The sequence below is a fragment of the Coregonus lavaretus genome, assembly GCF_964263955.1.
Source record: "Coregonus lavaretus genome assembly, chromosome: 14".
NCBI lineage: Eukaryota > Metazoa > Chordata > Actinopteri > Salmoniformes > Salmonidae > Coregonus > Coregonus lavaretus.
This window is the reverse complement of record NC_140001.1, coordinates 41,423,911-41,568,089: the sequence shown is the minus strand read 5'-3', so window position 1 is coordinate 41,568,089 and position 144,179 is coordinate 41,423,911. Positions and strand designations below refer to the sequence as shown.

The following is a 144,179-nucleotide window of genomic DNA, read 5'->3' as shown; positions in this document are numbered from 1 at the left end:
AAAAAAATCTGTAACAGAATAACTCTAACTGAATTGGCTACAATGGGAAATCATAATAGTCACAAATCACAGTTTGGTCACCTGCTACTGTCCTCCCTTCCACTGGCATACTGTTATGTTCAGCTCATAACTGTTTTCTTTGTCTTTATGTTGTCTGGTGGTGAAACTAAGGGTGCTATAACAGTCTGAGTCGGGACAACCCCTCTCTCTCTCTCTCTCTCTCTCTCTCTCTCTCTCTCTCTCTCTCTCTCTCTCTCTCTCTCTCTCTCTCTCTCTCCAGTTAATGTCACCTCTCCCAGCTCTTACTGACACCTACCCATGAGCCCCCTCTCTTTCGATTTAATGTAACCAGCATCCTCACCCACTGAGTACCGACCGACATGGACGTTGAAAAGCAGTTGAAATTTGTTCAGTCCACCCTGGCCTTGATGTTAACGTCCATAGACGGACCGGACTGGACCAAAGTTGAACCCATCATAGACGTATGTTTCACAAGTTTGGATAGTACAGTACAGTACAGTACAGTACAATACAGTTTAATACAGTACAGTACTGAATAATGTACAGTGAGCAGAGCACAGTAGAGTACAGTCCAATAAAATACAGTACAGTAAAGAAAAGGAGAGTATAGTACAGTAGAGTACAGTATATTGTACTGTATTGTAATATACTTTACTGTACTGAACTTTACTGTACTGTACTCTGCTTTGCTGTTTTGTACTGTACTGTACTCTGCTGTGCTGCGCTGTGATGTCCAACCTTGTGAAACATGAGGAGAATGACATTAATATCCATAATTATGCATTTCTGTGTAGTATAGATCAGAGACCCATGATGTAATTCTATGACCATAATTCTGTCACAGGGTGTAAATCCATTTCACTTACTGTAGTTCAATAACCAAAAGAGATTTGTTCAAACTCAATATGTCATGTTATAGCTGACATCTTTCTGCAGACATCTTTGAATCTTAATTGGGAGCATATATTTAACAGAGTTTAAAAAAAATATGGTTGCATAAAAACCTGAGGGAGATTTTACCGTAATTCCGTTTCCAAAGTTTGCATCTGCACAGTTCTTCCACTAAATTCATTTTTGTACATTTTTCATTGGAAATTGTTCAACATAGTCCTTGTGCATAGAGTTGTACGGTTTGTTAAACTTTGAAATCAATGTTTTTTTGTTTGGCATAAAGTGAAAAAACTGAGTCAAAGCATAATTATGGTACCATGGAATTGCCCTGCAGTATTGTGTGTGTGTGTGTGTGTGCACGTGCGCGCGCATGTGTGTGTGTGTGTGTGCGCTCGCACGTGTTGAAGGGAGTTCAATAATGCCAACATGCTTGCAAGTGATTGATACAATTACCAAGCCATGCAAGTGTGAAATGTCCACCTCACTTTCACACCCAACGTTGTACAGCTACACTACCGACACCACCAACACTGAAAACATTAGTGCTGCTACCCAGCTACTGTGTCTGTGGCTGCCAGCTGGTGCTTAAAGGGCACGGATGGATCACTTGCAGTGGACCTTTCGGCACGTCTTTGTGTTATGACGCAGGTGATTGGCAGCGAGGGCAATGGGACAGCTGCGACGGGCTAGGGTGTTGCTGGCTGGCTGACTGGCTACAGAGGGTTTTGCTGGGTTTCGTTGCCTGGCTGGCCTGGCAGTTCCCTGGTATGTGTATCCTGGGTCAGCCCCCCAGTAGCCTCGTACAACCATCCTGGAATCTTTCGAGCTTTCATCAGGATGGTAATATGAGGCTAGCCACCCCAGGGGATCTCAGGACACTCAGCTGGATGTAATGAATGGGTCTTTCCCCACAATGCCAGTCCAACCCACTGGGTGATGCAAATGATAGACATTCTATGACTGGACTGTACAGAACATAATGTGGAAAGACCAAAAGAATGACAAATATCAGTAGTATTTATAGTATTCCAACTCAAACAAAATGTGTACAGTTCTTGAAAATCCTTTCCTAAAATAGGATAACCCACAACTACAATTTGTCACCCTTTCCTGTTTGGTATCAGGACATTTAGTGAGTGAACATTGTCACATTTGCTCCAAAAAAAAGGCCACTGGCTGGTGATTTACGGCAAGCTTCGATTTCTTTATTTGTAACAGCTACTGCATGGACTCAAAGGGCTGCTCAAAACAGACCTGGGTTTAAGTACTATTTGAAATCTTTCAAATACTTTGAGTGTTTGCCTTAGTCTGCCTGAAGCACCAGGTGGTCTGAACTTATCCATTGGTTCCATTGCAACAGACAAACTCAATCAAACCCAGATAACGTATTTTTAAATTATTTCAAATATTATTTGAAACCAGGATATATCTGACTATACTGGACTGATGTTTGAGACCTTTCACTGTATTATAATCCATCAAGCTCATATCTGAGCCTCATGTCTGAGCAGTAACCTCACCACATCCTTAGCATCACTCACACACTGGGAGTCTGACTCTGGGTAACTTGGAGGGTCTCTGGTCAACCTGGATTTGACTGCCACCTGGTCCTGGGGCCTGTGTCCAAAATGGCAACCTATTCTCTATATAGTGCACTACTTTTGACCAGAGCCATATGGGCCCTGGCCAAATGCAGTGCACTACAGGAATAGACTGATATTTCAGATGCAAGCTGCCACCTGGTCCCCCTCTCTTATGGCTCCCTCTGGAACCAAAATGTCTGCCAGTGCCAACAGTTCTGTGGGCTCCATTCGGCCCTGTCTTTAGTCTTTCCATGGTTTTTCAGAGTGTAGAATGATTCTGATTTCATTGCTATCTACTGTGTTTTATATACTGTATCCAGGATTACTGTTGTTATGTGTCACAGAGAGGTGGAATCATCCATGTTTCTGTTACACAGAAACTAGAGGCCATGAGTAACTTGGTCAATTGACCCCTTCGCCGGCCCAAGGATTTTAGGAAACCAATCTTAGCACTCCAATGGATAGCAACTGTCGTCGAGTCCAACACCTCGGAAAAGCTCACTTTTGAAACACATGAAAGCCGATGAGGGCATTACAAAGACAGAAAGTTATCACCAAAACACAAATTGTTTAAATGTTTAAATAACTTAACAGTGGTACTTGCTACTGTGATTTGAATCCAAAATAATACTTTTGTTACATTATTTGCTAGCTCAGCTGGTTAGCTAGTTCTCAGTCTTATTGACCACCCTACGTTGCTAATGTGACGCACACAAAATGTATGGTCACAGTTTTATGTTAATTTTATGTTTTATTTTAGAGATGTGGACCTTATTTAAATATTCAGTTTAGGAAAATATGTCTTCCAGACGTTACATTGGAAGTCATTTATACCGAGTATCACCACAAGGGGAGACTAACATTTGGGTGCTCTGTTTGGTGATGTACTTTGACCTTGGCGCTACTTCCTTATTCGCGAAGCTGTCCATGAACCAGACACCGTATTTCCATTCTCATAATTTCTCCTGTTTTACAGGTCGGTATTATGTATAAACTTATGCACTTTATCGTTACTTGTAAGTAAAATATTTTTTTTATTTATAAACAAATAAAATCAATTATTAACCCATCCCTCTTCGGAAGATACTTATCTTTTTTTGTTTTTTACAGCTTTTATGCTACATATACATACATTTTACATACACATTTTGCATACACATTTGACATACACTGTACTTTTATATACAGCAATCACAGAACAATAATACATTACTGAACAGAAGCTCCTTAATGCCACCCCTCAGCCACTCTCAGCCCATCCCACCTATCACCATAGACAACCCTCGTTTCCATGTGCCATATATTTTTCAATTGTGCTGTGATGTTTTACATACATTTTGAACCTTTCTAATCGTATAGTATCCACAGATTGGATAAACAGGTTTTGAGAAATGTTTGCAAATACATAAAAAATAAAAAACAGAAATATTACTTTTACATACTGTAAGTATTCAGACCCTTCACTCAGTACTTTGTTGAAGCACCTTTGGCAGCAATTACAGCCTCGAGTCTTCTAGGGTATGACACTACAAGCTTGGCACACCTGTATTTGGGGAGTTTCTCCCATTCTTCTCTGCAGATCCTCTCAAGCTCTGTCAGGTTGGATGGAGACCGTTGCTGCACAGCTATTTTCTGGTCTCTCCAGAGATGTTCGATCGGGTTCAAGTCTGGGCTATGGCTGGGACACTCAAGGACATTCAGAGACTTGTCCCGAAGCCACTCCTGCGTTGTCTTGGCTGTGTGCTTAGGGTCGTTGTCCTGTTGGAAGGTGAACCTTCGCCCAAGTCTGAGGTCCTGAGCGCTCTGGAGTAGGTTTTCATCAAGGATCTCTCTGTACCTTGCTCCGTTCATTTTGCCTCGATCCTGACTAGTCTCTAAGTCCCTGCCGCTAAAAAACATCCCCACAGCATGATGCTGACACCACCATGCTTCACCGTAGGGATGGTAGCAGGTTTCCTCCAGACAAGACGTTTGGTATTCAGGCCAAAGAGTTCAATCTTGGTTTCATCAGACTAGAGAATCTAGTTTCTCATGGTCTGTGTCACAAGTGTAGAGAGGAGTAGGCAGGAGGCAGTTGCAGGTATAGAACTGCTGAATTTATTAAAGCACCATAGCTTAAAGCGGGACGAAACCCACAGTGCAAAATATAAAGTACTCAGGAAATATACAGTGATAGAGTGGGGAACCAGGCGTGTGTAATGATGGTGAGACAAGTCCGGGGTTGATGAGTGAAGGGCGTTTACCAGCAGTAGGTTCGGCAGCAACTAGAAGGCCGGCGACGCCTAACGCCTGAGTTGGACAGGAGGGGGAGCCAAAGGAAAGGCTGGTGTGACAGGACCCCCCCGCCCCACAAACCGCGGGCTCAGCTTCCGGCAGGGCAGGCGGAGGGGCAGGTCCTTCGTAGAAAGCCAGACCCTGTCACCGGGGTGAAAGACCGGGGCCACACTGCGGTGACGATCGGCCTGCACCTTCTGCAGGAGGACGATGCACTGGAGACGTGTGTGTACCGGAACCAATCGTCCACCGCAGAAGCCTTGATCTGACTCCGGTGCTAGGGCCGGCTAAAAGCCTAGAACACACTGAAAGGGTGTGAAGTTAGTGGAGAAGTGACGGAGGGAGTTTTGTGCGTATTCTGCCCAAGGCAGAAATGCAGACCACTCCCCCGGCCAGACCTGACAGTAACTACGAAGGTACCTACCCAGTTCCGGATTTACCCTTTCCACCTGCCCATTAGATTGGGGACGGTAACCGGAGGTAAGGCTGACCGTGACCCCCAGTCGTTCCATGAAGGCCTTCCAGACACAGGAGGTGAATTGAGGACCACGGTCAGACACGATGTCCTCCGGGATCCCGTAGTGCCGGAAGACGTGAGTAAAAGAGAGCCTCCGCGGTCTGCATGGCCGTAGGGAGACCAGACAGAGGAATCAAACGACAGGCTTTGGAAAACCGGTCCACAACGACCTCCGAGGGGGAAGGTCTGTGACAAAGTCCACAGAGTAATAGGACCAGGGTAACTGGAACAGGCAGCGGGTGGAGTTTGCCATAGGGGAGGTGTCTCGGTGTCTTGCTCTGTGCGCAGGTGGAGCAGGAAGAAATGTAAACCCGGACGTCCCAGGCCAAGGTGGGCCACCATTAATTGGCGGAGAGACAGTCGATAGTACGGGCTATACCAGGGTAACCCGACACAGGTGCTGTGTGTGCCCAGGCGAGGAGACGGTCCCGCACATCAGAGGGCACGTAGATTCACCCCTCGGGACAGTGGGCAGGTGAGGGCTCCTGTCGCCGGACTCGACGGATGTCTGCGTCCACATTCCACACAACAGGAGCTACAATGCGGGACAGGGGAATAATGGGTGTCACCAAGGCCACCTTTATGTCCCGGTGTTCCTCCGGGATAGGGATGTGGGTTGCCTGGTCCGGACATTCCACGGAGGTGGCACAGATTGACACAGAGAGACACCTCCCCTGACACTCCTGCGACCAACCCAACAACCTCCTCTCTGTCCACGATATCCTGGGGTTAAGTAAAACTTCGGAAACAACAGGCCGAAGCAACAGGTCGAGGCACAGGAGGTATCTGAGTTTGTGGCCTTTGTTATAAACACACAGACAGAGAAACACGTGATGGAGACATTGGAAATGCAAAGAGACTCCAGAAAGCGGTCCTAAATGAGATAGTTGACTTTTCCTACTAGCATTGACTTTGCTGATAACTTCTTTATTGAGGAAAAATGTACATACTATGAATGCACTAACTGTAAGTCGCTTTGGATAAGAGTGTCTGCTAAATGACTAAAATGGAAAAGGGAAAAATTATGCAGATGAACATGTACGGTTCTGTATTTATTTTCTTAGTTTACCTTGTGTTCGTGAAAGTAGCCCTGTTTCTTTGTGTTCTTGAACGTAGCCCTGTCTTTCATTTTTGTTCATTGATTTCACCTGTGTTAGTTACTCACCTGGTCTCATCAGCTCCTTATTTAGTTCAGTTCATTCTGTTTGTGCCTTGTGAGATATTGTTCGTTTTGACTCTACTAAGCCTTTTCCTAACTCGTTTGTGAGAACCAGCTATAGCCTTCAGTCCTAGTTTTGATTCTCCTGCCTGTTTGCCTACCTGTGTATGACCATTGCCTGCCTGTGACCACGATTCTTGCCTCCTGCAAAGGCAAAATAAACACCTGCCGCGCTCTGCGCGTGAATCTACACCTTTTACTCCCTGAGTATTCATTACAGAACAATGTGAAATATTGTGATTTCACAAATCTTAACGTAAACCATTAGTCAAATTGAACCCAGAATTGGTATATAAAGTAATGACTTTACAAATGAATACCTTCTGCATTCAAAGATAACCAACCTATAGCACTAGACAACTTCACTTGCGTCATCCTTGTGGTATTGAGAGATAAACATGGTAATGCTTTCACTGATTGCACATAAAGGAAGATAGTTCCTACATGATAGAGTGCTTGCTTTGTTATCCAACTGATCTTGTGTCCTTTCTGTCATCCTGTGTATCTCATTCATTGCTGCTCACAGCTATATTTTGTAAATTGATTTACGCTCTATTGACCTTTGTGCAACCTTCTCTGACATATCAGGGTTTCCAAATAAAGTCATCCAAAATAATCTGCAGAAGCATTCATGTAAAATAAAGATATATTTATTACCACTGATAAATCAGCAAAAAAAAATGTGTGGGAGTGTCAGGGAGTGAGTGAGAAACTCCATTGCACATGGCGGTGGGACAGTACACTATCCCCTTTCCTCTATTAAACTATATTAAATCCCTATTTTTCAGATTGTTTAAGACATAGCTTTCCCTCATTCTGTTCAATATAAAGTATTTATTTCCATATAAAAACCACTGAAGAGGGTGGAAAGGCTGGCACTATACAGGTGTGTTCCTTTCTTTCTGGCCAGAGTAAGATTTTAATAGTTCAGTAGAGAGCACCTTACCATCTGCATTTTTCCACCTGTAAAATCGAAATGAAATTTAAGTGTCAGCATTAACTTAACGTCCTCCACAGAACCCTTTGGCTTCCTGAAAAATAAAAATAGTGCCCGGTTTACGATGGAAATGGAAAGACTAGATCCTTAGACTACGCCTTGAGGTGGGTGCTGCCAAGGGCCAGGGTTGCATAAGTGACAACATTAAAGGCCTCGTATGAGGGTTTTGGGCTCATTGATGGTTCCCAGGACTTGGGCTCAGGACTGTCGTGGGGCTTTGGGGAACATCTAGACTGTTATACACAAGAGGCTAAACTACTATTTACACCTGGAGAATAACAGGAACTAGATAGTACTTTCACACTTGATTTTTCAGACCTTGGGTGTCTGTATTATTGGATTAATTTTACAGGCCTCGTTGAGTCATTGGCCAATATACCGGAGGTGTTGCTCTCTGGTGAGTGTTTGTCTATGTGTTCATTTCATTTCTATTAGACATTTTCTGCCAAGAGGAAAAAACTCTCCCAACTCTCCCCAAAGTCCATCTATAAATGATGATGCCTTGAGCATGTATGTTTATAAGCTGTGTATGCTATGGTTTTTAAATCTGCATGAATATTGAAATTCCCAAACTAGGTGAGTCCTTGGTTCTGCTGTTTTACAGTCTAAGGCGTGTTGTTAAAGTAAATCCCTTGAGGCTGGCTGATGCATCATTCATATTTCATCCAGTATTGGCAGTTCATATTAGCTGATGAACATGCTGCAAAGGTTAATTAAGATTTTAACCTAATGTAAAAATAGGAGTTGGAAGCCAACTACGCCAATATGTTGTGTCACTGTCTGGCTCAGCAGATGATTTCAAAGCTGATTAAGCATAATGTCGATCTTACCCAGTGAGCTACGTTGTCCAGGTACTTCACCATCTGCCCCGAACAGTAACTCTGGTCGGTAGTTGCCCACAATGGTGAAGCTATCTGCTGTGTGGGTAGATAACAGTGATACTGATCTGTTTTTTTTAGCAGTGACTCTTTTGACCCACATTAAAGGAAATATTCAGACTACTTTAGGTATTTCTGCGGTGGCCATAGAAATATAAATGGACATACAGGTCAAAGGTCGCTATGGGCGCGTTAGGGGAGGATCAGGGAGAGTGAAAGGTTCAGAGGGAGAGCTGATAGGGTCAGGTCAGACAATAACAGCTCTATGCCCCTGTGGCGATATGGTGACTATGAATTTCACCACTCCACTGCTTTGTACTGTTTCGCAAAAGGACAAAAGATCTCCGGTAGTGTCCAGCAATATAAAGTATATCTTCAACACAGACACTCTCTATCTCTCTTCTTCAATCCATCTCTTTACTCTATGTCTGTATGTATGACACCACTAGTCCTCTAAGTCTGGACAGAGACATTCCTGTCGGTGCTCTTTGGAATGGAATCCGGTCAATTCTGAATCATACAGAGTCTAAAGAAGCATGTGGATTCTAAAGAAGCATTGACGGGGGTTAGGGTTTCAGCAGGCTTTCGGGATGTATGTGTCAGGACGGCACAGCTGGTGGCTGGTATGGCTGCTGGGTAGGGTAGAAGGGGCAGAAATAGATGTATCTCAGGGTAGAGGTGGCAGGCTCTGGCTCTTGGGGTTATCAGTATTCGACTTTAGGGAACAGCAAACTGAGCAGTAAACCATATCAGTCAGTAGATTGGGCTGGGCAAGAAGATAGACTTCAGGCAGCAGAGAGTGAGCTGAAGTGAACTCCTATAGATAGACAAGACTGTGAAAGAGAATTTGACTAGCTGTCAAGGTGTCAAAAGAAAATATATTGTTGCTGGAGACCTGACCTGAGAGCTGAGGTGACATGGGAGTGTACAATGAACAAGGGTAATTCTAGTAATTCTTGGAGTTGTGTGGTGTATGTGTGCATTTTTATGTTTGTAATGAATGAATGACTGTCACTGTTAAGCATCTCTGAATCTTAATGTGGATGTTTTCTAATCAGAGTGTCTTCTGCATAAGAGAGAAGGCACAGTGGTGAATGAGAAAACATGCGGTGATGGCTGTTGCGGTAGTTAAAGTATCACTGGTAAGACGGTGCAGTTTATAGTGTCCAAGAAAATGCCACAGTACGGAGACGTTTTCCTGTTTCTCGGGATGCACTTTTGAAAGCTGAGAAATGTTATGCTTGATAAAAATGAAGTGTGATGAGTACAGTATATTGGTATGTACAGGGTGTGCATATTTGACCTATTGGTGACAGCTTATAAAGTCTGTAATGAATCTGAAATGAGTAAATATCAGGTAATTTGAAGATGGTAAACATAAATTATTACTAACCATTACATGACCTTTCATTCTGCTCCTGTGTGTGTGTGGTGTGTGTGGTGTGTCAGGGAGGCCCTTGGAGAACCAGACACACAGGAGGTCATGATGCACAAAGACAGACGAGGGGGGGTCGGTGGTCGCCATGGCATCCCGAGCTCCATGTCCCTGCGCAGACAACACTCCAAACTCCCCCCTAGAGAGGTGTTCAACGACATCATGTACATAGGTCAGTAACTCCCCCTCAAAGATGTGCTCACCTATGTTCAACTTATGTGGTCAGTTACTCTGCAGACTGCCATAGTGTAGGTTATATGTACCATACGTTAAGGAAAATACGTTAACCATATATTAAGGAAAATGCCACTGCGTAACTCCAAAGGAAAAGTTGGATGCCAAATGTTATATACAGGTATGTTTGTGTCTATGGCACGTCATGACAATTTAGATAAACGTGAAATCCTGTAGAGAGAAAAAAAGCAAAATTGGAAAAGCGGCATGTGAACTAGATCTTACTAAATGTAGAATATAGGTGCTCTTTGGTTTAAGGGGTAATTTGATTTTTTTTTTAAGGCACCAAGTTACTCTTCATACAATTAAAATGAATTTATTGTGGTAGCATGTTCAATGTAAAAAAATCTTCAAAACTCTGATGCATTGTAAAAACTTGATATGTTCTTGCAATACCATTGCTATGCAGTTTGACACTTGGTAGATATGTTCCTGGGGGATGGCTGAAATATATTGAATTCAATAAATGTAAAGAAAGAACAAACTGCACCATATCTCTCAACACATTTCTGAACTTTAGTCTGCAATACTTTTTGGGGTAAGCACTGCAAATTAAACAGCTTTATCTTTGTGCTTAGTGCGGGGCCTCACTGGATATGTTCACTTGACATGGAGGAATGACACACTGTGTACCTCTGCTTTACAGTGACACGTCATACAGTGGTCAGGCAGCTGAGCTGGAAGATAGGACCAGGGCATTAAGTGCTAAGTGTTCAGGCCTGAGAGTGAGAGGGTGACACATCCATAAATTCTCCCTACCCTTAGGCATTAAGGACTGGTATTTTTGGAGAGGACAGATCATATTAATTGTCTGAATAAGGAACTGCCGCTTATGGGTGTGAATGATGAACTAAAAAAAACTCTGCAGTGTTTTTGAGAATGCAACGATTTTTAATTAGTGCTTTAGATATCCTAGGTAAAACGGTTAGGTAGTAGTAAGTGAGTGAGCCTTAGTTGTGAGTAGTCCTCTTAATAGTGGTATTGAATATTGACAAAATGATATACAGTACTCGTTATAATTAATCTCAAAGAAACAGAGGAGCAATCATATGGAAATTACGAAGTCATTACAATTCTAATTATGAGTCTCAATAGTACCAGTTAAATATAGGCCTGTCAATAAAGTAACAAACTCCTTAACTGGTTTGACTCACAAATGCATCTCTCCTTGTATCTCCTGTCAGTGGGCGGCTGGACCCAAGAGGACCCCTCCTGCCCAGTGGAACAGTTCTGCCCCCTGGAGAATGAGTGGAAGAACATGGCCTCCATGATCAATCACCGTGGTAACGTGGCCGTGTGCGGCCTGTATGGGAAGATCTACACAGTGGGCGGGTCCGATGGCGTCACCTACAAAAGCAATGTGGAGAGGTAAAGGCGTTTCAAGATGGCTGCCCGAGTAGCCATTTGATTAGCTGTTCAGGAGTCTTATGGCTTGGGGGTAGAAGCTGTTAAGAAGCCTTTTGGACCTAGACTTGGCGCTCCAGTACCGCTTGCCATGCGGTAGCAGAGAGAACAGTCTATGACTAGGGTGGTTGGAGTCTTTGACCATTTTTAGGGCCTTCCTCTGACACCACCTGGTATAGAGGTCCTGGATGGCAGGAAGCTTGGCCCCAGTGATGTACTGGGCTGTACGCACTACCCTCTGTAGTGCCTTGCGGTCAGAGGCCGAGCAGTTTACATACCAGGCAGTGATGCAACCAGTCAGGATGCTCTCGATGGTGCAGCTGTAGATCTTTTTGAGGATCTGAGGACCCATGCCAAATCTTTTCAGTCTCCTGAGGGGGAATAGGCTTTGTTGTGCCCTCTTCACGACTGTCTTGCTGTGTTTTGACCATGATAGTTTGTTAGTGATGTGGACACCAAGGAACTTGAAGCTCTCAACCTGTTCCACTACAGCCCCGTTGATGAGAATGGGAGCGTGCTCGGTCTACTTCTTTTTCCTGTAGTCCACAATCATCTCCTTTGTCTTGATCACGTTGAGGGAGAGGTTGTTATCCTGGCACCACACGGCCAGGTCTCTGACCTCCTCCCTATAGGCTGTCTCATCGTTGTCGGTGATCAGGCCTACCACTGTTGTGTCGTCAGCAAACTTAATGATGGTGTTGGAGCCGTGCCTGGCCATGCAGTCATGGGTGAACAGGGAGTACAGGTGGGGACTGAGCACGCACCCCTGAGGGGCCCCCGTGTTGAGGATCAGCGTGGCAGACGTGTTGTTACCTACCCTTACCACCTGGGGGTGGCCCGTCAGGAAGTCCAGGATCCAGTTGCAGAGGGAGGTGTTTAGTCCCAGGGTCCTTAGCTTAGTGATGAGCTTTGAGGGCACTGTGGTGGTGAACGCTGAGCTGTAGTAAGTGTTCCTTTTGTCCAGGTGGGAAAAGGCAGTGTGGAGTGCAATTGAGATTCTATCATCTGTGGATCTGTTGGGGCAGAATGCAAATTGGAGTGGGTCTAGGGTTTCTGGGATAATGTTGTTGATGTGAGCCATGACCAGCCTTTCAAAGCACAGTGCTATGGGTCGGTAGTCATTTAGGCAGGTTACCTTAGTGTTCTTGGGCACAGGGACTATGGTGGTCTGCTTGAAACATGTTGGTATTACAGACTTAGACAGGGATAGGTTGAAAATGTCAGTGAAGACACATGCCAGTTGGTCAGCGCATGCTTGGAGTACACGTCCTGGTAATCCATCTGGCCCTGCGGCCTTGTGAATGTTGACCTGTTTAAAGGTCTTACTCACATTGGCTACGGAGAGCGTGATCACACAGTCGTCTGGAACAGCTGATGCTCTCACGCATGCTTTAGTGTTGCTTGCCTTGAAGCAAGCATAGAAGTAATTTATCTCGTCTGGTAGGCTCATGTCACTGGGCAGCTCACAGCTGTGCTTCCCTTTGTAGTCTGTAATAGTTTGCAAGCCCTGCCACATCTGACGAGCGTTGGAGCCGGTGAAGTACAATTAAATCTTAGTCCTGTATTGACGCTTTGCCTGTTTGATGGTTTGTCGGAGGGCATAGCGGGATCTCTTATAAGCGTCCCGGTTAGAGTCCCGCTCCTTGAAAGCGGCAGCTCTACCCTTGAGCTCAGTGCGGATGTTGCCTGTAATCCATGGCTTCTGGTTGGGGTATGTACGTACGGTCACTGTGGGGACGACGTCATTGATGCACTTATTGATGAAACCAGTGACTGATGTGGTGTACTCCTCAATGCCATCGGAAGAATCCCGGAACATATTCCAGTCTGTGCTAGCAAAACAGTCCTGTAGTTCAGCATCTGCATCATCTGACCACTTCCTTATTAACCGAGTCACTGGTGCTTCCTGCTTTAGTTTTTGATTGTGGGCAGGAATCAGGGGATAGAGTTATGGTCAGATTTGCCAAATGGAGGGCGAGGGAGAGCTTTGTACGTGTCTCAGTGTGTGGAGTAAATGTGGTTGAGAGTTTTTTTCCCTCTGGTTGCACATTTAACATGCTGGTAGAAATGAGGTAAGACGGATTTAAGTTTCCCTGCATTAAAGTCCCCGGCCACTAGGAGCGCCACCTCTGGATGAGCGTTTTCCTGTTTGCTTATGGCCTTATACAGCTCATTGAGAGTGGTCTTAGTGCCAGCATCGGTTTGTGGTGGTAAATAGACAGCTATGAAAAATATAGATTAAAACTCATTTGGTAAATCATTTGGTCTACAGCTTATCATGAGATACTCTACCGAGCAAAACCTTGAGACTTCTTTAATATTAGATTTCGTGCACCAGCTGTTGTTTACAAATATACACAGACCGCCACCCCTGTTCTATCTTGCCGATGCAGTTTATATCCCGCCAGCTGTATGCTATCCATGTCGTCGTTCAGCCACGGTGAAACGGTGAAACGGTGAAACATAAGATATTACCGTTTTTAATGTCCCGATGGTAGGATATCTGTGATGTTAGTTAGTCTATTTTGTTATCCAATGATTGTACGTTGGCTAATATGACTGATGGCAGAGGCAGATTACACACTCACCCTCGGATCCTTACAAGGCACCCCGACCTACATCCCCGATATCTCCGTCTCTTTCTCATGCGAATGACAGGGATTTGGGCCTTGTCGGGTGTCTGAAGAAAATCCTTTGCGTCCGACTCGTTAAAGAAAAAAAAAATTGTCCAGTACGAGGTGAGTAATCGCTGTCCTGATATCCAGAAGCTCTTTTCGGTCATAAGAGACGGTGACAGAAACATTATGTACAAAATAAGTTACAAATAACGTGAAAAAAACAGACACAATAGCACAATTGGTTAGGAGCCCGTAAAACAGCAGCCGTCTCCTCCGGCGCCAATTCTGCAGACCAGTACTCCCCCTCTCTGCTCCACAATCTTCCACCTCCTGGAAACTAGAGACAATCCCTTGCGGGTAGTGTTCCCTCATCCTTTTCTTATCGGTCTGGACGATTACTCCCATATGTCTGCTTGACGGCAGAGCAGAGAAAGCAGACAGCAGCAGAGAGCAGTAGAGAGTAGCATTCAAGCCCTGGGCTCTGGCTCTCAGGGATCTCATCATTTGATTAGTCCTCATGCTGGGTTTCCCATTATTATTGTTATTATGTTTTTTTGTCATTTAGCAGACACTCTTATCCAGAGCGATTTACAGTAGTGAGTGCATACATTTTTTTACTTTTTAACTGCCCTGCAGGAGGGAGAAGATGTGTCTCTGCGGGCAATCTGTGCTACTTCCGAACAATTAACTAATACACTAAACACAATGTTTGATTTCCAACTCAGGGTTTACTTTTGCAGTAGAGCTATAATTTACGACAGATCATTGACAGTTTATTTTGCTCCTCATACCTAAGTCAGTGTCTTGGGGATTTCTCTTAACTATCTCTAAACAGCACACTCCTCAGAGCGACGTTTCAGTCTTTTTGTATCACATTGATCGAGATGGTGATAACTAATTATTAACAGCATTATCATCCATCATTCCCTTTGCTAACCCAGTTCACCAGACAGGTCTTTACCAGCTTTATCTAAAACATGAGGCTAAACCCCCCCCCCCCCCCCCTCTTCTCTCTCTCTCCCTTCCCTCCCTCTGCAGGTACGACCCACAAACTAATACCTGGAGTAACGACGTGGCCCCCCTGAGCAGCCCCCGCAGCGGAGTGTGTCTGGTGGAGATGGACGGATACCTGTACGCCCTCGGAGGGTACGACGGCATGGTCTGCACCAACACTGTTGAGAGGTAACGCCATATTATCATGAGTTGTTGCACGATGGTTGCAAGATAGACAAATAATAACAAAGGCCAGGGCCATGTCTAAGTATTCTTTAGATACTTCCTTTCTGTGAATTACCTGAATACTGTAGATGACAGAAAGATAACAAGGTTTGACCTGTTGACCTTTGACAGGCTTTTTGATCAGACATCTAATGACGGACATAGGAAAGGGAGAATTGAACGATGTATTTAGACATAGTTTCAGTATCTCTGTCTCACTAATGCTCATAGGAATCTTAGTTTTGTTCTGTAAATATAATGTTTGTATATTCTTCGTATTCCACCAGGTATAATCCCAAAATGAACAGCTGGACGAAGCAGGCTCCGATGCTGAGCCGGCGTAGTGGGGCAGCTGCTGCTGTGATGGATGGTCTCCTGTATGTGATTGGAGGCAGCGATGGAGACGTACCCATGAACACAGGTATAAATAAAACAATAAGCTAACAGATAGGCATACCCTACTCAATGTACAACATTAGGACTAGGGTTGCAAAAGTCTGGCAACTTTTCCTAAATTACCAGGTTTTCCAGAAAACCAGACTGGAAGATTCCTGGAATCAGGAGGGAATAAGCAAGAAATGTGGGATCCATCAACCAGGAATTCTGGAAAACCTGCAACCCTAATTAGGACAGACTGTATGGTTGACCTGTGTCTGCGCTTCAGGGCTCTTTCGACGTCTGATCTCTGGACGCATCACAGGAAGGGCCCAAAGTGTCACGATCGTCTACCAAAGAGGAGGACCAAGGCGCAGCGTTGCAGGCAAACATACTCTTTAATTAGAGACACGATCAAAACAACAAACGATACGTGACAGTTCACGGTCTAACATAACCAGACTTGAAACAAGATCCCACCAACACAAATGGGAAACAGACAGTTTAAATATGGCTCCCAATCAGAGACAACCAACGACAGCTGACACTCGTTGCCTCTGATTGGGAGCCACTCAGGCCAACATAGAAATACACATACTAGATAAACAAATGAAATGCACACCCTGGCTCAACATACAAGTGTCCCCAGAGCCAGGGCGTGACAGTATCCCCCCCCTAAAGGCGCGGACTCCGACCGCGCCCACCAAACACCACAGGGGAGGGACCGGGTGGGCACTCCGCTTAGGCGGCGGATCCGGCTCCGGGCCTGATCCCCGCTCCCTCTCCAACCCCCCAAAGTACCCCTGGTCCGGTCTGGCCCCGCTGGCCGGAGCTGGACTGCACACTGGTGGAGCGGATTGCTCTAGCTCCGGCGTGAAGCATCTGACCGGTGCCGGACCAGCCACCGGTGGAACAGGCACGGGCCGTGCCGGACTGAAGACGCACACCACTGGCTTGGTGTGGGGAGCAGGAGCGGGCCGCGCCGGGCTGACGAAACGCACCACTGACTTGGTGCGGGGAGCAGGAGCGGGCCGGACCGGGCTGACGAAGCGCACCACTGACTTGGTGCGGGGAGCAGGAACGGGCCGTGCCGGGCTGACGAAGCGCACCACTGACTTGGTGCGGGGAGCAGGAACGGGCCGAGCTGGGCTGACGACGCGCACCACTGACTTGGTGCGGGGAGCAGGAACGGGCCGGACCGGGCTGACGACGCGCACCACTGACTTGGTGCGGGGAGCAGGAACGGGCCGCGCCGGGCTGACGAAACGCACCACTGACTTGGTGCGGGGAGCAGGAGCGGGCCGGACCGGGCTGACGAAGCGCACCACTGACTTGGTGCGAGTGGCAGGAACAGGCCGGACCGTACTGGGAACACACACCACTGGCCCTACGTGGGGATCAGGAACAGGCCGGACCGGACTGGCAACACATGCCAGTACCTCTCGCCGTGCCTCTACATCCTCCCTCCCCCTGGTGACCAGTGACTCCCGTAACCTGGCGGCCTCCTGCTGCCCCGTCGTCCACGCCGTTAGCCCCCCCCTAAAAAATTTATGGGCTTCACTCCTACCCGTGGCCAAGGCCTCCATCCCTCTTGCCAGACTCGCACTCATCTCCTCCCAAGTCCATCCTCTCTCCTCGTCACGCTGCTTGATCCAGTCGAGGTGGGATCTTCTGTCGTGATCGTCTACCAAAGAGGAGGACCAAGGCGCAGCGTTGCAGGCAAACATACTCTTTAATTAGAGACACGATCAAAACAACAAACGATACGTGACAGTTCACGGTCTAACATAACCAGACTTGAAACAAGATCCCACCAACACAAATGGGAAACGGACAGTTTAAATATGGCTCCCAATCAGAGACAACCAACGACAGCTGACACTCGTTGCCTCTGATTGGGAGCCACTCAGGCCAACATAGAAATACACATACTAGATAAACAAATGAAATGCACACCCTGGCTCAACATACAAGTGTCCCCAGAGCCAGGGCGTGACACAAAGTTTTTCTTGGTGAGGTCACGTGGTCAGAAAAAACTCCTGGTTCTACTTACAGTATAAGGCCTCTACATTTTAAGGTTGTAGATGTTTGTTTGCATGTGTTGCTGTCCAGAGGAACGCATTTACTTTAACACCACTCTTCAAAATGTAGCAGAGTTTTGGTCATGCATAACAATGTGACATTTTATCTGGTACCAACACACACACGCTTCCATTCACGCACACGCACACACACACCCAGTACACACACGCACACACACAGACAGACCGTACACACACACACACACACAGTACACACATATACACACACACACATACTTGGGCCCTCTGAGTCTGCCAGAGATACACGTGGGAGGGTTATGTTGTGTTGCCACTTGTCTGCGCTTATTTCTGTCTGTGAAAATTCCCATAAGCTTTTCAGCTTTCATAAAACCCAGACACTAGGGGTTTTGCTAGAAAGAACACATACAGCTAGCACATTTGGTTCCTTGGAAGTTTTTGGAACGTATGTTTTTGGATTCACATTGGTTGTGGGAACTAAGCCATGCGTTTCCTGACCGGTAAAACTGAATGTTTTTTAAACGTTCTGAAAACATAAGTGACATTTTCGCCTGTTCTGGGAACTTTCATTTTTAGGTTGTAGGGAGGTTCTGAGAACATTTTACTCTGGTTCCCTGAAAGTTTTCCTGGGAGGTTTTATTAACGCTTTGAGAACAAAAAAGAATAGGTTATTTGCAGGTAATTAAATTCTCTAAATGTTGTGAAAGTTTTGTTATGGTTATTATTATTATTATTATTATTATTATTATTATTATTAATCATTTACTTGGCCTGCCAGGTGACATCACCATGTGATAAATTAGTTAATAGACCAATAAGAAAGAGAGTTCCAGGGCCTCCCGAGTGACGCAGAGGTCTAACGCGTCACTACAGCCTGGGGTTTGATCCCATAGTCCCATAGGGCGGCGCCCAATTGGCCCAGCATCATCCGGGTTAGGGGAGGGTTTGGCTGAGGGGGCTTTACTTGGCTCATCGCGCTCTAGCGACTCCTTGTGGAGGGACGGTTGCCTGCAGGCTGATTTCGGACTTCAGTTGAACAGTGTTTCCTCCGACGCATTGGTGCAGATGGTTTCCGGGTTAAGCGAGCGGGTGTTAAGAAGCACGGCTTGGCAGGTCATGTTTCGGAGGACGCATGACTCGACCTTTGCCTCTCCCGAGCGCGTTGGGGAGTTGCAGCGATGAGACAAGATCATAATCACAAAATTGGGGAGAAAAAAGGGGTATAAATTACAACGGGGAAAAAAGAAAGTGAGTTCCAAACTTCTCTGCCAATAACAGCTACTCAGACAGTTGTTTGTGAAATTGTTCTTTGCTAAGAAGCTATTTTTGTTTATTTTTGACAATTTTTTATTGAAAACAGTCACAGTAAGGTACCTAATTGTTACTCAGAAATGATTTGATATTGAGATAAAAACGTCTGCATTGGACCTTTAACACTAAGAATGAAATGTAAAGGTTATTTGGAGGTTTTTGAATAAATTCCTTAAAACTTTCACTGAATGTTTCAATAAAACTTTAATAGCACTGCTAGTTTATTTTGGGTTAAATGTTTTGAATTCCAAGCACAGATTCAGTAGGACACGTGGAAATACATTTGCTTTGGCATTAATCATGCAAACAGTATTTTTCATTGTGACACAGCATCAGTGAGATTCAAACCTGTTCTCTATCTCTGAAATTAGTCCACTAAGCCAGGGTTTCCCAAAGCCATTTAGTGGGCGCCGCCAACACACCTGAACACACTTAACAAGATAGAGGATAAAGAGTTTTGTTGACGCTGAGAACGGAATGAATATGTTTTTAAATAACATTCTGAACATTTTCTGAACGTTATTAAAGTTTTCTTGTGGTTTTCATGGAAAGTTTTCTTCATGTTCTGAGAACGGAATTTAGAAATAATTCATGTTAATATGTAGAACTGACATAAAAGAGAACCATACATTTTATGAACATTCTGAGAACATTGCTTAAGTCAAACATTTTGAACCGTGTGGAGATACAGAATGTAATTGATATAGCCACATGGCTTCTCTTTGGAGTCATTTGTTGTCATAGTCACCTCTATGTGGTGGATGAACTTTTTCGATCCTGACGCAACGCAATTCATTAAAATAATGATTTTGTTCTACAAAGTGTCTCGCTACTGGCGAGGTGATATCTCGACGTCTAATAGTGGATTTATGCTCTCCAAGACGAACTTTCAAGGCGCGGGATGTTTTTCCAATATAAATCATATTACAAGAACACTTTAACATATAACTCCTTTAGTAGTGCAAGCTATACATGACTTTATCTCATAGGTCCTAGAAGTCTGAGGGCATACTAAGTTAGAACATTTCCTTATGGTGATACAAGAAGTACAAGATCTACAGGGGACGCATCTTTTTATGAATGCCTCTTTTCTCTGTCTGAACACATCACATTTAACCAATATGTTTGATAGATTTCTTGATCGTTTGTTGGTGAATAAAGGGGGATTCTGGAAGGCAGAATTTAAAGAAAAGTCAGATGATAATATGTGCCCATGTTTATTGGCAATAGACTTGATGCCATTAAGGCTATCATTGAAAGTAAGTACAGTATATAGTTTACAGAAACTGTTTCTTCTGTTTTTGTTGAGATGTATTAAGTAACTAGCTTCTGTGAGAGAATTTGATTGTCTATCATATTCTTCTTCTGTGTCAAAGATGCTATGCAGTCTACGAAGTTGGCTTACTGGTAAAACTCTTTTTAGGTGGTCTGCTAAATGACAGGATTGTGTCATGGCACTAATCTGAGGAAGGGTACAAAAACATTTCTGCAGCATTGAAGCTCCCCAAGAACACTGTGGCCTCCATCATTCTTAAATGGAAGAAGTTTGGCCGCCCGGCCAAACTGAGCAATCGGGGGAGAAGGGCCTTGGTCAGGGAGGTGACCAAGAACCCGATGGTCACTCTGACAGAGATCCAGAGTTCCTCTGTGAAGATGGGAGAACCTTCCAGAAGGACAACCATCTCTGCAGCACTCCACCAATCAGTCCTTTATGGTAGAGTGGCCAGACGGAAGCCACTCCTCAGTAAAAGGCACATTACAGCCCGCTTGGAGTTTGCCAAAAGGCACCTAAATGATTCTCAGACCATGAGAAACAAGATTCTCTGGTCTGATGAAACCAAGATTGAACTCTTTGGCCTGAATGCCAAGCGTCACATCTGGAGGAAACCTGGCACCATCCCTACGGTGAAGCATGGTAGTGGCAGCATCATGCTGTGGGGATGTTTTTCAGCGGCAAGGACTGGGAGACTAGTCAGGATCAAGGGAAAGATGAACGGAGCAAAGTACAGAGAGATCCTTGATGAAAACCTGCTCCAGAGAGCTCAGGACCTCAGACTGGGGCGAAGGTTCACCTTCCAAAAGGACAACGACCCTAAGCACACAGCCAAGACAATGCAGGAGTGGCTTCGGGACAAGTCTTTGAATGTCCATGAGTGGCCAGAGCCCGGACTTAAACCTGATCAAACATCTCTGGAGAGACCTGAAAATAGCTGTGCAGCGACCCTCCACGTCCAACCTGTCAGAGCTTGAGAGGATCTGCAGAGAAGAATGGGAGAAACTCCCCAAATACAGGTGTGCCAAGCTTGTAGCGTCATACCCAAGAAGACTTGAGGCTGTAATCGCTGCCAAAAGTGTTTCAACAAAGTACTGAGTAAAGGGTCTGAATACTTATGTAAATGTGATATTTCATTTTTTATGAATTTGCAAAGATTTCTAAAACCCTGTTTTTGCTTTGTTAGTATGGGATATTGTGTGTGTAGATTGATGAGGATAAAATACAAACAATTTAATCAATTTTAGAATAAGGCTGTAATGTAACAAAAGTGTGCAAAGCTGTGATAAAGGCAAAGGGTGGCTATTTGAAGAATATCAAATATAAAATATATTTTGATTTGTTTAACACTTATTTTGTTACTACATGATTCCATATGTGTTATTTCATAGTTTTGATGTCTTCACTATTATTCTACAATGTAGAAAATAGTAAAAAATAAAGAAAAACCCTTGACTGAGTAGGTGTGTCCAAACCTTTGACTGGTACTGTACATGTTGCTATTACAAATCACAACTTGTGTGGAATGTTCTGCGGAAGTACTGAAATTCCCACAGAAGAACGTTGTTTCTTAATGTTCTCGGAACAATCTGAGAACATGACTTTAAATAGAACCTGTAGGAAACATTACGCTGAAGTACTGAAATTCCCAAAGAACAACGTTGTTTCTTAACATTCTTGGCACTATTTGAGAATATTAACAATGTCAAACCAGATGGAGAACGTTCCTAGAACATTAACAAAAATGGAATTAAATGTAACCATGTTTGAACTTTTTGGAAACATTCTGTTAATGTAATGAAATACCAAGAAAAATGTTTTTCTTTGCAAAGTTCCTTAAATGTGCTGAGAATGTTCCAAAGCCAAGCAACTATCCTGTACCATTCTCAGAAAGTTGTGGGAAGGTTGTATGCAAAATAACCATAGGACAACCACGCTCTCACCAAGCTCTAAGAAACATATGGTTCTCAGAACGTTATGTGCCAGCTGGGCAGGAATCTGACAACACAGGTTACAGTAACTGCAGAAGAACCAGTAAGAATCCAATAACCTGTTTAATTCTATTTCAGTGAGATTTAGCCCACTATAACAACAGTAATTGAATTGTGCTGTTGTGGCAATATCATTGGTGCTGTCTCTGTATTTCCCCCTAAATGACCTCATCCATGACCAAGTGTCTGCCCTGTGTCTGTTTCAAGGTCTGTGTGTTTTTCGTGGCCTGTATCTGTTTTTGACCTGTACATGTCTGTGTTCTGTGATCCCCAGTGGAGCGTTTTAATCCCTTGGATGGGACGTGGTATGTGTGCCCCCCCATGCTGACCGCTAGAGAGAACGCCGGCTGCTGTGTGTACCTGGGACGTCTGTTTGTGACCGGAGGCCGGGATGACCTCAACCTGGAGCTCAGCACTGCAGAGAAGTTTGATCCAGACGCTCTGAGATGGACCCCCGTCAAACACATGAGGTGCAAGAGGAACAATGTAAGTGATTGGTCACACAAATCCTTTTTGGCTACCCTCTTGGTCATTGGACGACTTCCCACATCAACATCAACAGTTCCCAGATCTCCCAAGATGCCCATTACTGTCTCTTAGCACACAGCCTTTCTAAGAGCCAATAATTACACCCTTGTCAGATCTGGTTACTGTTAATGTTGATGTCTGTAAGTGGGAAATGGACTTATTGTTTATGATGATATCATCTTGCTGAATCAACCTTTCACATTAGCTCTTGTGGCTCACTGGTGCTCCTTTCCGGTCTGTCCTTTTCAGATGTCCCTGATGGTGTTCAACGGGTCATTGTTGGCTGTAGGAGGCTTTGATGGCATTACCAATCTGAAAACAATAGAAGTCTACAACCACGAGTCAAACACATGGAGGTATGTACTGTAATAAGGGGAGTGGGCACAATCAGTTGTATTTAGTCAATCAAGGAATATGCTTTACATTGTGGGAAGAGAAAGACCAGTAACTACTATAGTTGTGCACTGGAGCTGCTTTTAAGACTGTTCTATTTGCATACTCTCTGCGGCTAAGGCTCATCATCAGCCAAGTTCTTATGAAAGAGGAGACTCTTATACAGAGCCTTGCAAAAATATTCATCCCCCTTGGCATTTTTCCTATTTTTTTACATTACAACCTGTAATTTAAATGAATTTTATTTTGGATTTTATGTAATGGACATACACAAAATAGTCCAAATTGGTGAAGTAAAATTTAAAAAATAACTTGTTTCAAAAAACTCTAAAAAATAAATAACGGAAAAGTGGTGCGTGCATATGTATTCACCCCCTTTGCTATGAAGCCCCTAAATAAGATCTGGTGCAACCAATTACCTTCAGAAGTCACATAATTTGTTGAAGAAAGTCCACCTGTGTGCAATCTAAGTGTCACATGATCTGTCACATGATCTTAGTATATATACACCTGTTTTGAAAGGCCCCAGAGTCTGCAACACCACTAAGCAAGGGGCACCACCAAGCATGTGGCACCATGAAGACCAAGGAGCTTTCCAAACAGGTCAGGGACAAAGTTGTGGAGAAGTACAGATCAGGTTTGGGTTCTAAAAAAATATTCAAAACTTTGAACATCCCACGGAGCACCATTAAATCCATTATTAAAAAATGGAAAGAATATGGCACCACAACAAACCTGCCAAGAGAGGGCCGCCCACCAAAACTGGCAAGGAAGGCATTAATCAGAGAGGCAACAAAGAGACCAAAGATAACCCTGAAGGAGCTGCAAAGCTCCACAGCGGAGATTGGAGTATCTGCCCATAGGACCACTTTAAGCCATACACTCCACAGAGCTGGGCTTTATGGAAGAGTGGCCAAAAAAATATATAAGCAAACACGTTTGGTGTTCGCCAAAAGGCATGTGGGAGACTCCCCAAACATATGGAAGAAGGTACTCTGGTCAGATGAGACTAAAATTGAGCTTTTAAGCCATCAAGGAAAACGCTATGTCTGGCGCAAACCCAACACCTCTCATCACCCTGAGAACACCATCCCCACAGTGAAGCATGGTGGTGGCAGCATCATGCTGTGGGATGTTTTTCATCAGCAGGGACTGGGACACTGGTCAGGAGGAATGATGGATGGCGCTAAATATAGGGAAATTCTTGAGGGAAACCTGTTTTAGTATTTTAGTCATAGCAGGACAAGGACCCTAAGCATACTGCTAAAGCAACACTCGAGTGGTTTAAGGGGAAACATTTAAATGTCTTGGAATGGCCTAGTCAAAGCCCAGACCTCAATCTAATTGAGAATCTGTGGTATGACTTTAAGATTGCTGTACACCAGCGGAACCCATCCAACTTGAAGGAGCTGGAGCAGTTTTGCCTTGAAGAATAGGCATAAATCCCAGTGGCTAGACGTGCCAAGCTTATAGAGACATACCCCAAGAGACTTGCAGCTGTAATTGCTGCAAAAGGTGGCTCTAAAAAGTATTGACTTTGGGGTGGGGGGTGAATAGATATGCATGCTCAAGTTTTCTGTTTTTTTGTCTATTTCTTGTTTGTTTCACCAAAAAAATTATTTTGCATCTTCAAAGTGGTAGGCATGTTGTGTAAGTCAAATGATACAACCCCAGCCCCCCCCCCCCCCCCCCCCCAAATCCATTTTAATTCCAGGTTGTAAGGCAACAAAATAGGAAAAATGCCAAGGGGGGTGAATACTTTCGCAAGCCACTGTACATATTTTATGCAGTTAGACTCTGAGTATATTTCTTTGGTTATGTTTTTCAGATAATAATGTAAGTTCTTCTCCCTGCTTTGTTTGCAGACACTTTGGGAGCATGAAGACTAAACATCCGGGAGGCCATGTTGCCATTTTGACCACAAAACATGGTTACAGCCTGTAACTGGAGATAACGTTGATGGACAATAACTTATGGATTTATAATATGTATTATGATATTATTTATGATTTATAAAGTGTATGTCCAAGTAGGAATCATAACCACAAATATGATATATAAAATTATATGACTATGTAACATAGGACAATACAGCGGAAGCTGTATGGAATTTCTGCAACAGCAACTGTTAGACTCCTGTAAATAGTGTTATGCTTCTTCAACAGAGATAGTTTATTGATAAGTGTATGATGAAGGAAAAGACAGGGTCAAGAAAGGTTGAGGTGTTTTCCCAGAAGGCTGAGAATAGGAACGTTGAAGGATGGTTGAGAAAAGGTAATTTAGGAAAGGTATGGCTGTGTCCCAAACGGCACCTTACCCAGCTAGCACATTTGGTTCCTTGGAAGTTGTGGGAATGTATGATTTTGGTTTTACATTGATTGTGAGAACGAAGCCATACGTTTCCTGACCGGTAAAACTGAAAGCTTTTTAAAAGTTCTGAGAACAGAAGTAAAAATGTCGCCTGTTCTGGGAACGTTTATCTTTTAGGGGAGGTTCTGACTTTGAATGTTTTCCTGGGAGGTTTTATTAATGCTCTGAGAACAGAAATTATAGGTTATTTGGAGGTTTTTGAATAACTTCCTTAAAACTTTTACTGAATGTTTCAATAACACTTAATAAAACTGCTATCTTATTTTGGGTTAACTTTTTTGAACTCCAAGCATAGATAGGAAACCTGGAAATTCATTTCCTTAGGCATTAATCATGCAAACAACTATCCTTAGTCCACTGCGCCATCAGGATGGAGCTAACATGCATACAAATCTGTTTATTTTGTCTATTCAAACAGACCCTATTTCAAAGGAAACATGCATTCATTAAGATCAGGTGTACCCAATTAGTGGGCAAGGCCAACACACCTGAACACACTTAACAAGATAGAGGATAGAGACAGCCTTGTTAATGCTGAGAACAGAATGTATATGTTTTTTAAATAACATTCTTAGAACGTTCTCTGAACGTTACTAAAGTTTTCTTGTGGTTTTTATGGAACGTTTTCTTCACATTCTTGGAACAATTTGAGAACATGACTTTAAATAGAACCATGAGGAAACCCGTAGGAAAGATTATGCTGAAGAACTGAAATTCCCACAGAAGAACGTTGTTTCTATTTGAGAACATTCCCAATGTCAAACTAGTTGGAGGAGTGACAGACTCCATCCTAGCTGGAGGGGTGCTCTCATCTTATCTACCAACATAGACAGGGCTCTAACTCCTCTAGCTCCACAATGAGATAGGGTGCAGGCCAGGCAGCAGGCTGTTAGCCAGTCTGCCAGCTTAGTGGAGTCTGCCACTAGCACAGTCAGTGTATTCAGCTCAGCTATCCCCATTGAGACCGTGTCTGTGCCTCGATCTAGGTTGAGCAAAACTAAACATGGCGGTGTTCGCAATCTCACTGGAATAAAGACCTCCTCCATTCCTGTCATTATTGAAAGAGATTGTGATATCTCACATTTCAAAATAGGGCTACTTAATGTTAGATCCCTCACTTCCAAGGCAGTTATGGTCAATTAACTAATCACTGATCATAATCCTGATGTGATTGGCCTGACAGAAACATGGCTTAAGCCTGATGAATTTACTGTGTTAAATGAGGCCTCTCCTCCTGGTTACACTAATGACCATATCCCCCGCGCATCCCGCAAAGGTGGAGGTGTTGCTAACATTTACGATAGCAAATGTCAATTTACCCCCCAAAAAATGACTGTGTCTTTTGAGCTTCTAGTAATGAAATCTATGCAGCCTACTCAATCACTTTTTATAGCTACTGTTTACAGGCCTCCTGGGCCGTATACAGAGTTCCACACTGAGTTCCCTGAATTCCTATCGGACCTTGTAGTCATGGCAGATAATATTCAAATTTTTGGTGACTTTAATATTCACATGGAAAAGTCCACAGACCCACTCCAAAAGGCTTTCGGAGCCATCATCGACTCAGTGGGTTTTGTCCAACATGTCTCCGGACCTAATCATTGCCACAGTCATACCCTGGATCTAGTTTTGTCCCGTGGAATAAATATCTTTCCTCATAACCCCGGACTATTGGACCACCATCTTATTATGTTTGCAATCGCAACAAATAATCTGCTCAGACCCCAACCAAGGACCATCAAAAGCTGTTCGATAAATTATCGGACAACCCAAAGATTCCTAGAGGCCATCCCAGACTCCCTCCACCTACTCAAGGAAATCGGAGTACAAAAATCAGTTAACGACCTAACTGAGGATCTAAATTTAACCTTGCGTAATACCCTAGATGCAGTCGCACCCCTAAAAACAAAAAACATTTGTCACAAGAAACTAGCTCCCTGGTATACAGAAAATACCCGAGCCCTGAAGCAAGCCTCCAGAAAATTGGAACGGAAATGGCGCTCCACCAAACTGGAAGTCTTCCTACTTGCTTGGAAAGAAAGTACAGAGCAATATCGAAGAGCCCTCACTGCAGCTCGATTATCCTATTTTTCCAACCTAATTGAGGACAATAAGAACAATCCAAAATGTCTATTTGATCCTGTCGCAAAGCTAACTAAAAAGCAGCATTCCCCAAGAAAAGATGCCTTTCACTTCAGCAGTGATGAATTAATTAACTTTGACGAAAAGATCATGATCATTAGAAAGCAAATTACGGACTCCTCTTTGAATCTACGTATTTCTCCAAAGCTCAGCTGTCCTGAGTCTGCACAGAACTGCCAGGACCTAGGATCAATGGAGACACTCAAGTTTTTTAATCCTATATCTTTTGACACATTCAAAATAGTCATGGCCTCTAAACCTTCAAGCTGCATACTGGACCCTATTCCAACTAAGCTACTGAAAGAGCTACTTCCTGTGCCTGGCCCTCCTATGTTGAACATAATAAATGACTCCCTATCTACTGGATGTGTACCAAACTCACTAAAAGTGGCAGTAATAAAGCCTCTCTTGAAAAAGCCAAACCTTGACCCAGAAAATGTAAAAAACTATCGACCTATATCGAATCTCCAATTCCTCTCAAAAATGTTCACTGCCTTCCTGAAGACAAAAAATATACATGAAACGCTTCAGTCTGGTTTTAGACCCCATCATAGCACTGAGACCACACTCGTGAAGGTAGTACAGTGCCTTGCAAAAGGATTCATTTTTCCTATTTTGTTGCATTTCAACCTGTAATTTAAATGGATTTTTATTTTATGTAATAGACATACACAAAATAGTCCAAATTGGTGAAGTGAAATGAAAAAAATAACTTGTTTCAAAAAATTCTATAGAATAAATAACGGAAAAGTGGTGCGTGCATATGTATTCACCCCATTTGCTATGAAGCCCCTAAATAAGATCTGGTGCAACCAATTACCTTCAGAAGTCACATAAATTGTTAAATAAAGTCCACCTGTGTGCAATCAAAGTGTCACATGATCTGTCACATGATCTTAGTATATATACACCTGTTCTGAATGGCCCCAGAGTCTGCAACACCACTAAGGAAGGGACACCACCAAGCAAGCGGCACCATGAAGACCAAGGAGCTCTCCAAACAGGTCAGGGACAAAGTTGTGGAGAAGTACAGATCGGGGTTGGGTTATAAAAAAATATCCAAAACTTTGAACATCCCACGGAGCACCATTAAATCCATTATTTAAAAAATGGAAAGAATATGGCACCACAACAAACCTTCCAAGAGAGGGCCGCCTGCCAAAACTCACAGCCCAGGCAAGGAGGGCATTAATCAGAGAGGCAACAAAGAGACCAAAGATAACCATGAAGGAGCTGCAAAGCTCCACAGCGGAGATTGGAGTATCTGTCCATAGGACCACCTTAAGCCATACACTCCACAGAGCTGGGCTTTACAGAAGAGTGGCCAGAAAAAAGCCATTGCTCAAAGAAAGAAATAAGCAAACACGTTTGGTGTTTGCCAAAGGGCATGTGGGAGAATCCCCAAACATATGGAAGAAGATACTCTGGTCAGATGACTAAAATTGAGCTGTTTGGCCATCAAGGAAAACGCTATGTCTGGCACAAACCCAACACCTCTCATCACCCCGAGAACACCATCCCCACAGTGAAGCATGGTGGTGGCAGCATCATGCTGTGGGGATCTTTTTCATCGGCAGGGACTGGGAAACTGGTCAGAATTGAAGGAATGATGGATGCCGCTAAATTCAGGGAAATTCTTGAGGGAAACCTGTTTCAGTCTTCCAGTGATTTGAGACTGGGACGGAGGTTCACCTTCCAGCAGGACAATGACCCTAAGCATACTGCTAAAGCAACACTCAAATGGTTTAAGGGGAAACATTTAAATGTCTTGGAATGGCCAGACCTCAATCCAAAGCCCAGACCTCAATCCAATTGAGAATCTGTGGTATGACATAAAGATTGCTGTACACCAGCAGAACCCATCCAACTTGAAGGAGCTGGAGCAGTTTTGCCTTGAAGAATGGGCATAAATCCCAGTGGCTAGATGTGCCAAGCTTATAGAGACATACCCCAAGAGACTTGCAGCTGTAATTGCTGCAAAAGGTGGCTCTACAAAGTATTGACTTCGGGGGGGTGAATAGTTATGCACGCTCAAGTTTTTTGGTTTTTTGTCTTAATTCTTGTTTGTTTCACAAAAAAAAATATTTTGCATCTTCAAAGTGGTAGGCATGTTGTGTAAATCAAATGATACAAACCCCCCAAAAATCCATTTTAATTCCAGGTTGTAAGGCAACCTGGAATGCCAAGGGGGGTGAATACTTTCGCAAACCACTGTAAATTACCTTTTAATGGCGTCAGGCCAAAACTCTGCATCTGTCCTTGTGCTCCGAGACCTTAGTGCTGCTTTTGACACCATCGATCACCACATTATTTTGGAGAGATTGGAAACCTTAATTGGTCTACATGGACAAGTTCTTGCCTGGTTTAGATCTTATCTGTCGGAAAGATATCAGTTCGTCTATGTGGATGGTTTGTCCTCTGACAAATCAATTGTATGTTTCGGTGTTCCTCAAGGTTACGTTTTAGGACCACTATTGTTTTCACTATATATTTGACCTCTTGGTGATGTCATTCGGAAATACAATGTTAACTTTCATTGCTATGCGGACGACACACAGCTGTACATTTCGATGAAACATGGTGAAGCTCCAATATTGCCTACCCTGGAAGCCTGTGTTTCAGACATAAGGAAGTGGATGGCAGCAGATTTCATACTTATAAACTCGGACAAAACAGAGATGCTAGTTCTAGGTCCCAAGAAACAAAGAGATCTTCTGTTGGATCTGACAATTAATCTTGATGGTTGTACAGTCGTCTCAAAAAAAACTGTTGAGGGGTGCATCACCTGAGTGGGTTGAGTCACTGACGTGATCTTCCTGTCCGGTTTGTCGCCCCCTCGGTCTCGTGCAGTGGAGGAGATCTTCGTGAGCTATACTCACCCTTGTCTCAGGGTAGTAGGTTGGTGGTCTGTTGATATCCCTCTGGTGGTGTGGGGCTGTGCTTTGGCAAAGTGGGTGGGGTTATATCCTGCCTGGTTGGCCCTGTCCGGGGGTATCTTCGGACGGGGCCACAGTGTCTCCCGACCCCCCTCCCCCCCCCCCCGTCTCAGCCTCCAGTGTCTATGCTGCAATAGTCTATGTCCCGGGGGTCAGTCTGTTATATCTGGTGTTATTCTCCTGTCTTATTCTCCTGTCCTGTGTGAATTTAAGTATGCTCCCTCTAATTATCTCTCTCTCCCTCCCATCCCGGAGGACCTGAGCCCTAGGACCATGCCTCAGGACTACCTGTCTGATGACACCTTGCTGTCCCCAATCCACCTGGTCGTGATGCTGCTCCAGTTTCCACTCTTTCCACTCTTCTGCCTGTGGCTATGGAACCCTGACCTGTTCACCTGACATGCTACCTTGTCCCAGACCTGCTGTTTTCAACTCTCTCTCTCTCTACCGCACCTGCTATTTCAACCTCTAAATGCCCGGCTATGAAAAGCCAAGTGACATTTACTCCTGATGTACTGACCTGTTGCAACCTCTACAACCACTGTGATTATTATTTGACCCTGCTGGTTATCTATGAACGTTTGAACATCTTGGAGAAGAATCTGGCCTTAATGGCCATGTACTGTTATAATCTCCACCCGGCACAGCCAGAAGGGACTGGCCACCCCTCAGAGCCTGGTTCCTCTCTAGGTTTCTTCCTAGGAGTTTTTTCCTAGCTACCGTGCTTCTACATCTGCATTGCTTGCTGTTTTGGGTTTTAGGCTGGGTTTCTGTATAGCACTTTGTGACATCTGCTGATGTAAAAAGGGCTTTATAAATACAATGTGATTGATTGATTGGAGAATGTTCCTAGAACATTACCAAAATGTAAATTAAATGTAACCATGTTTGAACCTTTAGGAAATGTTATTTTAAAGTAATGAAATACTAAGAAAATAATTTTTGTCAAGTTTCTTAAATGTGCTGAGAATGTTCCAAAGCCAAGCAACTATCCTGCACCATTCCCAGAAAGTTGTGGGAAGGTAGTATGCAAAATAACCATAGGACAACCACACTCTCACAAAGCTCTAAGAAACATATGATTCTCAGAACGTTATGTGCTAGCTGGGTTATGTCATATTGAGTACTGTTGTGTTTTAGAGATCAGCTTGTTGATCGCAGTAGATGCAGCTGTTGTAGTAGCTCTAATCGATGTAAATACACAGACTGAGATTTTTTTTGTATGCATGTGTTTGCGTGCGTGCGTGTGTCACAGCCTTGATCTCATCCCCTAAATGTAAGAGCAATCAAAAATTACAACATTCAACATGCTGTAACTTACATAAACATTTGCCAAAGTCAAAGCAAACAATGTCCCTGGTCAAACTATACAGTTGAAGTCGGAAGTTTACATACACTTAGGTTGGAGTCATTAAAACGCGTTTTTCAACCACTCCACAAATGTCTTGTTAACAAACTATAGTTTTGGCAAGTCGGTTAGGACATCTACTTTGTGCATGACACAAGTAATTTTTCCAACAATTGTTCACAGACAGATTATTTCACTTATAATCCACTGTATCACAATTCCAGTGGGTCAGAAGTTTACATACACTAAGTTGACTGTGCCTTTAAACAGCTTGGAAAATTCCAGAAAATGATGTCATGGCGTTAGAAGCTTCTGATAGGCTATTTGACATAATTTGAGTCAATTGGAGGTGTACCTGTGGATGTATTTCAAGGCCTACCTTCAAACTCAGTGCCTCTTTGCTTGACATCATGGGAAAATCAAAAGAAATCAGTCAAGACCTCAGAAAAATATTTGTAGACCTCCACAAGTCTGGTTCATCCTTGGGAGCAATTTCCAAATGCCTGAAGGTACCACGTTCATCTGTACAAACAATAGTACGCAAGTATAAACACCATGGGACCACGCATCCGTCATACCGCTCAGGAAGGAGACGCGTTCTGTCTCCTAGAGATCATCGTACTTTGGTGCGAAAAGTGCAAATCAATCCCAGAACAACAGCAAAGGACCTTGTGAAGATGCTGGAGGAAACAGGTACAAAAGTATCTATACCACAGTAAAACAAGTCCTATACCAACATAACCTGAAAGGCCGCTCAGCAAGGAAGAAGCCAATACTCCAAAACCGCCATAAAAAAGCCAGACTATGGTTTGCAACTGCACATGGGGACAAAGATTGCACATTTTGGAGAAATGTCCTCTGGTCTGATGAAACAAAAATAGAACTGTTTGGCCATAATGACCATCGTTATGTTTGGAGGATAAAGGGGGAGCTTGCAAGCCGAAGAACAACATCCCAACCGTGAAGCACTGGGGTGGCAGCATCATGCTGTGGGGGTGCTTTGCTGCTGGAGGGACTGGTGCACTTCACAAAATAGATGGCATCATGAGGACGGAAAATGATGTGGATATATTGAAGCAACATCTCAAGACTTCAGTCAGGAAGTTAAAGCTTGGTCGCAAATGGGTCTTCCAAATGGACAATGACCCCAAGCATACTTCCAAAGTTGTGGCAAAATAGCTTAAGGACAACAAAGTCAAGGTATTGGAGTGGCCATCACGAATTTTTACTAGGATTAAATGTCAGGAATTGTGAAAAACTGAGTTTAAATGTATTTGGCTAAGGTGTATGTAAATTCCGACTTCAACTGTAACTATAAAACAACTGCATCCAGGGAGAAAGATATCTGTGGAAAAAAATGGTTTTAATGGAAGATAAGTGAGTGACGGCTGAATAGTCTGCATGGGAAGGTTCTGAGTGGTTGAGAGGCTTTGAAAGTAATAACGCTGGAATCAGCAAGCAGTCCCCCCTGAGCATTGACAAAATATCCAGTATTTTAAGTCATGTTGCTGGTTTCTCAAGTGCTGTACCATTCATTCAGTTCAGTCTCAGTGACTTCTTTCTACACAGAATATGGTGTCAGGATGAAAACACGTTTTGGTGATGAAATGTAATTTCCTTATGTTATATTAATACATTTTACCAAGACAAATATGATTATTCATGTTCAGAATCTTTCAGTGGGGTCTTTCTCTAACCTTTCATTAACAGCATATCCAACAAGTTGGATTTTGTAACCTAATACGTCTGATAATAACAATTATCATCTCTCAGAGCAGTCATCCCTCAGGGTCTCTATGCTGCCACCTACTGATAAGTCATCTCTCAGTGCAGTCATCCCTCAGGGTCTCTATGCTGCCACCTACTGATAAGTCATCTCTCAGTGCAGTCATCCCTCAGGGTCTCTATGCTGCCACCTACTGATAAGACATCTCTCAGTGCAGTCATCCCTCAGGGTCTCTATGCTGCCACCTACTGATAAGTCATCTCTCAGTGCAGTGCATCTATCAGAAAAAGTGGGGTTTCGAAAGGAGTTGGCGTTTAGAAAGGAACCATATTAGGAGAAATGCTAGTTTCGAAAGGAACCATATAGGGAGAAGTGGGGATTTCGAAAGGAACCATATAAGGAGAAATGGGGATTTCAAAAGGAGTCAACACTAGAAGCGCTGGAATTCCATAACTACTAGAACTGCCATGACTTGATATTTAAATTATTATTACTATTTAAAATATTCAATAACAAATAATAAATTGTCAAATTAATGTATTTTTCATAAGTTACAGTAGCTAACATTCACTAGCATTTACATTTATGAAAAACTTAACGTTACATACATGGCTACCGGTAGGTAACGTTCAAAGACACAGCTCACAGTGAGTGAATAGACATTTTTTTGCATACCTGAAATTCCTTACTGTCATCTCTGCAGACCATGACTAATGTCCGATAACCCAAACAACATCTTGAGTGGCACCTTTCCAGTGGTGGAAAAAGTACCCAATTGTCATACTTGAATAAAAGTAAAGATACCTTAATAGAAAATGACTCAAGTAAAAGTGAAAGTCACCCAGTAAAATACTACTACTTGAGTAAAAGTCTAAAAGTATTTGGTTTTAAATATACTTAAGTATAAAAAGTAAATGTAATTGCTCAAATATATCTAAGTATCAAAAGTAAAAGTATGATAATTTAATATTCCTTATATTAAGCAAACCAGACGGCACAATTGTCTTGTTTTTTTAATTTACGGATAGCCAGGGGCACACTCCAACACTCAGACATAATTTACAAACAAAGCATTTGTGTTTAGTGAGTCAAAAAAATCTACTTCAGTAGTACTTTAAAGTATTTTTACTTAAGTAGTTAACTCCACTGCACCTATCTAAACCCCCACTTCTCCTTATATGGTTCCTTTCGAACCCCCCCCCCCCCCCCCCCCCTCACTTTTCCTGAAAGATGCACTGCACTGAGAGATGACATCAGTAGGTGGCAGCATAGAGACCCTGAGGGATGACTGTTCTGAGAGATGATGCCACAGGTGGACCCCTCTTGATAATAAGCACTGATCTCTGTTGACATAGCGGTGCAGCTTTCTCGACGCAACTTTTGAGGATATGACATGTTGTGTTAGCATTACACGAGCTGAATGAAATGTAAAAAGCTTTGAAAATAAAAAGCTTGCGGTAAACTCAGTGCTCCGTTGACATTTCAGAGATACCTTGTTTTTGTGGGTAATCTTCGAAAAATAACAGGAATTTCGCATTAATATGAAAAGCGTATACTAAAATATGAAAATACTAGGCATACATGTCATGTCTCAAAATCGATATCTATCTTACCTCTTTATAGTTTTAGGTCCTGCATATTCGAAAAGAAAGATGAGGACTTTAACAGGAAAGTGAACCTGTCAGGTAGCCTTCACTCTCGCACAGGATCCAGACTAGCTGGCGCGATGCTGTGCAATTGTCCATATATTTGACTACTTTTTTCCCTTGCCTCCATTGATTTAGTCACCGTAATTTTGAACATCCTATAAGGGATCCAATAACTTCCGAACGGATTATGATAGAGACATTAGGTTTGGAATGTTAGTTTTCATAGAGGATGATCTGCACAATTAGCATATTATTTTACCAATTGGTCATAATATACGTTTTGGATTGGACACCCTACACAGAACATTAATATTTTATATTAATATTTGCATAGCAAGTTGCTGAGGACAGGGTGGTTGGAGGTGTCTAGAAACAAATACAATGTAATTTCTCAGATGTAGTGGTAGGCTATTGTCTGGTGTGGTGTTTTGCATGTACATAAGTGTTAATTTATTGTGTTTCCTGTTTCAATAAGTTTTGATCAAAGGAAATAAATGATTGCGATTTTTTATGGAAATTCAAGAATGCTGTACTATTTGTAAAAACTGTTTGATTGAGTTTTGAGATGCAGTCAAACATTTACAAGCATAAACATGTAGGCCTATACAACACAGACATTCTAGGTCAGTGCTATTCTATGTGGTTATTCCATAATAAACTGCAGTGTCAACAAGACACTTCTCAGAGAAGGGAGAAGGGAGGGCTGCAATCTCCTCCAACGCCACCAGAGGACTCTTGAGAGAGGATGAAGTGCACCTCACTATAATAACCTCTGGAAATCCAGCAGTATACAGTAGCCTACAACCTTCTCTTGAATGTTAGTCATATCATTCCCTACAGACAAGATTTCTGTGGAAATTATGATGAGTTCAAGTTAAAGCCCACATCTATAGATATTGCCAATTATTAAGGATAAAGGCTCCTAAACCTAATTCTGATAAAAGCTTTTTAATGATAGGTATTGCTCTTACACGGCGTCCCTATTCAGTGTACTACGCAATAGCTCCATTTATTACACGCCTACTTCGAAGAAGATGCAAAACCAAAACATAAAAATAATGTCAAGGTTGTCCGGTAGATGGAGAGTTTTGTATGGATGTATGTGTGTGGGCAAGGAGCGTCGGTTGGGTTCTGTGAATGTGCGTCCTCCCATCCTTACACATCCAATACCCTGCCCTTACACATGCACAGAGGAGGGGGACAGTTCCTGTGTGGCAGTGGACACAAAGCATGGATGATGCTATCCTGAAGGGACCACTGAGGCTGATGCTGTCTCTAGCCTGTATCTGCTTTGACATGCGTTTGATTCTTTTACAAAAAAAAACGTAAGTAGAGACTAGATGTTTCTGTTTTGTAAGAAAATGTCAACTTCAAGTTGTCTTTCAACAAGAACAGCAGCCTTGTAAAATCGAAAGATAAAAAGTCGAGATGTAGTGTCAGAAATATTTCTCCATGAGGACCAGAAGACAATCGGATACTTCTACCTGGGTGGACCCTCCTCTATCAGGGGCTTCAGCGGGGACAGTCCCTTTCTAATGTAGGCTAATTTATCCATGAAGAAGAAGGAACTTTCAGGCGACATTTAAATCGGAAGGCATCCGCCACCACTGCGACTCGACCGGGGCTGCACGGACAATGTGAAGTGGATGTTCTATCATATACAAGACGTGTGTTTACGATGATGGGACCACGGACACCGACAGATCCAGGTAAGGACTAAACTGGAGCCAGCAATAGTCTTGGCTTGGCTAACCTTTATTGTAATTGACCGAGAGTCAAACATCTGTTGGCTGGCAATGCATTGTTGTCATCAACTGCAGTGTATTCAACTTTTAACATTGTACACAGCAAATTGGCCTGTGATGATTTTTCATTGTAACATTTCTAGTGTTGATTCAGGAGTTAAAGTCACTCTGTAAGAGTGAAATTAACACTCAGTGGTGTAAAATAACCACCAGTGTTGGTGTTAACCAAAGTTATTGATTTACACTGTGGAGAGTAAAACAGTCCCATCTAAACGACACCCATCATTATCATATTTCCCAGTATGCTCTACTGCAGGTAGATCTTTGAGGATTGTTTTTAATATCTGTGTTTTTGCATGTACATTGATTGATTGATTGATTGATTAATAATCTTATGCTACACAAAGATTAAGAACAAACATTTGTCTAAACTAATCAAATCAGTTAGTTAGATTTATTGCACCCTTTACTGAAATGGTTGTTCTAGGTTAAATGGTTTAGATAGTGTTTTTTTCCCCTAAAGTCTCCTAACCCTGACAGTCATTCTCAATGTAGGTTACGGGTGAATACAAATTCAATTCATGGATATTAGTGATGGGAAGTTCTGTGATGCGTGATTTGAAAGAGTCAGGTGCAGGATGGTAAATCACAGTATACAGAGTTTATTCCGTAATACAGAGAAAATACCCCGGCAATACAAAAATACACTGAGCTCAACCGAGCTACTAATCCTCACAATAAACAATCACCCACAAGGACAAGGGGGCAGAGGGAACACTTATACATGTACTAATGAGGGGATATGAACCAGGTGTGTGTAAAGACAAGACAAAACAAATGGAATGATGAGATATGGAGCGACAGTGGCTAGAAGGCCGGTGACGACGAACGCCGAAGCCTGCCCGAACAAGGAGAGGAGGCAGCTTCGGAGGAAGTCGTGACAAGTTCGGCTCTTTTTACTGATTCTGGTCTTTTCAACTTTTCAAAAATAATGAATCTTTCAACTCATTTCGTTCATTTGAATCTGTAATACCCAGAGCACGCAGGACCCTATACCGGCAAATAATGAACTGAAAACTCAAGAGTGTCATGATTCTACAAGCCTCAAGTTTACATGTCATTCACCATAAGTGGCTTATTGGAGCTGTAATTTGTGACTGAGACTTGTAAAAGTGTGCTTTAAACAATGTAAATTTGTTGATTGCTAGGCATACAAATATTATTATTTCTTGATACATTTGAAGCAAAGTCTAGTTGTGGCCAGACTAGATTGTGAACAACTCTTGGTGGAATGCATTGCTTGACTTCCGTGAGGGCGATAAGCACAAAGTCGTTTACGAACTGCAGCACCCCAAACGATTTGTTTTCGAGTTTGAGTTTATTGAACAGAGACTGTGTGTGTTTTGGTTCTACAAAGCTGTGTCTATCAAAACATTCAATAATTAATTAATTGCATTTATTCTTGCACCATGCGATCAATTACAAGTAAACATGTATTTTTCTTGTCTATGCTGTTATTGCTGCCTGCAGCATGATCTATTTTACAGTTGTTGGTCGGAGCACGTCTCCGGAGCTGCTGAGCCAGAGGAGCACTTATTAATCCTGCTGTAGTCATTGTGGCCAGCAGGTCAAATGAACGTCAAAATGAACGAGTCTCTCATAAAAACGAAGGATGACTCTCAAGTCAGTAAAAATAGTTGTTCAAAAATAACTAATTGTTCGCAAACTGCACATCACTATTGGATATCCTTACTCTGGCTGTATTCCAATAGAAATTACACATCACTTTGCAAGCCAGCATAATGTGACTTGCAAGCCTGATGTGGCCTGTAAACCAGGAGTTTCCTAACACCACTGTTAGGGTAAAACTAGGCCATCAACTAGGCCAATTTGTAAGGCCTTATGATATATGTAATGTATTGTCATAGAGTTATGTTTTTATTGATAACATTTGCCTAGGAACTCACTTGGTGAAAGCCACAGGCCTTTAAAATAAAAGAATTCAACAACCATGTCTCTGTCACTAACATATATAGTCATGGGTGTTAGCTCTATAATTACTCAAAAAGAAAAGGCACCCTGGGAAATATGCAAATTAGCCTTTACACCATACAGTGTTAAAACAACACCCAAAGCTGATTTACTGTAACACTAATATCTTACACTGAGATAGTGTAACAGCGTCAGCACAAAGCAAAGTGAGTTCAGTTTGCTCTAAATCAAGTGTTATGTTTTACACTGTAGGTGTTGTGTATTACTCTACAGTAGAGCTATGCAAACACCACAATTAAGTTCCTTTGAACACTCTAAGAGTAAAATGGGGAACACTGAAACAGAATTAAATCTTTAACACTTTCAAAAGTGTTATTTTAACACCAGTACAGTTGGACTCATATTTTCACTGAAGAAGTGTCAATTCTACACTTTAAGACTTAAATGTAGAACACTGCAACAGAGTTAACACTTTTGAAATTGTTAAAGATTTATTTTAACACCAGTACAGTGGGACTCATATGTTCACTGAAAATAGTGCGCATTTTACGCTTTCAGAGTTAAATGTATACCATTGATTTTGCTGTGAGGCTGCTGTGCTATGTGTTGTTGCCATAATTCCAAGTCTTTGTGGAGAAAATACAAAATGTAGAGATGAGGAAGTTTGGCATTGTTGGTCAATATTACTCTGAATGCATTGTCTCAGGTTTTTATTTAGTAGTTGTTTATTTATTTACTTCACTTCATTAATCATAAAGAGCCATTGCTATTGCAAAACATTTTCCAGAAAATCCAGATGTGTTTATTATTCAGTGAGCTGATTATCAGTTTGCCACTAAAAGCAGACAGTCATGTTTCATGTTGTAAGTTAATATAAATCATAACAGTACGGAGCAGAATAAGCATCGTCACTTCCAGAGGCCTCAAAGCATAAATGATTAATAAGAATACCTAGTACTCCTTGTCCTAATTCTCATCATTCCCCAAATGTATCTTCCACCTCAGGAACACATTTTCCTCCTCCCTCCATATATTTGTATTTGCCCCATCTGCTCTAGTCTCTCTCCACTGAGTACTATATTCTCTATTATCAACTGGGTGGTTCGAGCCCTGAATGCTGATTGGCTGACAGCCGTGATATATCAGACCATAGACCACGGGTATGACAAAACATTTATTTTTACTGCTCTAATTACGTTGGTAACCAGTTTATAATAGCAATAAGGCACCTCGGGGTTTGTGGTATATTGCCAATATACCACATCTGTCACGACTTCCTCCGAAGCTGCCTCCTCTCCTTGTTCGGGCAGGCTTCGGCGTTCGTCGTCACCAGCCTTCTAGCCACTGCCGCTCCTCATCTCATCATTCCATTTGTTTTGTCTTGTTTATTACACACACCTGGTTCATATCCCCTCATCAGTACCTGTATAAGAGTTCCCTCTGCCCCCTTTTCTTTGTGTGTGATTGTTTATTGTGGAGGTTAGTTTAGCTCGTGGAGCTCCATGTACAGTGGGGAGAACAAGTATTTGATACACTGCCGATTTTGCAGGTTTTCCTACTTACAAAGCATGTAGAGGTCTGTAATTTTTATCATAGGTACACTTCAACTGTGAGAGACGGAATCTAAAACAAAAATCCAGAAAATCACATTGTATGATTTTTAAGTAATTCATTTGCATTTTATTGCATGACATAAGTATTTGATACATCAGAAAGGCAGAACTTAATATTTGGTACAGAAACCTTTGTTTACAATTACAGAGATCATACGTTTCCTGTAGGTCTTGACCAGGTTTGCACACACTGCAGCAGGGATTTTGGCCCACTCCTCCATACAGACCTTCTCCAGATCCTTCAGGTTTCGGGGCTGTCGCTGGGCAATACGGACTTTCAGCTCCCTCCAAAGATGTTCTATTGGGTTCAGGTCTGGAGACTGTCTAGGCCACTCCAGGACCTTGAGATGCTTCTTACGGAGCCACTCCTTAGTTGCCCTGGCTGTGTGTTTCGGGTCGTTGTCATGCTGGAAGACCCAGCCACAACCCATCTTCAATGCTCTTACTGAGGGAAGGAGGTTGTTGGCCAAGATCTCGCGATACATGGCCCCATCCATCCTCCCCTCAATACGGTGCAGTCGTCCTGTCCCCTTTGCAGAAAAGCATCCCCTAAGAATGAAGTTTCCACCTCCATGCTTCACGGTTGGGATGGTGTTCTAGGGGTTGTACTCATCCTTCTTCTTCCTCCAAACACGGCGAGTGGAGTTTAGACCAAAAAGCTATATTTTTGTCTCACCAGACCACATGACCTTCTCCCATTCCTCCTCTGGATCATCCAGATGGTCATTGGCAAACTTCAGACGGGCCTGGACATGCGCTGGCTTGAGCAGGGGGACCTTGCGTGCGCTGCAGGATTTTAATCCATGACGGCGTAGTGTGTTACTAATGGTTTTCTTTGAGACTGTGGTCCCAGCTCTCTTCAGGTAATTGACCAGGTCCTGCCATGTAGTTCTGGGCTGATCCCTCACCTTCCTCATGATCATTGATGCCCCACGAGGTGAGATCTTGCATGGAGCCCCAGACCGAGGGTGATTGACCGTCATCTTGAACTTCTTCCATTTTCTAATAATTGCGCCAACAGTTGTTGCCTTCTCACCAAGCTGCTTGCCTATTGTCCTGTAGCCCATCCCAGCCTTGTGCAGGTCTACAATTTTATCCCTGATGTCCTTACACAGCTCTCTGGTCTTGGCCATTGTGGAGAGGTTGGAGTCTGTTTGATTGAGTGTGTGGACAGGTGTCTTTTATACAGGTAATGAGTTCAAACAGGTGCAGTTAATACAGGTAATGAGTGGAGAACAGGAGGGCTTCTTAAAGAAAAACTAACAGGTCTGTGAGAGCCGTAATTCTTACTAGTTGGTAGGTGATCAAATACTTATGTCATGCAATAAAATGCTAATTAATTACTTAAAAATCATACAATGTGATTTTCTGGATTTTTGTTTTAGATTCTGTCTCTCACAGTTGGATTGTACCTATGATAAAAAATTACAGACCTCTACATGCTTTGTAAGTAGGAAAACCTGCAAAATCGGCAGTGTATCAAATACTTGAGTGGACTCCTGAGTGGCGCAGTGGTCTAAGGCACTGCATCGCAGTGCTAACTGTGCCACTAGAGATCCTGGTTCGAATCCAGGCTCTGTCGCAGCCGGCCGCGACCGGGAGACTCATGGGCGGCGCACAATTGACCCAGCGTCGTCTAGGGTAGGGGAGGGAATGGCCGGCAGGGATGTAGCTCAGTTTATAGTGCATGACGTTTGCAACGCCAGGGTTGTGGGTTCGATTCCCACAAGTATAAAAAAAATATGTAATCGCTAACTGTAAGTCGCTCTGGATAAGAGCGTCTGCTAAATGACGTAGATGTTGTTCTCCCCACTGTATTTTGTATCACCGGGATATTTCACCCGTGTGCCTTGTTGTTTACCAGTGCGCCTGATTACGCACTGGAGTGTTTGACTCATTGCTGCGTACCGCTGTGCCTTCGGAATAAACCCTTTTATTCTCTGATTTACCCTCCTGCGCCTGACTCCTTTCAAATTACCACGCCACAACAGCTAACTAAGGGCTGTATCCAGGCACTCAGCATTGCGTCATGTATAAGAACAGCCATCAGCCGTGGCATATTGGCCACATACCACACCTCCTTGGGTCTTATTGATTAATTATCAAGTGACTCATTTCACAGACTGCCAGTACCAGGGACCAAATCTATTATGTATGTGTCACTGTGTACCCATTCTCAGAGGCAACATCGCAGGAATTCATAAGTAAGAGACATACCACACATTCACACACAAATCGCTTCACCTCCACTCCCACTCTAATCTGGCCCCCTATCATCTCCACATGCCCTCCCCTCCCCCCTGTCTGACAGAGTGGCTTCTCTCCGTTGAGCAAAGTGAAATGAGCAAAGTTGTTTGGAGAGGAAATTGTGTGAGAGAGAGAGAGAGAGAGAGAGAGAGAGAGAGAGAGAGAGAGAGAGAGAGAGAGAGAGAGAGAGAGAAGAGAAGAGAGAGAGAGAGAGAAGAGAGAGAGAGAGAGAGAGAGAGAGAGAGAGAGAGAGAGAGAGAGAGAGAGAGGAGAGAGAGAGAGAGAGAGAGGAGAGAGAGAGAGAAGGGGAGAGAGAGAGAGAGAGAAGAGAATAGAGAGAAAGAGAGAAAGATGGAGATGGAGAGATAAAGAGAGAGCAACCACGACAGAGAGAAATGATAGAGTCTCACATATAATTTATTGTGATAGAGTCACCATGGCTATTACAGATGAATCACCAACACCTAAGCTTCTAATTATAGATTGAACTATAGGATAGTACATAGATTGTGACACACTTGTTAGCCCAGAACATGGCTCACCAGATCAGGAATCCATTACAAGCAGAGATGTGATAGACTACAAAATCAATGCAATTGTCTTCTTATTTTCAAAACCCATCACATTCCCTTGTGTTTGAGGAACAGCACATTCACACATTGTGTTACACAGTGTGTTATTATTACAGAACATCTGAGAGTCACTTTACCGCTTGTTGATCATCAAACGCTCCACTTAGTACATTGGATAACAGTACTTTGAACATGCACAGGGTTTTATGAAACAGTTAGTGTGTTACAGTGAGACAAGCCATCCAGCAGGGTTATCCCAACAAGTCTCAGGCATCAGCTGAGTGTCGGAGTAATCCTCAGGAAGAAAGTCAAAGGAAGAGTGCTACCTTCTGAGGGATTGGCTTGCTTAGCAGCAGCACAGACTTAAGCTAAAGTACTGTAAATGCTGTGTGTGTAATAATCACGTTACATATCATGCTTTCTGACCTTAATAGATTCATTATTCATCTCTCTCTCTTTAATTTCCTAAATCCCTCGCCAAGAGGGGACTATGAGCACGTCACGTCGATCCTCGAGTTCCCATGGAGACAGGTAATGTTCCGACCTGTTTAATTCCTCTCAATGTGACACGAACTGACATAAAGTATATTGGAAGCGGGTGCTTCCTCACAGGTGTGGTTCCAGAGTTAATTAAGCAACTAAAACATCCCATCATGATTAGAGTCATGTATAAAAATGCCTAGTTGCCCATTATTTTGGCTACCATGGCTAGAAGAAGACTTTGAAAGAGGGGCCTCAAAGCAGCATATGGGGTTTAAAGGGTGTGTGTGTGTGTGTGTTTGTCTCAGTCACCAGATCTCAATCCAATTGAACACTTATGGGAGATTTTGGAGACAGCATTTCCCACCACCATCAACAAAACACCAAATGTCTTGTGTTGCATCCTTCCAATAGAGTTCCAGACACTTGTAGAATCTATGCCAAGGTGTAATGAAGCTGTTCTGGCGGCCCAACGCCCTATTAAGACACTTGACATTTTAGCAGACGCTCTTATCCAGAGCGATTTACAGGAGCAATTAGGGTTAAGTGCTTTGCTCAAGGGCACATCGACAGATTTTTCACCTAGTCGGCTCGGGGATTAGAACCAGTGACATTTCGGTTACTGGCACAACGCTCTTAACCACTAAGCTACCTGCCGCCCACTTTAGTTGGTGTTTCCATTATTTTGTCAGTTACCCGCATCTAGCCTCAGATGGTCTCTCTGTATCCTCTGGAGGGTTTTCATGCATGACTTGATGTGAATCAGAGTATTAGTTCAGATAATGTTTACCCCTCCACAATCAAATCACATTTCTTTTATTAGAATTATTAGCTTTCTATTATAAATACGTTTGTCACAGAACACTGAACACAGAAACCGAGACCCAGAGTTCAGTAATAATGAAAACATAATGTATTGTCACTGTGTGACAAAACTGCACATTTTAGAGTGGCCTTTTATTGTCCCCAGCATAAGGTGCACCTGTGTAATGATCATGTTGTTTAATCAGCTTCTTGATATGCCACACCTGTCAGGTGGATGGATTATCTTGGCAAAGGAGAAATGCTCAATAACAGGGATGTAAAAAAAAATCATGTGCAAAATTTGAGAGAAATTAGCTTTTTGTGCATATTTAACATTTATGGCCTCTTTTATTTCAGCTCATGAAACATGGGACCAACACTTTACATGTTGTGTTTATATATTTTTTCAGTATACATGTTTTCCCATGTAATGAAAATATGCCCAATCCGCACACACACACACATCGACCCAGATATGAACAAATCTCCTGATGAAAATGTAATTTCCTTTTCTGCTTGTTTGTCATCTCGTTCCCTTTAATTGCAATGGAAAGTTACAGAATAAGAAGAAAGAAAGTATACTGGTTATGCTTGTTGCATCTTAATGTCAACCACTGAGATATGTCATCGTTTTATGTCTGTGCTGTCAACAACTCAAAAAAATATAATATTTCCAATGTGAGACTAACATCCTCAGTGCTCTGTCAGGAAATCAACATGTCTGAGTGTCAGAGAGCAACTCAACATGTCAGAGGTCAGAGATCAGGTCAAAAGCCAGCCAGCAATCAGAGTGTGTATCAAAAGCCAGCCAGCCAGCCAACAATCCATATTTCTTATATTTCTATATCTCTATAATCCTATCAGGTCATCGTCCACTGAGACCCTGCAGAAGAGCAACAGCAGCAACACTGGAGTTATTCTGGACATCTCAGCCCTGAAGATGGCGGAAGTGGACTCTGAGGTCCCCCCTCTACCGCCCCGCTTCCGCTTCAGGGACCTGCTGCTGGGGGACCAGTCTTTTCAGAATGACGACAGGTAGCCACCACAATCAACTATAATACTTCTGGCCAGAACATAATATGGCCCAGGGGCACTCATTAAAAAGTCCTGGAATGGCCACGGTGTGTGTGTTTGTGTGTGTATGTGCATCATGTGCGTGTTGCATGCATGGGCTGTGTGTGCAGTTGTTTTCTTCCTCTTGTTTTTCACTTAATTGACCACCTAATTGGTCCTATATTGACTAGGGGCTCTCCATGTATCATAGCTGCAGAGGTATTTCATTGGTTGATTGGAAGAAAAGCTGTTGGCCAAGACAACTGGAATTAAATCCCCTTAGTAGCAAATACAGTGCCTTCAGAAATTATTCATACCCCTTGACTTATTCCACATTTTGTTGTATTAAAGTCTGAATTCAAAATTGATTAAATATATGTTTTTCTCACCCATCTACACACAATACCCCATAATGACAAAGTTAGAACATGATATTAGATATTGTAAATTCATTGAAAATAAAGGCCACTCAGGAACATTCAGTGTCATCTTGGTAATCAACTCCAGTGTATATTTGGCCTTGTGTTTTAGGTTATTGTCTGGCTGAAAGGTGAATTTGTCTCCCAGTGTCTGTTGGAAAGCAGACTGAACCAGGTTTTCCTCTAGGATTTCGCCTGTGCTTAGATCTATAACGTTTATTTTGATCCTAAAGAATTCCACATCCTTGCAAATGACAAGCATACCCATAACATGCTGCAGCCACCACCATGCTTGAAAATAGGAAGAGTGGCACTCAGTGATGTGTTTTGTTGGATTTGCCTCAAACATAACACTATGTATTGGACATAAAGTTAATTACATTTTTTGCAGTTTCACTTTAATGCCTTTTGGAATATTCTTTGTGGTTGAATCTGTGTTTGAAATTCACTTCTTGACTGAGGGACCTTACAGATAATTGTATGTGTGGGGTAGAGAGATGAGGTAGTCATTCAACAATCATGTTAAACACTATTATTGCACATAGAGTGAGTCCATGCAACTTATTATGTGACTTGTTAAGCACATTTTTACTCCTGAACTTATTTAGGCTTGCCATAAGAAAGGGGTTGAATACAATACTTATTGACTCAAGACATTTCAGCTTTTCATTTTTTATTAATTTGTAAAAATCTAGAAAAACATAATTCCACTTTGACATTATGGGTTATTGTGAAAATTTAATAAATTTTAAATTCAGGCTGTAACACACAAAAAAAAGGAAAACACAAGGGGTGTGACTACTTTCTGAAGGCACTGTATATAAGCGCATTCTGCTTCACTGTTGGCTGTGGAGCTGTCTGTCTCTGTGGTGCTGAAATGAATGAAACTCAGTGAGTAAAGAAACAGAATTATGTTTTATGTTGATGAGCTGCAGGCAGGCAGGCATAATTGGTTTGTGTTAAATGCTGCATAGCTTCTTAAAATGTGGTTACTTAGTCAACATAACACACCGTTAAGATGGGAACTCCCTTAATGGTTTTGTGAATTCTCTAAGGTTGCTAATGGAACTTTCCTCCCCTTCTTCCACTGACTACAAACTCTGAGAATAGAATTTGAAAGCAGTGTTATATCATCAACATCAGCAGCTGCCTGCTGCCTGAGGAGTTCTAACGTATCATGGTTGGACTCTGACTGGCTGACAGGCTGGACTGGACATGACTTATTTGATATAGTTCAGCAGTAAAGATTGAGGCCTCAAGGCGTAGTCAGAAATGTACCTTTTGCTGTGTGAGTTGTATGACCAATGACAAAGGAGTTGGAAGTCAGTAATACTTCACACATAAACCCAACACCATCAATAGCAAGCAATGGAGTCTCTGGTATCTTGTCCTTAGTTGGTACATACTATACAGACTGTTTTGAATGTGTTGGATTTCCCAGTGTGGCGTGCTGTCTTTTGTTTGTTCATATTGCTATGAAAGAGCTGTGAAAGCTGTGTGAAGGTGTAAGATGTGAAAGAGGTTTTCTTTTATGTGAACAATGAATATGGATCTAGATGCAGAGCCAGCCCTGGGTTTTATCCTTACCTCCTGGGTATTTGCATGATGTGTATTGAAGCTCATTCGTTTGTTGTCAGGTATCAACATTAGGGCAATTTAGTCTGTTAGTAGCAATCGGTTATATCATTTTTTTCCAGTTTAGAAAACAATGTTTGTAATTGACAGAAACATCACAGAGCAACAGAGCACACTGTTATTTCTTTATTCCTGGTTCAAAATGTCAATTCCAGCAGCACAAATGTCTCACTGTAGATCTCTTCTGAACATGTCCAATATCGCTATGGCCTAGTGACTAGTAGATCAACTGTATGTCTTTTTATTGACAGAGAAAAAGTGAAATCCCTTTCTGCTGCTGCCTGAAATGTCAAGGTAAAGCGGCTTTTGTGAGAGTCAATGTGACGACTATCATTTCTCTCTGTCGTGTTGCTCTCTCTTTCTCTCTCCATCTCCATCTTTCTCTCTTTCTCTCTAATTTCTCTCTGTCACGTTGCTCTCTCTCTGTCTCTTTGTCTCTCAATCTTTCTTTCTCTCTCTCCCCCCTCTCTGTCTCTCTCTCTCTTTCTCTCTCTCTCTCTCTCTCTCCCCCTCTCTCGCTCTCTCTGTCTCTCTCTCTCTCTCCCCCCTCTCTCGCTCTCTCTGTCGCTCTCTCTCTCTCTCTTCCCCCCCCCCCCTCTCTCTCTCTCTCTCTCCCCCCTCTCTCTCTCTCTCTCTCTCTCTCTCAGCCTCCCAGCAGGATATTGCTGTCAGTATGTTTTTATATGTTTTGAAGCTGATGTCTGTTCTCACCGTGACTAGAATTGATCTTTCTAAATATTGTAGTATTTTTCAAGCTGAAATTGGACAGTATGTTTTCTCTTCGGACACTGATTTTCTCTCAGTATTTCCTTTACATACTGAGAGAAGATGCACACAATGTGTTTTCTCTCTGCGGTGTTCCTTCATTTTATAGGTGGTGGACCGAAGCCGAAAAACATTAAGTTGATCGATCCCTGTCGAGGGAAGAGCTGATATTTTGTATATCATAGTAAACCATTCTTATGATGACTATAGAATTTGTTGCCACCTTCAATTCTTACAAATTGTCTCATAAAAAGTATATTTCAACACTGTCTGCACAGGCAAATTTGCCGAACTGCTAAACTTGGAACCAATCGAACTCCCATATATACCCCTCGTGATGAAGGCAGCCAATGGCCTGCCTCTGAGTAAACACAACCTCACGTGAAAACTTGAGCTGCTCTCTGTGTGTGATGAAGACTGTAATAAGATAAATATCTGTTTTCGAGTGCACTTGAAATATGCAGCATGCAATGAGAATTGTCTTGATCACATGAAGAGGTAACTCCGTTGACCACTTAATTATAAATAATATGCCATTTAGCAGACGCTTTTATCCAAAGCGACTTACAGTCATGTGTGCATACATTTTTACGTATGGGTGGTCCCGGGGATCGAACCCACTATCCTGGCGTTACAAGCGCCATGCTCTACCAATTGAGCTACAGAGGACCAATTTATTGAAAGCTAGCCAAGGTTACAGTTTGACTAGCCTAGCCAGCTACTGTAAATGTCAATTTGCCTGCTCAGGAAGCTAGCTAGTGTTTCATTAGCTATCTCTCTGTCAGTGAATTACATTTTTAAATCATGTTTTGGCATGGTTATACACTGAGTGTTCAAAACATTAGGAAAATATTCCTAATATTGAGTTGCAGCCCCTTTTGTCCTCAGAACAGCCACAATTCGTCAGGGGATGGACTCTACAAGGTGTCGAAAGCATTCCACAGGGATGCTGGCCCATGTTGACTCCAATGCTTCCCACAGTTGTGTCAAGTTGGCTGGATGTCCTTTGGGTGGTGGACCTTCTTGATGGGAAACTGTTGAGTGTGAAAAACCTAGCAGCGTTGCAGTTCTTGACACACTCAAACTGGTGTGCCTGGCACCCACTACCATACCCTGTTCAAAGGCACTTAAATATTTTGTCTTGCCCATTCACACTCTGAATGGCACAGATACACAATCCATGTCCCAATTATTGTCAAGGCTTAAATATCCTTCTTTTAAAAATCCTTCTTTAACCTGTCTCCTTCCCTTCATCTACACTGATTGAAGTGGATTTAACAAGTGGCATCAATAAGGGATCACAGCTTTCACCTGGATTCACCTGATCAGTCTATGTCATGGAAAGAGCAGGTGTTCCTAATGTTTTGTACACTCCAGGTGAAAGCTATGATCCCTTATTGATGTCACTTGTTGAATTCACTTCAATCTACACAGACAAAACCCACAGATTTTTAAAAAACACGCAAATGCATATGGGGTCTCAATGTCTAATAGTGATGGCAGGGCCAGTTCAAACTAGAATAGGATGGTTCTCCTCACAGTTGAGTGAATCAGCTGAGCCCATGCTTGGTGAATAGCACGTGAACACAGGAGAGAAATGAATAGATCATGAGATAAAGCTATCTGCTCCTGCTATCTGCTGTACACTCTTAGAAAAAAGGGTTCCAAAAGGGTTCTTTGGCTGTCCCCATAGGATAACTGTTTCTGGTTCCAGGTAGAACCCTTTTTGGTTCTAGATAGAACTCTTTAGGGTTCCATGTAGAACCCTCTTTGTTAAGGGTTCTACCTCAAAAGGGTTCTACCTGGAACCAAAACCTGTGACCAAATGTGTTCTTTAAAGGGTTCTCCTATGGAGACAGCCAAAGAACCGTATTAGGTTGTAGATAGCACCTTTTTTTCTAGATACATTGCTAAGGTTGCTGCATTCTAAGTAAAGTTGGGAGTTATTTTACAGCTTGCATTGATGGTATCACGTTTCTATAACTAAATAGATTAGCACTACAAATATAAAAAATACTTTACCTGATAGCAGTTTCGGACGGATATCTCTCTCGAGCTGTCACCAGCTTTGTTTATGTACCTTAGGTATAGAGAACATGATTGTCAGACGTGATCAGCATAGATGGTAACAGGATAGTACACACGTTTTGATTGGTTTACTGTTTAGTACTTGGCAGCATTTGCCTGTTTAGCTAGCAAACATAAAAGTAAGTATTTTGAAAAAAAATTACAAGAATTGACATTGCCAACAAATGTAAATGTGTTCAGAATAAATAAATATGCACAATATGTAAAATCATCTTGAAAACTAAAGCAGAAACGATACTTTGGCCGTCTATTATCTGCAGAATGTTGATTCTAAGCACAGAGATTGCTTTAGAATAATATTGTGCAAATCAGCAGATTTGTTGATATGTTTCATCTCACTTCACTGTGAATATCATATAACATCTTTGCCTATTCATTTGTAACATCATATTTCTTTCAAACCAAAATAACATGAATGCCAACCAATGCATACTTCTTCATGTATATTTTCACTTGAGTGTTTCAGAAAGGTCATTGTGGAGCTATTCGCTGTCTCATTGTTGAGGATAATCGTAGCTGGTTGCCGGGCTACCATGTTTTCTGGCCTTTTAGACACTATAATTAATGGAGATCTCCATGGCAGAGAGGAGAGAAATCTCTCTGTGTCTGTCTTCTCTCATGGCTGTGGTGGGATTTATGTGAAAAGCATCTTCACGCACTTGCGGGTTTTAGCAGGTTGTGTCTTAAGAACATTAGCCAAAATGGAAACAACTGTAATTCGTTTATCACTAGCATGATTGGTTGTTTCTGAGCTCCAGAGCATAGGCCTAGTGTAAACAGAAAGAAGAAAACTCATTTGGTTTTTCTACGTTCTATGAGTTGATACAGTGCTTTCAGAAGATACACCTTGACTTATTCCACATTTTGTTGTGTTGCAGCCTGAATAAAATATGTACTCCATAATGACGAAGTGAAAACATGTTTTTAGAAATGTTTGCAAATGTATTGAAAATTAAATACTGAAATATCTCATTATACATAAGTATTCATACCCCAGAGTCAATACATGTTAGAATCACCGTTGGCAGCGATTACAGCTGTGAGTGTTTCTGGGTCTCCTTTTTAAAAGAACCGATCTCAGTCCTCTTTAAAGTGAACTCTGGGGTAAAAAAACAACAAAAGTACTCAGTTCTCTTTGTATTCACACTGCCTTTGCCTTTGAATGAGGACTCAACACTTTTGCAAGTTCACTTCACCTATTTTGTGGACTGAGTCCTCTTTGCATTCACATGCTATGTTTAGAAAGGAACCAAGATCTTTTTCTAACATGCACTCTAGGTTTTTACAAAGTGCAGGACAAGCCATTCAATCAGAATGTGTTATCGGACAGCTAGATATACCTACTTACATTTTGGAAGCTAATAGATAGCAATTAGTTAAAATATGAGACATTATAATTGTATACAGAAGATACTATTAACATGTACATTTGATTGGTAACAGAATAAATAGCTATAGAATAACTGCAGAATAAATTATGCTGTAATTGAAAATTGTACACCCAAGGTAGGCTACTGCCCCTTTAAGAGCTGGAATATATTTTGTACCCTATGTTGTGATTAGCACCAAATGTTCTCTTTTCACACTATTCAAACCCCACAATCAATAAACAGCTTATACAGTGAGGGAAAAAAGTATTTGATCCCCTGCTGATTTTGTATGTTTGCCCACTGACAAAGACATGATCAGTCTATACTTTTAATGGTAGGTTTAATTTGAACAGTGAGAGACAGAATAACAACAAAGAAATCCAGAAAAACGCATGTCAAAAATGATATAAATTGATTTGCATTTTAATGAGGGAATAAGTATTTGACCCATCTGCAAAACATGACTTAGTACTTGGTGACAAAAACCCTTGTTGGCAATCACAGAGGTCAGACGTTTCTTGTAGTTGGCCACCAGGTTTGCACACATCTCAGGAGGGATTTTGTTCCACTCCTCTTTGCAGATCTTCTCCAAGTCATTAAGGTTTCATGGCTGACGTTTGGCAACTCAAACCTTCAGCTCCCTCCACAGATGTTCTATGGGATTAAGGTCTGGAGACTGGCTAGGCCACTCCAGGACCTTAATGTGCTTCTTCTTGAGCCACTCCTTTGTTGCCTTGGCCGTGTGTTTTGGGTCATTGTCATGCTGGAATAACCATCCACGACCCATTTTCAATGCCCTGGCTGAGGGAAGGAGGTTCTCACCCAAGATTTGACGGTACATGGCCCCGTCCATCGTCCCTTTGATGCGGTGAAGTTGTCCTGTCCCCTTAGCAGAAAAACACCCCCAAAGCATAATGTTTCCACCTCCATGTTTGACGGTGGGGATGGTGTTCTTGGGGTCATAGGCAGCATTCTTCCTCCTCCAAACACGGCGAGTTGAGTTGATGCCAAAGAGCTCGATTTTGGTCTCATCTGACCACAACACTTTCACCCAGTTCTCCTCTGAATCATTCAGATGTTCATTGGCAAACTTCAGACGGCCCTGTATATGTGCTTTCTTGAGCAGGGAGACCTTGCGGGCGCTGCAGGATTTCAGTCCTTCACGGCGTAGTGTGTTACCAATTGTTTTCTTGGTGACTATGGTCCCAGCTGCCTTGAGATCATTGACAAGATCCTCCCGTGTAGTTCTGGGCTGATTCCTCACCGTTCTCATGATCATTGCAACTCCACGAGGTGAGATCTTTCATGGAGCCCTAGGCTGAGGGAGATTGACAGTTATTTTGTGTTTCTTCCATTTGCGAATAATCGCACCAACTGTTGTCACCTTCTCACCAAGCTGCTTGGCTATGGTCTTTTAGCCCATTCCAGCCTTGTGTAGGTCTACAATCTTGTCCCTGACATCCTTGGAGAGTTCTTTGGTCTTGGCTGTGGTGGAGAGTTTGGAATCTGATTGATTGATTGCTTCTGTGGACAGGTGTCTTTTATACAGGTAACAAACTGAGATTAGGAGCACTCCCTTTAAGAGTGTGCTCCTAATCTCAGGTTGTTACCTGTATAAAAGACACCTGGGAGCCAGAAATCTTTCTGATTGAGAGGGGGTTAAATACTTATTTCCCTCATTAAAATGCAAATCAATTTATAACATTTTTGATATGCGTCTTTCTGGGTTTTTTTGTTGTTATTCTGTCTCACTGTTCAAATAAACCTACCATTAACATTATAGACTGATCATGTCTTTGTCAGTGGGCAAATGTTCAAAATCAGCAGGGGATCAAATACTTTTTTCCCCCACTGTATAGCTCTCATAGCCTATAGATCACATATTGCAAACAAATAATCTGACCTAAAAAGTCCACACATTTTGGAATTTCTGTTCCTTGACAATCGCTAATCAATATCCAAAAACAGCACACATTTTTTTCTGCAAACCTGCACATCATCATCTTCTCTCTTTTGTGGCAACAATGTGAGTGTTTATGGCAGGGGAAACGGTGTTGCAGTAGTCTAGTGTGTGGTGCGGGAATAATGACAAGCGAACCTTGGGAGCTTTGCGTTCACATTGTATTAAAAAAGGGAACCAGATGGCGGAATTCAAGCGAACCGAACTCAGACCACCTCTTGAGATGGTCTCAGTTCGGTTCGCTTCGGGGGCTCTTTTGAGGGGTCTGAGTTCCTTTGGAGTGTTCACACTGCACAAATAAATTAAGCGAACTGCACTGAGTTCACAAAAATTGGCTGAAAGGGACCAAGTGTGAAAACACCATAAGAGCTTTGCACACCTGGATTGTGCAATATTTGCACATTATTATTTTCAAAATTCTTCAAGCTCTGTCAAATTGGTTGTTGATCATTCGACAACCATTTTCAAGTCTTGCATTGATTTTCAAGGAGATTTAAGTCAGAACTGTAACTTGGCCACTCAGGAACATTCACTGGCTTCTTGGTAAGCAACTACAGTGTAGATTTGGCCTTGTGTTTTAGGTTATTGTCCTGCTGAAAGGTGAATTCATCTCCCAGTATCTGGTGGAAAGAAGACTGAACCAGGTTTTCCTCTAGCATGTGCTCCTTTCCATTTCTTTTTTATCCTGAAATACTCCCAAGTCCTTAACAACTACAAGCATACCAATAACAGCTACCACTATGCTTGAAAATATGGAGAGTGGTACTCAGTAATGTGTTGTATTGGATTTGCCACAAACATAACACTTTGTATTCAGGACAAAATGTTAATTGCTTTGCCACATTCTTTTCAGTATTACTTTAGTGCCTTGTTGCAAACAGGATGCATGTTTTAGAATATTTTTATTCAGTACAGGTTTCCTTCTTTTCACTCTGTCAAAAGGGTTAGTATTTTGGAGTAACTACAATGTTTGTTGATCCATCCTCAGTTTTATCATATCACAGCCATTATCTTTGTAGTGACTTGGTGTATTGATACACCATCCACAGTGTTATTAATAACTACCATACTCAATTGGATATTCAATGTCTGCTTTCTTAATTTAATTAGTTTTGAAGTGTTGTGATTACTGAGCCGATGTGTCTGTGATTTTTTTGAGGGGGGCATCTCCAAAACCACCAGCACCCCAATGTACCTGCCTGGTAGTTGTCTGATCTGTTTGTGCTGTAGTCAATTCCTCTAAGGTTGGTTGTGCAATACAGCCTGACCTTGTTATAGTAAGGCCTGGATGATAGGATGACCCCCAGACTCCCATGCAACCCCATCCCCAGCTCGCTCGCTTTCTCTCTCCCTCCATCCCACCTTCTTTATCTCTCTCTCTCTCTCTCTCTCTCTCTCTCTCTCTCTCTCTCTCTCTCTCTCTCTCTCTCTCTCTCTCTCTCTCTCTCTCTCTCTCTCTCTCTCTCACCATCTCTCACCCTCTCTCTCTCTTTCTTCCTCCCCTCTAACTGGCAGTTTTTAGAAAATAGCTATATAAATCATATGTATTATTATTACTAGTATGCAGGCTAGTGGATGGGAGGGTATGGGTAGTTGTGCGGCTCAACAGGCTCTGTCAGTGCTTTCTCCCTCCCTCCACCCTGTGTCTTTCTGAGTAGTAGGTAAAGCGAGTCTAGGCTAATGGGATCTGTCAGTGCTGCCAGTCTCTCTGGCAGGCTGGTGCTCCTGGCTGGTGTTGCTGGCAGCCTAGCATTGGCATCCTTCTCAGAGGGGATCCCCTCACTGGCTGTCATTATCTCCAGGGCTGGGGTGAAGCTGTGTGGGTGCTGTAGAGGAACAGGCACACCAGGGGTACGCATATGACGGGGGATGGGAGTGTGTGCGTGTGTGTGTGTTTGTGTGGGTGTGTGTGTGTGCACACACGTTTATGATTGACATGGGGATGGGAGGAAGGAGGGCTGGCAGAGCAGAGGAGGCGAGGAGGAGGAGGGGTTGGTAAATGCTCATTTCAGAAATAGAAACAGAAGTCAGATTCTCTATGTAGCTAGGCTTTTATGTACGCCTGTCTCTTGATTGAAACCCGAAGGAGCAGCGGGGTAATGTTTGTGAAAATTGGTTCATTCTATCTTCCCTTTCGATTAATAATTTTGTTTTCCTCCCCCCATGTGCCGCTTTTCATGATGTTGATGGGAGCTATATGGAATGAGTGGTGGTAATTAGATGTTAAATATACTATAACTGCTCCTTTGAGGAAGAATGACACTGTTTGAATACTGACCTTGCTTTCTATAGCCTGTTTAGTAGAGAAATTAGCGTTTAATACTTTGAAACCGCTCCACTCAACAAGGCAACAACAAGGCAGCCGTGGACAAGACCCTAACTGGATGGTGTACATAACAGTGTTTATGGCAGGGTATAGCAGTGATGATGATGATGATGATGATGATGATGATGATGATGATGAACCAGCAGTAGTCCTCTGAATGCATCAAGGGCTGTATGTGCCTCAGGGAAGGTCACGGTTAGTGTGAACTATTCCCTGTTCTGCCACCTAACGTGTGAAGATACATTATGTGATGTGCATGGACTGTAGTGTTGGGCAATGTTGCTTCCAAAACAGGGCACCTACAGGTTAGACACAAACGCGCACACGTGCACAAGCATCACACACACACACACATGCACACACACACACTTTGTCAGACTCAGAGCCTTGAGTCTAGACCATAGGTAGGCTTAGTCATCATGCTAGTGTGTGGGTGAGCCACAGTTATAGCTCTCGCCTCTCACCCTCATCGGCACTAGAGATCGAATTAGTTCCATTTAAATTGACTGCACTGTCTCGGTCTGTACATCTGCAATGTGGAATATAGCTCAATCAGTGTGAGAATCCCAATGTGTTAAATGTGTCATTGAGATTCGATTTCTACCTCCCTCTGATATGATTAACACTTGTTTCAGTATTTTTCTATCTCGTCTTAGTCAGTATCTCCTAGCTAGAAAATAGAATAAGATTCTATTCGTTTTTGCCTACAGTATAAATGGTTACTGTTAGCCTGATTTATAGAGGCACAACTCAGAGGATACTAAGTGGTTGTCGAGCACAGTCTCATGAGGCTTGTCCTAGTGGGAACTGCAATAAGTATAGACTTCATGGAAGTGAGAAAATAAAACTGTCAGGGGAGAATTAGTTTTATAACATCAGTTATGCTTTCCTTCATTTATTTTTGTTGGGAAATAGTTGGAAATAGTTGGAACAGCGTTCACAATTTATCACTCAGGCATTTGTCTTCCCTTGTTTAATTAGCTGCCATTGGTGAAGGCTGGATCCCTATGGTTGTCAGGTTTAATAAGCTGCTGTAATGACTGGGACGTGACGAGCTCGTCAGCAAGCTAGGGGACTGTGTGTGTGTGTGTGTGTGTGTGTGTGTGTATGTGTGTGTGTGTGTGTGTGTGTGTGTGTGTGTGTGTGTGTGTGTGTGTGTGTGTGTGTGTGTGTGTGTGTGTGTGTGTGTGTGTGTGTGTGTGTTTACGCGCGTGTGGTGTGTGCATAGAGACACAACATCGTCACACTGGACTGGAGGCTGATGTGGGGACAAGGGTAAATGGGAATTTGTTTCTATGAGACATGGCAGAAGGGTAGAAGGGTTACTCAGCTTTTCTCTTCTCTGTGCAGGCAAGTGGAATGGATAGAAAATAATTGGCTAGTACAGTGCCTTCAGAAAGTATTCATACCCCTTGACTTATTCCACATTTTGTTGTGTTACAGCCTGAATTCAAAATGGATTAAATAGATTTCTTTCCGCACCCATCTACAGACAATACCCCATAATGACAACATGAAAACCTGTTTTTAAAAATTGTAGCAAATGTATTGAATATGAAATACTGAAATATCTCATATATATATATAAGTATTCACACCCCTGAGTCAATACTTTGTAGAAGCACCTTTGGCAGTGATTACAGCTGTTAGTCTTTCTGGGTAAGCCTCTAAGAGCTTTCCACACCAATTCTTCAAGCTCTGTCAAATTGGTTGTTGATCATTACTAGACAACCATGTTCAGGTCTTGCCATAGATTGTCAAGTACATTTAAGTCAAAACTGTAACTCGGCCAGTCAGGAACACTCACAGACTTCTTGGTAAGCAGCTCCAGTGTAGATTTGGCCAAATGTTTAAGGTTATTGTCCAGCTGAAAGGTGAATTAATCTCCCAGAGTCTGGTGGAAAGCAGACTGAACCAGGTTTTCCTCTAGGATTTTGCCTGTGCTTAGCTCCATTTATTTTTTATCCTGAAAAACTCCCCAGTCCTTCAAGATTACAAAAATACCCATAACATGATGCAGCCACCACTATGCTTGAAAATATGGAGAGTGGTACTCAGTAATGTGTTGTATTGGATTTGCCACAAACATAACACTTTGTATTCAGGATAAAAAGTGAATTGCTTTGCCAATGTTTTTTGCAGTATTTCTTTAGTGCCTTGTTGCAAGCAGGATGCATGTTTTGGAATATTTGTATTCTGTACAGTCTTCCTTCTTTTCACTCTGTCAATTAGGTTAGTATTGTGGAGTAACTACAATGTTGTTGATCCATCTTCAGTTTTCTCCTATCACAGCCATTAAACTCTGTAACTGTTTTAAAGTCAACATTTGCCTCATAGTGAAATCCCTGAGCGGTTTCCTTCCTCTCTGGTAACTGAGTTAGGAAGGACACCTGTATCTTTGTAGTGACTGAGTGTATTGTAATTAATTACTTCACCATGCTCAAAGGGATATTCAATGTCTGTTATTTTTATTTTTTTACCCATCTACCAGTAGGTGCCCTTCTTTGCGAGGCATTGGAAAACCTCCCTTGTCTTTGTGGTTGAGTCTGTGTTTGAAATTCACTGCTCGACTGAGGGACGTTACAGATAATTGTATGTGCGGGGTACAGCGATGAGGTAGTCATTTAAAAATCATGTTTAAAACTATTATTGCACACAGAGTGAGTCCATGCAACTTATTATGTGACTTGTTAAGCACTTTTTAAGCAAGTGTTTACTCCTGAACTTATTTTGGCTTGCCATAACAAAGGGGTTGAATACTTATTGACTCAAGACATTTCAGCTTTTCATTATTCTACATTTAATCAATTTTAAATTCAGGCTGTAACACAACAAAATGTGGAAAATATACTTGTTACTTGGGTTCATGTCAATGCTCTCTGTCTTAGGGCCAGCTTTAATTTGTGTGTGAGTAAGGCTAGCAGGTGAAATAATAAGCTGAAATGACTCTACAGTTTAATATGCTGCCATGTTGTTTTGCTTGTTTGATTTCCCTCCGTGAGACAATTATGTAACTTCAAAAGAAGACATAATTGCTGTGTGGGTCCTCTAAGACTGTGATATTATTTTGAGCCAGTGCCCATGGCTGCCCAATCTCTCTCTGATGATCTTACTTGTATAACACTATTTGAAATCTGTCAAATATTTATACTTTGAGCATTTAATCTAGCCTGCCTGGAATGCCATATGGGCAGAGTTTGCAGTTCTGAGACTATTATATTGGTTCATTAAGCCAGGCAAGCTCAATCAACCACAGGTAAAGTATTTGAAAGGATTTTGAATACTATTTGAACCCAGGTCTGCTGAGTTGAAACGTCAGACTCATTTGTTACCCTGTCTATCCACAGAGAAAAGACTGTGTGTTTTAGAGTAGCACCAAAATACAAAAGTATTAAAGTAACAACCCTTGACAGTTTCACTGGATTTAAAGTAAGAGGGATAAAGGGGCTAATGTTATTGAACAAGACATTTAAAGAATGAAATGTCAGAACTGTAATACAGTGGTGCTAAATCTCAGCGTAATGTGTTTAAGGTTGTATGTTACATAATCAGGTTTGCACTAGCGAGTACAAGTTATTTATCCCTGTTATATTCAAATGAGGACTTCAAAACGTCTTTATTGTGCAACCTCTCCAAAGGTACATTTGTTTTATTCATGATATGCTGCTTTGTTTGTCCTTATTGCCGCCAGAGCAATGTTCTTGCATAATTTAAGAAACGTTTGAGAGAAGAGATTAATTAACCGCTACCCAAAAGCTAGGCTACATCTCAAAGTTTAATTTTGTGGTATAACTGAATATTGCCTGATATCTGCCTGCTTTGCCTACGTAACTTTATATATTATTATTAAATTTTTTGTTCTATATCAGCACATACTTTACGTGACTATATACCATTAAAATAAACAACCAGTTTCCACTTCTGTCACATATCTGTACAATATGATATGTCCATGTGTGCCCCCCTGATCCCTGAGGCATAGTCTATTTCAGACCACATAGAGGAAAGTGCTATTTTTCAGGGTTTTCTTGGGTCACAGTCCCTCTGCTGCTTGCGTAGGCATGTGTGTGTGTGTGTGTGTGTGTGTGTGTGTGTGTGTGTGTGTGCAAGCATGTATTCTTGCGTAGGCATGTGTGTACATACAGTATGTGTGTATATGTGTGCACGTGCGTGCGTATTGTATGTGGTCATGAATGTGTATGTCCAAGTGTGCCATTGGTGTTCTCCCCTCTCTGGCCATGTTATGTTGAAGCAGACAGCTGTGGTGTTGTGTAGCCTGTGGAGATTGACGCTGCTTGCTCCTGTTCCAATGTGTTTTGACAGAACAGTGTTACAGTGGCTCTCGGCTCCCATCTGCAGTGTGAAGGAGGTAGTGATGCATGACCAGTGATTATGAGGGATTAGGGACCCTGGTCGCTCCGACTGCGGTGTGTGTGTCCGTGTGTCCGTGTGTCCGTGTGTCCGTGTGTCCGTGTGTGTTGTCGCCCCAGACTGCCATTCCATTCCCACTGTCACCAGCCTTATTTTCAGTACTGGAAGTAGATTTAAGGGGACCTTTTTGAGTGTTATTAGTGCTATATATTGCTGTTTTCCAAAAAGGTACATGTAGCGGAGGCCATTTGAAATCACGCTCTGGCAATTATTGGCCTTGACTAAGTATAAAACCCAATAGTAGCCCTTGGACCAAGGTGATTTCCCTTTGGTTTAATGGCAATAGCTCCTGGTTATGAATTCCCCCTTTTACATACACACATTGACAAAGCATCAACGTATCCTAAGAGCTATATTTGCCATTTGCGCATCAAATAGTGCTCATTTAGTTGTGTCTGTTTGCTCCTGTTGCAGTTTTATTTGTATGACACACATTTTTATATCAGCCGTTTCCCCACAATATGTACATATTCATCGATTCAATGAAGCATTAACTTGTCAAATTAGCTATATTTTGCTCATAAAATACTACTAATCATTCAGTTGTGTCGGTCTGCTCCTTGTGGTAAACTGCTGCTACTGCTCAGTGTCTGCTGGAGGTAAGGCTGCTGTTCTCTCCATCACCATTAGGTGGCTCTGTGGAGACTGAGTACGGGCCTCTCCTCAGCACTTGTTTTCTTCCTCTTATCCTTTTCCCTTCCTTCATTCTAAATCTATTTTTTTTCTTGCACCACCTTCAATCTCCATCACTTTTTTATTACATTACCTGTATCATTTCCTTCCCATACTGGACTCAGTCCTCCTTCACTTTTCTTCTTGCAATTGCTTTTCCTGGAGTTGCTATCTATTGATCATTCTAAAGTGTTTGTGACAGGCTGTATTTAGTCTTTCCCTGTATTATCCTCTTCACCATAGGACAACTTAAAAGATTTTAGGGGTTCAGTAATGTTGGAAAATATACTGTAGGCCATGGTGAGGAGTGGATGTTCCGTTTATGTTTTGGTGTTGTAAATGAGGTCTTATATTGAGGGCATACAAGCATCCTAGTGTTAGTTAATTGCAGTGCACCTGTTCATATGCCTGTGGCTGTTGGTCTGGTGGTGCCACATCAGGGGTTGTGTCTACACTGTAAAAGACTACTCAATTTAGATGAGACATGGGACTGATTATTGATTATAGGAGTGTCCGATCTGGTGGCAACTGCAAGCTTCAAGTATTACTGAGATTTCACAGTATGAATAAGTCATCCATCACTCTTGTTTTGTAAATTAATAAACCTCACCTCAGTGATCCTATGCATTAAGTACAATTATTCATAATGGAGTAAAGGCACTTTACACTACAAAACTGTTAATACACATTATATTTAGGTGCACAGAATGACAGCTGAGGCAATGTGAAGTGATCAAAATGCATATTTGATCACACCCACCTTTGAACATCTTGCAAGTTATGTAACAATGTGTGCAGTTACACTAGCAACAGAGGCACACGTCTACTGGTAGAATGGTTTGACGTTGGACTGATGACGTCTTGAGGCTGAGATAAAATGGAACTCACATCTCCAAAGGATGGAGTGCTGCTCAATAACAAGATGAAGCTCCCAGCACTTTCTCACATTATTTTGTGATGCAGAAAGGAAGGGAAAGCAAGTCTACCTTGGTCTATATTGCCTCAGAAGTGCGTTCAGGATGCGGTTTTGAATTTCAGTCGCTCCATAAGCTTGTACTGACAACAGAGAGGTAACATATTGTTCATTCTCGGCTGGGGGTAACTTGGGAGCGGGTGAAGGATGGCTGTCGCTAAGCTCACGCCGTCTCCCTCGGAGATAGACCCAGACGTCAAGACCGAGGCAACGAAAACACCGGAGGAGCCGACTTGGGTCAACCCGTCGAAGCCGATACGGACGATGGGCTCTTTTGGGAGTGATGCTGGGCAAAGGTACCGCACATTGACCCGCATGAAGCCGCTGCATGTCTCAGGCTAAGAGCACCAGTTCGATATCAAACCTGCAGCATCCTCAAACCCCCAAGCGCATGTCGCAAAGCACAGTCTAATTGTATCCCATATAGGCTATTGATCATTATCTTTAGGCAAAGGATATGCATTGACCTATGTTATGATACATTCGTATCGAATATATAGCCTACATTCCTTAATCGATTCTATCCTTTGCAAAAATGAAAACAACAAATCGCGATCTCTGTTTTCCAGTCTATTGATAGGTTTAGGCTATATTGACACATGATATGCGCGATTTATGAAGCTGATTTATGACGGATTGGCAACGCTGACTGCACGCAATGGCACTGTTTGTTACAGTAGCGCAAATTGGCACTGTATGTGCCACCCACTTGTAAATCATATTTATCTCAACCCCTGTTGTTGAGGTTTTTCTGGGTTTTTCTTTATGTTTGCAGTTTGCTTTCTGTGCATCGCTTACATAATTCTGAGGATGCTGCGGCTCTTTATAGATGTCTGAAGCAATATCATATCATGGTAATCGCGGATGTAGGGACCGTACAATTGCTTTATTGGTTGCATGGATGATCTTGACACATTTTTATTGATATTTTGCTCATTCAAGTGATTTAATCGATTTCAATCTCCATGATAGACAGTTACATTTGAGTCATTTAGCAGACGCTCTTACCCAGAGCAACTTACAGGAGCAATTAGCGTTAAGAGCCTTGCTCTGGGGCACATCGACAGAGCCCTGTCGGCTCGGCTCGGGGATTCGAGAATTCGAACCAGCAACCTTTAAGTTACTGTCTGCTTTGCAATGCAAACCACAGGTGATTATGTGTGTGTGTGTGTGTGTGTGTGTGTGTGTGTGAGTGTGTGTAACCTACATATGTGTGTAGCCTAGGCTACATGTGTGCCAGAGCACATCAGCAACTACAGTGGAGTAGCATTACCCGTACTCCCCAGCCAAGTCACATGAAATGCTGCTCTTTGAATGGGACTACACGGTTTCATTAAGGGGGAGGATATACAGGCAGCCTACATTGGCCTGCTGAATAAAGGTCAGTATGGGTGTTAAAATGCTCTCTTTATCCCAGAACTGTATGCAGTCCCACAACCTTACCATTCTCATCCCTTCTCACTATTGCTCTCAGCACTTTACTGCATAATTCAATTAATGATGTTGGTTGGACAGAAACCTGCAAGAATGTTATGAGTCTGCTACAGTATTTCTGCTGTGTAGCATAATCCACAGAGGGGCAAAGCCAGGTTGAGGTTGGTGCAGGGTGTCAAATCTTTCAATATCTGCAGAGAGTTGCGCTAAGTCAATACAGTTAATTACAGCAGTTTTAACATTATTAACAGTTACATATGCCTGTAATGTTTAGTTCTGACGTTTATGCACCATTGAATCCACTTACCTGTGATTTTCCAATGTCACTGGCTTCATTAACTATTCAGAAACATTGACACACGTGTGTTAACTGTTCTCTGTATACCATTACAACAAGAATTCTGTCAAAGGGAATACAATATTGATGAGGCTATAGTATACTGCCTTACTGACTGTGAAAATAAGACAGTATAGTCTGTAGGCAGTATATGTTTCTCTTTCAAATGTCTCACAAGAATAATACAGACTGAGGCAGAACTGAAGAGGTTCACAACTGCACCAACATCATCCAACAATGCAGCAGTGGGCTTTTTGGGGGGTCTAAAGTAAAGTACTGTAGCTTCTAATTTTCTCTACTTTTGCATATTTGTGATACTGAATGTTATCAGATCTTCAACCAAAACCTAATATTAGATAAAGGAACATAAGTGAACAAATAACACAACAATTACATATTTATTTCATTTATTTCATAAACAAAGTTATGCAACACCCAATTCCCCTGTGTGAAAAAGTAATTGCCCCCTTACACTCAATAACTGGTTGTGCCACCTTTAGCTGCAATGACTCCAACCAAATGCTTCCTGTAGTTGTTGATCAGTCTCTCACGTCGCTGTGGAGGAATTTTGGCCCACTCTTCCATGCAGAACTGCTTTAACTCAGTGATGTGTGGGTTTTCAAGCATGAACTGCTCGTTTCAAGTCCTGCCACAACATCTCAGTTGGGATTAGGTCTGGACTAGAAATGTTCATGTAGACTTGATTGTGTGTTTTGGATCATTGTCTTGTTGCATGACCCAGCTGCGCATCAGCTTCAGCTCACAGACGGATGGTCTGACATTCTCCTGTAGAATTCTCTGATACAGAGCAGAATTCATGGTTCCTTCTATTAAGGCAAGTCGTCCAGGTCCTGAGGTAGCAAAGCATCCCCAAACCATCACACCACCACCACCATGCTTGACCTTTGGTATGATGTTCTTACTGTGGAATGCAGTGTTTGGTTTTCGCCAGGCATTACTGGAACCATGTCGTCCAAAAAGTTATACTTTTGAATCATCTGTCCATAGAACGTTCTTCCAAGAGTCTTGATGATCATCAAGGTGCTTTTTGGCAAACTTGAGTCAACTTTTTGGACGAGATGGGTCCCATTATGCCTGGCGAAAACCAAACACTGCATTCCACAGTAAGAACATCTTACCAAAGGTCAAGCATGGTGGTGGTGGTGCAACAAAGCAACAAATTGGAAGTTTTGGAATGGCCTAGTCAAAGACCAGACCTAATCCCAATTGAGATGTTGTGGCAGGACTTGAAACGAGCAGTTCATACTTGAAAACCCACACATCACTGAGTTAAAGCAGTTCTGCATGGAAGAGTGGGCCAAAATTCCTCCACAGCGACGTGAGAGACTGATCAACAACTACAGGAAGCATTTGGTTGGAGTCATTGCAGCTAAAGGTGGCACAACCAGTTATTGAGTGTAAGGGGGCAATTACTTTTTCACACAGGGGAATTGGGTGTTGCATAACTTTGTTTATGAAATAAATATGTAATTGTTGTGTTATTTGTTCACTTATGTTCCCTTTATCTAATATTAGGTTTTGGTTGAAGATCTGATAACATTCAGTATCACAAATATGCAAAAGTAGAGAAAATTAGAAAGGGGGCAAATACTTTTTCATAGCACTGTACCATAGAGCAGGGGTAGGCAAGCCTGGTCCTGGAGGGCCACAGGCACTTCATGTTTTTGATTTAAAGTTACAATCTGAAGCCCGCACTCGACCCTAACCCGCAAATATAGAAAATACGCTGTACAGTCAGAAATGGCTGAACTATTTTTTGACAGGCCTTTTTTGATAGGTCTGTGTTTCTGCTTATAATTTCCAACATTTGTGTAGGCTATTTGTTAGTCAGGCAATGTGTTAGTATATAATTAGATACATGCAGCTTTTCTTCTGTCATTACTAGAATACTAAATAAATCCTTGATCACCAGAATAACCCGCAACTATAGAAAATGCGCTGTACAGTCAGAGATGGTGGAACTATTTTTTGACAGGCCTTTTTAGATAGGCCTATGTTTCTGCTTATAATTTCCGACATTTTGGTAGGCTATTTGTTAGTCGACTTGTCTATAATTAGATAGATGCAGCTAATCTTCTGTCATTACTTGTTGCCCTAGAATACTACATAAACCCTTGCTCACAATAATAATGTCATAAAAAATCAATAGAAGGGCCTCCCGAGTGGCGCAGCGGTCTAAGGCACTGCATTGCAGTGCTTGAGGTGTCACTACAGACCTGGGTTCCATCCCGATCCCAGGCTGTGTCGCAGCCGGCCGTGACCGGGAGACCCATGAGGTGGTGCACAATTGGCCCAGCGTCGTCTGGGTTAGGGGAGGGTTTGGCCGGCCGGGATGTCCTTGTCCCATCGTGCTCTAGCGACTCCTTGTGGCGGGCCGGGCGCATGCACGCTGACTTCGGTCGGCAATTGTATGGTGTTTCCTCCGACACATTGTTGCGGCTGGCTTCCCGGGTTAAGCGAGCAGTTTGTCAAGAAGCAGTGCTGCTTGACAGGGTTGGGTTTTGGAGGACGCATGGCTCTCGATCTTCACCTCTTCCGAGTCCATACGGGAGTTGCAGTAATGGGACAAGACTGTAACAACCAATTGGATATCACGGAAAAGGGGTCAATAATAATAAAATACAATTTTAAAATCAATAGAACGAATGCTTCAATCTAGTTGACAGTGGTAAAGGTTGTTTTCTCTTTCCTCTTTCATCTCTGCTTCTCTCATGCAGCAAAGACGTTTAGGGACCGGGGAGAAAATGCAATAACATTTTTTAAAAACAGGAAGGATAAAAATAGGCCTAATGAAAAACCTCAATGTAGCCTATAGATATGAATTGCACAGGAATTATACATTTATGGATATTTAATGCATTGTTTTCTCTATATTAAACCCGCCCGCCACCCACCCGCTCTTCATCCACGCGGATATAACCGCGGGGACTGCGGGTTAGGAGTCAACCCGTGCATCACTAGCGCTTGTGTATGTGCATTCATGTGTGTGTGCGTGCGTGTCAGTCGCCATCACAGCTAGCAGGGACAAGATAGTGTTTCTCAGATGATGATGATGATGATGATGATGGTGGTTATGACTCTAAGCCCATGCAGCTTAACACACTCACAAAAGCCTCTGAGTCATCGTGCACTGATCTAAATACACTGGAGTGAGAATGAGAATAAATCGGTTCACTGTTGTTGACTGTACTGGATGCAGCCAGGCACAGTCTTCACTGAATAGCCTACAGTGTTGTTTTGCTGCTGCGGCATGGAATTATAAACACAGTAAAATATAGCAGAGATGGTCTGAGGCATTTGTAATATCTGTTATCATATTAAATAGTCAAACAGCACCACACATTAGATAGTTTGTCAGATGTGCTGATCTTTGATGCATTGATCTTGTATGATTTGCATAATAGTGTTCATATCCATATCATTTCACTTTACACTTACATTTTACATGTCCATGTATTGTGTGACAAACATTTTATAGTACAAAAATGTTATATTACTGTGTCTGTGACTGCAACAAAATTCCCACTTCCCATCTTTTAATTAACTTCCTTCAGACAGGATGTTGTCAGTCAGTCAGTCAGAGATCAGAGTGCTCCATGGAAAGGCAGTGAAATATGATCAGCGTGAGACCTGTCCTCTACGTGTTCAGTGTTCAGCTCTAAAGAGGATGATGGAGGGATGGAAGTAAGGAGAGATGGAAGGAAGGAGTGAGAATCAATAATATGACCCATCTCCATTGACCCACCACTCCATTCCTCCACACTCCTCTCTGTTTAGTTATTCATTACGGCATTATTTATATGCCTTGGAATCCCCTCGGTGCCGTGCTAGGATGCTTCCGGTACATTCGTACCAACAGCTGGTTTGGAGGATTTACATTTAGGATGTAAACAAACAGTGTAACCAAGACTTACAGTAAGCTAATATAGTAGTTTGCTTTCCAAGGATATAGGACGTTGATACTGTAAGATCTTGTTTTATAATACTATAAAATATTTGTACGATATTCTGATTATGGGAATATTCTGATTATGGGATTATAGGGTTAATAGTCCTCGCTTCCTAAGCATGTGCCTTATATCATGAAACTAAAAAGATAGATGAATTATGTGCATCTGTATCCCTATAGAATCAATTGAGATGTTACTTGGTTTGATACATTAGGGATAAATCATAAATTATACACTGGGTCGTTCGAGCTCTGAATGCTGATTGGCTGGCAGCCATGGTATATCAGACCGTATACCACGGATATGACAAAACATTTATCTTTACTGCTCTAATTACGTTGGTAACCAGTTTATAATAGCAATAAGGCACCTCTGGGGTTTGTGATATATGGCCAATATACCACGGCTAAGGGCTTAATATTATGAAACCCACATTTGTTGTACTTTTTAACCCTTTTTCGTGATATCCAATTGTTAGTTACAGTCTTGTCCGATCGCTGCAACTCCTGTATGGACTCGGGAGAGGCGAAGGTCGAGAGCCACGCGTCCTCCGAAACACGTCCCCGCCAAGCCGCACTGCTTACTTAACCCAGAAGCCAGCCGCACCAATGTTTCGGAGGAAACACTGTACAGCTGGCGACCGAAGTCAGTGTGCATGCGCCCGGCCCGCCACAAGGAGTCACTCGCCTGCGACACAGCCCGGGATCAAACCCGGGTCTGTAGTGACGCCTCTAGCACTGCGATGCAGTGCCTTCGACCGCTGCGCCACTCGGGAGGCCCTTCTATAGATTGAAGCTGATTCAAATAATGAAAGCTTGATGATGAGTTGATCATTTGAATCAGCTGTGTAGTACTAGGGCAAACAACTAAAATGTGCACCCCTTGGGGTCCCCAGGGCCGAGTTTGGGAAACTGTTATAGATGTTACTCAGGTCTGATACAGAGATAAGTATGAAGTTCCTGATCATGAAAAGATAAATGAAGTGTGTGCACGCTTACAAAATCTATTGTGATGTAACTCACATTTAATACTATGGTATAAATACTATAGGATGTTGCTGGTTTGAATCTCTGAGCTTACTAGGTGGATCATTTGTAAATGTGCCCTTGAGCATTGCTACTGGATAAGAGCGTCTACTAAATGACAAAAAGGAATGGCTTGGCCACAATGCTCTGGCCTTAATAGTAATTACAACTTCTGCCTAGGGAATGGCTGGAGGATGCTGGTGACGGATTGCAGGGGGATTTGTTGCTCTGCTGGCTGAGGCTGCTGCTTTTCTAATTGAAGTGAGGAGAGGAGAGGGCTATGCCTGAAAAGACTGAACGCAATGTTCTTTCTCTTTGTTAGTTCTCTGCCTTCGTTTAATCTCTTACAGCCTCACATGTCGTCTCTAAGCCCCCTGTACCACAATAATTGATTATGTATAGGCTTATCCTATTCAGCTGTTTTTCTATGTAGGGCCACTGAAGCTAGCTACAGTGAGCTCCAAAAGAATTGGGACAGTGACACATTTGTTGATGTTTTGACACATTGCATTATTCACCATTCATTTCTATTGCGCACAAAATAATCTGAAACACAACCAAAACAAACGGCAAATGCATCAAACACATTTGTAGAGTCACAAGCTTGATGTCATTGCGTACTATGAATATGGGACCAAATACTTCACTCTTTACTACTTTAATACACATATAAGTGAATTTGTCCCAAACAGTTCCCTCGATATGGATGAAAATACCCTCAAATTAAAGCTGACAGTCTGCACGTTAACCTCATAGTCGTTGTATCATTTCAAATCCAAAGTGCTTGAGTACACAGTCAAAACAACAACAAATGTGTCACTGTCCCAATAGTTTTGGAGCTCACTGTATAAAGGGACGTGCATCTGAAATCTCAATTTCTGGGGTTGTGTTGGTGCTTATTTATAGCTATCTTAATATAACTGTTCAGTTATGGTTATGATTTCCTTGCCTTTGAGCAAATCTGGCTTAATGAGCTGTTTTAAAAGTAAACTGCCCCTTAGAATCAACTTCTCTGGTTTTAAATGGCCTATGTGGCATCGATATGAGTCAGAAACATTAATTATAGTGTTAGAATTGACTACAAAGTGTAAATAGGATAATTTCAGTCTCGTCCAAAGCTGAGCTTTCTAAGTGAGTTTGTCACTATTTACTGGAGGATTGGGTATGGATTACGATCATGCCCACTTGCCCAGTGCCTACTAACAGGAGAGAAGTAGCCGTGTTGTACACTTTATCCAATCATAGCAGCCAGAACCTCCAGACAGTCAGACAGACCTGCCCATTACACAGCGCCTCAGACTTGCTTACATAAGACAACACGTCGCCAATGTTATGTTGAAATAACCCTTGTCTCTAAGCTCTTTATGGAGTGGCCATTTGCTGATGTGTTTGATAGTGTCAATCACTCTAGTCTGCCACTTTTTGGGGCAAAATTAGAATTGAGACGATCAGTTCGCACTTGTATCCCAACTGCAATTTGTCAATAATCCAAAACCCTGTTTTGTAACATGATTCCCTATTTAACACTGCCAGACAGACACAGACTTTGGTAATAGATAGTGAGAAAGTTGTAAAAAACTAAACGGCACCGAAGCACACGTCGTCAGTGACTTGATAAGCTGATTGTGGCCTGGCTGCTCAATGTGCCTGCTAGCTACTACTTGCTAGATTAATTGACAAACACAGAGTTGGAACTTAGCTAACTAGCAAGTGATTTTGGGCACTGATAAACAGCGTGTAGCTTGTGCTTTATTTACGAAGTTATTTTAAGACTCGATAGACTGTATGCACTGCACTGACTCGTTTTTCATGCACATTTTTTTACTTGAGAAATACTGCACCAAACACCTTAGCTAGATGTAAAATTGCGCGACTAAGACCTCCTCGGCAAAAACGTCTAAATTAATTACAGATTTCTTGATTTATCCTAGATTATTTCTGACTATTTTAAGGAAGTGGCTATGTTGTTACTACAGTGACTCGGGGGACAAACAACAGTATCAGCCAGGGTACGATATACAAACATAACACACCCACATCAAACCACACCCCAAGACAACTCTGGTTTGGTTTAAGTTATGGCCACTAGCATTTCTTAATGAGCAATCTTCAAAACGAGGCCAAATCAGGGAGTGCAGTCGCCCTTTAACGTGGTCCTCAGGGTAAATTATGTCACAATTGTTATCATTAGGGCTGCATTCTGAGGCAGAAGCATTTCTCATCAGTTGACTTGAAAGGCGAAGTAGCCCCCATGGAAGCATTGTCGTGATTGGTGCGTTGTGAGTTCCTACCCACAATCCCAAAATCCCTGTTGAAAGATTACTTTTTTTAAAGTCTTTACTTTGATAGTTGATTTGGGCTAAAAGCTGCCAATAACATTCAGGAGGGTGTATATGCCTGTGTGTGTGTGTGTGTGTGTGTGTGTGTGTGTGTGTGTGTGTGTGTGTGTGTGTTTGTGTGTGTACGTACATGCGCCTGTGCGTGTGTGCATGTGTTTGGGTGTATGTGTGTGTGTGCGTGCATGCATGCATGCGTGAAGACCCTTACAAACACTGTATGCAAATGCCTAACATGTTTAAGTCACTGTATGTCCCTTTGGATTATAAGGACAGTATCATTCCCCAGAGGTGTTGGCAGAGGCAGGTGTGACTTCAGGAGGCGTTGCTCTATTGGACATGATGATCTGTGTCATTCCCTTGGCTTGTACACCTCTGGAGCACTCCATGCCAAATGCTAATCAGGCTTGGGAAGTGTAGTTCTAAGCCCGTGGCAAGCTTCCAGTTTTGGGAAAAGGATGGAAAACTACAAGTTCCAGCAGCCCTCTAAATTACTGCAGAGTCTCATGTGGCCCCACAACATTTCAATAGGTCCTTGACAAGTGACAGAGGATTCAGCCAGTGTCAGCAGCATGGATATGCGTTAATTCACTAATACCTGCCGTGTTTAGCACTAGTTTAGCACTAGCAGTTGCTGTTTTTTATATGAATTGGTTTGCCGGATCTACTGTCAAGGTGAGATGAGAATCAATTTGTTCCTGCATTGCATGCCTCGGGGGCTAAACAGAGTGTTACAGTGTTTATGATACACTACCTCACCTGTATGATTACCAAGACAACAGAGACTTGCAGGCTCCTCCAGTGGGCCTGTGATGCCTCTGATACCAGAGGCAGAGATAGAGTGGTTGATAATGTAGCAGTAGATATGTAATCAACAGAGCTAATTAGAGGAAGAACATCTGTATATCACCTGCCTCTTGAGTACCAGTGCCTTGGGAAAGTATTCAGACCCCTTGACTTTTTCCACATTTTGTTACGTTACAGCCTTATTCTAAAATTGATTAAATCGTTTTTTTCCCTCATAAATCTACACACATAATGACAAAGCAGAAACAGGTTTTTATAAATTTTTGCTAATTTATAAAAACAAAAAACCTGAAATATAACATTTACATAAGTATTCAGACACTTTACAAAGTACTTTGTTGAAGCACCTTTGGCAGCGATTACAGCATCAAGTCTTCTTGGGTATGACGCTACAAGCTAGGCACACCTGTATTTGAGGAGTTTCTCCCATTCTTCTCTGCAGATCCTCTCAAGCTCAGGTTGGATGGGGAGTGTTGCTGCACAGCTATTTTCAGGTATCTCCAGAGATGTTCAATTGGGTTCAAGTCCGGGCTCTGGCTGGGCCACTCAAGGACATTCAGAGACTTGTCCCAAAGCCACTCCTGCGTTGTCTTGGCTGTGTGCTTAGTCGTTGTTCTGTTGGAAGGTGAACCTTCGCCCCAGTCTGAGGTCCTGAGTGCTCTGGAGCAGGTTTTCATCAAGGATCTCTCTGTACTTTGCTCCATTCATCTTTGCCTCAATCCTGACTAGTCTCCCAGTCCCTGCTGCTGAAAAACACCCCACAGCATGATGCTGCCAACACCATGCTTCACCGTATGGATGGTGCCAGGTTTCCTCCAGATGTGACGCTTGGCATTCAGGCCAAAGAGTTCAATCTTGGTTTCATCAGACCAGAGAATCTTGTTTCACAGTGTCTGAGACTCTTCAGGTGCCTTTTGGCAAACTCCAAACGGGCTGTCATGTGCCTTTTACTGAGGAGTGGCTTCAGTCTGGCCACTCTACCATAAAAGCCTGATTGGTGGAGTGCTGCAGAGATGGTTGTCCTTCTGGAAGGTTCTCCCATCTCCACAGAGGAACTCTAGAGCTCTGTCAGAGTGACTATCGGGTTCTTGGTCACCTCCCTGACCAAGGCTCTTCTCCCCCGATTTCCTCAGTTTGGCTGGGCGGCCAGCTCTAGGAAGTGTCTTGGTGGTTCCAAACTTCTTCCATTTAAGAATGATGGAAGATGAGAAATATTTTGGTACCCTTCCCCAGATCTGTGCCTCGGCACAATCCTGTCTCGGAGCTCTACGGACAATTCCTTCGACCTCATAGCTTGGTTTTTGCTCTGACATGACTTTCAGTTGGATTTGTATTAAAGTGCCACTGAACACGCTGATTGGCACTTTTGTTTTTCTGTTTCTCATTAGAAAAATGAGATTTGTCTGAGGTGTGTTTCCTGACCGATTCCGCATTTGGTTAATGATGTTTGGCCCCTATGACACACTGTAGATGCAGAAGTCTATTTCACTTCCTCAAAATAACCAGAATGAATCTAAGATAATTTTTATGTTTTTGCCGAGGATGTTTTAGTTGTGCAATTTTAGATCTAACTAAGGTCTTTGGTGCAGTATTTCTCAAGCGAAAACATGTGCGATGTGTTGCCTTAAGTAAACAAAGTCGGAGCTGCTGGGCAGGTCTGTCTCACTATCTATGCTATTGGATAAAGAGCAATCACCATAGCTGTTCACCCCATGTTAGTGGGCAAATGGACATCGTCAAACCAAAACCCAACTTTAATTTACAAGTTGTGACATACACATGTTCCAAACTCCATTTTAGACTAGACTGACTTTAAGACCAAAATTATCGTATTTACGCTTTGTAGTCAATTTTCACTGTAGAATAACTGTTTCTGACTCGAATCAAAGCCACATAGGCCGTTTTCAAAGGGATTTGTTGCTTTTTAAAGGCAGTCACTCTTTAAATGTCAACTGACACTTAATAAATCAAACAGACAGCGTGTAAATTATTGATTGATTAGTTGAACATCTATACTGTATATCAGTGTCAAGTCTGTCAAGCTAATCATCAAACCCTTGATTAGTTGAATCAGGGGTGCTTGTGCGGGGCTTGAACAAAAAAGGGGTAGAAGAGGACTGCAGTTGAGAAACAACTGTGTAGATCATCTGTTGGAGACTGTCCAAATAAATTGCTTCTAAAAATGTTGCAGTGTACAAAGATGTCAGGGACAGACTGAATACTAAAATAGTTTTTTTGTATTTGGCAGTCAAAAGTATTCACCTAAGAGACTCAATAGGTGATGAGTTCCAGTTTAGAGTCGTGTGGATAAAACGTCTCTGTTCATACATGAGTGGTTACTGGACCTCTCCAGGGTCCTGACTACTTCCTGATTGTGATGTGCAGCACGCCATTTTCTTCATCCACACAGAGTGACCTGAATGTAGTTGAGCTTTAGGTTCAGCTCTAAAGTGTGTGTCCTGGACAACATTGTAATCCGCCCCTGATGTACAGTCATGGTCAAAAGTTTTGAGAATGACACAAGTATTGGTCTTCACAAAGTTCACCGCTCCAGTGTTATGAGATATTTTTGTCAGATGTTACTATGGTATACTGAAGTATAATTACAAGCATTCCATAAGTGTCAAAGGCTTTTATTGACAATTACATTAAGTTTATGCAAAGAGTCAATATTTGCAGTGTTGACCCTTCTTTTTCAAGACCTCTGCAATCCGCCCTGGCATGCTGTCAATTAACTTCTGGGCCACATCCTGACTGATTGCAGCCCATTCTTGCATAATCAATGCTTGGAGTTTGTCAGAATTTGTGGGGTTTTGTTTGTCCACCCGCCTCTTGAGGATCGACCACAAGTTCTCAATGGGATTAAGGTCTGGGGAGTTTCCTGGCCATGGACCCAAAATGTCGATGTTTTGTTCCCCGAGCCACTTAGTTATCACTTTTGCCTCATGGCAAGGTACTCCATCATGCTGGAAAAGGCATTGGTCGTCACCAAACTGTTCTTGGATGGTTGGGAGAAGTTGCTCTCGGAGGATGTGTTGGTACCATTCTTTATTCATGGCTGTGTTCTTAGGCAAAATTGTGAGTGAGCACACTCCCTTGGCTGAGAAGCAACCCCACACATTAATGGTCTCAGGATGCTTTACTGTTGGCATGACACAGGGCTGATGATAGCGCTCACCTTGTCTTCTCCGGACAAGGTGTTTTCGAATGCCCCAAACAATCGGAAAGGGGATTCATCAGAGAAAATGACTTTACCCCAGTCCTCAGCAGTCCAGTCCCTGTACGTTTTGCAGAATATCAGTCTGTCCCTGATGTTTTTCCTGCAGAGAAGTGGCTTCTTTGCTCCCCTTCTTGACACCAGGCCATCCTTCAAAAGTATTCACCTCACTGTGTGTGCAGATGCACTCACACCTGCCTGCTGCCATTCCTGCGCAAGCTCTGCACTGGTGGTGCCCCGATCCCGCAGCTGAATCAACTTTAGGAGACGGTCCTGGCGCTTGCTGGACTTTCTTGGGCACCCTGATGCCTTCTTCACAACAATTGAACCTCTCTCCTTGAAGTTCTTGATGATCCGATAAATGGTTGATTTAGGTGCAATCTTACTAGCAGCAATATCCTTGCCTGTGAAGGCCTTTTTGTGCAAAGCAATGATGACGGCACGTGTTTCCTTGCAGGTAACCATGGTTAACAGATGAAGAACAATGATTTCAAGCACCACCCTCCTTTTAAAGCTTCCAGTCTGTTATTCTAACTCAATCAGCATGACAGAGTGATCTCCAGCCTTGTCCTCGTCAACACTCTTACCTGTGTTAACGCGAGAATCACTGACATGATGGCAGCTGGTCCATTTGTGGCAGGGCTGAAATGCAGTGGAAATGTTTTTGGGGGATTAAGTTCATTTTCATGGCAAAGAGGGACTTTGCAATTAATTGCAATTAATCTGATCACTCTTCATGACATTCTGGAGTATATGCAAATTGCCATAATCAAAACTGAGGCAGCAGACTTTGTGAAAATTAGTATTTGTGTCATTCTCAAAACGTTTGACCACGACTGTAGTAGGCCTATTTTAAGTGTCGCTTGAGAAAAATGCTTGGATCAGGTACGGGTTCCAAAAAAAGATTTCAGCTGTGAATATTCTATCCATCTACAAGTATAGGAAGTGACATGAAAGGTATTTGTCCGATTCTATCTTTTTAATTAGTCAGGTACTCAACACTATATCTAGGGAATTACAATGCCCCTCCTAATAAGAACTCAATCTGTCCATATTCATTTATTTTTATGACTCTATGTTTGATCAAAAGTACATTGTAAGTAAAGTAATGGTCTCTCCCCAGGGTCTCTATAAGCTGTTGATTCTTAGCTAACATATAGCTCAGTATAAAGTATGGTACAGTCATTTTATACAAATCTGTTCCATACGATTTCATTCCCATTTAATTGACAGACTTTTCTTATATCCTCCATGTTTGACATTGAGCCTTGGATTCTCAACATTATCATTCTCTGTTTGCTGTCACCCTACGTTATTAATGTGTTCACGGCACCGCTCGGCTCAATGTCACCATGATACATGCATTCAACCTGCTACAGAACGGAATACAATCTGTCCAATTTGTCGTCATTTGAATGTTGAAGCCATTGAGATCGACGCAGTGGGTTTCTTCCTGCTGTCCTGTGGTCTCCTGTGGCTTGCATTGAGAGTCTCCCGTCTGTTCTTAAACCAATCAAAGCATTGTATCCGAGAATCCCTGTCAATCCTAATGTGTGATCCTGATCTAGGATCAGTTTGTCTTTTTTGTAAATCATGGGACCTGATCCTAGATCAGCACTCCTACTCTGAGTACCTTTTGTCTTTCTGGTCTTGCATGTCCTCCATCCATCCCTCTCTTCCTTTCCTCCTTTTCTCCTATTAACATCTCCCTATCTGTGTCCATGTGTGCTGTGCCTATAGGTATCAGGAGGAGTACAGTATGGACTCTACCAACGCCCAGTAAGTCCCAGGATGCATCCCAAATGGCACCCTATTCTCTATATAGTTCACTAATTTTGACTAGGGCCCATAGGGCTCTGGTTAAAAGTAGTGCACTATGTAGGGAATATGGTGCCATTTGGGACACAGCTCCAGCATCATGCTAGCATGGCATGGCATGTGTCCTGTGACTCCGTCTGCTATGGGAGATTGATAAACACACACAGCTTGTTGTTTTTCTATCCCTCCCTGTTGACTTGAGCTTGCGTCCCAAATGGCACCCTATTCCCTATACAGTGAGCTCACTAATTCTGACCAGAGCCATATGGGCCCTGGTCAAAAGTAGTACACTATTAAAGGAATAGTGTGCCATTTGGGATGAAGCCTTAGTTGCGGCACCAGAAGAAACCGTTGAGCCTTTGTGATTGTGTCATCAACCACTGGAGGAGTTTAGAGAAGTACTTCAGGTGCTAAGACCTCCAGGTTATTTGATTTTGTTCAGTGGTGCAGTCAGTGGATATGGTTGGAGTACGTTGACTGTCTGCCTGTCTGCCTATAAGTTATCGCAGCGTACCGTAGGCATTACAATGTATATACTGTATAGTGCTATTTAGAAGAACTGCAAATGAGTAATTGATTGTCTTCATAGAGGAACGCTTATCAACCATTGTCAGCCGGTTTGATCAGGGCTCCCTTTATTAATAATAATTACTTTTTAGAGAGATCATTATCAAAGTGGCCTAAACGTCCATGGATGACTAAAATCACATCATCGCATCTTTAAAAAAAGATCAATACAGCCCTCCGGCCTGCTGAACAATCACCAACGCTACTAAGTCAAAGAGCAATTATAATGTAGTGCCTGTGTGGTTCATTTTTTGTGGGCTGGAAGTGATAACTGATAACACTTTCTGTGCTCTCTGTGGTTTCTGTATTGTCTGTCTGTCGGGGAGATGGATGGTGAATAGGTTTCCTTAGGGATGCTGTAAGTGCTGGTGGTCTTTCCCCTCTAGAGGTGTGGCTGGAAGAGGGAGGGAGGGAGGGAGGGAGGGAGGGAGGGAGGGAGGGAGGGAGTATTATTTTGGACGATATTATATTGATTCTATTTGCCATTGTTTGCCATTGTTTGCCATTTATGGAGAAAGAATCAATCGAGCAGTGGGTGGCAAAATGTTTGAATAAAACAGGATTTTCCATATCATGGCATTCTGCTTTTGAGCGTTTGGTACTCGATTTGTAAATGTAATGTACAAAAATGGTTCAAAATCAAATAGCTTTTGAAACGGTATCTTGTGTCATGAAATAACTTTGGTTAAAAAAACAAGCAGTTATAGCTTACAAATTGTATTTGTAAGCTATCTGGTAAGACGAGGGGTGGCGGTCTCTGTATTTTTGTAAACAACAGCTGGTGCACAAAATCAAATACTAAGGAAGTCTCAAGGTTTTGCTCGCCTGATGTAGAGTATCTTATGATAAGCTGTAGACCACACTATTTACCAAGAGAGTTTTCATCTATACTTTTCATAGCTGTCTATTTACCACCACAAACCAATGCTGGCATTAAGATTGCACTGAATGAGTTGTACAAGGCCATTAATCAACAGGAAAACGCTCATCCAGATGCAGCGCTCCTAGTAGCAGGGGACTTTAATGCAGGGAAACTTAAATCCGTTCTACCTCATTTCTACCAGCATGTTAAATGTGCAACCAGAGGGGAAAAAACTCTAGACCACCTTTACTCCACACACAGAGACGCATACAAAGCTCTCTCTCGCCCTCCATTTGGCAAATCTGACCATAACTCTATCCTCCTGATTCCTGCTTATAAGCAAAAACTGAAGCAGGAAGCACCAGTGACTCGGCTAATAAAAAAGTGGTCAGATGACGCAGATGCTAAGCTACAGGACTGTTTTGCTAGCACAGACTGGAACATGTTCAGGGATTCTTCAGACAGCATTGAGGAGTACACCACATCAGTCACTGGCTTCATCAATAAGTGCATCGATGATGTCGTCCCCACAGTGACCGTACGTACATACCCCAACCAGAAGCCATGGATTACAGGAAACATCCGCACTGAGCTAAAGGGTAGAGCTGCCGCTTTCAAGGAACGGGACTCTAACCCGGACGCTTATAAGAAATCCCGCTATGACCTCCGACGAACCATCAAACAGGCAAAGAGTCAATACAGGTCTAAGATTGAATCATACTACACTGGCTCTGACGCTCGTCGGATGTGGCAGGGCTTGAAAACTATTACAGACTACAAAGGGAAGCACAGCCGCGAGCTGCCCAGTGACACAAGCCTACCAGACGAGCTAAACCACTTCTATGCTCGCTTCGAGGCAAGCAACACTGAAGCATGCATGAGAGCACCAGCTGTTCCGGACGACTATGTGATCACGCTCTCCGTAGCCGATGTGAGTAAGACTTTTAAGCAGGTCAACATTCACAAGGCCGCAGGGCCAGACGGATTACCAGGACGTGTACTCCGAGCATGTGCTGACCAACTGGCAAGTGTCTTCACTGACATTTTCAACATGTCCCTGACTGAGTCTGTAATACCAACATGTTTCAAGCAGACCACCATAGTCCCCGTGCCCAAGAACTCTAAGATAACCTGCCTAAATGACTACCGACCCGTGGCACTGACGTCTGTAGCCATGAAGTGCTTTGAAAGACTGGTCATGGCTCACATCAACAGCATAATCCCAGAAACCCTAGACCCACTCCAATTTGCATACCGCCCCAACAGATCCACAGATGATGCAATCTCTATCGCACTCCACACTGCCCTTTCCCACCTGGACAAGAGGAACACCTACGTGAGAATGCTATTCATTGACTACAGCTCAGCATTCAACACCATAGTGCCCTCAAAGCTCATCACTAAGCTAAGGATCCTGGGACTAAACACCTCCCTCTGCAACTGGATCCTGGACTTCCTGACGGGCCGCCCCCAGGTGGTAAGGGTAGGTAACAACACATCTGCCACACTGATCCTCAACACGGGGGCCCCTCAGGGGTGCGTGCTCAGTCCCCTCCTGTACTCTCTGTTCACCCATGACTGCATGGCCAGGCACGACTCCAACACCATCATTAAGTTTGCCGACGACACAACAGTGGTAGGCCTGATCACCGACAACGATGAGACAGCCTATAGGGAGGAGGTCAGAGATCTGGCCGTGTGGTGCCAGGACAACAACCTCTCCCTCAACGTGACCAAGACAAAGGAGATGATTGTGGACTACAGGAAAAAAAAGAGGACTGAGCACGCCCCCATTCTCATCGACGGGGCTGTAGTGGAACAGGTTGAGAGCTTCAAGTTCCTTGGTGTCCACATCACCAACGAACTATCATGGTCCAAACACACCAAGACAGTCGTGAAGAGGGCACGACAAAGCCTATTCCCCCTCAGGAGACTAAAAAGATTTGGCATGGGTCCTCAGATCCTCAAAAAATTCTACAGCTGCACCATCGAGAGCATCCTGACTGGTTGCATCACCGCCTGGTATGGCAACTGCTTGGCCTCTGACCGCAAGGCACTACAGAGGGTAGTGCGTACGGCCCAGTACATCACTGGGGCAAAGCTCCCTGCCATCCAGGACCTCTATACCAGGCGGTGTCAGAGGAAGGCCCTCAAAATTGTCAAAGACTCCAGTCACCCTAGTCATAGACTGTTCTCTCTGCTACCGCACGGCAAGCGGTACCGGAGTGCCAAGTCTAGGTCCAAAAGACTTCTCAACAGCTTCTACCCCCAAGCCATAAGACTCCTGAACAGCTAATCATGGCTACCCGGACTATTTGCACTGCCCCCCCACCCCATCCTTTTTACGCTGCTGCTACTCTGTTAAGTATTTATGCATAGTCACTTTAACTCTACCCACATGTACATATTACCTCAACTAGCCGGTGCCCCCGCACATTGACTATGCAACGGTACCCCCCTGTATATATAGCCTCCCTACTGTCACTTTATTCTATTGTATATATAGCCTCCCTACTGTCACTTTATTTTTTACTTCTGCTCTTTTTTTCTCAACACTTTTTTGTTGTTGTTCTATTCTTACTTTTTTGTTTAAAATAAATGCACTGTTGGTTAAGGGCTGTAAGTAAGCATTTCACTGTAATGTCTGCACCTGTTGTATTCGGCGCATGTGACCAATAAAAATTTGATTTGATGTATTTTGTTCTTGTGGTCAAAGTGGATATTTGAGAGCAAAGTGGTCCTACATAATGTGATATGTGTCCTGACCAGGCTTTGGAATTGACTCAGAAACACCCATCTAGAATGGAAGACATGATTATAATCGATCTTGATCGTGTTACAACTCATAGCAACAGAGTGTCTTGAAGATGTATCATCATCATCAAATCTAATCTAATCAAATCAAATTTTATTGGTCACATGCGCCGAATACAACAGGTGCAGACATTACAGTGAAATGCTTACTTACAGCCCTTAACCAACAGTGCATTTAAAAATAAAACAACAACAAAAAAAGTGTTGAGAGAAAAAAGAGCAGAAGTAAAATAAAGTGACAGTAGGGAGGCTATATATACAGGGGGGTACCGTTGCAGAGTCAATGTGCGGGGGCACCGGCTAGTTGAGGTAGTTGAGGTAATATGTACATGTGGGTAGAGTTAAAGTGACTATGCATAAATAATTAACAGAGTAGCAGCAGCGTAAAAAGGATGGGGTGGGGGGGCAGTGCAAATAGTCCGGGTAGCCATGATTAGCTGTTCAGGAGTCTTATGGCTTGGGGGTAGAAGCTGTTGAGAAGTCTTTTGGACCTAGACTTGGCACTCCGGTACCGCTTGCCGTGCGGTAGCAGAGAGAACAGTCTATGACTAGGGTGGCTGGAGTCTTTGACAATTTTGAGGGCCTTCCTCTGACACCGCCTGGTATAGAGGTCCTGGATGGCAGGAAGCTTGGCCCCAGTGATGTACTGGGCCGTACGCACTACCCTCTGTAGTGCCTTGCGGTCGGAGGCCAAGCAGTTGCCATACAAGGCTGTGATGCAACCAGTCAGGATGCTCTCGATGGTGCAGCTGTAGAATTTTTTGAGGATCTGAGGACCCATGCCAAATCTTTTTAGTCTCCTGAGGGGGAATAGGCGTTGTCGTGCCCTCTTCATGACTGTCTTGGTGTGTTTGGACCATGATAGTTCGTTGGTGATGTGGACACCAAGGAACTTGAAGCTCTCAACCTGTTCCACTACAGCCCCGTCGATGAGAATGGGGGCGTGCTCAGTCCTCTTTTTTTTCCTGTAGTCCACAATCATCTCCTTTGTCTTGGTCACGTTGAGGGAGAGGTTGTTGTCCTGGCACCACACGGCCAGGTCTCTGACCTCCTCCCTATAGGCTGTCTCATCGTTGTCGGTGATCAGGCCTACCACTGTTGTGTCGTCGGCAAACTTAATGATGGTGTTGGAGTCGTGCCTGGCCATGCAGTCATGGGTGAACAGAGAGTACAGGAGGGGACTGAGCATGCACCCCTGAGGGGCCCCCGTGTTGAGGATCAGTGTGGCAGATGTGTTGTTGCCTACCCTTACCACCTGGGGGCGGCCCGTCAGGAAGTCCAGGATCCAGTTGCAGAGGGAGGTGTTTAGTCCCAGGATCCTTAGCTTAGTGATGAGCTTAGAGGGCACTATGGTGTTGAATGCTGAGCTGTAGTCAATGAATAGCATTCTCACGTAGGTTTTCCTCTTGTCCAGGTGGGAAAGGGCAGTGTGGAGTGCAATAGAGATTGCATCATCTGTGGATCTGTTGGGGCGGTATGCAAATTGGAGTGGGTCTAGGGTTTCTGGGATAATGCTGTTGATGTGAGCCATGACCAGCCTTTCGAAGCACTTCATGGCTACAGACGTCAGTGCTACGGGTCGGTAGTCATTTAGGCAGGTTATCTTAGAGTCCTTGGGCACGGGGAATATGGTGGTCTGCTTGAAACATGTTGGTATTACAGACTCAGTCAGGGACATGTTGAAAATGTCAGTGAAGACACTTGCCAATTGGTCAGCACATGCTCGGAGTACACGTCCTGGTAATCCGTCTGGCCCTGCGGCCTTGTGAATGTTGACCTGCTTAAAAGTCTTACTCACATCGGCTACGGAGAGCGTGATCACATAGTCATCCGGAACAGCTGGTGCTCTCATGCATGCTTCAGTGTTGCTTGCCTAGAAGCGAGCATAGAAGTGGTTTAGCTCGTCTGGTAGGCTTGTGTCACTGGGCAGCTCTCGGCTGTGCTTCCCTTTGTAGTCTGTAATAGTTTTCAAGCCCTGCCACATCCGACGAGCGTCAGAGCCAGTGTAGTACGATTCAATCTTAGTCCTGTATTGACTCTTTGCCTGTTTGATGGTTCGTCGGAGGTCATAGCGGGATTTCTTATAAGCGTCCGGGTTAGAGTCCCGTTCCTTGAAAGCGGCAGCTCTACCCTTTAGCTCAGTGCGGATGTTTCCTGTAATCCATGGCTTCTGATTGGGGTATGTACGTACGGTCACTGTGGGGACGACATCATCGATGCACTTATTGATGAAGCCAGTGACTGATGTGGTGTACTCCTCAATGCTGTCTGAAGAATCCCGGAACATGTTCCAATCTGTGCTAGCAAAACAGTCCTGTAGCTTAGCATCTGCGTCATCTGACCACTTTTTTATTAACCGAGTCACTGGTGCTTCCTGCTTTAGTTTTTGCTTATAAGCAGGAATCAGGAGGATAGAGTTATGGTCAGATTTGCCAAATGGAGGGCGAGGGAGAGCTTTGTATGCGTCTCTGTGTGTGGAGTAAAGGTGGTCTAGAGTTATTTTTCCTCTGGTTGCACATTTAACATGCTGGTAGAAATTAGGTAGAACAGATTTAAGTTTCCCTGTCTAGTGCAGGAACACGGGAAATAGATTATGTGCTGCTTCATAAATTCCTCTCGACAGAATGTGGAGCATGTGAAGAAGTTGATAATTAGCTAGCAGTCTTAATTGCAGTACAAGTAATAATAATAATAATTATTATTATTATTATAGATTTCATTGCAAGTAGAATCTCAAAGGCGCAACCAATTTTTTGGGGATCTGGCACTTTTTGGGCGACGGTCTTCCACCCATCAGATGAAGCTAGGCAGTTATTAGTGGCTTGAGCGGAGGGAGCATTGGAGGGAGCATTGACGGTGGGAGCATTGGAGGGAGCATTGACGGTGGGAGCATTGGAGGGAGCATTGACGGTGGGAGCATTGGAGGGAGCATTGTCGGTGGGAGCATTGGAGGGAGCATTGACGATGGGAGCATTGGAAGGAACATTGACGGTGGGAGCATTGGAGGTAGCATTGACGGTGGGAGCATTGGAGGTAGCATTGACGATGGGAGCATTGGAGGGAACATTGACGGTGGGAGCATTGGAGGGAGCATTGACGGTGCAGTCAGGCAAGGAATTAGCTAGAAAACATCTGACAGACAGGACCCAGAGCTCTTCATCGGGCATCTTGTCGTCATCGACGTTCACAGCTCGTCCTCCGTAAGTAGGCTGGATCATCCACTATCAAAGTGTAGCACCCACCTGGGTGATGCTTTGGTGACTGTACAAGCACCAGTAAGACCACCACACCTTGGGGGTTGTCCGAAAAAACCTCTACAAAGCGAGCCTCTACATCCCCTCACACTGCAGGCCAAAAAGCTGATGCTGTTGATCAGATGTTGCTGCATCATTCAAATCATATTAACTAGCAAGCTAGCTAGCCAAATATAAACTGACTTGCCATAATCAGTCCTGCAATTCTGTAGGTCACCACCAAATATTTCAGTTAATCTCTCAACAAGTATTTCAAAAACAAAAAAAGGTTTATTGAATAATGCAATAAAAAACACTTTAAAATATTACAATATTGATAGAGCTCTCTGCCTAGGCTTCCTCAACATGCCATGGCAACCACGGAACAAGACCTCCTATCACGACTCAGGATATGACCCAGATGCAGACACAGGAGGCGGATGGTTTGGTTCTCCGAATATTTATCATCACAAAGGGTCAAGCAAAAGGGCAGGTCGAGGGACAGAACGGCAGGCAGGCTCAGGGCAGGCAGAAAGGTCGGAACCGGGAAGACTAGAAAACAAAACTAGAGAGAAGGTAACACACAGGAAAACACGCTGGGACGGCTTAACGAGACATGACAAACTGGCAACAGACAAACAGAAAACGCAGGTATAAATACACAGTGGATAATGGGGAAAATGGGAGACACCTGGTGGGGGGTGGAGACAAGCACAAGACAGGTGAAACAGATCAGGGTGTGACACCTCCAAGTAGGAGTTGTTAGACATACTGTATAGGGACTGGCTCGGTTGTTTCCCTGAAAGCTGTAGTCTCTGTGTCGTGATACACCTCCAGTCAGCCTAGGCTGGACGATCCAAACCAGAAGGCCACGGAAGACTTCTTCTCTCAGGGACGTGGAGTGAAACAGGGCTGCCCAATAAGTCCAACACTATTTAACATCTACATTAACGAATTGGCAGAAACATTAGAAGAATTGGCAGCACCTGGTCTCATCCTACACAACACTGAAATCAAGTGTCTGCTGTACGCAGATGACCTGGTGCTACTGTTTCCCACTAAGGAGGGGTTACAGCAGCATCTAGATCATCTGCACAGGTTCTGTCATACCTGGGCTCTGACCGTTAATAAAAAAAAAAATGTATATAATGATATTCCAAAAAAGGTCCGGAAATCAGGATGACAAATATAAATACTATTTGGACACAGTTCTATTAGAACACACCAAAATTACACGTATCTAGGACTAAATATCATGGCTGTGAGTGAGCTGAGAGACAAAGCAAGAAGAGCATTCTATGCCATTAAAAGGAATATTAAAATCGAAATTCCAATTAGAATCTGGCTAAACATTTTCCAATCAGTTATAGAACCAATTGCTCTATATGGCAGCGAAGTATGGGGTCCGCTCTCTAATACTGAATTGGGACAAACATCCAATCGAAATACTGCATGCAGAGTTTTGCAAGACTGTATTGCAAGTGCAAAGAAAAACTCAAAATAACGCATGTAGAGCAGAATTGGGCCAAACCCCCCCCCCCCCCTCCCCCCACCCCTTATTCGAATAGAAAATATATTTTACAACCATCTAAAAACAAATGACCCCAAAACATTCCATCACACAGCTCTACTATGTCAAGAGATGAATAAGAGAAGAGTCCCCTCAGCCAGCTGGTTCTGAGGCTCAGTTCACTAACCAAAACCAACTTCATAGAGCCTCAGGACAGCACTCAGAAAAATCTGGCCCAACCAAATCACCAAATCATCACAAAGCAAAAATAAATATATATCACCTATTGGAAAGACACCACAAAAAATCTAAGTAAACTTCAATGCTATTTGGCTCTAAACAGACAGTACATGGTGGCAGACTATCTGACCACTGTGACTGATAGAAAACTGAGGAAAACAATGACTAGGTACAGACTCAGTGAGCACAGTCTGGCTATAGAGACCGGTCATCACAGGCAAACCTGGCTGCCCAGAGAGGACAGGCTGTGCTCACTCTGCCCCCGGGAGAGGTAGAGACAGAGCTGCATTTCCTATTACACTGTGACAAATACTCAGACATTAGAGAATCTTTCTTTCCCAAAATTATCATTCAGTACAAAGAATCTGAAACTATAAAAGAGGAAGAAAAAATTAAATATTTATTGGGTGAAAAGCCAAAATGTGCAAAGGGTCAGCCAGTGAAAAGTGTAATGTAATGTCAATAATATTTCCTGTTTTGTTTTTTAACTTTCATACCATGTAATGTGTCTTCTCTGTCATGTTGAGACTGGTCGACTACTATTGCTTTAATGTATTGTTATTCTCATTAATATTATTGTTGTAGTTGCTGTTAATGGTAATCCCATTTCCACTACTTATATTATTATTGCTGTTGGTCCCACCATTTTTGTTATATGTATACTTTGACAATGTAAGTAATTTAACTTGCCATGTCAATAAAGTCTATTGAATTGAGAGAGAGAGAGAGCGAGAGAGAGAGAGAGAGAGACATATGGTATGAAGCATCTGTCTCTTTAATTTATCATGGTTTCACTTCTCCCAACAGATGACAGTGAATGAGAAAACAGAGCATTTAAAGCAGCTTTGTTCTGTTCTGTTAGACGATTGCCCTGCAGTCAAAAAGCTGTTTGATGTTAATTTACAGTGCACAGTGTTCACTTCAATGTGTCATTTTCAAAATGGCTTGAAATCGTAATCTTCTCATAGGCAATAGTGTGTGTGTGTGTGTGTGTGTGTGTAAGTGTGTCTGTGTCTGTGTGTGTGTGTATGTGTTTGCACGCACACATGCATGCGTGCGTCTGTTCAATTTGAATGAAAATAAAATATTTAAGTTAAATTGTGAATTCTAATTAAATATTAATTTGTGTGTGCATGTATACTGAACAAAAATATAAACGCGACAGTTACAGTTCATATGAGGAAATCAGTACAATTGAAATATATTCATTAGGCACTAATATATGAATTTCACATGACTGGGAATATAGATATGCATCTGTTGGTCACAGATACCTTACAGGATCTCGTTATGGTATTTTTGTGCATTCAAACTGCCATCGATAAAATGCAATTGTGTTGTTTGTAGTTTATGCCTGCCCATACCATAACCCCACCGCCACCATGGGGCACTTTGTTCACAACGTTGACATCAGCCAACTGCTCAGCCACACGACGCCATACACATGGTCTGTGTTTGTGAGGCTGGTTGGATCTACTGCCAAATTCTCTAAAATTACGTTGGAGGCGGCTTATGGTAGAGAAATTAGCATTAAATTCTCTGGCAACAGTTCTGGTGGACATTCCTGCAGTCCGCATGCTAATTGCATGCTCCCTCAAAACTTGAGACATCTGTGGCATTGTGTTGTGTGACGGCACATTTTAGTGTAGCCTTTTATTGTCCCCAGCACAAGGTGCATCTGTATAATGATCATGCAGTTTAATCAGCTTCTTGATATGCCACACCTGTCAGGTGGATGGATTATCTTGGCAAAGGAGAAATGCTCACTCAAAAGGATGTAAATACATTTCTGCACAACATTTGAGAGAAATAAGCTTTTAGTGCATATGGAAAATTATGGGATCTTTTATTTCAGCTCATGAAACATGGGACCAACACTTTACATGTTACGTTTATATTTTTGTTCAGTGTACGTTGCATCTTGATACCTTTTAGCATATGTGTTAATGTACACACTCAAAGTGCACTTATTCTACGGTCTATAAAGGCATATGTTCCTATCATAAAAGACAATAAAACTGAAGTGCAGGTGCAAGAAAGAGAGGTGTCTGTCTCTATGGTAACTTGGCCTACTGTAATGAGTATTCTTTTATTTTCTAAAGGGTTGTGTGTGTGCTGCCTCAATATTCCTTTTATATTGTGTTGTGCCGTGTATTACTGTGGATTGCCTTTTCCTGTTTTAAAATGTTTGTTTCCACCATATAAAAGTGTAGTTAGTTAATTAAGGAAGCCATGCTTGCTAAACATGATCAACAACAAGAAGGTTGAGCAGTTCTGCACTGCGCACAGTAACCGTGGCATGCATGTTGGCCTTATGTTTGCTTGTTTGTATGTTGTCTGTGTGAGTCTATCAAGCTGTGTGCTTGTGTCACTGTGTACCTGTGTCTCTGTGTACCCATACCATGATATTGATTATGTCAACATGCATGTCCCTCTTTATTTGCAGTCTGTTTGCATGTGTGTGTGAATGAGTTCCGTGTCTTTATGTGTGTACTGTGTACGGGTGGTTCCGTGTCTTTACAATACCACGTCCTGCCTGGAGGCTTTCTCCATGGCGATGTGGTAGAGAGATAGAGGGGGATGAAGAGAGATAGAGAGGGGGAGAGGGGGAGAGGGAGATGAAAGCGAAACGGAGAGCAAGATTGCGGAGCAATAGCTACACAACTCTTAGTATAAAATCTAACCTTTCTTTCTCTCTCTCTCTCTCTCTCTCTCTCTCTCTCTCGCTCTCTCTCTCTCTCTCTCTCTCTCTCTCTCTCTCTCTCTCTCTCTCTGTCTCTCTCTCTCGCTCTCTCTCTTTCACCCCTCTCTCTCTACTTCCCTCAGGATAAGGCTCTAGTAATTGCCCTCCTCCTTTCCTCTTCCTTTCACATTTCTCATCTCCTCCCTATTCGTCTTGTCAGGCACAAACAAGTTTCCAAGGGCCCTGCAGGAGCTTAGAGCCCATTATTGTTACCCTCTGCAGTAATTAGGGGAGGCAACCATTTTATTACAGAAACAGATCAAATAGATCTGTTTCACCCCCACTTTAGATTAGTTGAGTTACAGTTAGTCACAGTTTGCTCTCCCAAAATGTGCAACCTCCCAGACACACCCCAACGTTCAGTCCATGGGCCCTTATTAATGTAATTGCTTTACATGAACATCAATGTTTCATTAGATAGCTACAGTATATGCCTATGCAACTGTATAGAATGAAATATATATTTTTAGAGTGACTAGCTTGTCATTTATGAATGAGTGGTACCACAGGGGTGATCCATAAGTCACAGTGACTACACCGTTCCTTTTTACTTATTCATGGAATGATGGATTAGGAGAGTCCAATCAGGAATACATGGAATAGCTGAGGGACGAATCAGAGTGCACATTCTTAGACAAAAAAGTTCTGGATAGAACCAATAAGGGTTCTATTGCTTGCTTCATATATGACACCCCTAAAGGTTCTATATATAACCCTTTTGTAGGGTTCTCTGATCAGAACCGCAGGGGTTCTTCTTCACCAAACAAAAATTGGTTCCATATAGAATCCTTGGGGTCAATATAAGGTTCCATATGGAACCAATTTCAGGGTGACATATATGAAGCATGCATAGAACTCTTGGTGGTTCTATACAGAACCTTTTTTCTAAGAGTGTAGGATATAAATATTAAGTAGGGCTCCCGAGTGGCACAGTGGTCTAAGGCACTGCATCTCAATGTTTGAGGCGTCACTACAGACCCTCTGGTTCAATGCCAGGCTGTATCACAACCGGCCGTGATTGAGAGTCCCATAGAGCGCCGCACAATTGGCCCAGCATCGTCCGGGTTTGGCCGGTGTAGGCCATCATTGTAAATAAGAATTTGTTCTTAACTGACTTGCCTAGTTAAATAAAAGTAAATATATATACAGTGGAGAGAACAGGTATTTGATACACTGCCGATTTTGCAGGTTTTCCTACTTACAAAGCATGTAGAGGTCTGTAATTTTTATCATAGGTACACTTCAACTGTGAGAGACGGAATCTAAAACAAACATACAGAAAATCACATTGTATGATTTTTAAGTAATTCATTTGCATTTTATTGCATGACATAAGTGTTTGATCACCTACCAACCAGTAAGAATTCCGGCTCTCACAGACCTGTTAGTTTTTCTTTAAGAAGCCCTCCTGTTCTCCACTCATTGCCTGTATTAACTGCACCTGTTTGAACTTGTTACCTGTATAAAAGACACCTGTCCACACACTCAATCAAACAGACTCCAACCTCTCCACAATGGCCAAGACCAGAGAGCTGTGTAAGGACATCAGGGATAAAATTGTAGGCCTGCACACGGCTGGGATGGGCTACAGGACAATAGGCAAGCAGCTTGGTGAGAAGGCAACAACTGTTGGCACAATTATTAGAAAATGGAAGAAGTTCAAGATGACGGTCAATCACCCTCGGTCTGGGGCTCCATGCAAGATCTCACCTCGTGGGGCATCAATGATAATGAGGAAGGTGAGGGATCAGCCCAGAACTACACGGCAGGACCTGGTCAATGACCTGAAGAGCGCTGGGACACAAGTCTCAAAGAAAACCATTAGTAACACACTACGCCGTCATGGATTAAAATCCTGCAGCGCACGCAAGGTCCCCCTGCTCAAGCCAGCGCATGTCCAGGCCCGTCTGGATGATCCAATGACCATCTGGATGATCCAGAGGAGGAATGGGAGAAGGTCATGTGGTCTGATGAGACAAAAATAGAGCTTTTTGGTCTAAACTCCACTCACCGTGTTTGGAGGAAGAAGAAGGATGAGTACAACCCCAAGAACACCATCCCAACCATGAAGCATGGAGGTGGAAACATCATTCTTTGGGGATGCTTTTCTGCAAAGGGGACAGGACGACTGCACCGTATTGAGGGGAGGATGGATGAGGCCATGTATCGCGAGATCTTGGCCAACTACCTCCTTCCCTCAGTAAGAGCATTGAAGATGGGTCGTGGCTGGGTCTTCCAGCATGACAACGACCCGAAACACACAGCCAGGGCAACTAAGGAGTGGCTCCGTAAGAAGCATCTCAAGGTCCTGGAGTGGCCTAGCCAGTCTCCAGACCTGAACCCAATAGAACATCTTTGGAGGGAGCTGAAAGTCCGTATTGCCCAGCGACAGCCCCAAAACCTGAAGGATCTGGAGAAGGTCTGTATGGAGGAGTGGGCCAAAATCCCTGCTGCAGTGTGTGCAAACCTGGTCAAGACCTACAGGAAACTTATGATCTCTGTAATTGCAAACAAAGGTTTCTGTACCAAATATTAAGTTCTGCTTTTCTGATGTATCAAATACTTATGTCATTCAATAAAATGCAAATTAATTACTTAAAAATTATACAATGTGATTTTCTGGATTTTTGTTTTAGATTCCGTCTCTCACAGTTGAAGTGTACCTATGATAAAAATTACAGACCTCTACATGCTTTGTAAGTAGGAAAACCTGCAAAATCGGCAGTGTATCAAATACTTGTTCTCCCCACTGTATATATATATTAAGAAACCTCCGGTCTCTGATGATGTCACACAAAGGAAGGGAGGGGTAGGGATGGGGAACACTAGAGATACTGTATTCACCTCTTCCTTTCTTAGTACACTAAAATTCTTCACACCACAACAAAGCTTTCTACAGCTAGGAGCCCCAGCTATGTAATGTGTTGATCATTAGGTAATATGCATTTACAGTACTGCAGCTTACAGAGCATTATAATCAACATATGACTGAACTTATTAATGAGAGTTCCTACTTCTTACATTATTAAAACACTTACACTAGTACAGTATGTAACTTGCTTGGAGAAATGGTATTGAAGTCCTACTAAGGGGGTGGCTTAGCAAATTGCATCATGGGAGAAGAAGTAGATAAAAATTATGCTCAAGGTGGTCGGTGTAAAATAAAGAAGTCAACATGACTCAATGTATTAATGTTCCTATGTTATTAAACCACATACATTTATGTGTGTAAGCTATTAGGGGAAGTTCTAGGCTTCCTAAGGATGTAGGATGTGTGGTTTTTAAATTGCATCATGGGAGAACAATTATGCTTGAGGCTGCGAAATAGGTTGGAGGATCCATTGCACTTCTACAGACATACATTATTTAAGGTCTGTTCAAATCCTCCACAGGCAACGATATTACTCCATAGCTCCATAGCTATCAGAGTGTCAAATTGAATATCATTGTGGCTTGTAGCTTAAATGCCACACATTTCAACAGACAGGTAACAGTCTTCTTCCAGACAGGGAAGGCAGTGATGTTGAAACAGATTGCATTCTCCATGTGTTGTTGTGCCACATCAGATCCATTGCTCTGATATCTTCAAAGTTGTATAACAATATTCAACCTCTAATAGATGTTTCCAAATTCTCATGCTTACTGTTCATCTCTTTGTTAATAATTTATTAAACTTTGTTGTCGTAATTGGACCACTGTGGGTACTAAGAGTCTATAAAGGGGCCATTACGATGTATTGCTTCTTTAAATCTAAGCAGGATCTGTCTAGCTACCCATTCCAGGAAAACAGAATCAATGAAAGGAGCTGGAAATGGTTTTGTAATTGTGACCTACATATGATGAGTTAACCCATTGTAATTGTGACCTACATATGATGAGTTGACCCATTGTAATTGTGACCTACATATGATGAGTTAACCCATTTTAATTGTGACCTACATATGATGAGTTAACCCATTGTAATTGTGACCTACATATGATGAGTTAACCCATTGTAATTGTGACCTACATATGATGAGTTAACCCATTGTAATTGTGACCTACATATGATGAGTTAACCCATTGTAATTGTGACCTACATATGATGAGTTAACCCATTGTAATTGTGACCTACATATGATGAGTTAACCCATTGTAATTGTGACCTACATATGATGAGTTAACCCATTGTAATTGTGACCTACATATGATGAGTTAACCCATTGTAATTGTGACCTACATATGATGAGTTAACCCATTGTAATTGTGACCTACATATGATGAGTTAACCCATTGTAATTGTGACCTACATATGATGAGTTAACCCATTGTAATTGTGACCTACATATGATGAGTTAACCCATTGTAATTGTGACCTACATATGATGAGTTAACCCATTGTAATTGTGACCTACATATGATGAGTTAACCCATTGTAATTGTGACCTACATATGATGAGTTAACCCATTGTAATTGTGACCTACATATGATGAGTTAACCCATTGTAGTTGTGACCTACATATGATGAGTTAACCCATTGTAATTGTGACCTACATATGATGAGTTAACCCATTGTAATTGTGACCTACATATGATGAGTTAACCCATTGTAGTTGTGACCTACATATGATGAGTTAACCCATTTTAATTGTGCTTGCCTTCACTTTGTTGTTTTCCATTTGGCCTTTTGATGCATTTTGAAGAGCAATTTGTCAGCTATGTTCCTTGTCTCACACTGCTGAATGCCTCATATGGTACTCTCTAATGCAACAATGGATGTCACAGACACATAAACAAAACCAGAGCTTCCCAGTATTCACCACAATGTATCTTGAAAAAGTTCATTTACTCACTAATATCATGACACCGTCACAGAATTTAACCACAAAACCATGGTCCTTGTATCTATATGGATGCATGTGACCTTCCATGGTAGTTGTACTGACTGTCTCTGTCTCTCTTCTGTCCAGGGTGCAGGTGGAGTTCTATGTGAATGAAAACACCTTTAAGGAGAGGCTCAAGCTGTTCTTCATCAAAAACCAAAGGTCAAGTAAGTAGAGTACAGCACAGAGAAGTACAGTACTGTCACAACATAACAAGGAAGTCAGAGACCTGGAAACGAGAATAATAATCACTCTTATCTAATGCAGGGAGATAACGTAAGTGATAAGGTGCATTGCATATCCAATTTCAGCTCCAGTCAGGGTTTTCAATTAGTTGTCGCTGTATCTGCATACCATGTAAGTGTGTAAGGAGGACAATGCTTTAGGTTTTTTGTTGAGGGAGAGGGTATTATCATTTCTTATTAGGACATAAGGCAGTGGTACAGTAGGCTCTTTAAAAAATACATTATACCTGTCCAACTTGCCATGTACAATGCCCAATGTGTGTGTTAGACATCAGTCTTCAGTCTGTGTGTGTGTGTGTGTGTGTATGTGTGTGTGTGCGCGTGTGTTTGCGTGGTAGGTGCCTGTTTGTGTGTGTGTGCCTGTGTGTGTGTGTGTGTGTGTGTGTGTGTCTGTGTGTGTGTGTGGCTGCAGTATGTTGTTACAGTTTGCAATGTATTAGTCATTATCGATGAGCAACTTCCAATCAGTTATAGAAAATAAACATCAGGGCCAAATAGAAATGTCATGCAAACCCAACTCGTATAGAGCCTGCTGCTGAGCCAGCAAGCCATTTACTATGATTGTTTTGGCCTGTTCAGTTTAGAACCATTGTGAAGCGTTGATGTTGTAACTGTGTCCCCTGGTGAGTTTATACTGCAAAGAGATTCAATGGCAGGCAGGCTTGGATGATTGAAAAGTGAACATTGTCTTTGTAAGGCAACTAGCACCATCCTCTGACTTACATGTGTATCTGCAGCCAGGCAAGTTGTGTGTGATTGTCCATTTGTGTGTGTGTGTCAATGTGTGTGTTCAGCCTTGTGCAAAGGCAGTGTTGTTGTAATGCCTTTACTGTCACCATACTCTGGGTTGTGTTTTCTTCCTCAATTATCATAATAATTAATCGTCTATTCCACTGCTTTATATACCTGCCACAACATACAGCATTCAAACATGACCTCCCCCACAGGTTGTCATAGTTGTTGAACCCTCTCTTTAATCCCTACTTCAAAGCAGTGACACCTGTGCTGTGTTGTTGCTGGGAGCTGTGTGTGAAAAAGATGAGTCAGGGTAAATCAGATGTGAAGGCTTGCCAGACCAGCATGAAGCCGTGTTAGTCATGGCTCTGTGCATAGACATATATTGTCACTTTAGACTGGTCAGAGAGAGAGCAGAAAGCACAGCCTGGGCACTTAGACAGGTAGGGTTCAGGGGAGGAGAGATGTCCGGTAGGGTAGAATCACTGGCTCTGTGCGTAGACAGATTGTAATGAATACTCAGGGAGAAAAAAGGTGTAGATTCACGCATTGAGCGCGGCAGGTGTTTATTTAACCTTTGCAGAAGGCAGGAATCGTGGTCACAGGCAGGCAATGGTCCATACACAGGTAGGCAAACAGGCAGGAGAATCAAAAACTAGGACTGAAGGCTATAACTGGTTCTCACAAACGTGCTAGGAAAAGGCTTAGTAGAGTCAAAATGAACAATACGTCACAAGGCACAAACAGAATGAATGCAACTAAATAAGGAGCTGATGAGACCAGGTGAGTAACTAACACAGGTGAAATCAATGAACAAAAATGAAAGACAGGGCTACGTTCAAAAACACAAAGAAACAGGGCTACGTTCAAGAACACAAGGATGACTAAGAAAAAGAAATACAGAACCTTACACAGATATAGTCACTTTATTCGGGCCAGAGACAGACAGAGAAGCAAACAGAAGGGCAGCACTCTAACAGGTCAGTTAGAATAAGTAATTTTTTTCGGAAATCTGTAAAGCCTAGTTGATATAATAAAAATGACCATTCAGAATGCCGCAAATGCACATGGCAGAGGTAATTAACAGAGGACAGGCAACAGTGAAAGAGTCTGATTTTTGCCATGATAGAACTGATTCTGACTGGAAGGCTAAATGTGCAGCAGTAATACAATGTATTACTGCTCAGTGCAGTAATACAAATATAATCTTTTTTATTAAATTAAGTATTTCAAATGTCATGGTAGGTATAAACAACAATTACATTGATAACAAATATTTTTTATTACCAAAATAGCCCTACATTTTTTTTTCTCCAAACATGAACACTCACTCAAGTAATAAAATACTAACATCTGCTTGGATATCCGGATATTCAATTAACTGTGCCCACCCCTCATTGGCCCGGGATAAGGTCAGTTTCCGAGTTAAAAACAAACCTTCTAGACTTGTATATCCCTATACCAATGTGTCTTGCATTACAAAAACTTGACTGCAAACATCATCCAGATGTACTAATATAGGCCTAATTAAGCAGATTCGTTTTTTATTAGGGGATAAATCAGCACAAATTCAGTTTCTCATTACCATATTAAATTATTAAGCTTAATTTGACCTTTGTTAACTATAATCGTTTAATTCCCTATTGGAAACAGGTGAACAGATTTGCTCCCAATGCAATTACTTAGTAAATCTAGCCTTTAGTGTTGTATTGTGTTTGCTCCCCTGCAGGCCTGAGGATCCGTCTGTTTAACTTCTCCTTGAAGCTGTTGACGTGTGCCCTTTATGTCATCAGAGTGGCTCTGGACGACCCTGAACAGGTCACTGGAGTATGGTGAGACTCCTACAATTGTATCTATCTCTTACTAGAGTCCTGCTATTTCACCTCTTACTAATGACTCACCATGTATGCTAAACTGTGATTTGTCATTTGGCTGTTGAATACATTTACATTTACATACATTTTAGTCATTTAGCAGACGCTCTTATCCAGAGCGACTTACAGGAGCAATTAGGGTTAAGTGCCTTGCTCAAGGGCACATTTACGTCATTTAGCAGACGCTCTTATCCAGAGCGACTTACAAATTGGTGCATTCACCCTATTGCCAGTGGGAAAACCACTTTACACTTTTTTTCTTTTTTTTTTTTTTTTTTTTGGGGGGGGGGTAGAAGGATTACTTTATCCTATCCCAGGTATTCCTTAAAGAGGTGGGGTTTCAAATGTCTCCGGAAGGTGGTGAGTGACTCCGCTGTCCTGGCGTCGTGAGGGAGCTTGTTCCACCATTGGGGTGCCAGAGCAGCGAACAGTTTTGACTGGGCTGAGCGGGAACTATGCTTCCGCAGAGGAAGGGGAGCCAGCAGGCCAGAGGTGGATGAACGCAATGCCCTCGTTTGGGTGTAGGGACTGATCAGAGCCCGAAGGTACGGAGGTGCCGTTCCCCTCACTGCTCCATAGGCAAGCACCATGGTCTTGTAACGGATGCGAGCTTCAACTGGAAGCCAGTGGAGTGTGCGGAGGAGGGGGGTGACGTGAGAGAACTTGGGAAGGTTGAACACCAGACGGGCTGCGGCATTCTGGATGAGTTGTAGGGGTTTAATGGCACAGGCAGGGAGGCCAGCCAACAGCGAGTTGCAGTAATACAGACTTGTGTGGGTGATTGGAGACAGAATACATACAAACTTTACTGATTATGTATTTTATTCCTATTGATTGATAAATGTGGTATTCATCCATGTGGGTATAGTTTGATTCAGAGAATATAACTTTGACACAGTTGAAAAAAATATATATATTTGGTCCAGATAAAAAATATTCAGTTTCTATGACTTTGAAATTAGTTTTTAATCTGTGTGCGTGAGACACAAAGCCTGAAAGAGCAGCGTTGGTGATGGGGCAGCCTTTCTCTCAGTCTCAGTGTAGTAATGTGGAAGCAGGATATGTTTGTTTGTGTATCACGCCGCCGGCAGCTCTTAAAGACATAGTCCCTCTGCCTCCCGGCCGTCACCATGGCAAAATACAGTACTGAGTGAGTGATGGTGACTATTACCCACAGGATATATTTTTCACCACACACACACTCTCTAAATGACTTCCTTCCCCCCCACATTTCCTATGAATTTCCTTTGCAGTGTCAACTGTCAGAATAGAACGAGCACAGCCACAGCAGAATCCACAGAAATCACAGAAATCAACTGGTAAGTTATTAGGGTCACTGCACATTGACTTGACCCTGGGCTTTGAATGTGTTTTGGATTGTAATGTGCTCAGCGAATCCCATAGCTATCAGGTGGTGTTTTGGAATTAGAACTGTCTAACCTATATGGTGTATTTATAGCCTACTCAATAATACTGTTTTGTCTTGTGAAAGGGAGAATTAGTTTTGTCTAATAATCAATATACAGTACATACTGTATAATCAATAAGGTTGTTTTGTCTTGTGAAAGGGATTTGATTTTCTGGGTGAACAGAAGGGTTCCTGTCTGGGCGATACAGGTAAGAGGAGTCACAAACATAGCTTTGATTTATAAAACTGACCTCTCATATTTTTCATTCTACAATAGCCACACAATCACTCTGGGCCGAACCCATATGCATACATATCCCCATGAATCACCCATTGACACCGATGTAGGATTTCACACAGATTTCAAGATTCTGTCCTCTCTATGGCTTTCCTAACATTTTGGAATTTTATCCTTACCAAGAGTCATCCTAATTGGTACTGTAGTCCAAGTAAAACGGAGCATCTTAACACTCACAGCATTTCAACTGAAAACATTTTACAGCAGGAAGGATTTTAGAAAAGGAACGACTTTAGAACACATCTCTCTCAAGTAATGGATTGCTTTGGTGCTGGGGTTAGATTGCAACCCTGGTAATATGAGTCTTCTGTCTGCTCTGCTCCAGGTGACCGTGGCCTTAATCAGTTTCCTGGAGGCTATGCTCCTCACATATCTCAGCTACAAGGTATGCCACCTCAGCTCTACTCAGTCAGAGTCATAGAAGCTAGAAGGAAGTAATTTCATTGAGCAGTCCTGAGGCATGTCTGTGTGAGATTGCAGTTAATTGGTGAACTTTCTGGCATAGTTTTTACCGCGAGCAGTGTGAATGCACCTTCACTTAGTTCTAACCTGAGCCAGAAGAACAGATCATTAATACACTATGCCATTGATCAAAGCCCTGGAATCCCAATGAATAAAAGATTAGGTGTCCATCCTACATTGATTTTATTTCCTTAAATATTCCATTAATTAAAGTGCTACAGTGCTAAGTCTCTTTGATGAATTAGGTGAAGTTTGATTTACTTCAGGAGGACAAAGTACATTGGGTTTTAGTTTTAGTTTGTTTTGGCAGATGGCTCCTATCCCCATTTGTTTTAATGAATCCTGTTATTATGCTAAGTTATGAGGGCTTGTCATTACTCCAACGATATTGGTGCCGTTGCTTTGGCATTCTGACCTAGTCACTATTACTGTAATTAGTACACAGACAGAGCCAATGCCACGGCTAACACTTTGAGCGTTTGCTCTAGTCTACCAGATGGGGGTTCTACTGCCAGATGGGCAGGGTTCTACTGCCAGATGGACAGGGTTTGCAGTTTTGGCCCTATTTTATTGGTTCCATTGTGCCAGGCAAGCAGTCAAGCTCAGCTAAAGTATTTGAAATTATTTAGAATAGTGTTTGAACCCAGGTGTGATTGATCATAGGTATTTTGGCATTCTGATCTGGTCACTATTACTGTAATTAGTACACAGACAGAGCTAGTACCTTATTGCCTTGGCTAACACCACATTGATCCTGTTTCTTTGTTCCAGGGGAATATCTGGGAGCAGATGTTCCAGATCTCCTTCATCCTGGAGATGATCAATACCGTGCCATTTATAATTACTGTGAGTTACTGTAAATCTTCTTCCACCTGATCTCTCACAAACACACACATGCACACACACACACCTTGTTTTTCACTGTACACCATAATAAATGATTTCAGGTAATCTAGACACTTATTTTTTATGTAATTTTTTTACCCCCTTTTTCGCCCCAATTTTGTGATATTCAATTGGTAGTTACGATCTTGTCTCATCACTGCAACTCCCCAACGGACTTGGGAGAGGCAAAGGTCGAGTCATGCGTCCTCCGAAACATGACCCGCCAAGCCACTCTGCTTCTTAACACCTACTCGCTTAACCCGGAAGCCAGCCGCACCAATGTGTCGGAGGAAACACCGTTCAACTGACGACTAGAGTCAGCTTGCAGGCACCCCGCCCGCCACAAGGAGTCGCTAGAGCGCGATGAGCCAAGGAAAGCCCCCCGGCCAAACCCTCCTCTCCTCTAACCCGGACGACGCTGGGCCAATTGTGCGCCACACTATGGGACTCCCGGTCACGGCCGGTTGTGACACAGCCTGGGATCGAACATCCTTAGACCTCTGCGCCAATCGGGAGGCCCCAGTCTTCTAATACCAATGGGCTTCAGGCACGCTGATAATGTATTGGTTTTGAATGGCTGTGGTCTGATTGTGAACTCACAGTGCATGATCTCCCTCTGACATTCTCATCAAGCATCAGGCTCACAATGTCCAACAGAGAAATGGGACAATATGCAAATGAGTTGTTGCCGCCTCCATGAGGGATGAGGTGCTGAAAAATGTATTAATTTCAGTCCATATCCCACAAGCATACAAAAAGCATAGTTTTTGCGGCGTTTATGGTGTCGATTTCAGGCTCTCAAGACTTAGGAGTATGGTAACGCAAGACTATGAGTATCAAAACTTGATGATGGGAGCATAGGCCTACACTGTACATGTGCATATTGCCTTAGGCTCGAGTATTAATTCATTAAATTGTATTTTCAGATCTTCTGGCCTCCATTGAGAAACATCTTCATCCCAGTGTTTCTCAACTGTTGGTTAGCCAAGTGTGCCCTGGAGAATATGATTGTGAGTATATGCTATAACCATAAGCAACAGGCAAAACCGGACAAAACTAGTTGCAATGATGTCATTTCAACCAGTTTCGCTCGCGGGGAATACATGGGGTTTTCTATCAAAATGATTCAGTTCTAAGAGATTATATACAGTAGTCTACTTGTAGAATAGCCAAACTATGTCTGCATTATGTGGGAGGACAGTCCAAAGCAGTGGTGGGTAGAAAATCCCTAGTTATAGAGTCAAAAGACACACAGTCAGTTTCCATTTGTATTGAGTAAAGCAAACCGTCAATGAGTGTAGATTTGAGGCAGAGCCAGCAGCATCTCTCTGATGGTTAGATCCAGGGCTAAGGAGACCAGTGCTGGGAGAGAGAACATTAACACGGTATGAAGGGACGTGGTGGTTAGGTAGCTTGAAGAGATTGAAGGGAGGGGAGATGGTGGGTAGCTAGTAAGCCAGGCAGAAACATTAACAAGGTGTGGCATGGACTGCATGGTCACTGGTATATCTGAGTAAAGGTCATATTTACGGAATGGTTGACTGCATCAGTATCAAAGTAACCAGATATGTTTGATAGAGAAATTAACAGACAGAGAGTCGGTGTAGATCAGTGGTATTCAAAGTCGGGGTCGCACCCCCCCCCCCCCCAAAAAAAAATAAAAATAATAATAATATATATATATATATATACAGTGGGGAGAACAAGTATTTGATACACTGCCGATTTTGCAGGTTTTCCTACTTACAAAGCATGTAGAGGTCTGTAATTTTTATCATAGGTACACTTCAACTGTGAGAGACGGAATGTAAAACAAAAATCCTGAAAATCACATTGTATGATTTTTAAGTAATTAATTTGCATTTTATTGCATGACATAAGTATTTGATATATCAGAAAAGCAGAACTTAATATTTGGTACAGAAACCTTTGTTTGCAATTACAGAGATCATACGTTTCCTGTAGGTCTTGACCAGGTTTGCACACACTGCAGCAGGGATTTTGGCCCACTCCTCCATACAGACCTTCTCCAGATCCTTCAGGTTTCGGGGCTGTCGCTGGGCAATACGTACTTTCAGCTCCCCCCAAAGATTTTCTATTGGGTTCAGGTCTGGAGACTGGCTAGGCCACTCCCGGACCTTAAGATGCTTCTTACAGAGCCACTCCTTAGTTGCCCTGGCTGTGTGTTTCGGGTCGTTGTCATGCTGGAAGAACCAGCCACGACCCATCTTCAATGCTCTTACTGAGGGAAGGAGGTTGTTGGCTAAGATCTCGCGATACATGGCCCCATCCATCCTCCCCTCAATACAGTGCAGTCGTCCTGTTCCCTTTGTAGAAAAGCATCCCCAAAGAATGATGTTTCCACCTCCATGCTTCACGGTTGGGATGGTGTTCTTGGGGTTGTACTCATCCTTCTTCTTCCTCCAAACACGGCGATTGGAGTTTAGACCAAAAAGCTCTATTTTTGTCTCATCAGACCACATGACCTTCTCCCATTCCTCCTCTGGATCATCCAGATGGTCATTGGCAAACTTCAGACGGGCCTGGACATGCGCTGGCTTGAGCAGGGGGACCTTGCGTGCGTTGCAGGATTTTAATCCATGACGGCGTAGTGTGTTACTAATGGTTTTCTTTGAGACTGTGGTCCCAGCTCTCTTCAGGTCATTGACCAGGTCCTGCCGTGTAGTTCTGGGCTGATCCCTCACCTTCCTCATGATCATTGATGCCCCACGAGGTGAGATCTTGCATGGAGCCTCAGACCGAGGGTGATTGACCGTCATCTTGAACTTCTTCCATTTTCTAATAATTGCGCCAACAGTTGTTGCCTTCTCAACAAGCTGCTTGCCTATTGTCCTGTAGCCCATCCCAGCCTTGTGCAGGTCTACAATTTTATCCCTGATGTCCTTACACAGCTCTCTGGTCTTGGCCATTGTGGAGAGGTTGGAGTCTGTTTGATTGAGTGTGTGGACAGGTGTCTTTTATACAGGTAACGAGTTCAAACAGGTGCAGTTAATACAGGTAATGAGTGGAGAACAGGAGGGCTTCTTAAAGAAAAACTAACAGGTCTGTGAGAGCCGGAATTCTTACTGGTTGGTAGGTGATCAAATACCTATGTCATGCAATAAAATGCAAATGAATTACTTAAAAATCATACAATGTGATTTTCTGGATTTTTGCAGAAAAAAACCTGCAGAATCGGCAGTGTATCAAATACTTGTTCTCCCCACTGTATATATACTGTATATACGTTTTTGAGAAAGATAATTTGAAATTAAATGTTTTTGAGTAAATGTATTTATTGGGTTCTTTTCATTTTGAAAATTGAATTGAAGGTTATTTGTTGATGTAAAAATACAAATGTACCTTAAGGTTGTGTCATTAGATTTAGGGTGGAATGGGTCCCCATAAATTATGGCAGAAGAAATGGGGTGCCTGCTGAAAATGTTTAAATACCACTGGCGTAGATAGATAGGCTGGCTGACCAGCAGACCAACTGACTGACCAACCAATTTAACATTAACTCTCCCTCTCACTGTCTCTCTCCTTCCCACTCTCCCTCTATCCCTCTTTCTCCTCAGAACGATCTCCATCGTGCCATCCAGAGGACCCACTCTGCCATGTTCAACCAGGTCCTCATACTTATCTGCACCCTTCTCTGTCTGGTCTTCACCGGGTATGTGCCCCCTGATCCCAGCCCCTTTTCCCGGGAACTAACAAGAGCAGATGGGAGAGGAGGAAACAACTTTCTGGAATGAAATGCACCCCCTGATATTAGCCCCTCATCCCTGAAGCTCCCTGGGACCTTCTCCTCTTAGCACTGTCATCTTGAGATGTCATTATCCAATACAGAGAACTAACTGAGGAAGTCAGGCAGAACAGACAGCAGAATCAATGGTGTCATTCTCACTGATTACACAGATCAGAGCAGAAGTGTTGTGGTGCATCGATCGTGGGGAAAGTAGGATATTGATCCTTAATCTGCCAGGCTGGATTTCTATGTGGAAGTAGATGTATGCCAAAGTCTCTGTTGAAATATCAACGGTAATGAGGCCGGTAGGAGTCAGTAGGTCATATTGGCTCATCACCCTATCATCAATACATGATATTGTAATTCACCTTTCTCTTTGTTAATTCAACGTGCCCATATTAGAATTGAATCTGTCTTTATTCAAATAAACACACTGCTATTTCCTCATGCATAGCCTAGATCCAGCATTATAGTGGTTCTCCATAACACAGATTCAGAAACCTACAGCAATGAGCGTTGAGCGTCTATGCTCGCAAGATTACCTTGTGCAAAATGTTGCCCCCTAAATGTGAAATCCCTCTCCTCCTTCCAGGGCGTGTGGTATCCAGCATCTAGAGAGGGCCGGGAAGAACCTGACTCTGTTCAACTCTCTGTATTTCTGCATCGTCACCTTCTCTACGGTGGGCTATGGTGACGTCACACCTCATATCTGGCCTTCTCAGCTGCTGGTGGTCATTCTGATCTGTGTGGCCCTAGTGGTGCTCCCGCTACAGGTATAACAGTGCTTATACAATGGGAAAATAGCCTATAACCACAGATGTTTTTTTGAAAGATAATTGAGGCTGAAAATGATTTACCCTAATGTTTCCTGGGTTGACTGTTGATTGTCCTCAAACACTGTATCACCACATTTGATTCAAGAATTACCTGATCAGAGCTGTTTGGAAATAATAGCTGTATACCTGTAGTAGTAACCATTCATAAAGTAACATCCTGAAGGCTAAGACTGCTTGAGCTGTTTTTGGAACTCAGAAATGAGAACACATTTTGCATTTTAATGATTTATCAGACGCTCATATCCAGAGCAACTTACAGTTATTGCATTCACTAACTGTAGGGGGTGGTGGGGTTTGAGGTGAGGAGGGGGATTATTTAAGATACTCTTTGAAGAGGTAGGGTTTCGGGTGCTTTCAGATGATGTGCAGGGACTCTGCTGTCCTAGCTTCAGGAGAAAGTTGGTTCCACCATTGGGGTGCCAGGACAGAGAAGAGCTTGGACTGGGCTAAGCGGGAGCTGCCCTCCCATAGTGGTGAGAGGGCCAAGAGACCAGAGGTGGCAGAACGGAGTGCTCGGGTTGGGGTGTAGGGTTTGAGCCTGAAGGTAGGAAGGGGCCATTCCTCTTGCTGCTCCGTAGGCAAGTACCATGGTATTGTAGTGGATGCAAGCTTCGACTGGAAGCCAGTGGAGTGTGCAGAAGAACGGGGTACATGGGAAGGTTGAAGGGGTTTGATGGCACAAGCGGGGAGCCCAACCAACAGCGAGTTGCAGTAGTCCAGACGGGAGATGACAAGTGCCTGGATTAGGACCTGCGCCGCTTCCTGTGTGAGGTAGGGTCGTACTATAAGGATGTTGTAGAGCATGAACCTGCAGGAGCGAGTCACTGCTTTGATGTTTGCAGAGAACGACAGGGTGTTGCCCAGGGTCACGCCAAGGTTCTTTACACTCTGGGAGGGTGACACTGTGGAGTTGTCAACCGTGATGGAGAGGTCTTTGAATGGGCAGGCCTTCCCCAGGAGGAAGAGCAGCTTCATCTTGTTGAGGTTGAGCTTTAGTGAGTGGGCCAACATCCAAGCTGAGATACTGTATCTGCCAGGCACGCAGAGATGTGTGTCGCCACCTGGGTGTCAGAAGGGGGAAGGAGAAAAGTAGTTGAGTTTCATCCGCATAGCAATGATAGGAGAGACCATGTGAGTATATGATGGAGCAGAGTGACTTGGTGTATAGAGAGAAGAGGAGAGGGCCTAGAACCGAGCCCTGGGGGACACCAGTAGTGAGAGTACGTGGTGCAGACACAGATCCTCTCCACGTCACCTGGTAGGAGCGGCCTGCCAGGTAGGATGCAATCCAAGAGTGTGCAGAGCCTGAGACGCCCAGCGCTGAGAGGGTGGAGAGGAGGAGCTGATGGTTCACAGTGTCGAAAGCAGTGGATTGATCTAGGAGTATGAGAACAGAGGAGAGGGAGTCAGCTTTGGCAGTGTGGAGAGCCTCCGTGACACAGAGAAGAGCAGTCTCGGTTGAGTGACCCGTCTTGAAGCCTGACTGGTTAGGGTCAAGAAGATGGTTCTGAGAGAGATAGTGAGAGAGTTGATCAGAGACAGCACGCTCAAGTGTTTTGGAAAGAAAGTAAATAAGGATTTCACACAGCAGCAACCCTCCTCATTAAGCCTTTTGATATGTTGCCAAAATCCCCACAGTATACATTAGCTAATGAATAGAATATATAGAAATCCATTTCATGAACTTTACTTCTGAATCAGCATTTTAACTCCTCACTCTGTCACCCTCCAAAAGCACATCATTAGGCTATAAGTTTATTACATACAGTAGCGTCCAGCAGGTTGTTGTAACTCCAAATGTGTGTGTGTGTGTGTGTGTGTGTGTGTGTGTGTGTGTGTGTCAGTTTGAGGAGCTGGCCTATCTGTGGATGGAGCGTCAGAAGTCAGGAGGGAACTACAGCAGACACCGGGCCCAGACAGAGAAACATGCGGTCCTGTGTGTCAGCTCTCTGAAGATAGACTTACTCATGGACTTCCTCAACGAGTTCTACGCTCATCCTAGATTACAGGTATGTCTACAGGAATAGAGGAAGGCTATGTTATTTGGTGTGTACTCCAAAGACAGAGCTAAAGGACAGAGCTCAATATTTCTGTTTTATTTGTCACCCTTTTCATTAAGACGATCAAATCTCGTGCCTAACAACATGTGCAATTAGCTTGCAAAATATCATAGGTAAAAATGCAAACATTCAGTCTAGATATAAGGTATCTAACAGGTATCTACCCTGCTCTCCTGCAGGACTACTATGTGGTGATCCTATGCCCTACGGAGATGGACATCCAGGTGCGTCGTATCCTCCAGATCCCCCTGTGGTCCCAGAGGGTCATCTATCTCCAGGGCTCAGCGCTCAAAGACACAGACCTCATGAGGGCCAAGTGAGTGACCCACTGCCCACGGGGAGTAAAGAGTCTCAATGGGAGAGAAGGGCAGCGTTGAACAGGGCTCAATGTTGTGGTGCGTTATAGATAGAAATATCACGTCTCTCGGTCAGCTCCATTCTATAACATTTCTAATTGCAATGATAAAGGGAAGCGAGGGGGATCAGAAAAGTTAATGACACCATCAGTTGAGGTCACAGAGGTCGGCTGTGGTTACCTCAGTTAAGGACCAACCTCTCATGAACCTTTTATTGAGTCCTCATAGTTACTGGCTGATAGGCTTTCTGATCTCAGATATGAGTCAAGCGTCTGTGAGTGAGTCTGTGTACCTTGTGGTGCTGGCAGATAAGAGAGCAGTAAAATCAGGAAAATGGCGGCCTAAGGTATTCATTCAGTTGACTTTCCTCTCCTAGTACAGTATATCAGTGTAATGGGATTTCTCACTACTGCTCATCCTCGTCATAACAGCCAAGTTCAAAAGCATCAACACACACTTTTGCAAGGGTATATCACACCAAAACGAGTTGGCACTGGCAGGGGCTGACCTGTCAATAACACAATACAGGCATCCATTGATATGCAGCTGTTCTAATGTATAGCTGCAGTTTTTATTGTAGCCATAGGGTGGATGTTATGGAATGGTGATGGATGGTTGAATTGTGGTCATACTGCTCGTCCCCATGAGGGAAAACTGGGATGGCGTGAAATGTACCCTGTCCACTGCAGCACAGCGCTGCATGGCCATTCAGTGAAAACAGGGTCGTAATTCCAGCAGCTCATCCCACACCCATTTTCACGCATGAAATGACTCAGGATGATACAGAAATACAGTAGTGAGACAGTACAGTGCACATTCCAACAACATGGTGCTGTTAGCCTATTAGCTTTTCTCACAGGTAGTTCTCACTAATGATACCTGTCTGAAGCTTCCTTGGCTTGGCTTGTTGTGTGTGTGTGTGTGTGTGTGTGTGTTTCTGTAATACAGTGTGTTTCCTACAGGATGGATGATGCAGAAGCCTGTTTTATCCTGAGCAGTAGGAATGAGGTGGACCGCACTGCTGCTGTAAGTTCATTATCAGATTCATGACTTCATATTCAGCTCATTGCAATCATAACTCAGTACATGTCCAAATATGAATAGAGTTACGATTGTAATTAACTGAATATTTCCACTCCAACTCCCTCACAGTTAGATCGCGATGATTGGATCTGTGGCTCAAGTACTCTTTTACTTTTCCACTCAGTTGATTTTTCAAGATGAACAGAAATGAAAAAAAAAAGAAAAATATATATTGGATTTATATACCCGTATTGGGTACACATTACAGCCTAGCTTGCCAATTCTCAGAAGTGGCAGATGGTAAGGGATGTTGTTTTCTCCTGCAGGACCACCAGACCATACTGAGAGCCTGGGCTGTGAAGGACTTTGCCCCAAACTGCCCACTGTACGTGCAGATCCTCAAACCAGAGAACAAATTCCATGTAAAGTTTGCTGGTGAGCTTGCCTCCTCGCAGATTGCAGTCTCCCTGTCTCTTTCTCTTACATTCTCTCTCCACTCCATTCTCTCTCCACTCCATTCTCTAAACCACTCCATTCTTCACTTTATCTCTCTAACTTGCTCGTTCCTTCCTTCCCTCCCCACCCCACTACACTTTCTCTCCATTTCTGTCTCCTTCTTCATTTTTAAGCCTTACAAAAACCAAGTCCTTACAACACTTGCTCTGACTTACAGTATTCTGGTTTATTTGTTAGATCATGTGGTCTGTGAGGAGGAATTCAAGTATGCCATGCTGGCTTTGAACTGTGTATGTCCAGCCACATCCACGCTGGTCACACTCCTAGTGCACACCTCCAGAGGACAGTGAGTACACCACATTAACTTCCCATTAAAACATGAATGAGTCTCTCCCTTCTACTGAAAACTCAGCAAATAAGCATCAATATTGGAACCATAAACCTCGACTTTGGGGTTGTGAGAAAGTGCTATACAAATACAATCCATTATTATACATGCAGGTTTTGAAGTGTGAAACCGTAACCTATAAATTGAGGTTTCCTTCTTTCTAAAGTGCCAAGAAGCCACAACAACAACAACAACAAACAAATGTGGTTCTGGCCAAAGGCATTCATCTATTGTGGTCTCCTTCCAGAAAGCTACTGCACTGCCATAGAGTTTACCTTGTGCCTCCACACTCATAAATCTCACTGTGTGCTGCCATCAACACCAAGCCAAGGTGATAAAAACTTCAGCACCGTTATAATATCCACAGCTTGTGTAATCCTCTTTATGGAAACTTGGATAGGCTATTTTATTTTTATGTGACAGGTTTTTATGGATAAGTTTCTCTGAAGTCATCAGATTGATTAAAAGTGAAAATGTGAAAGGGAGAGAGAGAAGGAGAGCGAAAGAGAGGAGAGAGAGAGAGATAGCGAGAGAAGAACAATAGATGCAGAGTATGGCTGAGTACAAGCTCATAAAAGGTCAGAAGCAATTTGTTTGGCCAGATGGAGCTATAATTCAAGGGAAAGTGCTGAGTTGCAAATCAAGCCAAATGAGTACTATTGGAGTGGAGGTAACTGAGCCAAACCAGAGTGTTTATCAATACACCTGAAAGCATTCAGTCTGAAAGCATTCAGTCTGAAACCATTCAGTCTGAAAGCGTTCAGTCTGCCATTTTTTGTACATAAAGAAGAAGAAGAACCATATATTTTTCACACTACTGAGCCGAACAATGCCGATCCGAGCCAAGCTGTACTGTGCTGTTCAATTTACATATCCATCAACCATAGTTACTGGAACTGTGCTGGAAAGGACAATGTGAAAATAAAATATCTGAGCCAGCACATTACGGTTCAGGAGGAGACTGTACTGTGAAAAGGGAATCAGTCTCTTCATAATAGCTAGTAGTTCATCACTGTCGAGCATCTCAGGTCAAGGTGTTGTCAGGTATTAGACCACTGAGTCTCTCCTCTCAGATACTGCTATTACAGAGAGTCAATGAATTGCTCAATCATCATGGGACATAAGGCCACAATGAGTTTCCTCCACTTCTTATGTCCTTAACTACAGGGAGGGCCAGCTGTCTCCAGAGCAGTGGCAGAGGACATATGGACGTTGCTCTGGGAACGAGGTCTACCACATTCGCCTGTGTGACAGCAAGTTCTTCGGGGAGTACGACGGGAAGAGTTTCACCTATGCCTCCTTCCACGCACACAAAAAGTGAGTAGACAGGCTTACTGATTATCCTGGTAACCCAGGAATGTATCAGCCTCTGTATAAAAGACAAACCATGATAGCCTGCAGGTGCTCTCTAGGACTGGAGTTTTACACCACTGGATTAAACAACAACATATCAGATGACTGAGCCTACTCTTCATTTCTCTGGGGGTGTTGGAAAAAAGGCAGAAGGCTAATTTCTGCTCTAACCAAACGGACATTAAAGTATCTATTCCATCTCCCCTCAGGTACGGTGTGTGTCTGATCGGGGTGAAGAGGGAGGACAACAAGAGCATCCTGCTGAACCCAGGTCCTCGCCACATCATGGCCGCCCCAGACACCTGCTACTACATCAACATCACCAAGGAAGAGAACTCCGCCTTCATCTTCAAACAGGAGGAGAAGGACAAGAAGGGCCTGCCGGTGGCCGGGCTGTACGACGCCCCCTCCAGGCTGCCTGTACACAGCATCATCGCCAGCATGGGTGAGAAACGGGGAAGAGGGATGGTGGGAGGGAGGGGAGAGTGAGAGAGAAGGGTCTATATCTTCCATATCTGATAAAGGGGTTAGTGGGGAGGGAGGGAGGGAGGTGGGGGGACGGGGGGGGGGGGACGGGGGGGGGGGATGGAGGGAGGGAGGGAGGGAGGGAGTCTCATGTAGAGGGTAGTGGGGAGAGAGGGATGACTGAGTTTTGTTTTTATTTCTTCACTCTTCACTGCTGTGTATGAGCTCAGCTACAACTTTTGCCAGGTCAAAGATTTCACAGTGCACCTGCTGTATGGGTCATTCCACGAAATGAGTGCCTTTTGCGTCCGTTTGATATTTTACGTAGATGTTGTGCACCAATATTACATTTTTTATAGCCTGTTATATTAAATGAAGTGCCCTTTAATATAGACCACATGAAGAATTCAATCAATCAGATTTTTATATGAATAAAGGCTTGCTAAAGTGCCAGAATTCTGCATTTTGACATGTCCCTCCGTCAACCCTGTGTCACTTCTAGGAAGATTGTAACCCACTTAATCCCAAAATGGATCGAAGTTTCACCATAATTGTAAAGCCCTAGTTAGTTTGTTGCTTTGACAAAGTTATTTCTGAAGATTATTATTTATATCAAATGAATAGTGATTTATTTATGTCCGTCCCTCATTTTAAGTTCAACTCTGTTACGTGAATTGAACTCTCGTTTAAGATGGTGAAACTATTCCTTTTTAAATATTTGTTTCGAAAGAAACATTGACCATCTAATAGTCAAATCATAGAGTACAAGCAGGTGAGCTAATTATACTATTTTTGGCTATTTACTGGTGTTTTGTGGTGAGCGGGTCAAGCATAACACGTCAACCCTGTTACCCAAGATAGACAGGCTAGAAATGTTATATCAATTTCAATCTTTTTTTTGTGAAGCTTGCCACTCCATGTTGCACACAACAAGCTTCCATTCCCCCTGTCACAAAGGGATTCATGGATGATTTAAGAAGAAATTGTCAACCCTGTGACGTTCAACCTTGTTACCTTATTTGGAACTTAATAGACACTTACTATAGTATTATTAATTTTTTTACCTCTTGAGATGGAAATAAAATGTTTTTTATGAAGTTGAACATGTGCTCTTTATGCCAGAATGTAAAAATTAGGTGAAATCAAACGTTTTTTTATTTTATTTTACAAAGTTACACCTCTCAAAAGGCTCCAAATTGGTGGAACGACCCGTATGTTGGCATTGACATGGTGGTGATTTGTTTGTGGTGGTTGTTGTGTGCTTGTGCTCTCTTTCATGGCATGCATGTGTTATTTTCTGACTCTATTGGCTATTTTCCTTTTCTGGGCTGACTTTTGTTGTTGTTTTTTCTACTACCACTTGTTAAAGTTGATCAGGCCACTTTGTATGGTAAGTTTGTGCATGTTGCTACCATACCATTGTGCTATCTATTGTGTAGGGTCATTCTTTTGTGTGATTGTTACAGCTTGATATTTTATGTAAATGTATTTGCTGTTAATCAGTGTTTTCTTGACAGGTTTTTGCACATAATTTTACATCATTTTAGTTCTGTTTATCAAATTAGCATGAACTGTCCTATCAAAATGTTGTATGTGATACGTTATGTATGACTTTTCATACAGTATGCAGTCCATATATACTTTTGACATAAGCACGTCTATGTGGTTTTGCATGTGCTGTAGGGTTCCTTTACTTTCAGCATAGTGCCTTTAAAACCCTAAAGTCAAGTGATGAAGCTACTCGTCACTATAACAAGATAACGTTTTGCCTGCCTTTGTAGCCTTTCAGAAATGAGATACAAAAGGTGGACGCATCTGCTTTGATCAGATGGCTTTAGAACTTGTAATTTACCATGCTGACAATGAACTCAAGGGCATCCATTCAGTGACGGCATTGAAGTAATTTTGTATTCAACTGTTTCTGTCAAGGTAGTGTATAGCACAGCTGTGACGGGTACTTTATAATTCTATAGAATGAGGGTAGATGGTATAGTGTAGATGGGTCGTTCCATGAAATGGGTGCCTTTTGGACATGCAAACTTTTTAGAAATTAACTTTAAAATATATCTTCTTTCAACATTCAATTGCATGGAAGATATGTTTAGTCTACGTAAAAACACCTTTTAACATCTTAGGCATTAAAATCCTATGAACTAAGAGTATTTTATCTGCACTTGTACCACAATGTCTGTCAACCCTGTTACGGACACTTATGTAACTTCCTAACTATTAAAAGCATGTTTGAGAGAAATCCAACATTTTCTCATTGTTAAAGCATCCCTTGTACAAATAAACTCACATAATATCACACTGATTAAGTTACCGTTGGGCCTCTGACAGGGTTGACGATAACAGGGTTGAGGTTTTAGGTGAAGATCGGCCATTACTCCTCATGTGGTGAAGATCATGGGACCACATAGAAATTATACATACTGTATGTTCCACACATAATGAAAATGTAATCAAATTCAAGTTTTCCTAACATTAATTGAGCGAACATGGTTGACGTGTTGAGCTCGACCACCTCAGTCAAAGATGATAAAACAATTATAAATAGACCAAAAAGAGAAAGAAGACTTACTTCCTTTTCCACCATGCTGTTCAGAAGACCCAAACGATGTCACCTGTTGTGAATCATTTATTTTGGTGGAATGGTACATTATTTTAAAGGGGTAAATTGTTTGCACAACAGGTTTTACCTTAAAATTAAGGACAGACGTAAACGCATCACTAATCACATGAATATCAATAATAATATTCAGAAATGACTTTGTAAAAGCAGCAAAATAATTAGGACTTTACATAGATGGTGAAACTTGGATACATTTTTGGATTAAGGGGGTTGAAAATGCTGAATTTCTGAACTTTAGCAAGCCTATATTCATATAAAAAAATCTGATTGATTGAATTCTTATTGAATGTGGTCTATATTAAAGTGCATTTCATTTAATATAACAGGCTTTTAAAATAAAATATATATTCAATATTGGTGTATAATTTCTACTTAAAATATCAAAGGGACGCAAAAGGCACCCATTTTGTGGAACGACCCAGATACTGTTGAGTAGAGGACATTAGTCTGTAAAGTCTACTAAAATGAAATGTAGAGAGGAAATATGAGTTTGATGGATGAGTGTGCTGCTTTGGGGAAGGACAAAAGACAAAGTGATTTGACCAATTCAACTAAAAGTAATGACAGCACACCAGCTGTGCAGGTTCATTTCAATAAAAAAAGATGATGATTAAAATAATCATGAATATCATCACTAGGCAACATCATGTGCTTAAAATGTATAGTGTGTTAATAGGAAGGATCACCAAAGTTTTTTTTTGCAGACATTTAAACAGTTATCAATAAATGGACAATATCAATTGACAATGAAGTCCAGCTATCTAACAGTAGGGCCATTTACACTTCAGCACCACCCCATACATATAATTGTCTCACCCTCCATTCTACCACCTTTTCCAGGGACGGTAGCCATGGACCTCCAGCACCCGGCGGACCCCCCAGAGGACAGCAGTAAGCTGACCCTGCCTACAGAGAACGGGGCTGGGAGCAGACGGCCCAGCATCGCCCCCGTCCTGGAGATAGCTGACTCCTCCTCCATCCTGCCCTGCGACCTGCTCAGCGACCAATCAGAGGACGAGACCAACCACTCAGACGAGGAGGGCTCGTCTGTGTCAGAGTGAGTGTCCAATCACAGGGGAGGAGAGGATTGGGAGGGGTTTAGGAGTTTCTTTGGCGGGTCGGGAATAAATTGGTGGGTTGCAAGAAGTTCCTACTTGATGGATTATGACTGGGCTGTACCTAGAAATAATTGTAATTATCTGAAGGGTTATGAGAAGTAAGAGTCCATTCAATACTTTCAGCGTCCATTCAGCTCAAGGTTGAACCACATATCTACTCTATCCATTCAATCACAGAAGGTGAGAGGAGATGAGTGTGAATGGGATGGGGGTTAGAGCAGGTGACTGTGGATCACGCTCATTTGACCTTCTGTCAGAGAGAGAGAGAGAGAGAGAGAGAGAGAGAGAGAGAGAGAGAGAGAGAGAGAGAGAGAGAGAGAGAGAGAACTGGTCATGGCCAACGACTCATGGGGTTACGGTCAACTTGAAGTTCCACAGTGGTCATGTGATATACAAGCCTTTGGAAAAAGGATGCACTCACTCAGTCTCAATACTGTATGTAGCAATCCATCACTCCTCTGTGTTAACCTTCAATACAACAAGGCTTTGAATTTATATACAATACTTTACATAAAATATTACCATGTGTATTATGTGTACTGACATTGATACATTACTAACAGGCAAAGCGTCAACACAGGACTAAGATCGGATCCTACTACACCGGCTCTGACGCTCGTCCGATGTGGCAGGGCTTGCAAACTATCATGGATTACAAAGGGAAACCCAGCCGCAAGCTGCCCAGTGATGCGAGCCTACCAGACGAGCTAAATGCCTTCTATGCTTGCTTCGAGGCAAGCAACACTGAACCATGACTGAGAGCACCAGCTGTGTGATCACGCTCTCTGTAGCCGAGTAAACAAGTTAACATTCACAAGGCCACAGGGCAAGATGGATTACCAGGACGCCTACTCAGAACATGCGCTGACCAACTGGCAAGTGTCTTCACTGACATTTTCAACCTCTCCCTGACCCAAGCAGACCACCATAGTCACTGTGCCCAAAAACGCCAAGGTAACCTGTCTAAATGACTATCGCCCCATAGCACTCACATCGGTAGCTATGAAATGCTTTGAAAGTCTGGTCATGGATCACATCAACACCCTCATCCCAGACACCCTTGACCCACATACCGTCCCAACAGATCCACAGATGACACAATCTCTATTGCACTTACAGCTGTGGAAAAAATTAAGAGACCACTGCAAATTTTTCTTAAATCAGCATCTCTACATGTATGACAGCCATTCCATTCCAGTGTCTGTTGAATTCCAACACAGGCACACCGCATTCTACTGAATTAGGTACTGATTAGGTGATCACCTGAATCAAATCTTATTTAATGAGGAAAAGTATAAAAACCACTGCTGTGGTCATCACTATCCTCTTGCAATAGGACCAGCTGGATGGTAAAAACAGTGCTAATAGTACCTCAAAAGTAATATAAATCAAAAAATAACTATTGACCATGCCAAAAGAGTTGAAAAGGAAAGATTTGAGTGAGGAAAAGAAGGGTTCAATTCTGGCTTTACTGGCAGAGGGATACAGTGAGCGTCAGGTTGCTTCCATCCTTAGAATTTCGAAGACGGTGGTTCATAAGAACAAGGGCAAGCAGCAGACATTAGGGACAACAACGCTACAGACCGGCAGAGGGTGAAAACGACTCTACTGACCAGGATAACCGCCAACTCATTTGCATGTCACTCAACAACTGTAGGATGACATCAGGTGACCTACAAAAAGAATGGCAAACGACAGCTGGGGTGAAGTGCACGGCGAGGACGGTTCGAAACAGGCTCCTAGGGACAGGGCTGAAGTCGTGCAAAGCTAGAAAAAAGCCCTTCATCAATGAGAAGCAAAGAAGAGCCAGGCTGAGGTTTGCAAAAGACCATAAGGATTGGACCGTAGAGGACTGGAGTAAGGTCATCTTCTCTGATGAGTCCAATTTTCAGCTTTGCCCAACACCTGGTCATCTAATGGTTAGACGGAGACCTGGAGAGGCCTACAAGCCACAGCGTCTCGAACCCACTGTGAAATTTTGTGGAGGATCGGTGATGATCTCGGGGTGCTTCAGCAAGGCTGGAATCGGACATTGTTCCCCAACTCTGAGGATTGGTCTTTGCAGCAGGACAATGCCCCATGCCACACAGCCAGGTCAATCAAGGTGTGGATGGAGGACCACCAGATCAAGATCCTGTCATGGCCACCCCAATCTCCAGACCTGAACCCCATTGAAAACTTCTGGAATGTGATCAAGAGGAAGATGGATGGTCACAAGCCATCAAACAAAGCCGAGCTGATTGAATTTTTGCGCCAGGAGTGGCATAAAGTCACCCAACATCAATGTGAAAGACTGGTGGAGAGCATGCCAAGACGCATGAAAGCTGTGATTGAAAATCAGGGTTATTCCACCAAATATTGATTTCTGAACTCTTCCTAAGCTAAAACATTAGTATTGTGTTGTTTAAAAATTAACATGAACTTATTTTCTTTGCATTATTCGAGGTCTGACAACACTGCATCTTTTTTGTTATTTTGACCAGTTGTCATTTTCTGCAAATAAATGCTCTAAATGACAATATTGTATAATATAAAACCAGAGAAACTGATCATTTTGCAGTGGTCAAATTTTTTGCAGAGCACCTACATAAGAATGCTGCTCATTGACTAAAGCTCAGCATTCAACACCATAGTGCCCTCCAAGCTCATCACTAAGATAAGGACCCTGGGACTGAATACCTCTCTCTGCAACTGGATCCTGGACTTCCTGGCGGGCCGCCCCCAGGTGGTGAGGGTAGGAAACAACACATCTGCCACATTAATCCCCTCCTGTACTCCCTGTTCACCCACGACTCCTGTACTCCCTGTTCACCCACGACTGCGTGGTCGCGCACGACTCCAACACCATCATTAAGTTCGCCGACAACACGACAGTGGTAGGCCTGATCACCAACAACGATGAGACAACCTATAGGGAGGAGGTCAGAGACCTGGCAGTGTGGTGCCAGGACAGCAACGTCTCCCTCAACATCAGCAAGACAAAGGCGCTGATCGGGGACTACAGGAAACGGAGGGCCGAGCACGTCCCCATTCACATCGACATGGCTGTAGTGGAGCGGGTCGAGAGCTTCAAGTTCCTCGGTGTCCACATCACTAAGGATCTATCATGGTCCAAACACACCAACACAGTTGTGAAGAGGGCACGACAATGCCCTCAGATCCTCAAAAGCTTATACAGCTGCACCTTTGAGAGCATCTTGAGTGGCTGCATCACCGCTTGGTATGGCAACTGCTTGGCATCCGACCGCAAGGCGCTACAGAGGGTAGTGCGTACGGCCCAGTTTATCACTTGGGCCGAGCTCCCTGCCATCCAAGACCTCTATACCAGGCACAAAATTTTTTTCAAAGACTCCAGCCACCCAAGTCATAGACTGATCTCTCTGCTACCGCACGGCAAGCGGTACGGATGCACCAAGGTGTTTACGAAGCATGTGATGAATACAGTTTGATTTGATTTGATTATTTAATAGATTGCCTTGTTGCTAAAGTTCTCAAGCCTTTCTCTGTATGTGTGTTTTTGCTGTTGTTTTACCTCAGCTTTGTGAAAGGATACCCTCCCAACTCCCCATACATTGGCAGCTCTCCAACCCTGTGCCATCTCCTACCTCAGAAAGCCTCATTCTGCTGCCTTCGCCTGGACAAGGTGAGTAGAGACATGGACGTGCTGAGGCCTATTGTGCAAAAACAAACTTGGTTTTATTCTCTTATGTGCTAATTATTAAGCCACATCATCCTATTCCAAAGACAGTAAACAATTATATTGTATTCTATTGTGTTGTGTTGTGTCTAAACAATTGAATTGTACATTGGATCCTCTTTGTTGACTGTATGAATAATAGAATAGGAAGTCTTTGTAGCTTTGATTAATAGAAGAGAGCAGAAAAACAATTGTATATTGTTAACACAATAGAATAGTTTATTGAATAGTTTATGTTTATGGAAACAAAAGTTGCCTTAATAAATAATAAAACTGACAGACGTGACAAACATTAACAACCTTTAAACATAATTCACATTTTATTTTTTTACATTGTCATGTCCAGGGTTGCAGACACAACAGTTTTGAGGATGCCAAGGCCTATGGTTTTAAGAACAAGTTGATCATAGTATCTGCAGAGACGGCAGGGAACGGCCTCTATAACTTCATTGTCCCTCTACGGGCCTACTACCGCCCCAGAAAAGAGCTCAACCCTATTGTACTGCTACTAGACTACCCGTAAGAAATCACTTTGCTTCTTTATAAGGGTTTTAGGTAACATATCCTTTAAACCACCTATATATCATGTATTTATAGTGCTTTATAGGACACTCATAGGGCATTTTAAGACTGTAAGCATTGGTAATAGCTCATGGAATCTTAAAACAGCCTTTATAAATGCATAACATAGTATTCATGCTTATATATACTGTATGTTATTTTCATAATGCATTACATTCAGTTGGTAAAGTGTGTTATAAAACTACTTATAAACTGGGTGGGTCGAGCCCTGATTGGCTGAAAGCCGTGGTATATCAGACCGTATACCAAGGGTATGACAAAACATGTATTTTTACTGCTCTAATTACGTTGGTAACCAGTTTATAATATCAAAAAGGCTCCTCTGGGGTTTGTGATATATGGCCAATATACCACGGCTAAGGGCTGTGTCCAGGCGTGTTTCCGTTGTGCTAAGAACAGCCCTTAGCCGTGGTTATTGGCCATATACCACACATCCAATGGCCTTATTGCTTAATTATAGCAGTAAAATACATTACACACAGATGGTAACTTTGAAAGAAAGTGTTACCAAGATGTATCGTTTGGCTACATGAAGATGAATGAGGTGTGACATGAAGGAATTGCCAGTGTTACCTCAGTAGAGAGAGAGAGAGGTTATTATACAGCAGAAGCAGCCTGGGGTTAACTCAACTGACGCAGGATGAGAAACGATTTCTGCATTATTCATTGCTGGCTGTGCCTCTGTTGGATTAATGGAGCACTGGGGAGCACTCTGGTGTGTGTGTGTGTGTGTGTGTGTGTGTGTGTGTGTGTGTGCGCGTGTGTGTGTGCGTAAGTGTATTATGTTTTTGCCAGTAATAATTTAGTATACCAGTTTAATTTAAGAAGGACCAAAGGATTGACAGCAGTCCCATATAGATTGCAAAATAGTTGGGAAGAGATTTTTGACGTACCGATTCCATGGCACATGGTTTATGAACTGATACGCAAAACGATGCCGGATTCAAAACGTATAATTTTTAAATGTAAATTATTATACAAAATTCTTCCAACCAATAGAATGTTATTTATATGGGGGATACAATCTTCAGATTTTGCTGCGAAGAGACAGAATCATTAGATAATTTGTTTTGGTACTCTCCATTTGTAGCTTGTTTTTGGTCACAGCTCCAGGAATGCTGAAGAATTGCAATATTTACCTGGAGCTAACCCTTCAGATAGCACTACTGGGTGATCTGAAAAGTCATAGTCAATCGATCAATAATATAATAATACTTTTAGCAAAAAAAATTATTTTCAATTTACTATCTGTAGAAACAATGAGAATAGAAAGGTTCAGAACTTTTGTGAAACATCACAGTACAGTTGAAAAATAATGGCAAATAGAAATCCAATATGGATGGTGTTAAGAGATAGATGGGAGGGGTTGAATGGAGTTGAAGGTTGGGACTAATAACAACTAATAACAACAAGATAACTAATGTAAAACATACTGTGTCCATAATACGTATATAGGTTATAGGTTGAAAACCTTTGTGAAAGAGCACAGTTTGAAAGATATGGCATATAGAAGCAAACCAGATGGACATCATGAAAATGATCGGAGAGGTTGAGGGTAGAGGAAGTTCAGGAGTAAAAACAAACAGAATAAACTATTGTAAAATTGACTGTGTCCATAAAATGTATATAGTATGTATAAGCTGGAAGTAGAGGCCTAAGCGTTGTTGTTCACTAGTTTACTCCAATTAGGGGAGGGGCGGTAGGGTTAGAAAGTAACAAAGGAAAATATATTTTAAAAAAGTATATGTGTGTGTGTATATATATATATATGTATGTGTATATGTATGTATTTATATGTGTATGTATGTTTGTATATGTATATATACACTACCAGTCAAAAGTTTGGACACACCTACTCATTCAAGGGTTTTTCTTTATTTTTACAATTTTTTACATTGTAGAATAATAGTGAAAAATCTAAACTATGAAATAACACATATGGAATCATGTAGTAACCAAAAAAGTGTTAAACAAATCAAAATATATTTATTTTAGCCACCCTTTGCCTTGATGACAGCTTTGCACACTCTTGGCATTCTCTCCACCAGATTCATGAGGTAGTCACCTGGAATACATTTCAATTAACAGGTGTGCCTAATTTAAAGTTAATTTATTTCCTTCTTAATGCGTTTGAGCCAATCAGTTGTGTTGTGACAAGGTAGGGGGGTATACAGAAGATAGCCCTATTTGGTAAAAGACCAAGTCCATATTATGGTAAGAACAGCTCTAAATAAGCAAAGAGAAACGACAGTCCATCATTACTTTAAGACATGAAGGTCAGTCAATACTGAACATTTCTTCAAGTGCAGTCGCAAAAACCATAAAGCGCTATGATGAAACTGGCTCTCATGAGGACCGCCACAGGAATAGAAGACCCAGAGTTACCTCTGCTGCAGAGGATAAGTTCATTAGAGTTACCAGCCTCAGAAATTGCAGCCCAAATAAATGCTTCACAGAGTTCAAATAACAGACACATCTCAACATCAGCTGTTCAGAGGGGACTGTGTGAATCAGGCCTTCATGGTCGAATTGCTGCAAAGAAACCACTACTAAAGGACACCAATCAGTTTGGGCCAAGAAACACGAGCAATGGACATTAGACCGGTGGAAATGTGTCCTTTGGTCTGGAGTGAATACTTTCGCAAGCCACTGTAAGTGCCAAAATAAAGGCAACGCTTGAGTAAATGAGGGATACAACGTATATTGAAAGCAGGTGCTTCCACACAGGTGTGGTTCCAGAGTTAATTAAGCAATTAACATCCCATCATACTTAGGGTCATGTATAAAAATGCCCAGTTGCCCATTATTTTGGCTACCATGGCTAGAGGAAGATATCTCAATTACTTTGAAAGAGGGGTCTCAAAGGAGCATAGGGGGTTTAAAGGGTGTGTGTGTGTGTGTGTGTGTGTGTGTGTGTGTGTGTGTGTGTGTGTGTGTGTGTGTGTGTGTGTGTGTGTGTGTGTGTGTGTCAGTCATCAGATCTTAACCCAATTAAACACTTCTGGAGCGGCACCTGAGACAGTGTTTTCCACAACCATCAACAAAAATCTAAATGATGGAATTTCTCATGAAAGAAGGGTGTTGCATCCTTACAATAGAGTTCCAGACACTTGTAGAATCTATGCCAAGGTGCATTGAAGCTGTTCTGGCTTGTGGTAGCCCAACAACCTATTAAGACACTTTAAATTGGTGTTTCCTTTATTTTTGCAGTTACCTGTATTTCATCTGTGTGTGGTTGCAGTTGTCGTTGTCCCTATTGATGTGTTTTTCCTGTTTGCAGGCCTGACAACCACTTCCTAGAAGCCATCTGCTGTTTCCCAATGGTCTACTTCATGGCTGGAACCATAGATAAGTAGGTGTTCATTACTTAATCATTATAATGATAATGCCCCTCCTCACAGAATTACAATGACTTCTCTATTCTAATGACATCACAATGGCCTCATGCACAGACCGGAAACAATAAAGCATATATCATTCCATGACATACCATATCATTACATCCCAGGGATATACAATGAACGAGGGTCATCAATTACACATGTGCATCTTTTATAGGCTGCTAAATTTCAAAGTCATGAATATCATAATATGGTGTATTGTGTTTTGCTCTCTTTGTGGCAGCCTGGACAATCTGCTGCAGTGTGGCATCATCTATGCTGATAACCTGGTGGTGGTGGACAAGGAGAGCACCATGAGTGCTGAGGAGGACTATATGGCAGATGCCAAGACTATCGTCAACGTACAGACCATGTTCAGGTATGGTATGGGAGGCATGCTCCCATGTTAAATGATCGCCTACACACAGAGTTTTAGCTCTCCATTTTAAGGAACCTATTGAGTTTGGACCACTTGTAGTCTAGTAAAGCATTATTATGAACAACAATCTTATTATCCAAGAGGGACATTTGTTTAGCAAACAATGAAATACACAATTAATGCGTGGAAAGTGTTGGGTGTAGTTGCTTTTCCTTGAAAAGTCTCTAAAGTTAATAAAATCCTGGGTGAAACTATATTAAACAGCATCTATCAGGGTTGAAAACCTCAGCAAGGTTTTCTTCAACGTCCTAAAATGTAAACTATGCATCACTGCAAGCATTTAATCTCTGTCCCCTCGCTCTCTCTCTCTTTCTCTTTCTTTCTCTCTCTCTCTCTCTCTCTCTCTCTCTCTCTCTCTCTCTCTCTCTCTCTCTCTCTCTCTCTCTCTCTCTCTCTCTCTCTCTCTCTCTCTCTCTCTCTCTCTCTCTCTCTCTCTCTCTCTCTCTCTCTCTCTCTCTCAATTCAATTTCAATTTAAGGGCTTATTGGCATGGGAAACGTATGTTAACATTGCCAAAGCAAGTGAAGTAGATAGTAAACAAAAGTGTAATAAACAATAAATATTAACAGTAAACATTACACTCAGACGTTCCAAAAGATGTCATGTTATCTATATATACAGTGTTGTAACAATGTGCAAATAGTTCAAGTACAAATGGGAAAATAAATAAACATAAATATGGGTTGTATTTACAATGGTGTTTGTTCTTCACTGGTTGCCCTTTTCTTGTGGCAACAGGTCACAAATCTTTCTGCTGTGATGGCACACTGGTATTTCACCCAGTAGATAAGGGAGTTTATCAAAATTGGTTTTGTTTTCTAATTCTTTGGGGATCTCTGTAATCTGAGGGAAATATGTGTCTCTAATATGGTTGTACATTTGGCAGGAGGTTAGGAAGTGCAGCTCAGTTTCTACCTCATTTTGTTGGCAGTGTGCACATAGCCTGTCTTCTCTTGAGAGCCAGGTCTGCCTACGGCGGCCTTTCTCAATAGCAAGGCTATGCTCACTGAGTCTGTACATAGTCAAAGCTTTCCTTAAATTTCGGTCAGTCACAGTGGTCAGGTATTCTGCCACTGTGTACTCTCAGTTTAGGGCCAAATAACATTCTAGTTTGCTCAGTTTTTTTGTAAATTCTTTCCAATGGGTCAAGTAATTCTCTTTTTGTTTTCTCATGATTTGGTTGGGTCTAATTGTGTTATTGTCCTGGGGCTCTGTGGGGTCTGTTTGTGAACAGAGCCCCAGGACCAGCTTACATTTACATTTTAGTCATTTAGCAAGACGCTCTAATCCAGAGCGATTTACAGTTAGTGAGTGCATACATTTTCATACTGGCCCCCCGTGGGAAATGAACCCACAACCCTGGCATTGCAAGCGCCATGCTCTACCAACTGAGCTACAGGGGACTCTTCTCCAAGTTCATCTATCTGTAGGTGATGGCTTTGTTATGGAAGGTTTAGGAATCACTTCCTTTTAAGTCTCTATTTCTCTCTCTCTCCCTCCCTACCACTCTCTCTCCTTCTCTCCCTCCCTCCTCCCTCTCTCTCTCCCTCTCTCCTCCACCTCTCTCTCGCCCTCCCTCCTCCCTCTCTCTCTCTCTTTGTCTCTCTCTCCATTTCTCCAGGCTGTTCCCCAGCCTCAGTATCATCACCGAGCTGACCCACCCCTCCAACATGAGGTTTATGCAGTTCAGGGCTAAGGACTGTTACTCCCTGGCTCTCTCCAAACTAGAGAAGGTGAGCAGAGCAGTTCAGCGATGGGGGCATGTCACTCCTCCCTCTTTAGATCTCAGGCTTAAGATATAGAGCCCTGGGGCTGGGTTAACAAGCCAGCTGGTGACATTTCATGTGTACTCTCTATTCTTTCTTTCTCTCTCCTACCTCTTTCCCATCTCCCCTCTCCCCTCTCCCTCCCCTCCCCCTTCTCCTCACCCCCCCTCCTCTCTCTCTCTGCTCCCTCCCCCTACCCTCTCTCCCTCCCCTCCCCTCCCCTCCCCTCCCCTCCCCTCCCCTCCCCTCCCCTCCCCTCCCCTCCCCTCCCCTCCCCCTTCTCCTCACCCCCCCTCCCCTCTCTCTCTCTGCTCCCTCCCCCTACCCTCTCTCCCTCCCCTCCCCTCCCCTCCCCTCCCCTCCCCCTTCTCCTCACCCCCCCTCCTCTCTCTCTCTGCTCCCTCCCCCTACCCTCTCTCCCTCCCCTCCTCTTCCCTCTCCCCCCTACAGATAGAGCGTGATAAGGGTTCCAACCTGGCCTTTATGTTCCGCCTGCCGTTCGCTGCAGGCAGAGTGTTCAGTATCAGTATGCTGGATACGTTGCTCTACCAGGTGGGTTACCAGATGTCATGTATTAGGGGTAGAGTCCCAAATAGTACCGTATTCCCTATATAGTGCACTTCTTTTGACCAGGGTCCCATTTGGGACGTAGCTAGGGAGCTTATCTGCAGTGTATCACCTTATCTCAGCCAGCAGAGTGTGCATGGACTGTTTGATCACTTAGTCACTCCCTTAGGCTATGATCAGCTTACCTTCTCTAAATCCTAGCCCTTAACTATTAAGTGGAGAACTGCAAAACTGATCTTAGATCAGTGTCTTGAGGGAATCCTCTGTTCACGGTGGTACTCCAGTACTTACTGAGAAAATTATCTGAAATTGCACTGTCTTTGAAGGGAAGTCATGGACAGGGCAGAGAGAGAAAGAGAGAGAAATAACAAAAGTATTTTTGAGAGCTATGATCATTCAGTAGTTTCTCACCCCTCCTCGATAGTGTTTTCTCTGGAACTAGACATTAGTATATTTTCAGTCTCTGGTTCTTTCTGTTTGTTTATACATTCTCTTGCTTTTTTACAGTCATTTGTAAAGGACTATATGATTCCCATAGCAAGACTTTTACTAGGCCTGGATACCACACCAGGGTCTGGTTACCTATGTGCGGTAAGTATGGCTACCTGTGTCTTGGAAATCCTTACACAGGGACACTCGAAGTCAATCTTAAATGAATCATGCTTTATATTCAGCATGCTGGAGAGGTTCCAACCAACTCAATGCACCATGTACACATGTCGATCAAGAGCTCTAACGGGGCAGTCCCGTTAGTTCTCTTATATACTTACACAGAAAGTAATATTTGCCAATCTGTGATAATCATCAATACATTTTAATGTAGGTGTTTACATTTTAGCTTCTATATCAAAATACATCATTATAATAAATCATAATAAAGGTTATACTTCTATTCTGTTTTGTGTGTGTGTGTGTGTGTGTGTGTGGTTGTGTGTGTGTGTGTGTGTGCGTGTGTCAAATCAAGTTCATTTGTCACATGCACAGGTGTAAACCATACAACGAAATGCTTACTTACAAGCTCTTCCTCAACAATGCAGAGTTCAATAAATGTACGAAATAGAATCAAGAATAGGATCTTTAAAAAAAGCAACACCAGGTCAGATAAAAATAAAAACACACGAGAGATAAAACACACAAGAATGTAAGCTCTATACAAGGTCAGTTCAGTACCATATCAATGTGCAGGGATATGGTAGAGGTTGAGGTAACATGTACATCTAGGCAGTGGGGGAAAAAATGACTAGGCAGCAGGATAAATAATAATAAATAGTAGCAGCATTGTATATGGTGAAGTGTGTGTGTATGTATGATAGTGTGTGTATGTGTGAGTGTGTGAGGCGTCGGTATGTGTGTGGTGTGAGTGCGTTGTGCGTGTGTGTGTGTGAGCGTGTGTATGTGAGTGAGTGTGTGCGAGAGTGACAGTGTAAGTGTGATTGAGTTTGTGGAAGAGATCAATGAAAAAAAGGTGCTATCTAGAACCCAAAAGGGTTCTTCGGCTGTCCCCATAGGAGAACCATTTGAAGAACCCTTTTGGGTCCAGATATAACAATTTTGGTTCCAGGTAGAACCCTTTGAGTTCCACATAGAACCCTTTACACAGAGGGTTCTGCATGGAACCTAAAATAGTTCTACCTGGAACCTAAAAGGGTTCTACCTGGAACCAAAAATAGTTATCCTATGGGGACAACGGAAGAACCCTTTTGGAACCCTTTTTTCTAAGAGTGTGGATGGAGTCAGTGCAGATAGTCCGTTGGTGGGTAGCCATTGATTAGCTATTCAACAGTCTTATTGCTTGGAGATAGAAGCTTTCTCAGAGCCTGTCCAAGACCTGATGCTCCGGTACCGTTTGTCGGACGGTAGCAGAGAATGAACAGTCCATGGCTGGGTTGGCTAAAGTTCACTTTTCGGGCCAGTGATGTACTGCACCGTCCGCACCACCCTCTGCAGAGCCTTGCAGTCGATGGCGGTGGAGTTGCCATACCAGGCAGTGATGTAGCCAGTCAAGATGCTCTCGATGGTGCAGCTGTAGAACTTCTTGAGGATCTGAGAGCCCATACCGAATCACTTCAGCCTCCTGAGGGAGAAGAGTTGCTGTTGCGCCCTCTTCACGACAATGCCGGTGTGTGTGGACCATGTTAAGTCCTCAATGATGTGGACACCGAAGAACTTAAAACTCTTGACCCTCTCCACCGCAGTCCCGTCGATGTGGATGGGGACGTGCTTCCACTGTTTCCTGTAGTCCACGATCAGCTCCTTGTTCTTGCTGACTTTGAGGGAGAGATTGTTGTCCCGGGTGATCAGGCTTACCACCGTTGTGTCGTCAGCAAACTTGGTGATGGTGTTGGAGTCGTGCAAGGCCACGCAGTCATGGGTGAACAGGGAGTACAGATGGGGGCTAAGCACACACCCCTGGGGGGCCCCAGTTTTGAGGGTCAGTGTGGCAGAGGGGTTGCCTACCCTTACCACCTGGGGTCGGCCTGTCAGGAAGTCCAGGATGCAGTTGCAGAGGGAGGTGTTCAGACCCAGTGTCCCAAGCTTGGTGACAAGCTTTGAGGGAACTATGGTATTGAGCTGTAGTCGATGAACACCATTCTCTCATAGGTGTTCCTATTTTCCAGGTGGGAGAGAGCAGTGCAATTGAGATTGCGTCTTCTGTGGATCTGTTGGGGTGATACTCAAATTGGAGTGGATCTAGGGTGTCTGGGTAGATGGAGTTGATGGGTGCTATAACCAGCCTTTCAAAGTACTTCATGATTACCGATGTGAGCGCTACAGGGCGATAGTCATTATGAACCTTAAGAGTTCTTGGGGACAGGAACAATGGTGGTCAGCTTGAAACATGTTGGAATTACAGACTGGGACAAGGTCAAGTAAAGGTTGAAAATGTCGGTGAAGATGCTTGCCAGCTGATCTGTGCATGCTCTGAGGATGTGCCGTGGTATTCCGTCAGGTCCCGCAGCCTTACGAGTTTTAAGCCGTTTATAAGTCTTACTCATGTCAGCCACAGAGAGCAAGATCACACAGTCATCTGGAACAGCGGGAGCCCTCATGCATGGCTTGATGTTGTTGACCTCGAAGCGAGCATAGAAGGCATTGAGTTCATCTGTGAGGGAGGCGTAATTGGGTAACACACAACTGGGTCTTCCTTTTTGTGTGTGTGTGTGTGTATGTGTGCGGGTGTGCATGCGTCGTATATGCATGTGATGTGTAAACTAAATGTGCTCCCTCCTTCTCCCCAGATGAAGGTGACAGAGGAGGACCTGTGGATCAGGACGTATGGCAGGTTATTCCAAAAGCTGTGTTCTTCCAGTGCAGAGATTCCTATAGGCATCTACCGTACAGAGTCACACATGTTCTCCTCCTCTGAGGTAAGACAGGATAGAGACAGCCCCTGTTCAAATACTCTAGAGATGCATCATTCCTTTCTTCTTTCCTTCCTTCCTTTCTTTGTTCTTTCCCTATTTATTTTTTGTCTTAATTTCTTCCTTGTTGAGGTAAGTGAGAGCAATAGGGATAGTAACCTTGCTTTCGCTTGTCAAATCACAGAATTATCAGTGATTAGCTCAAGGAAGGATGGAAAGAAAGAAGGATCCATTCTAAAACTAATAATTTGAACAAAGCCACCTCTGAGTAATCCATAGATTACAGAGTGTACAAAACATTAGGAACACCTATTGAGTTGCACCTCCTTTTGCCTTCAGAACAGCCTCAATTTGTCGGGCATGGACTCTACAAGGTGTCGAAAGCGTTCCACAGGGATGCTGGCCCATGTTGACTCCAAGTTAGCTGGTAGTGGATCTCTACTCCAAATAGGTTGTTCCATCTTATCCCACAGATGCTCATATGGATTGAGATCTGGTGACTGGGCAGGCCCCTGTAGTAAGCTGAATTCACTGTCATGTTCGTGGAACCATTCCTGGACAATTCTAGTCTTGGGGCATTATCCTGCTGAAAAAATCAATTTGCCAATGGATATACTGTTGCCATGAAGGGATGCACCTTAATGGCAATGATGTTCAGATATCCTGTGGTATTCAAACGTTGCTCCACTTTTATCAAGAGGATGATTTAGTGCCATGAAAACACTCCCCACACCATCACCACCAGCACCACCAGCCTGCAATGTTGACACGCGGCATGATGGCTGCATGTACTCATGTGGTTTTCTCCATACCCTAGTCCTCCCATCAGCGTGAAACAGCAGGAACCGGGATTCATCAGACCAGGCAATGTTTTTCCAATTCTCCATTGTCCAGTGTTTTCGTTCCTTAGCCCACTGCAACCGCAGTTTCTTGTTTTCTGCTGAAAGAAGTGGAACTCTGTAAGGTTGTCGGCTGCCATAACCCATTCGTGTCAAGGTATGATGAGTTGTGCATTATTTTATGGGTCTTTGGACACCAATGTTGTACTGGACTCTCAGTTGACTAACTGTAGCCCGTCTGTTGCTCTGCACAATTCGTGTCAGCCTCCTTTGTCCTCTTTCATCAATTACCCATTTTCGACCAATGGCCTGCCGTTGGCTGGATGTCTTTTGGGTGGTGGGCCATTCTTGATACACACGGGAAACTGTTAAGCGTGAAAAAAGCAGCAGCATTGCCGTTCTTGACACACTCAAACCGGTGTGCCTGGTACCTACTACCATACCCTGTTCAAAGGCTCTTAAATATTTTGTGTTGCCCGTTCTCCTTCTGAGTGGCACACATACACAATCCATGTCTCAATCGTCTCAAGGCTTAAAAATCCTTCTTTAACCTGTCTCCTCCCTTTCATCTACACTGATTGAAGTGGATTTAACAAGTGACATCAATAAAGGATCATAGCTTTCACCTGGATTCACCTGGTCAGTCTATCTCATGGACAGTACACTCAGTGTATTTGTGCTATAATTGTGCTGCTAATCATTGTAATTATGCATTATATGCATCATTGAACTATTGGGTGCAACCATTCACAAACAAACATTCTTAGTCAAGTAAATGATATTTACTTTTGCCAATGCTACTCTGTGCAAGTGTTTGATTTCATCCATCATTGTGTGCTTTTGTTTGTTGGTCTGTCCAAGTATCCTCCTTCCTAGTTAAAGGATAGTTACCCACAGTTAAGATGACATCCTTGTCTTGACATTTTACATAACTGTCTTTATCTGCTCAAATGTGCAGTACAACAAAAATGATAGTATACGTTGTTTCGTTTGGCGCTTCAGTAATGCTGTCAGTCAAGCGCTTATTCATAAAGCATTATAAATGCGTATCTAGAGCTTCAATTACTGATGTAAAGTGTCACCAAAACGTCCTATTGGATCCTCATACTGTACTCATAGTTGATTTGGTATTAACCCTTCACCCTCCCCCTAGTCTCAAGTATCCATCAACGTAGAGGACACTGGTGGTGACGACCAGAGAGACAACCGCCGCGAGAAGACAGCTCACCGGAACTCCACCACCAGCGACCAATCAGAACATCCGTTGCTGAGGAAGAAGAGCCTCCAGTGGGCGCGGCGTCTGAGCCGTAAGAACACCAAGCCACCGAGTCGCACCGAGCGGATCTCCCAGCAGCGCCTCAACCTGTACCGGCGCTCCGAGAGACAGGAGCTGTCTGAGCTGGTCAAGAACCGCATGAAGCACCTAGGCCTGCCCACTGTCGGATACGGTGAGCGGAAATTTACAGGACACCCTGGTAATACTGAGGGACATTATAGGGTGCTGTGTCATATTTAGTTTGGTGGTCTTATATGTGTCACCTGTAGGGTTGCAAAATTCCGGGAACTTTCAATAAATTCCCTGATTTTCACGATTTCTGGAAAACCAGGGAATTTATTAAAAGTTCCAGGAATTTTGCAACCCTAGTCAACTGTCATAGTTTGGGTATTGGTGCTGTATGGAATGACAATGATGGGGGATTAGTTGGAGAATTTAGGACGGACATTATTGTTGGAGATGTTTGGGATATATTTTGCTGTATGTTAAATCTAATTGTGTGTCAATTACGAATTACTTATCTCAGCAGATGAAAATACTATCATAGTAATATTATTGAGTTGTTTAAAGATGTATTACGTAGCTTCTGACTGTTGTTTTCACCATGCAATCCTGCCGTCCATTCACCCCGCTTCATTGAACACCATTTCAAAGGGGTGTACAAGAAGTACCATACCATCAATAACCATATAAACATCTCACAACGCCTAACATAAACAGTGAGGAGTATTCCATGGTCATTCTCCATTATTCACATTATTCTACATAGTATGATAATGAACCTGCATAACCTCTTATGAATGTGCGCAACCTCTTTATGAATGTGCATAACCTTCATGTTACTTGTAGCCTATGCATGGAAGGATGACTGAAGCATAATGAAGCATTTTATCTCAGGCTGCATTTTGCCTGCATCCCCTCCCCTCTCACTTCTTTTCACTATTTTCCTTGCTCCTCAGCTTCCTTCGCCTTCTTTTGCAAAAGAAAAAAAAGAATTTCCCTATATAATTCTCCATACAATTCCTCATGTCAAAACATTATGATGACTCATTCATAAAATCCCTGTTCGAGGGAAAATGCTTATTACGTAATACTGCCAGAAATTTTAAATCGGATGATTGAGCCAGAAATACTGTAGATATTTACATTATAAATGATCTAATATTTATTACATTATTCTAAAAACGTAATAGCTTTTAGCCTGGGAACATATTTCTTTGCGTATTAGGTCATTTTTACATCCCCTTTTGAAAACTGCATTTTTGCTGCTTGCCTGATCTTTTCTTTCTCTTGTCTTCTTTTCGTTTCTTTCTTTCCCCTCTGGCTTGTAGAGGATGTTGCTAATCTTACTGCGAGCGATGTCATGAACCGAGTAAATCTAGGATATTTACAAGGTAATCCCACATACAGTAGTGTTCACATACAGTATGCAATTCAACACATTTTGTCATCACTCCCATCTCTTAAATGTGTCAAGTGGTGTGAAATTTGAATTTCATTCTAAATGTTCAAGTGTAGTGCTACTTTCCTGCAAACTATGCTCATTGCACAGAGAAGAATGTTGTTAGGGAAATTATATATGCTTCTAATATTCTACTTTGTAAGGCATCTCAAGTGGTGCAAATACCACCATCCTTTTAAAAGAGGAGATGGGTTGAAGAAGGTACCATATTCATTAAAATACAGTGGGGAGAACAAGTATTTGATACACTGCCGATTTTGCAGGTTTTCCTACTTACAAAGCATGTAGAGGTCTGTCATTTTTATCATAGGTACACTTCAACTGTGAGAGACTGAATCTAAAACAAACATACAGAAAATCACATTGTATGATTTTTAAGTAATTAATGTACATTTTATTGCATGACATAAGTATTTGATCACCTACCAACCAGTAAGAATTCCGGCTCTCACTGACCTGTTAGTTTTTCTTTGAGAAGCCCTCCTGTTCTCCACTCATTACCTGTATTAACTGCACCTGTTTGAACTCGTTACCTGTATAAAAGACACCTGTCCACACACTCAATCAAACAGACTCCAACCTCTCCACAATTGCCAAGACCAGAGAGCTGTGTAAGGACATCAGGGATAAAATTGTAGACCTGCACAAGGCTGGAAAGGGCTACAGGACAATAGGCAAGCAGCTTGGTGAGAAGGCAACAACTGTTGGCGCAATTATTAGAAAATGGAAGAAGTTCAAGATGACGGTCAACCCCCCTCAGCCCCCAGCTGTGCCCTGGACACCATATGTGAATTGATTGCCCCCCATTTATCCTCTGAGTTTGTACTGCTTGGTGACCTAAATTGGGATATGCTTAATACCCCAGCCATCCTACAATCCAAGCTAGATGCCCTCAACCTCACGCAAATTATCAACGAACCTACCAGGTACAACCCTAAATCCTTAAACATGGGTACCCTCATAGATATCATCCTGACTAATATACCCTCTAAATACACCTCAGCTGTCTTCAACCAGGATCTCAGCGATCACTGCCTTATTGCCTGCGTCCGTAACGGGTCCGCGGTCAAACGACCACCCCTCATCACTGTCAAACGCTCCCTAAAACACTTTAGCGAGGAGGCCTTCCTAATTGACCTGGCCCAGGTATCCTGGATGGATATAGATCTCATTCCGTCAGTAGAGGATGCCTGGTTGTTCCTTAAAAGTAATTTCCTCTCAATCTTAAATAAACATGCCCCATTCAAAAAATACAGAACTAAGAACCGATATAGCCCCTGGTTCTCCTCAGACTTGACTGCCCTTGACCAGCACAAAAACATCCTGTGGCGTACAGCATTAGCATCAAATAGCCCCCGCGATATGCAACTTTTCAGGGAAGTTAGGAACCAATATACAAAAGCAGTCAGGAAAGCAAATGCTAACTTTTTCAAACAGAAATTTGCATCCTGTAGCACTAACTCCAAAAAGTTTTGGGACACTGTAAAGTCCATGGAGAATAAGAGCACTTCCTCCCAGCTGCCCACTGCACTGAGGCTAGGAAACACTATCACCACCGATAAATCTACAATAATCGAGAATTTCAACAAGCATTTTGCTACAGCTGGCCATGCTTTCCATCTGGCTACCACTAACCCGGCCACCAACTCTGCACCCTCTGCTGCAACTTGCCCATGCCCCCCCCGCTTCTCCTTCACACAAATTCAGACAGCTGATGTTTTGAAAGCGCTGCAAAATCTGGACCCCTACAAATCAGCTGGGCTAGACAATCTGGACCCTTTCTTCCTAAAACTAGCCGCCGAAATTATCGCAACCCCTATTACTAGTCTGTTCAACCTCTCTTTCATAACGTCTGAGATCCCCAGAGATTGGAAAGCTGCTGCGGTCATCCCCCTCTTCAAAGGGGGTGACACTCTAGATCCAAACTGCTACAGACCTATATCCATCCTGCCCTGCCTTTCGAAAGTATTCGAAAGCCAAGTTAACAAACAGATCATCGACCATTTCGAATACCACCGTACCTTCTCCGCTATGCAATCCGGTTTCCGAGCTGGTCACGGGTGCACTTCAGCCACGCTCAAGGTCCTAAACGATATTATAACCGCGATTGATAATAGACAGTACTGTGCAGCCGTCTTCATCGACCTGGCCAAGGCTTTCGACTCTGTCAACCACCGCATTCTTATTGGCAGACTAAATAGCCTTGGTTTCTCAAATGACTGCCTCGCCTGGTTCACCAACTACTTCTCAGATAGAGTTCAGTGTGTCAAATCGGAGGGCCTGTTGTCTGGACCTATGGCAGTCTCTATGGGGGTGCCACAGGGTTCAATTCTTGGGCCGACACTTTTCTCCATGTATATCAATGATGTTGCTCTTGCTGCTGGTGACTCTCAGATCCACCTCTACGCAGACGACACCATTTTGTATACATCTGGCCCTTCATTGGACACTGTGTTAACAAACCTCCAAACGAGCTTCAATGCCATACAACAATCCTTCAGTAGCCTTCAACTGCTCTTAAACACTAGTAAAACTAAATGCATGCTTTTCAATCGAACGCTGCTAGCACCCGCCCACCCGACTAGAATCACCACTCTCGACGGGTCTGACCTAGAGTATGTGGACAACTACAAATATCTAGGTGTCTGGTTAGACTGTAAACTCAACTTCCAGACTCACATAAAGAATCTCCAATCCAAAGTTAAATCTAGAATCGGCTTCCTATTTCGCAACAAAGCCTCCTTCACTCATGCTGCCAAACATGCCCTCGTAAAACTGACTATCCTACCGATCCTTGACTTCGGCGATGTCATTTACAAAATAGCCTCCAACACTCTACTCAGCAAATTGGATGTAGTCTATCACAGTGCCATCCGTTTTGTCTCCAAAGCCCCATACACTACCCACCACTGTGACCTGTACGCTCTTGTTGGCTGGTCCTCACTACATGTTCGTCGTCAAACCCACTGGCTCCAGGCCATCTATAAATCACTGCTAGGCAAATCCCCGCCCTATCTTAGCTCATTGGTCACCATAGCAGCACCCACCCGTAGTCTGCGCTCCAGCAGGTATATCTCACTGGTCATTCCCAAAGCCAACACCTCCTTTGGCCGCCATTCCTTCCAGTTCTCTGCTGCCAATGACTGGAACGAATTGCAAAAATCTCTGAAGCTGGAGACTCTTATCTCCCCCAATAACTTTAAGCATCAGTTGTCAGAGCACCTTACCGATCACTGCACCTGTACACAGCCCATCTGAAATTAGCCCACCCAACTACCTCATCCCTATATTGTTATTTAATTTGCTCTTTTGCACCCCAGTATCTCTATTTGCACATAATCTCTTGCACATCTAGCATTCCAGTGTTAATACTATTGTAATTATTCTGCACTATAGCCTATTTATTGCCTTACCTCCATAACTTGCTACATTTGCACACACTGTATATATATTTTCTGTTGTATTTCTGACTTTATGTTTTTTTTTTTTCTTTACCCCATATGTAACTCTGTGTTGTTTTTATTGCACTACTTTGCTTTATCTTGGCCAGGTCGCAGTTGTAAATGAGAACCTGTTCTCAACTGGCTTACTTGGTTAAATAAAGGTGAAATAAAAATCAATAAAAATTACATTTACATTACATTTTTGTCATTTAGCAGACGCTCTTATCCAGAGCGTCTTACAGTTAGATCACCCTCGGTCTGGGGCTCCATGCAAGATCTCACCTCGTGGGGCATCAATGATCATGAGGAAGGTGAGGGATCAGCCCAGAACTACACGGCAGGACCTGGTCAATGACCTGAAGAGAGCTGGGACCACAGTCTCAAAGAAAACCATTAGTAACATACTACGCCGTCATGGATTAAAATCCTGCAGCGCACGCAAGGTCCCCCTGCTCAAGCCAGTGCATGTCCAGGCCCGTCTGAAGTTTGCCAATGACCATCTGGATGATCCAGAGGAGGATTGGGAGAAGGTCATGTGGTCTGATGAGATAAAAATAGAGCTTTTTGGTCTAAACTCCACTCGCCGTGTTTGGAGGAAGAAGAAGGATGCGTACAACCCCAAGAACACCATCCCAACTGTGAAGCATGGAGGTGGAAACATCATTCTTTGGGGATGCTTTTCTGCAAAGGGGACAGGATGACTGCACGGTATTGAGGGGAGGATGGATGGGGCCATGTATCGTGAGATCTTGACCAACAACCTCCTTCCCTTAGTAAGAGCTTTGGAGATGGGTTGTGGCTGGGTCTTCCAGCATGACATGACCCGAAACACACAGCCAGGGCAACTAAGGAGTGGCTCCGTAAGAAGCATCTCAAGGTCCTGGAGTGGCCTAGCCAGTCTCCAGACCTGAACCCAATAGAACATCTTTGGAGGGAGCTGAAAGTCCGTATTGCCCAGCGACAGCCCCGAAACCTGAAGGATCTGGAGAAGGTCTGTATGGAGGAGTGGGCCAAAATCCCTGATGCAGTGTGTGCAAACCTGGTCAAGACCTACAGGAAACGTATGATCTCTGTAATTGCAAACAAAGGTTTCTGTACCAAATATTAAGTTCTGCTTTTCTGATGTATCAAATACTTATGTCATGCAATAAAATGCAAATTAATTACTTAAAAATCATACAATGTGTTTTTCTGGATTTTTGTTTTAGATTCCGTCTCTCACTGTTGAAGTGTACCTATGATAAAAATTACAGACCTCTACATGCTTTGTAAGTAGGAAAACCTGCAAAATCGGCAGTGTATCAAATACTTGTTCTCCCCACTGTACATAGTGGATGGATCGATGTCATGCTAGTAGTTTAGTACCTCGTTTTGAATAGTTAGGCTACTATATATTAGTATAGACAGTCAGAATGTTGTGTTATTGGATGAAAGTATGACAGTAGCCTGTGAGTTAACAGTGTTGACTGTCTTAGAGTTGCAGGGAATTTCAGAGCATCTGTTAAGAGAGGAGACCAGAACAGGTTAGATGGAGAATCATAATCATAGAGCACTACTGCATGACTCTGTGTGATAATGATGATGGCAGTGGTGGGTGGCAGACAATCAGTCTTTCTTTCTCTCTGTCCTCTGCATTGTGTGGACTGAAGTGGGAGACGTAGACCTAGTTCAAATTGTACAACTGATGTACACAACGGTTGATTAAATGTTGTTTCAAATGCGTTGTATATCAGTTGTACAACCTGTGTGAACTAGGTCTTATTGACTGATGATGGAAGGGGAGAGACGGCCAGACAGACTACCAAGTTACTGCAGGGCAGGAGAGTGTGGATACACTACAGGGTGGTGGGATGGAAAAGAGTGGAGCAGAAAGCATTATGACTGTGTTGTTCGGAAGGTCAACAGTTCATTGCTATCAACAAACCAAAGCTACACTGGGAATGTTGTAGAATATAACAGTGGTTGCTAACAAAAATACCCATATAGCCTTTTATTAACCTAAATACAATATGGTTTCAAAATATTCATCACATTTTAGTCCCTCTGAAAGACTATCCTAGATTGACGCTATGTTTTGACCCCTTCTAATCCCACACTCCAAATGTATTTTGCTTCACTCTTATATTGGTTGAGCCTCACTTTGTTTGGTTGAGCCTGCCCTGCCGGATGCCAGAGCATGTTCTAGTTGTGTTTGTGGGTGTGTCAACATTTTTAAATGGAGGCTGAGTGTCATTGGCATGGCAACCATGGTGACGTGTCGCCGTGAGTGACCAGGCCGACGTGTGGAATGCGCAGAAGGTGAATCGATGCGGACAGTGTCTGCATGTCTTTCTTATACCGCGCATGGAGGGATGCGCTTGCCTTGTGGCAGCATGGGCCTACCCTGTACCAGCCATGCCCTGTCAGTAACGGTTAGACCTTCTCTCTCTCCTACCCACCCCGCCTGGCATTATAAGGGGCAAACACAGGTGGGTTTGGAGAAGCAGATGCACCTTACCCCCCAACCCCCAAGTTTGAGCCTCATTTTGTCCCAGGTACACAGTTTCTCACTCTTACATGCGAACAGGAAAAACACACACAGCACTTCTCACTCACAGACACTCACTCTGGATAGACGTTGCCCCCTTAGGCAAAGGTCTAAGATCAGGGGGAAACTGACCTTAGATCAGTGTCCCAGAGCAACTTGATCCTACTCCAAGACAAGCACAGGACATCAAAGGATGCCATGTCAAGGCATATTCAGTTACACACCATTGATTATACTGTATTTGAATAGACATGAAGAAAATGAACACAGGACTTATATCAAACAGGACCTATAGGCTTACTATATATAAGTAAGCCTTATCCAGCCAGAACGGCCCTTAAAACAGCCCTTACTGTATATGCATATGATTTATTATGTCAGTCAGCCCTTTACTGAAGATCAGGGAATCCTATACTTCAATTTTCTAAGCGGACCATTAGTTGTCTAATGTTATGTGTAATTGGTGAATGTGAGGGGACTGGTACAGCCAGAGCAGCTGTTAAGACCTGTCTCTGCCTCTGTTCTGTTCCAGATGAGATGAACGACCACCAGAACACTCTGTCCTACGTTCTCATCAACCCCCCTCCAGACACCATGCTGGAGCTCAATGACATTGTGTAAGTACCAGCAAGAGAGGTGTCTCTTCTCTTTTCAGCCTTTCCTCTTTACACTATCGGTATTATACTGTACCAAGCTGTGTCGACTGTACACTAGCCTAGGTATGGGACAGTACAGTTCTCTAGTAATGCGTTCTATAAATATCTGGATGTGACCCAAGAGAGTTGGTTTTGCCCTCATCTTGATGGAGATTTTTTAGTGGACTATGAGATAAAACTGGGTTAATCACGAACATAGCGTTAGAGTTCTTTGTTATTGGGCCAGGAACTTAATTGGATCATTTCACTGTGTGTTTGGGGGTTTGTGTATGTTTCAAGGATTTAGGGACCTGTCATGTCCAACAATCGGTCTTCAGGTCAAGCCCAGGAGAGCCGGGGTTGAACAGAGTTTAAACTAAACATGAGTGTTTTTGCAAGACAGGGGAGTGATTGATTGTACTACTATGTGATTCTGAACTGAATGAAAGTCGAATTTAGCCGCCACCATAGACAAAGGGAGTGGGTGGAGCAATAAAAGAGCGGGAAACTGAAGAAGGAGGGATTTTAAAGCTAGGGTGTGTGGAGGGCACTATATAAGATGGAGAGAGAGAGGAAGAGGAGGTGCCACTCTGCAGACCGGCATCGGCTTTGTTGAAACTCTAATAAAGTAATATCTTGATGCAACAGAAACTCTGTAAGAACTTTGATTTTCCACAACAATCTCTCTCTAGGTACATCATCCGGTCCGACCCGCTGGCGGGGCCCGACGTGCCCGAGGACGCGGCCCAGGGTCAGAGCAGCGGCGGCGGCCGAATGAGGCAGGACTTTGGCACAGAGACCAGGGATGAGACCCACCTCTGAAATCCCCTCGCCCCCCTGGCACCCTCGCCTCACCACCCCTCGACCTCTCGCCCCCTTGTCTCACCGACCTTGCACGATACATTCTATGATGTGCCATACAAGGGGAAGACCCCCAGATCCCCACTTGCCCACCCTTACCTTCCAATCCCACTCCACCCTGTGTCAGACTTACAGAGAGACACGTGTCACTGAGCTGCTATGGGAGGATGCATGAAGAGTGCCTCGTCATTACCTAACCTAACCCCTTAGAGAGCATCAGACACACAGACTCAGACATGGCCCTCTGCAAAAGATAAAACATGAACAATGCACCAGTCGATGGAAACATACTGGTAACCAACCAAAGGAGAGGAGAGAGAGATGATGTCAGAGGTCATGTGATCCTCTGACTATTTAGAGGTTTGTTTGATTTAGCTCGTCAGCACACTAGGTGGGTGGAGCTTACTTGCACTTTAGCACCAATAGAAAGGTGCCAAAAGGGCAAACTCTGCCCAAATGACACGCCTGCGAGCTATACCAAACATACTTGGCGTGTGTGTGTGTGTAGACTGTGAATATCAGTTGCAAAATCAAGTCATGTACAGTTTTGTACAGAAATGGTTATTGCTTAACAAGAATTCCTGGCAGTATTCATACACATCAATCATGAAAGTACATGAGCACTTATTATTTTCCCTATGAGCACAACCCACTGGGCCCAGACGTCAATTCAACATTTATTCCACGTTGATTCAACGTCATTTCGTTGAAACGACGTGATCACAGCGTTGATTCAACCAGTGTGTGGCCAGTGGGAAGACTTTTATAAGCAATTCTTTTTTTTTTTACTGCTCCTTCTGTATTTAAACAAACATGTTGAATATCATGCTATTTGTTATTAAAAAGTATAGGATAGTTAATGGATTGATGAACCTTCATAAATTCCACCATGCCCCTACATCATTATATTTGTGCCGTACAGTTTGTTTTTCTTCTTTATGTATCAGTCAATGTTCTACGAAAGCCAATGCTCAATCATTCCACATTTCTGACAGGATTTATTAATTACAGTACATTACAGTAGAACGATCCTTCACAGCTGTTTACAGTGGCAACCCTATGTTATGAACACTTGTTATGAGTACTTATTTTGCACAATAAGAGACAGGCATAGTTAAAGTGATAGTTCACTCCAAAATGAACATTTGTTATGTTTTCAGATGTCAAAAGTGATCTGATGTTAAGATGAGTTGGAGTGAACTATTACTTGAAGTCTGTTGATATGGCCAGTACCTGGGCTTGGAGTGCAGTGTTGCAAGCTGGCTTCCAATATGTCCTTTCACTTGTACAGTAAATGTAGTATTGTGTGTGCTTTATATATTTTAATCATTATTTAAGAGATTTATCTGTTTTGTATTTTATTTCTGATACTGTTTGCTTGGACTAATATGTGTGGTTATATCATTGTAAATACTCGAACACTTTTTATCCTCATTGTTTGGTTCAATGTTCTTTTGGTTGTTATTAGAGAAATGAAAACAAATAGGACTTGAAATACTTTTGCACTAAGCTCTGTGGTCGTTAATAGAGCGTTATAGCATGACCCTTTAACCCGGAACTTTAACTATACAATAAATCAGACTTTAGTATTCCTTGTGTTTTGGGATGTAATGTACTGCAAAGTGTCCCCATTCCCATTGAAGTACTGTATGTATGTGTAGATCGAATATGTTCCATGCTAGACAGGCCCCCAGAAGGGCAGTTTACAGATCTGGAGGGCTAAAGAAGAGAGAAGTTGATCACCATTGACATCTTCCAGTGACATCACTTCCTGTGTCTTACCCCCATCATTGTTGTATGTGAACGGAACCCCAAGGGAATTCTCTTATTGGAGAAGTACAGTAAAAAAAATACAAAATAAAAAAATCTATTGAAATTCATACTGTAATATAAAAAGGGGCATGCAAAAACAAAAAGCATGTTTTGAGATAAAGCTTGCCAAACCAGATATGTTTTCCTTACAGTTAGATAGGTGACCTGTGTGAAGTATCACAAATAGAAAATGTTACTGATGATATAAAATAATAAAAAAATAATATGCCATTTAGCAGACGCTTTTATCCAAAGCGACTTACAGTCATGCGTGCATACATTTTTTTGTGTACGTGTGGTCCCGGGGATCGAACCCACTACCTTGGCGTTACAAGCGCCGTGCTCTACCAGCTGAGCTACAGAGGACCACTATATCATTTGATATCTTTATATGGGACCATGTATGTCCTCCAGACAATAAAATCCTCTGTTTACCTCCCTTGTTTTATGTTTTTAGTTAATTGTCAAAAAGGTTTGATCCATTTTGTACTATTTCTTATTATGAAGTCTGTGTACTTCTCTACCATGATGTAAAATATGAAACAATAAATGCTGCATGCAGCCGGAAACACTGAAATGGAAAAACACTCCTGTCGTTTGTTTAATTACAGAGAGAAATGATCACTCAGAAACACTAAAATAAATAGCATTGCTTTTATATATTACAAAACAGTGGGAATAATCAAACACTTCTAATGGTGGGGTTGCTCACCCTTTGTCACCACAGGAAAGGGGAAAAACACATTAGCTAATAATGATAATACATTTTATATGTATAGCACTTTTCAAAACACTACACAACACACTACAGACTATTTCATACACCAATAGATAGGACAAGTAAAAACATAAGACAACACCAGATCATATAAAAAGACTACATTGAACTATAAAATCATTATAAAAGCCACAGTCTGTAGTTTAATGTCCCTGTCCCTGGTGCTTGCTTCTCTTGCTTGCTGCTTTGTTGAGGTGAGTCTGTTTCCACCTCTCTCTGGTCCATCGGCCCTGGTTCTGAACCACCTCGTGCAGCAGGTCAATATAGGTGTATTCATTATCCAGTAGAAGGTTGTCATCACTGGGGGAGACACCACTAGGGGGAGCTCCACTACACTCTGTACTCTCTCTGCTCCTGCCCGCTCTCTGTGCTCTCTTTGGCGCCCCCTTTCTGTTTGATTTACCTTCACTCTCTATAGCCCTGTTTATAACGTGTGCAGGTTTGTTATCCAATTCTTCAGGATTTTCTTGACCCTGTTTGGTCTCAGTCTGGGTCAGGACATTACGAGACAGGGACAGGGTAGTGTCGACCAGGTCTGACAGGGTCTCACTTGCCTCAATGAGAGGTTCTGGTTCAGCATCATCCAGTGAGACTGGATCATACTCTGGAGAGGATGTCACAAAGTCTGGTGGCGTGCTGCAGTTCTCCTCAGCATTGTCCTCACCCATGTCCCCTTCTGGGGGTGAAGACTCCAGAGCAGTGGTTGAAGGGGAAGATTCCAGAACACTGACAGAAACATCAGCTGAAAGATTATCTGTGTCATCTTTAAACTCTTGCTCAGGGTCAGGTGATTGGTTCTCTGTTTCACCAGGGTTGGGTGATTGGATCTGTTCGACCTCTTGGTCAGGTGATTGGTTCTCTGTTTCACCAGGGTCAGGTGATTGGTTCTCTGTTTCTCCTTCGACCTCTTGGCCAGGGTCATGCTCAGGGAAGACACAGAGCCCCTCTCTCTGTATGGCAAAGTGGATCTGCCACTGAGCTGAGGTGGGGGGCCACGTGGAAATCCTTGTCATGACTTTCTGTGGACTTAGACCTTTGTGGCATTCAGGTTTTGGTTTGGCCGGGTCAGCACCGATGGTCAGGTACGGTATGGTCTCCGAATCCTGGGATACACAGATTATGTTTTGGCCGCCATCTTGCAGATTCACAGTTCCATCAGCATCTCTCTCATTTTCCTGACTCACTTCACTGGTAAGATCATCTTTTCCTGTCAGGTTTCTATCTACCCCCTGGGACTCATTACCTCCTGGCTCTTTGCTGTTCTCTTCCTCTGAGTTCCTCATATCTTCTAACGGGCTCTCTCTCGCACTCCCCATCCTGTGTAGTTCTCTCTCAGTCTCCAGCACCACCCTGTTTAGTTCTCTCTCTGCTCTACAGAACTGGGATGTGGAGAGGACCGCATCAGCAGACTTGGCTCTGACTCCAGATCTGTAAGTCCTCGTAGCAAGCTCTGGATCCCATTTAGACATTGCAGAATCCACCTGTTTGTGGAGGGTGGTGGTTGAACTGTCTGGCTGCTTTGCGGCCTCCTCCTCTTTTGTCTCCAGACTGGGCTTCACCTGTTTGGTCTCACGTTTCCTCCTCCAGACTACAGCCAGGGCACAGACCACACAGATCAGGATACACAGCACCACTGGAAGACAAGACAAGCTAGAGTTAGTGAGGATTATGTTCACACTTTATTCTGTTGTGTTATATGCAGAATGGACCACGATACATTCTTTGCCTGATAGCGTAATAGTGTACATTATTCGTTATGAGATTGACTAAAACCACAGTCTTAACATACTGTACTGTACCATAGATATGTATAGGCAATACTATTGTGTTCTATTTGATGTCTTTGTAGTGTACACTGTACAGCATTGCTCCAGAACCTACCTATCACTGCTATGAGTGTGGAGACCGTGATGGACATGGCTGGGGGCCGTATGTGAGTATCCTCCTGTGGCTGTGGGTTAGGTTTCACACACTCAGATACGTTCCACACAGGCTGGCCTCTCAGGGCTGCAGGGCTGGTACAAATCACCTCCATCTCTCTCTCCAGCAGAGATGCATTCTGCAGACCTGGACACACAATAGAGACGTCTAGAACAAT

The 144,179-nt window shown here is 43.0% G+C and overlaps 1 protein-coding gene across 1 annotated transcript; it reads left to right on the top strand.

Annotated features, from left to right (window-relative positions):
* Positions 1-37,069: 37,069 nt before the first annotated feature.
* On the top strand, positions 37,070-139,452 carry kcnt1b (potassium sodium-activated channel subfamily T member 1b; the record flags this gene model as incomplete). The annotated part of the gene is made up of 33 exons (XM_084176353.1): positions 37,070-37,100; positions 44,043-44,091; positions 45,709-45,879; positions 77,404-77,442; positions 94,401-94,480; positions 97,023-97,125; positions 98,421-98,486; positions 98,736-98,784; positions 99,199-99,258; positions 100,107-100,181; positions 101,147-101,230; positions 103,799-103,893; positions 104,561-104,741; positions 106,649-106,813; positions 107,044-107,180; positions 108,183-108,246; positions 108,570-108,678; positions 108,937-109,045; positions 110,255-110,404; positions 110,650-110,885; positions 114,378-114,594; positions 118,193-118,298; positions 118,699-118,871; positions 122,215-122,286; positions 122,559-122,693; positions 124,375-124,486; positions 124,970-125,071; positions 125,594-125,677; positions 128,326-128,454; positions 130,441-130,735; positions 131,895-131,957; positions 138,528-138,612; positions 139,323-139,452. 33 exons carry the CDS (start codon positions 37,070-37,072, stop codon positions 139,450-139,452), a joined length of 3,756 nt encoding a protein of 1,251 aa, XP_084032479.1.
* Positions 139,453-144,179: the final 4,727 nt, after the last annotated feature.